This window comes from Phascolarctos cinereus, unplaced genomic scaffold, assembly GCF_003287225.1.
Source record: "Phascolarctos cinereus isolate Bilbo 61053 unplaced genomic scaffold, phaCin_HiC Scaffold_2;HRSCAF=192, whole genome shotgun sequence".
NCBI classification, from domain to species: Eukaryota; Metazoa; Chordata; class Mammalia; order Diprotodontia; family Phascolarctidae; genus Phascolarctos; species Phascolarctos cinereus.
In genome coordinates, this window is record NW_027555625.1 from 281695131 (window position 1) to 281799048 (window position 103918).

Here is a 103918-nt window from a genome sequence, read left to right on the forward strand (position 1 = left end):
GAGAAATCAAGAAGAGGGACAGTTTCAAGGAGAAGATAATAAGGAGTTCTATTTTGGGGAGGTTCAATGTGATATACCTCTGGGACTGGAGCATAATAGAGATGACTGGATGTGTAAATTTGGAAGTCATCTGCGTGGAGATGTTAGACCCAGAGGACCTAATGAAAGCACTGCTCATTGAGAGAAAAGAAAGCCCTAAGGTTCACCCATACATAGAAGCAAGTCATGGATAATAACCCGGCAAGGGAAACTGAGTACTACCCAGACAGGAGGGAGAATCAGGAGAAAACAGTATTACAAAAACCTAGGAAGAAGAATGGCTAACACTATCAAATGTTGCAGAGACATTAAAAAAAAGGGGGGTGGGGGAGATATGGATTGGAAAAAGATCGTTGGATTTAGCAATTAAGAAATCACTAAATCGCTGGGAGTTTGGGGGGAAGATAAGCTCCATTTTGAACAAATTGAGCTTTAGCTGCCTATGGAGTAACCTGGAGATGTTAAGCAATCAGTTGGTAAAGGATCACAGATTTAGAGCTAGAAAGACCTTTAAAGGTCATCTAGTTTAGCCTCCTAAGTTTTACAAATGAAGAAACTGAGGGCCTAGAGGTTTCCATTTACCCAACGTCTCAAAAGTAGCAAAGGGCAGAGAATGGATTCAAACCCAGGTCCACCAATTCCAAATCCAGTCAGCTTCCCTATTACATTATATGATACTGGACAGGAGTTCCGGAAAACATTAGGGCTAGAGAGATAGATTTGTGAGTCAACTGAACAGAGATAACCAAATCCATCAATGAAACCCAGGGCAAAGATTGGAGGGAGACATGGTTAGGGGGCAGGAGATAATTTAGTAAAAGAGATTGAGTAACTAGTCAGAAGAAGCAGGACACTGTTGGTCTTCGGTTGGTTGGTTGTTTTTTGTTTTTTAAAGCAGAGGAAATAGAGAGTAATCCAACAGAAGGTGGTTGACAGTGTCAAAACTGCCAAGAAGTCAAGGATGAGGACAGAGAAAAGGCCATTCAATTTTGCAATTAAAACAGTAATCTTGCAAAAGTTCTGGTTTCAGTAAGGTGATGAGAACAAAAACCAGACTGCAAGGGAATGAGAAGTGAGTGGAAGAAGAGCAAGTGAGGGCAAGGAGTAGATACAAGCAATATAAATGACTTTTCCAGAATAGAGTAAGAAAGAAAAATAAGGTAAATTTCTCCTGAAAACAGGCTTGATTTCACTGTGTCTAAAAGCCCAAGATGTTCTGATACATTTTTTCCTTTGCTACAACTGAGCATTACTTCTCTCTCTTACTCCCTCCCCCTCCAGGTTTGGTCAACAGAGGCTAATCTTCTCAACTTCCTTATCCAATGGGCTGGCTTCTGGCTCTTGGCCTAATTCTTTCTTTTGCCACTATTAAATTTGCTTATCTATCCTATGTTGGCATAGAGAGATTTTTTTAAAGAAGGTATTGATTTCATTACAATCATGCAAAAGAATGTGTAGGTACTATGAAATGCAAGAAAATAAGCCAAGTGACTTCTCCATCATTTAAAGGATCCTTTCTTCTGATTTACACACACACACAGAGTCCTTAGAAATAAATAGTGCTAAGAAAAGTATTAACAACTTCACAGGGATTACGAGTTTCAGAAAACTTTAGAAATATTGCTAGTGTTAGCAATGTATCATACCTATACCCTAACAAAAATATCAAATGACACAAAAGCAGATCCAACAACTTTCAAAAGTAGCCTATTAGTTCAAACAAGTTTGTCTTTAAAAATAAAAGACAGCAAAAAAAAAATCTAAACTTGTTGAACTCTGACCTCTAGTAGGTAAGTGCATTGGAACAATACTTTATAACTTTTGGTCATATGTGAATGACTTGTTTTAATCCATTTTCTCTTCACTATCCAGTTAAGGTTTCAGTTTGCCAAATCAATCAAAGCCAGGGAGACCAGGTTTAAGCTAAAAGTATATTATATTCACAAAATCTCATAGTTGGAAGGGGCCTCAAAGTTTATCTTAGTCCTGAAAAGGAATGTCTTCTATACCCTCAACAAGTAGTATATTAACGATGGCATGTAGTTATACTTGACAGTTACAAAGTCTAACAGTTTGGAGATTATTTACTGTTCCATTCCATTAGGTTGAATAATCAAGGATTGTATTATTCATAACTGCTCATTTGTAACTTATACATATCATTGTGGAAAACCATCTTGGTCAGCTTGATTTAGCTACTTCTATGTTAAAGGTGTTAGGGGTTTTTTTTTATGACCATTCAAATAGTAAATATTAAAAGTTATCATACTCCTGCATTTTAAAGCAGAGATCAAGTTGTGTTAGTTCATTAATAACTAATGTAGGGGTATTGGCTATGGTTCTTAGCTACTACTGATTCTGCACAAAGTGCTGGTAGCTTAATGCATATACGAATCCCAATTTCTGTAGACTTAAACAACGGTGGGAGCACCCTAAAGCTCTATTTTTTAAAAAAGGCTGAAAATGTTATAGATATGTTAACTTCTAAATGCTAGGCAAATTATAACCCATGAGAATAATAACTACAGAATATCATGATTTGCAGAACAGACAAGAGGAAAAATAGGGGGAAACAGCTACCAAATTTTACACAAAGGTTCAGAACAGATGCTTGAAAACTGAATGAAAGCACAGAGCCTTTATTGGATCACAGATTATGAATAAGAAAATGGGTGGTACCACTGAGGACAAATTTGCATAGAAATGCAATTTATAAAATTCTCAAGGTAAACAATTTGTATCTTTGAAGAAACTGTAGTTAGCTTTAAAAAGTTTCCAGACAAGATGTGCAATTCCTTCATGATATTCATAATTGCTGCCCAATTAAATGACCTCAGGAAATGTTGAACTTTAGCAAATCATTTGTATTAAATCTCTTGCTGCGGTGGATTCCTCAGTGTCTCGCTGCAGTTGTAACTAGATAAAACTTGGAAGCTTTCAGGATGATTCAAACCTCCAACACTTCACAGGAGTCTGCATTTCTTAGAACTGAAGGCAACACTAATCAGAGAAGGAAATAAGCAAAAAGTATTGATTAAAATCCAAACTTGCCAAGTGTGTGTACATTCAATGAAATATTCAACTATAATAGCGTTTTCTGGATGCTCCTTCACCAATTCTGATACCAGAAGACAGCTTTGAATAGTCACACTTTATTCTTGTACCTCTGGCATTTAACCTCAAACAAGGCTGAAGTTATCAAGGGAAATGAGTTACTTTGAATTTTGTAGCCAATATTCTCTGGGTCAGGAGTATAGGACTTAAAATTTTAAAGGGCCTCCAAATTTAATGTATGTAAAAATTACAGACGAGAAAGCAGTTCTGAATTTTAAATCCTGAGGTCAGAAGGTAAAGACAAAGTGATTTAATGCAACTAAATGAAGAAGAAAACTATGACAAAGATCTAAAAGTAATCAAACCCTTACCATCACATGGAAACCCCAAAATAAGGTGAACATGACTTTCAACCTAAAGAATTTGGCAGATAATCAATAAGCTCCCTCTCCCTTTAAAAGTACTGAGCTAGGACTTTCACATTAATTAGCTCTCCCCAAGGGTACCAAAATGCTTACCTGTCTAATTCCTTAATTTCATGTAAGACTCATCCCTGATTGGTAAGAATTTAATAAAATTGCTATCTTCAGAGATATTTTCTCCTAGTGAAGTCCTCTCTTCCCATTTTGTGAGAGACTTTGCATTATACTACCACTTCCTATACTTTATTACTTGTAACTACCCACAAAGACTTATAGTATGTTTAGGACACAGGAATAAAGCGAGCACGAATATAACTACGATTTAAAAATTTCATCCAGCCATCTGATAATGGCCTCCCCACCACCACCACCCTTTACGTCATACCACATGGAAACGGATTCAACAAAAAGTAGCAAAGGCTATGGATCTGCAAGGATTTTATTTGACATTTTAGGTCTTGAGATGAATACAGACATACAGATAATCACTTGAAATAGAATCTTTGACTTAGATACACAAATTAAGAGGACACCTAGTTTTCATACTACCCCCAGTAAAGTACCTGTTTGGGACTCATTCACACAGCTACAACTTCTCTTAGCAAATTACAGACAAGCCCATGCTTGCTGAAGCAACAACAGCAAGCAGACCACTCACTGTCACTAGCATTTTAGTTCTTCCTATAGCTCTAGGTCAGAGGTATTGGACCATGGGCAATACTAAGGCACGCACTTTAAAGTACAAACCTTAAAAGCCAAAATGCTTTAAAAAGGAGAGCAGGGAAAACAAAATATCAGACATCACTAAAAGAATTTTTAGTATTTGATATTAGGCCATAGGTCTTTTATCCAGACCAGCCTATAAAAATAAGGCTTTCTAGCTAATAACAGTTTTGACCTATACTTGGATCACTCTCTCTGACGGAAGAAAAATTCAATTAATCTGTTGAGGTTTGAAGGTAAGTTGAAAGCTTATAAGATCTAGCTCAGACAACAGTATTAAAGACATTTAATACTATTAATAAGAAGAAAAGACATCACAGAGAAACAAAGTTTGTTAACCATGTTAAGTAACGTTCACAGTGAAATCTGGCTTGTTCCTTGGTTATATGTTAAATCAAACAGCATATTACAATTTTAAACACTTATTTTCCACAAAACTTCCATTTCTGTTAGACTGAAGAGTGATCTAAATCTCAAAGTAAAGGTTTAGAACCTGAGGAAAAGCAAACACAGTATTTTCAATGAAACACTTATCATACAAATATTTGTTTTGATATTTATGCTACATTATTACTGAAATGTTTCATTAAATCAATTACTTCACTGACAAAAACTGCAATGCAAAAATTTAATTTGACTTTTTCTACTCAGTTAAACTTGCACCAGCCATTCATAAAATCCTGGCTAATAATGTTACATAAATTATATAAATCAATCAGGAAAACATTGCTTTCCTCTCATACACAGTTTACAGAGCTGGTCAATGAGAGGAAAGAGCAAGTTTTTCTGGTTGTTGCTTTAACCATTTTTATTATTTATCAGTTTGGAAATATGAAATTATTAGAAGAAAAAATCTGCCATTAATTTTCTAAAATTTAGTTCTGAAACATCCATTTCCCTAGGAACAATTCCCTAGTTAATAACTGAATTCCCCCCCTTATTTGTTAATATCAAAATGATTAAAAAACCAATAGCATGCTATAATTGAAGGCAACCATAAGTTTCCAACTGTGGATCAAATTTAAAGCAATTAACAGGATATCATCATAAATAACAAAAATTCCAACAAAACTTACAGAAACCTATTAATGATGGTTTCTGAACATTTCAACACAACCATCAATAGAATTACCCTGATCATCCTAGTTATAAAGGCTCTTGCAAAGAACAAATCACAGCACTATGGTTCTGCTATTTACATGTCACATTAATTTGATAACCCAACACTAGTTCATAGGTTAGTAGGGAAGTGTAACACTTACCATTAGTGGGGCTAGGGGTGGGGGTGGAGGTAGGGGTGGGAAGAAAACCCATTGTGATACAAAACCCCAAAGGAAAGAGAAAAAAGAAAAAGTCTTCTTTGCCCATGCTTTGCTCTGATGAACTGTGAAGACTCAGCTGAGGAAAAATGGAGCCCAAGCAAATGACAGCCTAAATCTCAGGAGCAGGCTCACAGAGGAGCAAGCAAATAGAAAACAAATCAAAGAGGCACAAACAGACATTCAACCCTTTGGGAGGGTTCAAAGACAGCTAGATATAAAACCAGTAGGTTTTATAGCTCTAATACTACAATAGAAACCAAATGCGATATATCTCTCCAAAGCAAAACACCTGGTCTCTTCATCCTTTGCAAATACTGACACTTTAACTGATTTTTTAAAAGTGTATAAACAGCCTTTAAGCAATATCAAAATATAATCATTCAGAATCTATATTTATAATTTTTGATGCTTCAGCACTTCAAAGAACCATTATCTCATTTCTATTAAAATTTTAAAAGCAGCTACACACATATGAAACACAAACACAACCAACAAAAATAAACTTCGACATAGACAAGAATAATTCATAAATATCCAGTTCTACAATACTACAAAGGAAAATGTTTCAAAGATGCTGATGAACTACAATACTTAGATGAAACATTTATTTTTTCAGTCACAAAATCTGCACAAAGTATTAAACTCAAAAGGAATTAGACGGGAGTCAAATACAGAGATGAAATGTACAAGACAAATGAGCAGGCAAACTAAAAGTTCTTGAAAGTATTTTACTTCAGATTGAAAAATGAACAGTTCAACTGTCCTAGTTAAATAAAGATTTGCAAGATATACAGTATTTACGAATACAATGCTGGTCATTTGAGGAAATGTAACACACACCTCAATTTTCCTTCATGCTTTTTTTTTGTCTTTTAGAAAGATACTGTTTACCAAAAAGAAACTTGAGCAGTCCAGGAAAAGCGATTTTTCCAATAAATTTATGAAAACCATAAATTGAGGCAAACCTAAGATTCCCAATGGAATCAAGATTATCTTCCCGCTACCACCACCTTAAAACAATCACATGCTTATTGGAACACTAATACCTGCACCCTAAGAGTACATTTGCTTTCAACAATGAGGGTGATTCTTTAAAACACAAAAACAAAACAACAACAACAAAAAAAGTCAGTGTGGCCAATGCAACACAGATCTTTGCAAGTTTTATATATCTGAAACAGTTTGCTAATAGCAGCTAATACTGGATTATATAATTTTATAAATAATTTCTCCCTAAGCAGTAAACAAAAGTCTACACATTCACAATAATCTAAAAAACAAAATAAATACTGTGATTATGCATAATGTGGTATGACTTGAACTAGTTTCTATAAACAAAAGCTCAACATCTTGTTGATAAAAATTAGTTGATCTCAACAAAATATGAATCTAAAATTTAAAACATTGTCAAATTAACATCATATTTAAAACTCTTATACTGTTTATACAAGTAAGTGTTATGAGTTTCCATCTTTTGGAACGTATTTTTCCTTTTTGAAGTAAAACACTAGCATATTGAAATATTGATTTCAGTAATGACATTGGTTTTGGTCATATTTTAGCATTATTTTATTTAAAAAGTTGTTGCACTAATAGTGTCCATTACTGTCTGGTTGGTCTGGTATTTTGTAACTGTATATAAAAGAAAAATTTAAAAGCCTATATATATATATATATATATATATACATATATATATATATATATGCGCGCATGTGTGTGTGTGCATGTATATATGTGTGTGTGTGTATATATATATATACATATACATATATATATATACATATACATATATATATATACACACACACGTAAGATGAATACATATACATATATATGCATATAAAAGATCCTCATCGCAGGAATGGCTTCATTTAATAGAGCCATATACACTGACGATGAATGTAGAAGCGCTTTTCCCTTCCAAGGAAGCATTTAACATTCTATTATGTTCAATTTTCCCCAGCTCAGTTTCAAACTCAGCATGCGGTGAATAACAGAATTTTACATCTCGTTTGCACTCAAGGCATTCAACTGACCACAACCTAAATTTACAGTATGATTAAATAAGCCAATGTTTAAAAAAGTTTTAATTAAAGGTAACAATTCAGTGAAAGGGTAGGATAAAGAATGGGATGACAAGAAGTGTTTGGTCTTAATAAGGCAATACGAAATATGTCCTTTATCAAAGACCATTTAATTTTTAAAGATAAACAATACCAAAAGCATAAGGTGGAGTATAAGAAAATAGTTTTATAAGTATGATTTCATTAAAGCTTAAACAGTTATTCTCTCCCACAGAAGTTTAGCATGAATTTAAAAAGAAGAAAGAATGAGAAAAACAAGTACACGCGAGCACAAAGGTTAAAGAAGCTGGCATGCAAATGTTTGTAGAACTCGAGCTGAGGTGTTTTTTTTTCCTTTTACTGCAACAAGAATGGACAACATTCAGGTGGCTTTTTTTTTCTTTTTTAGGAAGAAAAAAAAGACTGCAAAGAAAAACAAAGTAGTGTAATTGCCCATTGCCAAAGACAACGGTACTAAACAGTTGCAAGTTAATTATCAGAGATGACTATAGTTTTTTCAGTGTTTTCACAAAAATACATAGTACACATTTTACAAAATAAAATAAACTTCATTTGCCACCATAAATCTTTTCTTTTTAGAGGAAAAACTTTTGCAGCAGATCATAAGTATTCTATTAATTCATTTCAATGCTGAGGAAAACAAATTCTGAGTAACAGAACTAATCACGTTCCTACATATGGATGTTAAGATGACAATTCAGATTATTTTTCAAACTAATCCTGAGAAAATTCTGTTTACAATTTAAACAGTAATGTTATGTAAAAAGTATTAACAAATCCACTATTACAAATGTCAATTTCCTATAATATGGTCTTCTATATATACACACAATAAAATGGTAAATATATGCAAAAATAATAAAAAAAATCATGCACAAATCACTTTCACCTTTTAAATCTGGTTTTCCCACAAAATACATTTTTTCTCCTTCCCCCTCCTTTTAAACTTTTAGTTTTTGTCTATACCACCCCCTACACACACTGAATACTACCCCTACAATTCAGCATAAAGCTGATGGGATATATTTATTTTACATTCAAGCTTTTAAATCTTAAAATGACCCTGTTATATAGCATATGACTTATCAAATGAGCAGCCTTTTTTTTTCCTTTTTGTTTGCTTTTTGTTTTTGTAGTTGTCTTCATGATCCATTCCGTGGCGAGCTGGGAAAAAAATGCAGTTGCTAATCAACGTCTGAACAGTCTGAAGCTCCTGAATGAATCCCAGGAGTTGCTATCAAACTATCCTGTAGCATGAGATCATTGCACACAGAAGAACAGTCAATCATAAAATTGGTAACTATCTACAAAGGTCTGAAAGGGCTGCGTCCCTCTTGTGTTTCCTCTTTTTGCCATGGTAATACTGATTATTTGATTTGCCTTGATGCTGTTTGTTTGTCATCAAGGTGCCATGGCTTGTTTGAGTTGTACCTTGGAAGCCTTTGCTGGAAGAACGAAATAACCTTGCTGATCCATGCTGCAGAAAGGAGAAAAAAAATCATCAATATTATATATTAAGACAGAAAATAGTCCTAAATATCAATGCATGTTTAAATAATAGTAATGATTATCATCATTATTAAAAAAAAATTTTTAACAGTTGCTATGTCTTCAGAAAGAGTTAAACCTGATTATAAGATGCTATAATAGTGATCACTTAATATTACATTAATTTGATGTGTTTAAAACTTCAATATCCAACCTTCATTAGAGAAGCACTTCAGGCAAATAACAAATTATTCAAGTGCCTTCCTAATAATGTGTTACTTATGCTAATATTAAAATTCCTCCCTGATCACATGTTAACAGTAGAGGACCACCAGACAACAGCAGAAGAAACAAATGAGATTTAAATTATATTGTGTACTCCCCTTCATTGTGTGTGGATATATAAGGGACAGGGCAGGAAAGCAATGAAGAACAGAATACGGAATACTCTATATATTTGTCCTGTCACATAAGGCCAATGATTTGACTAATTTTGCTGACCTACATTTTTTCTCAGGAAACATTCTCTAGTTGGGAGGATGGTGAAGAAGGATTATATTCAGAAATGAATGGTAGGTAAGAACAAAAAGCATCAACAAAAACAAGAAGTTAAGAGTTGACCAAACTTTAAAAATTTCTTATCATACCTCATTTATCTGACAATGTCCAAAATTAAGGTGTTTTATACACACACACACTGACACTGTTCTTCCTATTTCACCTAGTATAGCAGTCACTCACAGACCCAATCCCACTGCAGATAAGCATCAGAACTTTCACCTGTTCCATTTTTGACCTGGACTGGTTTGTCCCTCCCTAGGCAGCCTGCTGACCACTCCCAGGAGTTCACCATACTGACATCAGACTTAGCTTAGTTAATATCTCAGAACTCCCAAGCTCAGGCAACCCACCAGCCTCAGCCTCCCCCAGCAGCAGGGATTACAAGCACATGCCACCACGCCTGGCCAGAGTTCTTTTAAATAATCTTTATGACACTTATAAAGTGTCTGTCTTCTTTAACAAAGTACAGTTTGAATAATATTCAATTTTTAAATAAGTCTGAGAAATTAGGAACATTTTTTACTGTACTGTAATGTAACACAGTGATACCTTTAGATGTTGAAAAAAGTACTTCTGTGCTTTTACTTCTTGTGTCTAACTTTATAGTTTTCTATTTCCTTTGTCAGCAGTTGTTTCTTGCTGACAATAGTCTCTCCTTGTTGTCATGTTACTGTATACAGAAAACAACTTTTTTTTTCATTTTGATTCACTATTCATGGACACACAGCAATTTTTAGATAACTAAAAGACTTGATTGAAGTACAACTGTTTAGCTATGGCTTTTAACAAGTCAAAGGTAACATTAATCAACCACTCTTGGCTAACAACAGTTTGTTCGATTCAGAGCACAGCACTCAAATAGAGTGCTTCATATCAACAACACACAAAACTCCAAAGCACCCAAGAGGTTATATACAAACCATGTTACAGAAAATGTTATGGTAATTAGCATTGCTTTGAAGCATTATGTTAGCCTTTCTATAAAAATGAATGACCCATTTAAGGTACTAAATTTACATATAAATTGTGTTGATTTGAAAAGAACTGTCATCAGGGAGAGTCTTATTAGGTACCCACTGTACTATGGAATTTTCTATATTGACAGAATAAATGTATTCCTGACTAATAATTTTCTTTAAATAGGCTATTTAAATAATTCATATTTTTCATATTTAACATTAAAATATTCCTTCAAAATATGCTGCACTAAAGATGAATAATGATTAGAATAGAAATTTCACACACCTGAGATTTGTTAGTGCTATTGGCTGAATTAGGAGCTTGGTTGTTTTGTATTTTCCCTCCTGACTGGGAGGATTCCAAAGATACTTCTTGTGATCCCACCCTGTTCACAGTAGACTGACGACAAATCAGCTGCTTAGATGTTTTGCATGGCGTTGCATCAGAATCCTTAACACAAATCACACACTAGTCAGAATATGTAATAGTTAAAATGTTCAATATCAGGAGAAAATAATAAAATAATTACCACAACAACAAATATCTTTTTGACTAAATGAATTCTTTTAAAAGTTAAAGAAATCTAAAAAATTCCTAGAACAGATAAGACTTTTTTTAAAAGAAAACTTAATTTTTGTCTCTAAATTTAACTACTGAGTTTGAGGTACTTACAAGTAGCTAAAAGGGCTCCTTTTCATTTTCAAACATAATTAAAACCATATTCAATACTTAGCTTCTGTTGCTTCCCCTCAAGTGGAGCTTCAAAAGTCAGTATTTTAATTTTTTTCATTTACAGATGTTTCATTACAGTTGTTAACTGGACTAAAAATTAGGATGACAGGATCAAAGATTTAAAGCTAGAAGAAATCTTACAGGCCATTTATTTAATCTAGCCTCCTCATTTAACACTGGAAAACTAAAGCTCATGAAGGCTAAGTAACTCATATATGGTCACAGAGTTAGTAAGCATCAGAGACAGCATTTAAACCCAGTATTCCTGACTCAAAGTACAGACACTATACCCATGCTGTCTCTCAGAAGACTCTAGTTCTAGTTCTGGCTCTATCACTAACAATCTGTATGACTTAAGACAAGTCATTGGACCTAGATTTATTATATATAAAATGATGGGGTTGAACCAGATAATTGCGAAGGCTCCTTAAATGATTAAAAATTTTTAGTTGATGCCTAAATGGCTATAAAACTGTACACACCTTTTGACCCAGCAATACTAGTAGGCTTCTATCCCAAAGAGATCAAAGAAAAAGGAAAGGGGCCTATATGTACAAATATATTTTAGAGCAGCTCGTTTTGTGATGACAAAGAATTGGAAATTGAGAGGATGTCCATCAACTGGAGAATGGCTGAACAAGTTGTGGTATATGATTTTGATGGAATACTATTGTGCTATATAAAATGATGAGCAGGATGCTCTCAGGGAAAAAAACAGGAAAGACTTACATGAACTGATGCAAAGTGAAGTGAGCAGAGCCAGAACACTATACACAGTAACTACAATGTTGTATGATGACCAACTATGGATGACTTAGCTATTCTCAGCAACACAAAGATTGAAGACAATTCCAAAGAACTCATGGTGAAAAATGCTATCCACCTCAGAAAAAGAACTGATGGGAGTCTGAATGCTAATCAAAGCATATTATTTTTTACTTTCTTTCTTTTTGTCATGACTTTTTCGGTCTGTGTTTTCTTTCACAACATGACTAATATGGAAATGTTTCGCATGACTGCATATATATAAAACCTATATCAAATTGTTGTCTTCTCAATAAGGGTGAACGGAAGGTGTAGGGGGGAAAGAATTTGGAACTCAGAATTTTTTAAAGCAAATGTTAAAAACTGTTTTTATATTTGGGAAAAAAATTTTTTTAAAGAAAAACAAATTCAGTTATTCAGACCTATTAGTGTGAACTTCAATGTGTATGGGCTCCATATTACTGTCTCAGTGTATGCACCTGGTTTCTGTGCAGCTCAGTTCTACTCTTTCTTCTTTCTTTTTCCTTCCTGTCTTCCCTGTAAGCCCTATACTCTCACCCCTATTGACAGTCACAGATTTACACAATCCCTCATTTTTCTGTTTTTTGGCTGCCCTACTTTCTCTCACAAGAATCTCTGACTTCACCCTGAGACTTCTGTGTTTCACAGAATTTCAGAGGGAGCAGAAAACATGCTAATGGATCTTAAGTATGCAGATTTATATATATACACAAACTGCATCATTTGCTGACTAGCTCATTTTTTAATCAATGGAAATATCACTCATTTTGATTTACTTAGTAGTGTTTTTATATCCTCTGTAAAGTTCAAATACTTATTAACTGGGAAAAGTTTATACCTCACTTAAATGAGTGCAAATTTAATGGTCTTAAAGAAAACTATTAAACAAGTAGAACACCAATAACTAATCAACAAAGTAATTTAATAAATACCTAGATATTATTCATTAATCAAAAGATGAATTAACTTTAAATTTTCAGATACAGTTGGTTCAACAGAAGAACTTCTAATTCCAAAACAGATTGATTTTTAAATACTTACAACATCACTAGAACTGGACTGCGTGGCAGAAGAGGAAGACACTGGACCTGATGAAGAGTTTGAAGAGTGTTTACTAAGAGATTCCGAAGTTTTACTTCTACATTTTCCCAGGGATTCATTCTCTTCAGATAGATTATTGTTACATTTATCTAACTGTTGATTATCTACTATCAAGGTAACACCGTTTCCTGAAAGAGTGGTAAGAAATTGGAAAACGTTTCTTCCCATAAATATGCAAAATGTATAAGAGTCCATGTAAGATTAAATAAATACAGGAAAATCTTACCATTGCATGAAGGTTCAGGTCTATTCTGCAAGCCCCACTGCTTTGATATCCAGTCTCTATAGGTAGCCACTTCATCTGTCACTCTAATTATCCTACCTAATATGCTGCAAATGTTTAAAAAAGAAAAATATATTAGGATATAAAAACACCAGACTCATGAGTTGATTTGATCCACTGATTTTAATTAAACTTTTACCTTTCGGTTTCATTGTTGGGATAGTATTTTGCTATTGGTGATACTGCATGACTCAAAACCACATATGCATAATCAAAAGCCTGTTTCACTTGCATGGCACCATATGAACTCCTTCCAACATCATTACCTTAAAAATAAATGCATACATAAATGTAGTAAAGTTTACCATTTCTTTGACTTGAAATTATAAAATTTTAAATTATATTTCATCTCACAGCACATTAGCTAGAACCTCATACAAAATTTTGGCTACCTCCTTTTACAAATGATTCCATACCAAACCTCTCAATATAGCTATCACACATCCAGTACTTATTTTTAAGGCATCTTCAGATGACTTAAAGGTAGCTTTGCCAAAAAAGATTATATCATACATAAAAAAACACAAGCCAAAAGGAACTGAGCCATAGTTTCCTTCAAAGTTCTAACACTATTAGCATTTCTAATTTCTAAATTTCTTCTCCACTTTCCCAAAGGGTAAAAGAACAGAGCTAAATCAGAAACTGAAATTTCTACTGGCATATAGCCTGAACAGAATTCTAGATGATTAGTTAAGTTTCCTAAAGTATATCTACCTCTTTTAAACTTCACTAGTGAGGAGTACTCCTCTTCATTCATTGTCAAAATGTCTAAGAAAAAATGACTGTAAACTTTTCAAATAATGACCAATATAAAAACTGGATATAAACAAATATAACACTGAAAATCTAAGGGAAAAGGTACTTTGTTAGTACTTTTCAAGATGATGCTCAATTAATGAAGGCAAAAACAAACTAGACAAAAACAATGACATGAGAGAACAAAACTATCTCCAACCCATTAATCAAGATTAATTCAGCCATTAACTATCTCCAAACTAATTATACATTAAAGGTATAATATCAAGGTCCTAGTTGAAATCTTGTTAGATGCAATGGAAGACATGTAAGCCTTAGAAAAAGGTTATCAAATGTATCACACACACATACATCACATAGTGAATGCTTCTTTTTGACCGACAAAGGTGAATATAGGATCTTCTCCAAACTCATATGGTAGTTATTCTCTTGGTTTATCTCAATAGGCAAGCTATTTCAAGTTACAATAAACCGACTGGACAATGTGCTTTCTATGGATTCCCATAGATCTAACGTGACTTTAATACCTGGCTGTAAGGGGTCTTCAATATATAGCATTGATGGCCGGTAGCCATCCAACATATTTTTCTGCACTTCATCTTTGGCCACATATGAACCACCATCCTTTATCCGGATGCCAGTCTTGAGATAATTGAAGTGACGTCCATACAACTCAAAAAATTCTATTAAGAGAACACCATAGTTGGTATTGGGTATGCAAGCATCTTCCCTGGGATGCAGCTGGAGAGAGGGAAAAAAGAACAAATTTTATTGATTCTTCCTTGGAGTCTAAGAAACAAGAAATACTACCTCTATTTATGGAATTTTAAAAGAATATTTATTAAGTACCACAAGGTACTGTATTAGAAACTGGGGAAGATACAAAAATTATATAAGACATAGCTCATATCCTTATAAAGGACCCTGTCTTCATAGAGTTTATAGTCTAATGGGAGTGTAACATATACACACAGATATAATAATATGCCACGATAAGATAAAAATGTAGAACAAAATGCTATGTGAAATCAGAGGAGAATGAGGCTATTTGTTACCAACAGGGGCGATCAGAGAATTCTTCCCATAAGAAATGATATTTAGGTTGGGCTTTAAAAGCAAAGAGGAGGCTTTAGGAGCAAAGATGCAAGTTATTTCAGAAACTGCATAAGCAGAGGCATGAAGACACAAGAGTACAAGCCATATTCTGCAGGCTGAGTCCAATTTGGGTTGAGGCTCAAAATGCAAGAAGTATTAAGAAAATCTGAATTTGAGAGAATTTCTAAATGGAGTACATACATTAACTACAAAGACAACCCTGCACACTAAGGTCATCCTAAGCACTGTAGCAACCACAGGTGTCATATCGCAGGGGCAGAGATTTGGCTGCTGAGTATCACAGCGGCCATGAATGCTAGGAACATGTTCTAAAACAGCCAGAACCATAAATACTGGAAAGTCAGGTTACCACCATATATTAATGGCGTGCAGTTGTCATGAGCTGGTCGTGTGATCAGAAACACTGAACTAGGACCACATTAGTTTACATCCTAAATACAACAAAATGTTTACAATACTTATTCTTCTTGTCTGGAGTGTCCTAACTCAAATACCTAAGTCTTATATAATTAGAAAGAGTTGTACATTACTTTGTGGCCAGAATATGCTCTGATAGTAGTAAAAAACTATGTAAGCATAAAAAAAAAAGAACCTAAATTTTATGGAGACTCATATAATTGGCACATATATATTACTAAATTTATAAAAATCAGACCATATTTATGAGTGGCAAAGTGGTCCAATGAAAATAATCAAATACCTACAAACTGATACAGGACTAAATATAGAAAACTAATAATACTCATCTTAAAGAATAATCATGCCATTTGAAGTGGTTTAACAATAATTAATTAGAACTTAATTTTTAAAAAATGTAAGTATGTATGAAATTATAATGTATACTGGGATAGTATGTTCCATATCACTCACCTGAAGAAAACTGACTGCCATTAAAAAGAGACTATAAGAACCAATTCCACCTGTGAACACTTCGTTAAGGTCTCTCTGTAATAAGAACTGCTTCAATACTAAAACCAGGTAAGGTAATACAGGATATTTCTGAAAAAAAGAAAGTTATATTTTAATTAATTCCTATAAAAACCTTAAGAACTCTGGGAATGACCAAAGAACAAAGTAGGTTCAATCAATTACCTGTAAGAGTGCCTACTGTAGAAGAATGCACTGTGTTTGGCACTACCCCTGACAAAATTTGGTGAAATGATTTATAAAGAATTTTACTTTACATCTTTAAATAAAGATTTTCTCTTTAAGCCATAATTTTAAAAGATGGAGATATTTCAATATACATCATAGAGAATGCAAGTTAAGTGCTTCGTATTTGGTGACTCTTATTTGATAACATCACTACTTGATGATATGCTTTTAGTAAAGCATAAACCCACACAAGAGTAAATTTCCAAGCGTCCCAAAACACTGAATTGGGCAAGTTTCAAGGAGCTGCTTCACTTTGGTTACAGTCAATCACAGAATCCCAAACGCAAAAAGGCAATTTTTAAAATTATGATATATTAAAACTTTAAAATAATCCTGTTGTACTCAACAGGCAAACCCAGATTTTAGCCACCCTGAATTGCAAAAATAAGCTGTAGAAACATAAAAGATAAATAGAATTAAAAAACAAAAAAGAAGAGCTGTTGAAGGCTAATGAAGAAGAACAACCCAAAGGTTTAACTTAAATGGCACAAAAGTACATAAAGTACACAAACGCTAAGAAGAGGAAATTGACAAATTCTTCTCCAAAAAGAACCAAGGAAAATGGACTCAAAGCTATCACAAGAAAAAAAAAAAGGTTGAAATAAATGTGTTGTGGCTTGGGAATTAAATTCTGGAATAGGTTAATAAGATAAAAAAGAACATGGAATTTGGTGTGATAAGTTCTGGGTTCCAGTACTAGATATGACATATTATTGTGTTACAGTAGGCAAAAATCGATTTTTCTGACATTCAGTATCTTCATTTGTAAAATGGAGATACCCAATAAAGACATCCCTTTGTAAATTATAAAAAGCTTTATATAATAAATAGATACCATCCAAAAGGAATGGTGTAAGCATCTACCTCCCTGAAGGCAAGGGAATATAGAGCACATAACTCCTTTGACCCCCTTCCAACTCATTTTCCACATCAAGAGAGAATCAAGGTGGAGTAATTAATTAGTAATTTACACATTGATTTAACAAGCATTGATTTAAGCACATATTATTTGCTAAATGATGAAATGCAAAGGTAAAACAAAAGTTTCTGCCCTTGAGGAACATCTGTCTATTCCCTAGGGAGCATCAACTTATACAAAAGTAAATATAAAATATAAACATAAATTAATTTTAATGAAAAGATAACACTGACATCTAGGGACAGGGACTGTCACAGAAGGTCTCTTGGAGGGCATGACACTTGAGCAAGCCTTAAAATCAGCTAAAGATTCCAAGACACAGAAATGAGGAGGGAGAATATTACAGGAAGGATGAACAGCTTGTGCAGAAGCATAGGGTATAGGAGATGGAATATCTTATAAGGGGAACAAGCAAGTAGGTCCCTTTGCAAAGAATGTAGAGGGTATGAGAAGAAGTAAATAAATTGTTTAGGGCTTTTATTATAGAAGTAAGAGGGAGCTAATGAAGCTTCTTGAGCAGGGGATGGCATGACCAGACCTGTGGAGTCATATAAGAGGACTGACCAGAGAAGGAAGATGTTGGAGTTTATCGCAATTGTCCAGAGGAGAGGTGATAAGGACTTCAGCTTCAAAGAAAAAAAAACTGTTCTGGAGAATGAACTATGAAACTAGGACAGTTTGGCAGCAAGATCTACTTGAGTTAACAGTTTCAGTATTTAACATAAAGAGAAAACAAAACCATTTCTGCTGAATACCATAATGGAATCCTTTTTAAAAATTACATTCTTGACACATCTTTACCGTAAGCTACACTCAAATCAAAAGTAATTTTCTGAACACATATTCCCAATAATATTCTCTAACCTTGGTAAAATCTTTGATAAGTTGGGCAGCTTTCACTCCATTCTGTACATTAAAGCTGATGTCAACTTTTACTTCAGTGAATGAATCTGTTAGCTTAATAATGGGTACCTAGAGAGACATAAAAGTATAATTAAATAGTTGAACTTCCGGTAAAGGAGGAAAGCAGGATGGAGTTAAAGGTTAAAAGACTGAACATATGGACAAAATTTATAGTTAAAAGTTATCTTATTTCATAGTTTACAGATTATAGACACTAGATATTTAGGCCAAGTTATACTTTTCCCTCAAACTTATCATTGTTTCAATCCTTTGTTAGTCAATAAACATTTGTTAAGCACCTACTATGTACCAGGCACTGTGCTAAACACCAAGGACACAAAAAGAGGCAAAAAACAGTGCCCCTGCCCTCATGGAGCTCACAATCTAATGAGGGAGACAGCAAACAAACAAATATGGACAAATAAGCTATATACAGGACAAATAGGAAGTAAATAGAAACTAGAGGAGTTGGGAAAGGCTTTCTGTAGAAGATGGGATTTTAATCCTTATAGTAATCCATCCTTTAAAACACAGATACATGATAGGAGCCCTTGTTAAAATTCCCATCTTGAGGTCATTATGTTTCTAATTTATTGTCAAGTATTTTTGTGTGCCTACTATGGGCAAGAAACTTTTTATTCTTATATTACTGATGTGATTCCAGTAAGAAAACATATTGGACTTTTTCACTGGAATCATAAGCTTCATATTGAAGCCATTTAAAAAAGCCCATTTCTAACACTTGGGAAACTGAGTATTATATTAAAGTAACAACTTAAAAGATAACCTAGAGCAAAAGGTCTATGAAAATGAATGAAAATTTCACTAATGAAAAGTGGGAGAAGATAAAAAAAATCTGAGAATGAGAGCTTATTTCCTAATATTAGACAGTTTAAAGATTCCCACAAAATGGAAACAGACTCTCATTTTTGCCCCATCAGCTACACAATATTTAGGGCAGAGAAACTTGACTACAGCCACTTATTAATCTCTACTAATCTCCCCCAAAAGAAAAATTACAGGTGTCTTGCTTTAAGAAAACCCAGCTTTCTAATGGAGATAATTTATTTTGTATTTATATCATTATACTTATTATAAAATTATAAAAGGTTTCACTTCAGGTTTTTGTGTTAAGTATTCTCACTTTTGATGCATTTATAGTACAATTTGGTTTCCAAAACTTCAATTTATACACAACTTTTAAAAAAAATGTGAAATACATTAGTTTATACACTAGCATCTTGAACTAATTCAAGCAGTTCTCAAAAGTTTTGGTCTCAAGATCCTTTTATGTACCTAAAAATTACCAAGGACTTTAAAGGGCTATTAATAGCTAATAACTACAGACATGTACTGTATTCACTGTTAAAACACTTTAGTATTGCTATTGGGAATTACTGCCATGGGGACCTATGCTCTGAGGACCAGGGGTGCTCTCAAAATTCAGAGAGTCCAAAGAAGTAGAGCCATTGAGGGAGGACTTACAGTAGCTTTGTCGAGTACTTTCACAGAATCCTCATCTGCAACCTTATGTTTTCGAAGAGCCTCTTCTAGAGTCCACAGGGGTAAATTCTCCCATTTCCCAAATACCACAAGATCAATGTCACTAAATAGATGAGATAAAATGTTGAAGAAAAAAAATCTGTTTTAATTCACATTCAAGCATTCAGACTATAAATTATTCCAATTTAAATTTAAATAATTTAAAATTCCAGGAAGACATAGAAAACTCTTAAAACTATACCCAAAATTAAGTGCAGTAAGCTACTTGGTAAGAACCAGGTTTTTTTGTTTGTATGTTTGTTTGTTTTTAGAGGATAGTGAGTTGACTTTAATGCTTTTTTCTCAAAATTATTTTTATAGAAATTGAGACTCGGATGTTCTTTAAAAATGAAAGCAGAAGTCTTATCACCTCTCCTCTGGACAATTGTGATAAACTCCAACATCTTCCTTCTCCGGTCAGTCCTCTTATATGACTGCACAGGTCTGGTCATGCCATCCCCTGCTCAAGAAGCTTCATTAGCTCCCTCTTACTTCTATAATAAAAGACCTAAACAATCTTCAAAAAACCTAGTCTCATAAACTTCCTTTTAAAGTTAGTTTTACAATGATTCTCACTTAGATTCTACACAAATAAAAATATTAGTAAAGGTCCAATTTTGCAGAACATAGACAATATTCACATTGCATACTACCATAGGAGAAAAAAAAAAGGTGAACTGGAATGGCCTTGTACACTCTCACCCTTTAGGGGTAAAAAAAAAAAAAAAGGTAGTTTTGGGAAAGAGACCTGGAGGGGCTGAGCAGTCTGTCTTCTACTCCCTCCTTTCCACATCTTGTGGCAGCAAGTACTCCCAACTCAAAGCAACAATCCTGACTAACACCTTTATGCTAATAGCCTATGAATTGGCAAGGTCCTGTTTAGGAGATTGCAGATATAAATCAGGGCCCTGGGAAAACTATCTCGTCAAAGAAACAAGGATCAAGGAAATTCCTGAAGGCCTGGGACAGCTTCCTTTTGCTCTTTAGATCCCCAGTGCCTAACAAAGTACATGGCACACTTAATAAAGGATTGTGAAATTGAAAGTCAGTCACACTCTCTGGAAGAGTGAAGGTTTTAAAGGCATGGGAGCAAGGAATTCCGCAGTCCTAGAAATAGTAACTGTTGGAGTAGAGCCCTAGTAACACACAAGATCACTTACCCCCAAAGAATATTTAGTTCTGCAATATAAGCAAGAATATTTTATTATAATTCCACTAGCTTCTCAGCAAGTCTATTAATTATCATTTTTGTGAATTTTATAGGAAGTTATTCATTTTAGTACTTTCCAGTTGGCATGCCAGCTGCTAAAAATTAATGCCATTTACAATGTTTTCATTCTCTTTTTATTCAAAAGTTTCTTATACAATGATTATCTCATTTTTAGAAAGATGAAAATGAAATTATTTTCTATTTTAACATAATTTAACTCAATCTGACCAATACTTATTAAACATTTACCATGAGCAATGGACTGGGATATAATCTAAGATACAAGCTAAAAGAAGAATGTGAAATATTTCCTTCTCTGCATAAATTTAACAAACATTTATCATGCACCTTACTGTATGTTAGACTTTATGCTAAACATTGGGAATAAAATCCAAAGACAAAAAAAAAAACCCAGTCTCTTCACTTAAGAAGCTTACATTTTACTAGAGGATCCAACATGAATACAGATAGAAAACAAAAACTAATTGGAGAAGGAAGAAAACATTAACTGCTGAGGTAGGTGGTCAGGCAAGACTTCACAGAGCGAGTACCACCTTAGTTAATTCTCCTAGGCATCTGAGAAGTGAAGATGAGGAAAAGTGAATTCAGGGCATGGAGGCATTTGGGCAAATACAAGAGAAACAGCTAGTCTGGCTGGAATGTTAACTATATAAAGGTGAATATATATAACATATAACCAAAAGATAGATTAGAGCCATAGAGTAAAAAGCCTTCTGTGCTGGGATAAGGAATTTATTTAAAAGGCAATGTTATTTAAAAGGCAATACTACCTTAGAGCACATAAGTCAAATGGTCAGATTATGCTAATATTTTGGCTGCTATTTGGAAGAAAATGAAAGCCAGTAGGCTAATAAAGAGATTACGAGGTAAGTGATAATGAGGGCCTGAAATAAAGTGGTTTAGTGGCGGGAAGGGGAAAGATTCAAAAGATAGCATGGAGGTAGAACTGACAATACTGAACTGACTGAATGAACAGGGCCACAGGACCACAGGTTTAGGGGTGGAAAGGAGTTTAAAGTTAACTAAGTCCTCCTCCCTCATTTAAGCATGAAGAAAAACTGGAGTTCAGAAGGGCTACGTGACTAGCCCAGGGACATACAGTCAAGTTATCTGAAGCAAGACTCCAAATCCAGCACCCTCCTATCCATTATACCCTGGAGATCAAAGAAGGAAAATTCAAAATGATCCCAAGGTTATGAATCTGAGAGACTGAAAGGATGATAGTGTTCTGCCAACACATATAAGGACATTTGGAGGAGGAGGAGGAGGAGGAGGAAGGTTTTAGAGGAAAGGTGAGTTCCACTGTGTACATGCTGAGTTTGAGATTCCTATGGGACAACAAAGTGAAAACTTCAAGCAGATAAGTTAGGTTTTTTTTAACTTCTTCACAAAGGAGGCAGTTCTTTGGTTCACATCCAAAGGGAAAAGATCTAAAGAAGAAGCTAAGCTGAATAAGAAGAAAGGTGTTATAGTTATATGGAGGGATCTGAACTTTTGAAGGTCTGAAACTTAATTTGAGGAGTAGAAATCTGAGAGAACTTAAGTAAAAGTTGAAGGAGTACAACTTGGGCTGAAGAAGAAGGAATCAGACTGAAGAAGAAGTCAATCATAAAGTAAGCTAAGTTTTTTTTTAATTTATTTATTTTGATTTATCAACAATCACTTCCATAAACTTTTGAGTTTTAAATTTTTTTCCCCCTCTCTCCTCAAGATGGCGCACAATATGATATAGGCTATACATACACATTCTTATTAAACATATTTTCACATTAGTGATGTTGTAAGTAAGAATTAGAACCAATAGGAAGAACCACAAGAAAGAGAAAATAAAACAAAACAGAAGAAAAAAATAGCAAATAGTATGCTTTGATCTGCATTCAAACTCCATAGTTTGTTCTTTGGATGTGGATAGCATTTTCCATCATGAGACCTTTGGAGATGTCTTAGATCCTTGCATTGTTGAGAAGGGTTAAGTCTATCAACGTTAGTCATCACACAATGTGGCTGTGACTGTGTACAACATTCTCCTGGTTCTGCTCACTTCACACAGCATCAGTCCATACAAGTCTTTCCAGGTTTTTCTGAGGTCCCCCCTGCTCATCATTTCTTACAGCACAATAGTAATTCTATCAAAATCATACACCACAACTTGTTCAGCCATTCCCCAATTGATGGGCATCCCCTTGATTTCTAATCCTTTGCCACCACAAAAAGAGCTGCTATAAATATTTGTATACATGTTGGTCCTTTTCCCATTTGTATGATCTCTTTGGGATACAACCCTAGAAGTGCTATTGCTGAGTAAAAGGGTATGCATGTTTTTATAGCTCTTTGGACACAGCTCCAGATTGCCCTCCAAAATGGTTGGATCATTTCACAACTCCCCCAACAACACATTAGTGTTCCAATTCTCCCACATCTTCTCCAACATTTATCATTTTCCTGTTTTGTCATGTTGGCCAATCTGATAGGTGTGATGTAGTGTAGTACCTCAGAGTTGTTTTGATTTGTATTTCTTCAATCAATAGTGATTTAGAGCATTTTTTCATATGACTACAGATGGCTTTAATTTCTTCATCTGAAACTGCCTACTTGTATCCTTTGACCATCTATCAATTGGGTAATAACTTATATTCTTATAAATTTGACTTAATTCTCTATATATTTTAGAAATGAGGCCCTTATCAGAGACACTGGTTGTAAAAATTCTATCCCAATTTTCTACTTTCCTTCTAATCTTGGTTGCGTTGGCTTTGTGCAAAAACTTTTCAATTTAATGTAATTAAAATTATCCATTTTGCATTTCATAATGTTCTCTATCTCCTGTTTGGTCATGAGTTCTCCATAAATCTGATGGGTAAACTATTCCTTGTTCTCCCAGTTTGTAAGCTACGTTTTTAAAAAGGAAAATAGGATAAAGCAAAAACAAATGGGTAAAACAAATTAAGAAAGTAGAGAGAAAGGGAGGTATCTGCCAAGTTGTTGAAATAAAGACAGAGGGGCAGCTAGGTGGTGCAGTGCATAGAGCACCGGCCCTGAAGTCAGGAGGACCTGAGTACAAATCCGGCCTCAGATCAAACACTTGATACTTACTAACTGTGTGACCCTGGGCAAGTCACTTAACCCCAAATGCCTTAAAAAAAAAAAGAAAAAGAAAAACAAGAAATAAAGACAGGGAGGTTGGGTATGGTTGTCAAGTTAAGAAGTAAAAATATAGAGTCTTAATAACACATGAGTTTATAAAATAAGGCTGAGGATCACACAGTATGGAAAGCATTGAGTTTTGAAGTAATTTGCACTGAGTAAAAAATGTTTATATTCCTGCCCCAGCCAAGGAACTGTTATATGTATTAAGAGAGCAGCCCAGCCATTCTTCTAGAAGAGAAGGTTGAATGTGGGCTTAAAAACTCACCACTTTCTAGATTATCAGAAGCAATAAAGTACTTCTAAATAAATATATGCATACATAGATGGGTAGACAAATAAATTATAAAGGTTCCATTTCCAAGATATTTAATGATTCAAAATTTATCTGAATAAGAGTCATTCCCCAACTTATGAATGGTCAAAAGATATGAATGGGCAGATCTCAAAGGAAGAATCTAAGCTATCAACAATCTTGTGGAAAAAATGTTCCAAATCATGAGTAATTAGGAAAACACAAATTAAAGCAACTCTGAGGTTCCATTCAACAGATTAGCAGAGTTAACAAAAAAGAAAAATGACAAATGGTGGGGTTGTGGGAAAACAGGCACACTGATGCGCTGTTGGAGCTGTAAAATGGTCCTGCCATTCTAGAAAGTAATTCCAAATTTTATAGCAGCTCTCTTTTGTAGTGGCAAAGAATTAGAAACTAAGATGGTACCTATCAATTGGGGAACAGCTAAACAAATTATGGAATATGAATGTAATGGAATACTATATGCAAGAAATGGCAAAAAGGACAGGTTAAGAGAGACCTGAAATGACGCATAGTGAAGTGAGCAGAACCAGAACAATTTACATAATGGCAACAACACCTTAAAACAAACAACCTTATAGACCTGAGAACTCCAATCAAATGCAATGACCAAGCAGTATTCCAGAGGACCAATGATGAAGGCTACTCCCTGTCAGAGATGAGATGAACTCAAGATGCAGAATAAGACATTTTGGACATGGCCAATGCAGGAATTTACTTTGCTTGACTAAACTTGACTAAGGTTCTGTTTTTCTTTTTCTTTTTAAAAATGCAAGGAGAGTGAAAGAGGTGGAAGGAAGAGAAAATGAATGCTTGTAAATTTTAAAATGGGGCCACCAGGTGGCACAGTGGATAGAGTGCCAGGCCTGAAGTCAGGAAGACTAATCTTCCTGAGTTCAAATCAGGCCTCAGACACTTACTAGCTGTGTGATCCTGGGCAAGGCATTTTAACACTGTTTGCCTCAGTTACTCATCTGGGAAATGAGCTGCAGAAGGAAATGGTAAATCACTCTAGTTTCTTTCTCAAGAAAACTCCAAATGGGATCACAAAGAGTCAGACATGACTGAAAAGAATGAACAACAATTTTTTTAAAGCAAAATAAAATAAAAGTTACATTAGAAAAAGACCACTATAAGCTTGTAGCTAAAAGTAAATTTGAGGCTCCTTCTAGAACCAGATGCTCTGAGGAAGAAGCAGCAGCTCTGTTCCAAGGAATGTGATGGGAATCCACAGATTTTGTCAGGTGGGAAATCATCCATTAAGGATCAGAAGAAAAGAATAGTGGTGGTTGGTGAGTCATCTGCTCCTGAATGCTGAAGCAGCAATTTGATAAGCGAAAAGTCTAGCACTTTCCTCAGGGCACGTAGGAAAAGAGTAAAAGAGAATCTAAGATTTGTCAAAATGGATGACTATTATCCTAGTGGTTCATACAGGCACAATGACACTGCTAAAACAAACCTAGAAAGCACTGCCAAAGGTTAGAAAATCTTAGGGGAAAAAAAAAAAGAAAATCTTAGGCAAGAATCTGAAGACTATAGGAGCAAAGGCAGTATTTTTCATCACTAGTACCCGCTGACAATCAGAAATGCAAACTAGACAAACTTATTTGGGAAGTGAACGTCTGACTAAAAAGATGATGAATGAGAATAAGATTTGGATTGCTGGATCCAAGCTTAAAATATAGGAATGAAAGACTACTGGCCTGTGATGAAGTACACAGAAAACCAAGATAAAGATGGACTTGCCTGGTGTCTTGCAAATCTAATAAAAGGGCTCTAGATTGAAAAGGCTGGGCTAGAAATAGGAGGTGGAAGTGGAGGTGGGAGGGATAGAACTTTCTGCTCATCAAACTAGATAATAGAAAGTAACTACAAAGTAGGAAGAAGAGCAGTTGAGACAGTAGATCACAGAAGCCAGAGCCAAAACATAAGGCTTCAAAAGTCTATATGCAAAAATGCACAACATTGAAGCAACAAGGAAAACTAGTGATCCTAATACAAGCAGGCAAATGGGATCCCATAAGTATCACTGAGGTTCAGAATGAGACCTATGACTGGAATATGGTTCTATATTCAGTTCCTGCTCAGTTGGTTTTCAGTTGTGTCTGACTCTTCGTGACCCCATTTGAGGTTTTCTTGGCAAAGATATTGGATTGGTTTACTAATTCCTTCTCCATTCCATTTTCCAGATGGGGAAAATACGGCAAATACGGTTAAGTGACTTGTCCAGGGTCAAACAGCTAATAAGTGTATGAGGTCACATTTGAACCCAGAAAGACAAGTCTTCCTGACTCCAAACCCAGCACTCTGTGTCCACTGTGCCACCTAGCTGCCTGTTCTGTATGGGTATACCTTATACAAAAGAAATAGGATAGGAATGAAGAGGATAAATGTGTTGGGGGGAGTGGAAGATGGGAGTGGAAAAGCACGGAATATCCACAGAATAGAACCATGGCAGAATGCACTGGGGTAAAGATTAGAAGAGGGAGAAATAGAAGCATTTTGTCATTGGTATATACTACAGTACACTTAGAAAGAGGAAATATATGATAAATTTGGAAAACAAGGATGGTACAGAAGATTTATATAGCTCTGAAAGGGAATTTCAATTATGCAGACATCTGCTAGAGCTCTCATTCTTCCAAAAGGTGAGCAGCTAATAACTTCCTCATTTAATTTAATGATAATTTCATTCTTTCAAAAAAGTATAGAAACCAACAATGCCCCTGTACCAGGTACCTCTTTCCCTCTTTTCCCTCTCTGCCTTGCTTTTTATGTGTTTTCTCCTTCCCCCATTGGAATGTAAGCTTGAGAACAGGGATAGTCCTTCCTTCTGCTTGTATTTATATTTCTAGCTCTTAGTACAGTGACAGACACATAGTAAGCACTTAATAAATTTAATTAATTGTTAATTGTTAATAAATAAAATTGTTAATAAATTAACAAATACTTGTTGACTTATTTGTTAACTGATTTCAGGGGTTAAAATAATGAAAACTTTGTGAAAAAGTAACCTCATAGAGTTTGAAAGAAAGAAAAATACAGACATAATTTGACATGCTTACTAAATTTTTAGAAAGCAGATTCCAAAGGATTCAGAGGAAAGATGGACAGGATACCACAAACTGAGGAAATTAAATCAGGGGGATAGGAACATCTCAACAATAAAATTCTCAAAACATAAAGGAAACAATTTCAACTAGAAGGAAAAATAGGAGTTGTCTTAAGGTAGTGGTGTCAAACTCAAACAGGGGCCATTAAACATACATATGAATCTGCACATATTAACATTAGCTATGTTCTATTGTACTTTTATTTTGTTAAATATTTCCCAATTATATTTTAATCTGCTCCTGGCCTGGGGCAGCAATTGCGTGTTTGGCATCTATGTCTTAAGAGCCAAATTTGGATGCATAGAGAATTTTTCAATTAATTTCAACTTAAAAAAATACATCCAGAACATAGAAGCCAGGGTGGGTAATACAAAGGATGAATACAAAACCTGACAGGGTACTATAAAAACACTGTCTGGAATGCTAAAGCCCAATATAGAAAGCTAAGTGACAACAGCAACAACAAAAACAACAGGAGGGGAGTTGTTGCTTTGCAGTTACTTTGCGACAGGGGAAGAGAAAGACCAAAAAAGGGATAAGACCATGCTCAGAGTGGATAGGGCAGTGACATATAACAGAGAAAAAGTAGAGCTTTCTGTTTTGTCTGCCAAGAAGAAAGGTCTTTGGACTGGAAAGGAGAGAACTAAAATGGCTAATAGGAAGTTGATATCTAATACAAATAGATAATAAAATAGCACCTAGCTGCCCTTAATGAATTCAAATCACCTGGCCAAAATGAATTTCATTCTTGGTACAGGAAAAACCGGTAGATGTGACTGCTGAGCCACTATCAGTGATATCTGAAAGATAGCAGAGAATAGGAGAGATACTAAGGGACTGGAGAACAGTATCTCAATATTTGAAAAGGGGGAAAAAACATATACATAAAGTATATGGTAGATAAGCTTAACTTTGATTCCTGGCAAAATTCTACAAAGTATTATTAAGGAAATGGTTACTGAACACCTAGAAAAGGAAGTGGTGATCACAAAGAACCAGAATGATTTCATCAAGAACAGAATTTGATAAAGCAACTCATACTATTATTGTTGAAAAAATTTAAAGATGTGGATTAGATCAGAGGTGTCAAATATATATAAAATTCTCTAAAGTGTGCCAGAACCAGACTAAAATGCAACTGGGCAATATTTAATAAAATAAACAAAAATACAACAGAACATTGATAATGTCAATATGTGGCCCACAGGGATCCTTAAGCATGATTCAGAAGCCTTTCTACTTGAGTTTGACACCACTAGGGCTAGATGACAGTAAAATTAGCCACTCTACCAGTTGTGAACTCAAGTATAGTCGTTAATTGGTTTAATGTCAACGGAAGGAAGTCTCTACTGGTCCAGGGTTCTGTTCTTGGCTTTGTGCTATTAAGCATTTTTACCAATGACTTGAATAAGGACATATATGGCATGCTATCAAATGTACATATGATAGGACACTGGGAGGGATAGCTAAAGTAACATAGTGGCAAAGTCAAGACAAAAAAAAATCCAAACAATTTAGAACATTGGATTGAATCTAGTAAAAATGAAACTTACTAGGGATGAATGTATAGTCTTACACTTGAGTTAAAAAAAATCAACTCCACAAGAACAATATTGGGGAAGAATGTTTAAACAACAGTTTGTCTTAAAAATTATCTGGAAGTTTGGATGAAATGCAGGTTCAGTATTAGTCTGGAATGGGAAATGGCAGTCAAAAAAGCTAATATGATCTTAGTCTATACTTAGAGGTATTCTTTCCAGACACCCATAGAAGAGCAACCAGGATGATAAGGGCTTTGAGTCCACGACATATGACAATCATTTGAATGAAATGGGAATGTTCAGCCTAGAGAAGATTTAGGGGATATATAATACCCGCCTTTAAGTATCTGAAGAGCTCTCATGTTGAAGAGGAATTACATTCGTTCTGTTTGGCCCCATAGGACAGAAGGAGTAGCAATGGGCAGAAATTACAGGAAAAAAAAAATTTAGGATTGATATGAGGGAAAACTTCCTCAGAATTGCATTTTGAAAGTGGACTGGATTGGCTCAGAAGGTAGCAGTTTGCATATCATTGAGGGGTCTTTAAGTATACACTGGGTGACTACTTGTCTGGCATGTTGTAGTAATGCTCTTTTTTCAGTGCCTACTCTGTGTCAGGCACTGTGCTAAGTGCTTTACAAATATTTCATTTTATATTCACAACAACCCTGTGAAAAGGGTATTATTATTCCCATTTTACAGTTGAGGAAACTGAGACAGAGGTTAACTTGTCCAAGGTCACATAGCTAGTAAGTATTGGATTTGACTAGTTAGCTCTGAGGTCAATCAATAAACATTTAGTGAAGTACCTACTATGCGTCAGACACTGTGCTAAGTGCTAGAGATACCAAAAGAGGCAAAAGATAGTCTCTGTTCTCAAGAAGCTTACAGACTAACAAAGGAGACAACATGCAAATAACTGTGTGCAAACAAGCTATATACATAGTAGAAAATAAAATCAATGTAGAGAAGGCACTAGAATTAAGAGGGATTGAAAAAGGCTTCCTGTAGATGGTAGGACTTTAAATTGGACTTGAAGAAAGCCAGAGAAGCCAGGAGATGAGGAGGGATAGCATTCCATGCATGAGGGACAGGTAGAGAAAATGCCTGGGGTTGGGAGATGGAATAAAGAGGCTAGTGTCACTGGATCAAAAGACATGTGGGGAAGCAGAGTGTAAAGTGTAAGAAGACTGGAAAGGTAGGGGGCAGGGTAGGTTATGAAGGGCTTTGAAAGCCAAACAGAGGATTTTGTATTTGATCTTGGGGGTGACAAGGAGCCATTGGATTTTATTAAGGGGGGGTAGAAGAAGGAAGGATGTGTCACATAGTTGAACTTGAACTTTAACAAAATATCTTTGACAGCGCAGTGAAAGGATAGACTAGAGTGAGGAGAGACATGCACCAGGCAGACTACTCGCAAGCTATTGCAATAATCCAGGAATGAGGAGACGAGGGCCTACACCAGGATGGTAGCAGTGGTAGAGAAAAAGAACATTCAAGACATGTTAACAGAGGTAAAATCAACAGGCCCTGGAAACAGATTGGATATGGGAGGTGAGAAAGTATGAATAATCAAGGATGACACCTAGGTTTTGAAACTGGGGGACTGAGAGGATGGTAGTATTCTCAACAATAATTGGGAAGTTTGGAGAGAGGAGAGTTTAGGAAGAAACATAACCAATTCAGTTTTAGTCATGTTGAGTTTAGATGTCTACAGAACATCCAGGTTTTGATGTCTAATAGGCAACTCTGAAATTTCTTGATTTTGGCACTTGGAATTATAGTTTCTCAAGAGAGACTGAGGTTATAAAGAAGTCAAAGACAGAAGGATAGGACTCATATATTCAAAAGAAATACTTTCTGATATAACAAAGAACTTGAAACAAAGTGAGTATACATTAATTAGGAAATGATTGGACAAATTATGGTATATGAATGTGATGGATTATTTTTGTGCCACTAAAAGCAAATGTGAAAGATTCAAGGAAACTACAGATTTGTATAAACTGATAGAGTGAAATGAGTGGCATCAGGACAATTGACATGATGACCTCAAAAGTACCACAGCATGTATGGACTGATGCTGAGTGAAGTGAGCAGAAGCAGGAGAACATTGTACACAGTCACAGCCATGTTGTATGATGACTAACTTTGATAGACTTAGCCCTTCTCAGAAACGCAAGGATCTCCAAAGGTCTCATGATGGAAAATGCTATCCACATCTAGAGAAAGAACTATGGAATAGTTCAAATGCAGATCGAAGCATACTATTTGCTCTTTTTTTTCCTTCTGCTTTGTTTTGTTTCCCTTTTCTTGTGGTTCCTCCTATTGGTTCTAATTCTTCCTTACAACATGACTAATGTGAAAAAATGTCTAACAGAAATGTATTTGTAGAGCCTATATTAGATTACATGCAATCTTAGGGAGGGAGGTAGAGAGAGAGGGGGAGAAGTGATTGTTGAAAACTAAAAATAAATTAATTAAAAAAAAGTAAAAAAAGTACTAAAGCAAAACAACTTTAAAGGCTTCAGAAACTCTGACTAATGTAACCAATCACGGCTTCAGAACACTGATGATGAGATATGCCTCCCACCTCTTAGCAGAGGAGTAAAATGGGGGCAACTAGGTGGCGCAGTGGATGGAGCACCAGCCCTGAAGTCAGGAGGACCTGAGTTCAAATCTGGACTCAGACACATAATACTCACTAGCTGTGTGACCCTGGGCAAGTCACTTAACCCCAACTGCCTCACTAAAAACAAAAAAAAAAAAGGAAAAGAAGAGTAAAATGAAACATAAATTTTCAGACATGAGTTGATGTATTTTAATTTATTATATTTATTTGTTGCAATAAAGGATGATTTCTATGTAAGAGAAGAGAAGAAGTTAGTAAGTATTGGTGATACAGATACCATAAAAAAAATTAATAAACATTTTAAAAACACAAAAAAAAAGTTCAGAAGAAGAAATAATGGGGCAATATGACTGTTACCTTGTTAAATTCAATATAAAATTTTTTTAAAAAGCATGTAGGTATGCAGATCGAAGCATACTATTTGCTATTTTTTTCTCTTGTTCTGTTTTCTCTTTCTTGTGGTTTCTCCTATTGGTTCTAATTCTTCCTTACAACATCACTAATGTGAAAATATGTTTAACAGGAATGTAAATGTATAGCCTGTATCAGATTGTGAGCTATCTTGGGGAGGGAGGCGGAAAGGGAGAGGGAGAAAAATTTAAAACCCTGTCCTGGAGTCAGGAGGACCTGAGTTCAAACCCGACCTCAAACACATAACACTTACTAGCTGTGTGACTCTGGGCAAGTCACTTAACCCCAACTGCCTTGCAAAAAAAAAAAAAAAGGCTATGAAAGTGATTGTTGATAAATTAAAATAAACATAACAAAACCATGTAACAAAAATTTTCATGTATTCATAAAGAATTCTTTTGTTCTTTGTATAATGAAATGCTTGTATTTGTTGACTATTTTCATTTCATAATAAAAAAGACATTTTAAAAGATTAGGGTGAGATATACATACATACACACACACACACACGCACACACACACGCACACACACACACGCACACACACACACACACACACACACACACATACACACACACATTTGGGAGTCATCACCAAAAACATATGAATCTGTACAGAGAAAAAACAAAAACCAAAAAAAAAATCACTTATAAAATATTTTATATTATAAAATTTAGAACATTTACAAACCTGGTAGGTAAATATAATCCAGTTTTAAAACTTCCAAATATCTGGACCTGAAAAATAGAAACAAGTGATTAATTATAAAGTATCATTAGAAACCTACTAAAACTGATGTAAAATAAAGATTTTCACTATTCAACTGGTACTTTTTAGCAGTGTATAAGCTGCTTTAAATATTATAGCTCGCTATATCTGACAGCATATAAGTTGTCAGAAGAAATTTGGGTTTAGATCTTAATTAGGGAGGCAGCAGGACACATCAGAAAGAGAGCTAATTCTAGAATCAGAAGACATGTTCAAATCCTACCTCTGATGCTATATAAATGCTTACTCCCTTCCTCTTCCCCCATCTAGTTCGATCTAGATGCTTACTACCTATATAATCTTAGGCATATCACAAACATACTGGATCACAATAGTACCTATATTATTTATCTCACAGGGTTGTTGAAAAGGATGAAATTGTGTTTATAAAGCTCTTTGCATACCTTAAAGCACTATATAAATGTCAACTATTATTATGCACCTATATAAGACTTAACTGAATCACCAGAATATTTTATAAGTCTTGTTAATGACATTTAACCTTTTCAATGTCCACATTATAATCCAAGAAAACTGGATTTAGTATATAAAAGTTTTAGTCATATGATATGAATAGAGAAGCTTAATAGGAGAATACATTAGAATGCTTCTAGCCTTTTCAAAATGTTACTTTTTCCCTTCTAAAAATCAAGTAGTTACCACTCTGGTATAAATTTGTTGTTGGGCATTTTGGGGGGTTCTTTCTGCTTAAACTTGTTTCCCTTCATTGCAAAGGGACAGACCAATATTGGTGATGGGGGTAGGAAAGAGATCATTTTAAAAAAACCCAATAAAATAGATTTTTAATGAATTAAATATAATGGAGAATAAAAAAAAAGAGTAAACACATTATGTTTAAGCAGAGATGTGATTAAAAAAATCTGCATTATAATTAAATTATTATATTCCTGCCCAACTGACTGAAATAGCTCAATCCACAACCTGAATATGCTGACCCAATTCTCAGCCACATAGCTTTCAGCTGTTAAGAGTTAAAAACTTGTGCAACTGAGACCTCATTGGGAGCTTTCAGCTTCATTAAGAGTTGCCCCAAGTTCAGAAGAGAATCATAAGATAAATATACTAAAGAATTAGAATATTAGTTGCTACCTGCTAAAAATGCATTTTCTTATTCCTGAATGAAATGTCTTCCACTGAATTATTACAAGGTGCCCAAATTAAGCAACATTCCACAACTACACGGAGAAATGAACACTAAGCATCTAGCTAAACAATTCTTACAGCTTAAAACTCTTCCCTTAGAATAATGCCTAGATTATATAAAAATATAAAATAACCCTGATTTTGTTATTAATAATCTCTCCATTATCTGCATAGTTGGGGAATAAGATATTTTAGTCAATTGAATATCCTAGTTAATAGAGATTTATCATACACAGATCATAATTTTTAAAAGAATTAGACTATAACATAATGCATAACATCAAAAACAATTTATGGTGGTAGAAAGATCCCAGAGCCAGAAGCCAAGAGCCTTGGATTCCAGTCTCGGCTTTGACATTAATTCTGTTACCTCAGAAAAATGTACTTTGTCTCCCTGGGTTTCAGTTTCCTTATATACAAAATGAGCAGACTGAACTAAATGGGGGGATAGGAAAGCAGTAAGCATTTATATGCCAGGCACTTTTTACAAATAGTCTTATTTGATTCTCACAACAACCTTGGGAGATAGGTGCTATTATTATTCTCATTTTACATTTGAGGAAACCAAAGCAAATAGAGGTTAAGTGATTTACCCGGGGTCACATAGCTAATAAGTGTCTGAGGCCAGATTTGAATTCAGGATTTCCTGACTCCAGGCCTGGCACTCTGTCCATTGTGATACGCTGTGGGATCAAGAGCTAGAATAGACCTCAGAGGCTCCCTAGTGCAACTCTCACTTTACACTGACTTTTCTGAGGTCACAGAGATAGTAAATGCTAAAGAGGTAGGATTTAAATCCATATATCCTTTGACTTCAGAATTCACTGCTATTTCTACTACCATGCCAACTGCAGCTATAAGTTCCCTTCCGCTCCTAAGATCCTAGGCTCTTAAGTCTTTTTTAATTTAGGAGACACTATAGGGTTGTGCAACGTATCACAGTCATCATTATGAAGAGTAAACAAAACTTAACTCTAAATATTGAGATTAGAACTTGACAGAATGTTGGAAAACAGACACGTAGTATAGTTAGTGTAATTTTTAAATTGGCAGCAAGTAATATAATAAAGCAAAAAGGATAATATAATAAAATGTTCCTTTTTTTCTTCAAGAAAACAAGGGAGAAAAAAAAGAAAATAATGAAAGTTCTTTTTTAAATTTCTAATGAGTACAAAAATGCAAATTCAAGTAAAGCAATACTTTCTTACTTTTACATGTTAAGTTTTATTACTTCTATTATAGCCTGAGGAAAAAGTTTCCATTGTTCTTCCTTTTTTTTTTTTTTGTAGATGGGAAGTTGGAACTTGAGAGTTAAATATGTGGGAGGTGTTACAAGAAGGTGAAAGGCAGTAAGAAAAAAGGTGAAAGGAGAAAAAAAACACTGATGTACAATATCCAAGGTCATTCAGTAAATTAACTCTTCACATGCACTTAACTAAGAAATATAGCCTTAAAAGGTATCTACTGAAAGAGAAGTGTTAACATTTTTACTAACCAAAAATACTATCAAGAAGTAAAAAGGGTCAAAATCGGAGGAAGAAGAGAATTGTTAGTTTTGTATTTTTGGAGGAAAAAACTAAAATCTTCCTAGAGGAAGAACTAGAACTATTTCCCTACATACTCATATAAGATCCTCAAACAGCATGAGATAGAGAGCTTTAAGGAACACTTTAATTCAGACGAATTCCCAATTATCAATTACCATTTGTTCACTGTCTATAGGTATTCAGAATTAAAGAAATAACTTAATGAAGCACTGCAATGAGAAACTGCATTCAGGTATGAAATGCTTTTTTTCTATTATATTAATGACTTCTTAAATATAGTTTTCCTGTTGGATGTTACTATTTAACAGCTTGAAGACAAAAAAATGTTACAAACAAGTTTCTCAATTCAATGAAAATAATTTTAAAATTCGAATTCTAAAGACAATAGGAAACTGTTAGACTGATTAAATGTTAACAAGCAAACAAAGCTAAAGGAGCACACATTTCTGTATGTGAATTTGCATATAAGCTATAAAATATCTACTCTAAAATAGTGATAGACTGATATTATTTAATCTTTAAAAAGAAAGAGAACAGAAATTTTGTTTACAAGTACTACAGAATTCTAGACTATTACTCACATCAGCACTGGGCCAAAGCTCCTTAATAACATTTTCTATCCTATTCACCACTTCCATTCGCATTTTCTCTTCCTCGGGTCTAGGAGACATGTACTCATAAAAATCACTGATTTCTTCATGAAGACTGAGGAAAAAAAAGAAAAATTAACAGGACTGCCTTACCAAGAATTTGCTATTTTAAGTGAATGTACATATCCAATCTTATAAAATAATTTTGCGGACAACAAAAGTTTATAATAGAATTTTTTCTTAACATTAATACCCAAACTATGCAGAGGACAGGAATTAAGGAACTAAAACTAAATCTGTCAAAATGAAAATTTTGTTTCTTTAAATAATTACCAATAAGTCTTAATAGCAATGTATTATCATCAGGAGAAATATTTAATAAGTGTCACACAGGCGCACACACACACACACACACACATATATATATATATATATATATATATATATATATATATATATATATATACATACATACACATATAGTAGCATGTACTATATTTTAAGTTCCTAGAGTGCAAGAAGTAGCACCTTATTATATTCATCTCTGTATATTCTTCATTGACAAGAGAATGCCTTAAATACGAGAAATGATCAATAAATTCTTTGAAGGAATAAATGAATGAATGGACAGACTAAAGGAGGAGTAGTGTGAACTGAAAGAAAAAGAGATTATAAAAAGAAACACACAATGTTCATTGACTAATGATATGGCAGAAGAATGAAGAAATAAGGATAACTCTAAGGTACTGAGCCCGGGTAACTGAGAATGATCATAACATAGCATTAAGAAAAAAAATGGCAAAATTTGGTGATTGATAGACATGTGGAGTAAAAAGGAAAGATTGACACAAATGATTCCAATACTGCATGACTAGTAGGGAAAAGGTAGACAATAACGAAGAGACTGGACAAAGGTCTCTTTTTTAGGAGAAAAGATGAGATCAGTAAGACATGCTGTCTTATGATATACATTATCCTCTCTAAATGTTTTATTAACAGTCTGGTCTCTCCTTAATTTATTTGGGGGACAGGAGGAGGAGGGCAGAAAGAAGAGCACACATGGAGACTAAAAGAACATGACATCAAAAAAGGCAAGAAAAAATAAGATGGACTGGAGAAATAGGACAGCACAGGAAAATACAATGGAGTTCACCTCTGCTTGTTCCAGTCATTAACTTACTTACCTATACTAGCCATTAAATCATTAGGTTTCTCATCAGTGTATAAATGAAAGTCTATCTTAAGGGCAGTTAAACAAACATTAGTGTTTCTAGAAAATACCAGGTAGATTCTGGGTAGATTTTTTTTAAATGCACAATAATACCTATACCTATACACTCACCAGGACTCATCACTATGACCTGGTTACATTAACATGACCTTGGACTCCAATAATAATATTTAGAGCAAAATATATTTTAGTTGTGTTCTACTCTGTATTGGCCAGCTTGGTTGAAGAAACTGGTAAAAGAAAAAATTTAGTGTGATCATAATTAATGTCTTCAAATTCTGAACGACTATCTTGTGGAAGAGAGGATAAATTTATCCCTAGGATCTTCAGAATTGAACTAATGTGTAGAAGTTATAAGAAGGCAAATTTTAGTTAAATAGATGGAAGAAGTTCCTAACAGAGCTGTCTAAACATGAAATGGGAATTTCTTGCCACTAAAGGTATTCAAATAAGGGGTGGATTTGTTGGAAATGTAATACATAGATGGAAATAATGTGGCAGGTCTGAGTTGAACCAAATGACTTCCAAGGCCCCTGCCAACTATCATGATTAATATTTTTTTCTGTCCAAGGGTTGAGTTTTCTCTATAGAAACTGAGGTTTTGCTAGCACAAGGTAACTTTCTACCCCAATCAAATAAATAAGTATCTGCTGAAAGCATACGATGAATTAGCATTAAGAGTATTTGACAAACAGAAATTATGTTCTAATGGAAGCTCCCAGTAACCAAAGAATTTCCATACTAAGTTTATTCTGGATAAATCAAGGAATTTAACTGAAAACATCTGAAATTATTCAATTATTGAAGGGACCTAAATCTGATTCTAAGGATCCAAAGTGATAAACAAATATCTGAGCATTTCCTCACTAAAATTTCAGATATTTTAAATGATACTTTAGTACTTTGTTCTAAGTTACATAAAAGTAACCAAAATATGGTATCTTTTTATTAGTATACTTTTTTGAGATTGTGCACAAAAACACATACTTTCTTTTTTATAGCTAAATATGGCAGAAGCAGTTGGACATGGGATAACTGATACTTGAATAATACAGTCAATGGACAAAAGAGAATTCTAAAATAGAAAATGAACGTACTTGAGGTAGGAAACTACATTAAACTCAAAGTTAATGGTAAAAAAAAAAGACGACTAATGGATCAAGGGAGATATGTCAACAAAGAAACATTTGTATGAAAAAAATCAGAAAACCACTAAGCCACATACTGATACAACTGACAAGCAATTTTGTTCAGGACGATTTTACTATGGCCAGCAAGAAAAAGTTAAAGTTCACATATAGTACATTCAGCAAGTTGTTCCAAGGTCAATTATTTAAAAAAAAAAACCTGTAGAAATGGCTCTCAACAGTCATACTTTCTCTACTTGGAGAGGGAAGAATAGCATTTTCCTATTTTTTGCACACTCTGGAGATGCATGAGTTTCTTATAACTTTCCCACACAAGCCAACACACCAAACAGTAAAGATAAACTTACAAATCCAACAGTGCTCCAGAAATGTAATATCAGTAAAATAGCATAAGAGCAGCCATTTGACAAGGTTGTGAATGGAAGCTAGCAATCCCCCAAATAAATTTCTATGGCTATCTCTATGGTATAAAGCATGCTGGTGATGTAAAGATTCTCTTACTGGGGCTACAAAGATTTTCTCAAAATAAACTTAAAGACATGTAACATCCATCCTTCAATTAAGGGAATCAATGATTAAAATGCCCTTCACAAGTATGTAAAATGCCAAACCACAATTCAGTAAGTTGAAGAACACTACATTCAGAGGAACTGAATGGCAACAGTGAATGGCAGTACCATCTAAATGGCAGTTTTAGTATAACACCAATGGAAAATTCTGTCAGTAATAGATTAAATTGATTTATACGTAAGTGCTTTTATATGTAAATAACATACATGTAGCATTGTGGTGATGAAGAAGACTTTTGAGAGTCCCTTGGACAGCAAGGAGATCAAATCAGTCAATACTTACAGAAATTAATTTAAGCTAGGTCAAATACTGAAGCTGAAGCTTAAATATTTTGGCCACACACTAAGAAAATGTGACTTATTGGAATACACCCTGATGTTGGAAAAGATTGAAGGCCAAAGGAAAAGGGGACAGCAGATGGATAGATAGTGTCACGAAAGCAGCAAACATGAGCTTGGACAGACTTCAAGAGATAGTGAAGGATAGAAGGGCCTGGTGTGCTATGGTCCATGGAGTCATGAATAGTTCGATGTGACTGAATGACTGAACAATAAAAATCGTTTATACATACACACATACACACACACACACACACACTCGTGCACATACGGGTTTCTGTGTACATATCTGGACCATACCAACAAAAAATACATGGATCCACTTAGTGGATCAATATAATCAATATAAATAAATCTATAAAAGCCCTCTCCTAAAATGAATTCCAAATATAACAGGTGTGACTAGAGCTTTTAGGTCTGTTGTATTATTTTAGACTCAACAGTATATGTATGTATAATGACACACATCTATTTTTGTTCTGCATAAGATTTCTATATTTTTCTATAGCTTTAAGACTGATTATATAAGAACAAATCTCAAAATTTCTATATAACAAGTTATTATGTATATATGCCATCATCCAAATTCAGAGAGGCATCCGTTTAAAAATGTTGAATTGTAGGTAAAACGGAATTGTTCAAATTAAATCAATGTGGGGCAGCTAGGTGGCACAGTGGATAGAGCACTGGCCCTGAAGTCAGGAAGACCTGAGTTCAAATCCGGTCTCAGACCCAACACTTGACACTTACTAGCTGTGTGACCCTGGGCAAGTCACTTAACCCCAATTGCCTAAAAGGGGGGGGGGATGTAAAATAAATAAATAAATTAAATCAATGTAACTGAATTCAACAAGCAATTAAGTGCCTATTTTATGCAAGGCACTGTAGACATAGATACAAAATGTGATCTTAGTTGTTGTTCAGTCTTTTTCATCATGTCTGACCCTTCAGGATCCCATTTGGGTTTTTCTTGGCAAAAACAATGGACTGGTTTGCCATTTCCTTCCAGCTCATTTTACAGATGAGGAAACTGAGGCAAACAGGGTAAAGTGACTTGCCCAGGATCACACAGCTACTAAATGTCTGAGGTTGGATTTTTAACTCGTCTTCCTGATACTAAGCTTGGCACTGTGCCACCTAGCTGTCCCAAGGACCTTATGTTCTACCTATAAGATAAAATAAGGCCACAAGAAATAACAACATATATTCAAAGGAATAGAAAGTCATTTCTGGACAGTAAAAGTGTTAATAACTAGAGGGGAGGAGGGTACATAGAATGGCCTTTTTGTACCTGAGCTTCGTTTTGAAGGAAGCTAGGAATTCTACAAAATGGATGAAAAGAAAGTCAATCCAGACACAGGAGACCATGTGCATGGAGGCAGGTGATAAGACCCAGAGTAGAAGGAATAGCTGACAGACCAATCTGATTGGGATAGAGATCATGTGAAAGGTGACATCCCGTGATCATCTTTAACCTAGTATTTAAAGCCATCTGTAACCTGACTCCCATTGATTTTTCCAGTCTTATTTCATAGAGGCAAAAGATAGCCATTAAGTGTGTTGGGGGAGGAGTAGTAGTATGTTTAGATCTCTATTTTGGGAATATCAGTTTGGCATCTGTGTAGAACATGGACTGCAGAAGAGAGATCAGCGGCAGGAAGACAAATTAGGTAGCTTTTGCAATGTTATAGTAAAGAAGTGAAGAAGTTCTGAACTAGGATAGAGCATCTGTGAGTGGAAAGAATAAGGATGGATGCCTGCAAAAAATATTTTGCAAGGAGTATAAGATATGTCAAATAACTGGATGTAGGGACTGAGAGCAAGGAAGAGTCAAGAATAACTTTGAGTTATTGGGTGACTAAAACAATGGCAATGACTGAAAGGTGGCAGAAATGGGCAAGTTTGGAGAAGGGACAAATTTTGGGGAAATAAATTGAGTTCTATCTTGGACATGCTGAATTTGAGATGCCTATAGGATATCCAGGTAGCAAAGTCCAGGAAGCAATTGGTAAAACAGGACTGAAGTTCAAGAAAGAATTTAGCACAGGATATTAAAATTAAGGATTCATCTACATGGAGATGGCATTTAAACCCATGAAAAGTTAATGAGATCTCTAAAAGAATATAGAGAAAAACCAAAGACGTCCCAAGTCAGATCCTTAAAAAATACTCCCACTTCATGAATGGGAGGAAGAGAATGATACAGCAAAAAAGACTGAGAAGGAAGAATCATAAAGGAAAAAGAACCAAGTTAGGGCAGTGTCACAGAAGCCAAAGGAGGAAAGCATGTCCAAAAAGAATAGTTTAAATTAAGAATATCAAAAGCTGCAGAGTGGTTGGAGAAGAAGGCTAAGAAAAATCCACTACATTTAACAGTTAAGAAAGCAGCAGTGACCTTGGAAAGAGCAGTCTCAGTCAAGTGATGGAGTAAAAAGGAACTACAAGGAACTGAGAAAAGTGTAGGAGGTGAAGAAATGGAAGCAATAAGCATAGACAACTCTTTCTAGAAGTTGGCTAGGAATATGGATATCTCTCACTCCTTTCTCTCTCTCTCTCTCTCTCTCTCTCTCTCTCTCTCTCTCTCTCTCTCACACACACACACACACACACACACACACACACACACATATACGCACGCATTGTAAACTTATATAAGTTAAAGAATTTTTGAAATTTGGCCATCTTATATAATACATCTTAGTATTATAGAAAAGTATAAAAATGCTATGCAGACCATAAAAAGGTATGTATGCATTATACATACACACATATATGTACTATGAACAAGTTGTAGGTGTCTAAAGTAATATTAAATTAGTACTTAAAATCAGTCGTGTATCTACTTTTTACATAATTCATTTGGGAGGGCTAAACTCACTTGTATCAGTAAATGGCTGTGTATATTCTCTTTTTGGTTTTGGTAAGTCTATACATAACAAACACAGATAAGAAGAGATATAAGATGATAGCCTGAGGAAATGACATGGTCAGATGAAAGTTTTTTTAAAAAATAAGAGAGACCTATAAACATATTTGCAGAACACAAAACAGGGCCAGTGGATAAAGAAACACTGAAATTGAAGAAAGAGAGGGAATGATAAAGGGGTCAAGTTCCCAGAAAAGACAGGAGAAAATAAGATCAAAAGCCTATGTGTAGAGATTGGCCTCAAGGAAAAGGGTCAACTCTTCCATTAAGAACCTGAGACAAAGGCAAAGAAGATGGGCAAAGATTAAAAGGTTTCTGAGATGGACAGTCTCTTTTCTCAGTAAAGGGGGAGAAGAGAAAGGGAAGAAAAGAGGTAGTTTCGGAAGCCTGGAGAGGTTTAGAAGAGCCAATTAGAAAAAAAAAAAATAAAAGGACTGCCATGTAGCAACCATGAGGGCCCAGCTGGGATTAGAGAACATAAATAAGTAAGGAACCCAGGCAGCATAGTTTTGTGACTGTTCCAGGAGTGTTCATTAACTTCTGAGAAGGAAAGGAGAGGTTAGATGGTAGCTCCCAAATCCAAATTAACTTGAAAGGAAAAATAAGAGTTACAGTAGAATTATGTAAATGGAAAAAAAATGCCTTTTGTAAACATTTTTGAAAATTTCAAACTTTTATTAACAATTTAGAATTTTAATGTGGTACATTTTGTCCCTTAATTGAAAATTTGTGGGGAGGAGTAAATAAATGCAATGAATAGGTGCTTGCTTTAGAATATCAGTTCTGAAAGTTTTGTTTTCTATTCCATTATGTTCTGCTCTGGGAAAGCAAAGTTGTGCTTGTTTTTCTATCCACTGGACAGTTATCCACCTGTAACAGCTCAGTTTTTAGGCTATAGTTTTATACAGTTTTTTACAGTTTTTCTTTTCTTCTTTTTATAGTTTTTATAGTTTTTCTTTTCTTCAACTCTCCCCTTCTCCACCTGGCTATCACCTCAAAGCAAAACTTCTAGGAGGAGAGATAAAAGGATAAATACTACACACCTTGCTTTTTTACCCTCTTTTTTTTTTAACATACCTTGGGAACATGAGTCATTTTTTCATAGAGAAATTCCATGTAAAGTTTCATTTGATAAATTCCCCACCCAATATAAACATAGTTTTTGTAGAACTATGGTTTAAAAAAAAGTATTTTCCACCAAAATGGAAATGAAAAGTTGTAATAAAGTATATAAACAGAGCCACATTACAAGAAGTATAAAATGTATAACACTAAAGAATGAGTAAATTCAACTGACATGAGAAAAGTACTTTGTCTTCTATACTATAATTTTTCCATTAAGGATTTAAAATATTCATTTGGACCTATAATCTGTTCATTCCTTCAGGTTTATTTTGAGTCAATTATATATCATTCATATATACCTTTAATGGTTCTCTACAACTAAGTCTTACAGAGCTGTCTGAAGCTTAAAAAGATTGTGATCACAGGGTAAAAAAAAAAAAGCTGGTAAATGCCAGGGCAGGATTTGAACCCAGGTCTTTTCTGAGTCTAAGTACAACATTCTACCTCCTTTACCAGACTGCCTCCTTCTGTTTTGTTATATCTCCAATGGTTGAGGGAAAAGGGTGCAGTTTGGGATGATAGTAGTGGTATTAGTCACATGCTGACAACTATATAAGTTAACAGAAAGGCCACAATTAAGTTGTTATTACTTACAATAGTAAATCTTTCAGTCTATTAACACACATATATAAGTAAAATACATGTGTGTCTATATACGTACGTACATGTATATCTGTATATGTCCATGTGTGTATATACTGGTACATATATATATGTCTATGTGTATACAGGCACACATATATTTGGAATTATTGACAAGAGCACTCAACTTGGGAGTCGAGAAAACCTAGGTTCAAATCCAGCCTCAGACATTTACTAATTGCATGAGTCATTTAACTCTTCCTCAGCCTCAATGTACTCATTAGGAAAATGGGGATGATAGCTACAGCACTTATTTGACACAATTCAGAGAATCAAAGGAGGCTGCTATTAAAAAATTCTTCTATTCAAAAATAAACTTTGAGTGGCTTGCAACCTCAAGGTTTTATATGTGTCTAAACACCCTACCAATATAAATCCAAGCTTCTTTTATTTAAATTTAATTTTATTTCATCAACAGAAATTTACTTGTTAGTAGCATAAAGAATAGAAATTCTTAGAGAATCCTTGCATACAGTATTCCCTTGAAAAATAGGTAGACTATTTCATCAGAAATAGTCCTCTCAGCTCTAAACTCTAAGATCCTCTAGTTTTACTATAAATACACCCAAGTACAAACTAGACAAACCAAAATTTTCTGACAATACATTTTACAATGAATTTTTAATATGTAATACAATGAATTTTTTAAAACTGAGAAAGACTGTACTTCAGGTTACTTTAAAACAAGAAATATGTTAATAGCCATTTATCCAGCACTAATGAGAAATAAGATGTCCTAAAATAAAATTTTCAAATCACTGGTGCTTCTGTATGCTCCCCTTCCAACTATCACACATTCACTTTAACCACTTTGATGAAATCTTGCTAAAACTTATTCTATACTGCTATGTCTTCTTATACAGAGAGTACTGAGCACAACTTGATATTTTTTCTGATGGAAGAAGGTAATTATGAGCATCCATTATTAATCTGTGCTGTAATATACAACTGTCAACTTTTCAGTTTTTGAGTTAAAACGTTCAAGCTCTGGTTACTTTGCCCCTAACAACTCCAATCCACTTTCTAGTTTGTTGTTTCTACTCTGTAACTGAGAAAGCATACAGTTAAACACTTGTTAATTATATGTGTTACTTGCAAATTCTCCAACTAAGCTATAAACCTAAGGGCACAAATAGTATCTCCCACACCATTAAATCTGGCTGGAGAAGGAGGGTTTCTACAGCGGGTAGAGTGAAACAAGATTGGAAGTTTAATTTTCAGAGGCTATTGCAATAAGTTAGTTGCCTGAGGAAGAAGGGAAGGCTACTCAAGGATTCCAAGTTTTGAGCTTGGAAGACAGGGAGAAAAAAATAAGTGAGCTCCTGAGTTGTTCTGTTTGAAGAGGGTGGGGGGAATAACGAGCTATGTTTTAGACAAGATGAGACAACAAACAGCTCATCCAGGAGGAAAGGTCTAAATAAGCAGGTGGAGATGAAGAAGAGAAAAGTATTTTGTCTTCTATACTATGATTTTTCCATTGAGGATTTAAAATACTCATTTGGACCTATAATCTGTTCACAGGGTAATAAAAAAAAAAGCTGGTAAATGTCAGGACAGGATTTGAACCCAGGTCTTTTCTGAGTCCAAGTCCAACATTCAAGCTCAAGAAGGAAGACAGAACTAGAGCTACAGACATGGAAATCAATCATCTCTGATTCTTCCTGACTTCACACAGCACTATTTTGAATCCTTCTAATGTATTTATTGGGTAGCTAGGTGGGAGGAGTGATGGGCCTAAAGTCAGGAAGACTCTTCTTTGTGAGTTCAAATATGGCCTCAGACACTTACTATCTGTGTGACCCTGGGCAAGTCACTCAATCCTGTTTGCCTCAGTTTCCTCATCTATAAAAAGAGCTGGACAAGGAAATGGCAAACCACTCCAGCATCTTTGCCAAGAAAACCCCAATGGGTTCACAAGAGTTGGATGTGACTGAAAAACGACTAACCAACAACGTATTTATCACGTAATACCCATATTTGTATTTAATTTCATTCACCAAGTCTTAAACTACAAGCTCCATGAAGGTGCTCAACAAGAAGGGCTGCATCTTGCCTAACCTAGTATCTCTCTCAGTACTGAGCATAATGTTCTCATCTATAAACAGCATGCACCTACTACCTAAGTGTTTGGCAAAATCATTTTAGGATCAAAGGATCATATATTAAAGGGGAAAGGGGACTTAGGGGCCATCTAGTCTAATCCTCTCATTTCATTGATGAGACTCAGAGAGCTAAAATGACTGTGCAAAGGTCACTCAGGAAGTGTTTTATATGGAATTTGAACCTGGGTCCTCTGAATCCAGGGCCAGTGCTTCTTTCCATCGTATAACACAACTTCTGCTTATTTGTTGGATCATTCATTCACACCTTGTTAAAAGTGAAGGGTTTAGGACAAAGTTTTATCCCTTGTTTTTGCATATTTATTTTATTGCTCTGTTGACAATTAAGATTAGGTTTTATACAACTTAAAAATAAATGAATATTCATGAAAAGAATGAAATAAAAATAAATTACAATGTATGGTGATAATACCTAAAATTTACATAGCACTTAAAGTTTTCGAAACACTATTTATATATACACACACATTCAAATGTGTGTGTATATGTGTGTGAGAAATGAGACAGATAGATAAATATAAATATCACTCCTCACAACAACCCTATGAGATAGGTACTATATTTATTCTCATTTTAAAGAGGAAACATGCCCATAGAGTTAAGTGATTTGCCCAGGGTAACAAAATTGCTAACTATCTCGGGGAGGATTCAAATCCAGGTCTTCCTGATTCCAACTTCTGGACTTCATTCACCACAACACACTGTCTCTCAAAACCTTGGGCCAGAGCGTTTCCAGCTCTCTGGGCCTCAATTTCCTCACTGTAAAATGAGAGATGGTGCTAGATGACCTTTAAGGGCCTTTCTAATTTTAAAACAGTATGACTGTAATGTAACTTTTTTTTTACTGTGAGGAAGTAGAAAGGTGGCGCTTGAATCCATGATTTCTGCAGTGTAGCGAACTCCTTTCTACCAATTCAGTTTAGTAACTAATCTGTTGCTAGGACACCACGGCCATACATCTAAAAGTATGTTGCAAAGTCAGAACTTGAACTCAGGTTTTTCTGATATCAAGGCTAGCCCTCCATCCACTATGCCATATTACCTCAATGATAACTAAGAGATAGAAAAGGAACAGATGGCCAAATAATAAGCAACAGAAACTGTCTATTTAAGGGACAAGAGGAAAAAGAAGAGTCACTAAAGGAAACAAAAAAAAATAGGTAAAAAGAGAAGTGCAGCAGAACGAGTATTTGATTTGGAATCAGAAGATATGGGTTTAAATCCTGATGGCCCTGTGTAACACAAGTTGCTTATTAACTCTTTTGGGTCTCAGTCCTCATCCTTATGATGAGGAGTTTGAACTAGATGACACTTAAGGTCCCTTCTCACTCTAGATCTATAACTCTGTAAAGGCTCTAATCATGAAAGCCAAAGGAAAAGAGAGGAGTTTCATGAAAAAATGTTTAGTCAATATCTTCAAATGTCAAAGAAGTCATCAATGGGCTTCAAATATACAATTATAGTAGTGTTTGGGGGACAAGAAAGCCAGACATACTATTAGTCTGAAACAATGAATGGAACTTTTACTTATATGAAACATTTTTCAAACAGGCCAAATTCAGAATGCTGCTAGATTATTAAGAAAAATATCTCATGTTAAAACACCTAATACAGTCTCTGTACTTGCCTTTAATAAGCATTTATTGGCTTGTTTTTAAATTGAAAAGCAAAGTTTTGACTTCTTTAAAATACAACATTAACAGTTTCAGATTTTTTTTCAAACCAGAAATGTCATAAGACTAGTCTAGATCTTCAGTTATCTATCTGTATATGAATAATCTTTAAGCAAAGTATCTTCTATACCTACAAACAGATCCAGGGATATTATGGTAAAATCTAACTCTGGACAGAAAAAATCTCAGGGGTACATGTTTTTTAAGGAGTAAGTTGCTTTACAACTTAGCGGCCTGAGTCACAGAGATAATAAGTGGATTACTCCATATTGTTAAAGGGAAAAATAAACCTTATTTGCACACAAATAATATTCACAGCTGCTTTATTTTTAAAAAGAGAGGGAATGGAAGCAACCTATTCATACAACGGATGAGAAAAAAACTACATAAATTGTGGTATATCAATGTAATGTAATGGTTTATTATTGTGTAGGATAGGGAGAAACACAGGAGACAAACCAAACATGAACACAAAAAGACAGTGATACTGGACACAGAATGCAGAATCAGAACATACAAGTAACTACAACTATATAAAAAATAGCAGTAAGAAATCTCTCTCCAAGTACACAGACGGAAAAGTAATCAGAAGAAAATTCAGAGCAAATGAGATATTTTTTAAAGAGTATTTTTTTCTTTCATCAAAATAGAAAGGGTTTGATGTTATGGTTTGTTTTACTTGGTATCTTATTTTACTTTTTCAAGTGTTCATATTTATTAAGATTGTGTAAAATAAAGTTTGTAAATGCCATTAAAATATTTTTACAACTTTACAATTAAAAGGAACAGAGTCATTTTTCATATTGCCTACCTCTCTCTTAATACAACTCTTTTTCAATGTTTTTTGGAATTTACTGGCATAGCCAATAGGATTTAATCATACTCAAATAGGGACACTCAGGAATTTCTCAGTAAGAAGACAAATTGCTCCAGGTCCTATGTGCTATATAAACAAAACCAAAATAAAAGCCAATTTGAGAGATTTTTGGCAGTATAATTGTTTTTGAACACATTTTCCACTATCTAAGATTAAGAATACCAGCTTTTGTTTTGGTTGAGTTCACTGGAAAAGGGGATGAGGAAATAGGAGCTAAAAATAAGCATTAAATATCAGAAAGTAGAAAAACACTTTTCAGGTGTCCAAAACCTTCAGTCTTTAAAAATGAGATGCCACACTAGGAAAAGAATCATGCCTACATTTCCAAGAGAAGTAGATCTATGCATAAAGTTAAAAAATAGTCTACTATAACAATATTAAGTGTCCGAAAAATATGTATTATAGAAATATCAAGGAGACAGCAAAGGGAGCAAGTACAAGTGCGTGATATAAGCAGTTCCTCCTATTGAATGGAAGATGCCATACCACTCTCACTAAAGTAGGGGACTAATAGTGTAAAATTTTGTATACGCTATTATGATCACTGCATAAATTGTTTTTGTTTAACTGTTTCTTTTTGCTACAAAGGAGTGCTCAATTTGAAGTGCAGGGAACTTTTTTTTTTAATTTGGAAGAGAAGAAGGGAGATATTTCCAGAAATTACTATGATATATATAAAAAGGCCTCAATAAAATTCATTTTTTAAAAAGTTGTCACCAAATACTTTCTTAATTCTCTAGTTTGAGAACAGATTTATGTTCACTATGTTACCAAGAGGTAAAATGGTTCCCTGGGTCTAAATAAAAATGATTCCCATAACCTTCGTGAATTAAACAAAGATCAAGATGACATGTTTACATAATGAGAAATTAGAGCCTTGCTCATTGTGCTCCAAAGTAAACAAATACACTGATCATTGATCTAAGACATTGATGACTCTTTTTAATGTGAGAACAATCTAATCTTGGAGCTAGAATGCCTCCTGCATATGTTACAACAGAATGTGTAGTTTGCACTGCTCCCTTTAGAACACTATTCGTTTCTTGAGATGGTCTTCAAATAGCCAGGAGAACACTGAAAAAGACAATTTTTCCTATAAACTCCCATGATCAAGAACAGATGTTATTTGTCCTTAAGTTTTCCTTTTGGACATTTTTCTATCATTTAATGGAATGTTCAAGAAGCATGTTTTTCACTAAAGATCTATAGCCATAAAAAGCATTTTGGAGATTCTGTCACCCTCAATTCGTGAGACAAGTCTAGCCTGGTGAAATCAAGCTGATGTCAGGAAAAAAAATTTATCTTAATGTTAAAATTCTGGCATTCTGTTGACTCTAGAATCTAATATTGCCACTGTGTGTTCTCATGAAAGCAAAACGTGAAACTCAAACTCTCTAAACATTACATAAGTATAAAGCAAGTGGTCAATAGAATGATACTAACTCAAATATACTGAATAAAACTTCAAACTAAAATTACAAAGCAAATCCTCCATTACAAAAACACCCACAGAATCAAAATTTCTTTTGCTGAAACTTTATGGTACCAAAAAACAAAGAGGTACCCCTGAACACAGGCGTCTTCCTCTTCACTAAGAGGATATCATAACCTTTTAAATATGTTTACCATTACCTATTACAATTTTTCGCCAACAGTAATTTTCAGGTTTGGGTTGGTTTTTTTGGAGGGGAGGGGAGTTGTTTGTTTTTCTCAGAAACCTTTTCAAAAATCTTTTGGCATTAAAAAAAATATTTGGTATAAGTTACATTTTTTTTTACTTAAACTGAGTAGCTAGTCTATTCAGTTCAATGAGGCCAAACAAATCTCAAAAATTCCTCCCTAATCCCTGCAAAAGATCTGTTTTTCATTGTGAAAACGCCAATTTAATTAATTTAAATCATAAAAGAAAACAAGTTTATTTAAAACGAATGACTGAGTTTGCATCCAAGAGAAAAGAAAAAAGGATTTCCAGACACACTATTTTATTTAATTCAATGTACCATTTCATCAAGCTAAATGTCTTCCCCCTGCTTTCTATACCATTGGGCACACAAAAGCGGTACTCCTATAGGGGAGTAAGAAACTGAACTTAAAGAAAATATCCATGGGTGTACAGATAGAGTGTTCCACCCAGACTATAGACAAGAGTTCCCAGGACAGGGGCTCAAGTCTTGCCTCTGACACTTAGTAGCTGGATGACTCCAGTCGACTTAATCTCTTTGAATTTCAGTTTCCTCATCTTTAAAATGAAGGAGTTGCACCAGGTTATCTCTAAGGTCCTTTCAAGATGTAAATCTATGATCCTATTATCTATATCATAGATGTCAAATTCATGGCCTTGCAGGCCCCTATGGACAGCAACACTCCCAAATGAGGCCCCAACCAGATTAAAATATAATTGGGAAATGTTTAACAAAATAAATAAATATATAACACGAAACAGTTAATTTGTGACTGTTTAAGTCAAGATGCTGTTCCACAGGGATCCATTTCTAGTTGAATTTGACACCACAAATCTATACCACCTTCCCTATCTCAGGTCTCTCTCCTCTGCAATGCTTCTTTCCTTCCCATAGCTGCGAAACTAATATTCCTAAATCCTGATCTAAGCATGTTATTCCCCTTCTCAACTGAATCCAGTGGTTCCTTGTTACCTTACTTCTAAGATCAAATATAAATTCCTCTGACATTTAAAAGCCTTTCACAACCTGACTCCAATCTACCTTTCTAATCTTATTACACATTACTCCCTTCTTCATATTCTATGATCCAGATACTTCCCTTCTTGCTGTTTCTTACACATAACACTCCATCTCCAGTCTCCATGACTTTACGAAGTCTGCAAGTACTGTCTTCCACCTCCACTTCTTAGAACATCTAATTTCCTTTGAAGTTTAGCTGAAGTGTCACCTCCTATATGAGATCTTTTCCTATCCTGCCAGGTGCCAGTGCTGCCACCCAAAAATCATATGTATATACTTATAGTTATAACATGCTGTCTCTCTCAGGAAAGAATGAAAGCAGTGAGGATAGGGATTGTTTGATTTTTTACTTTGTATCACCAGTGCCCAGCACTGAGTAGGTTACATAATAAATGCTTTTCTACTAAGTAGGCATAATATAAGGTTTACAAAGTAGCAACAGTTTGATTACTTAAATTATCAAAGAAAGAGAAGCCTAACATAGTGGAAAGAATTCTGAACTCAGGAGTCAGAAGATCCAGGTTCTAGTCCCAAATTCTGTCACTAAGTAGGTATGTGACTTTAGACAAGTTATTTGATTCAACTCTAAGAGGAGGGAAATGGAGATAGATAAAATATCCTAAGGCCACGCTAGCTCCAAAATTCAATAATTTTATAATGTAACTCATTATCAATATTACTCACACAAAAAGATCTTTTGACTAAAACTAATGGTTATAAATACCCGGCAATTTTGCAAGCATAAGGGTCATTATATGTCTATAGTTTTATATTGTGATTTAAAGTAAATCATGGAAATCTTTTATCATATAATTTCAAATTCTATATAATTCAATTCTATCAGAGTTAAAAACAAGTAAAAACTAAATCAGTAATCCAACCCCACAAAGAGTGAGACAGAAAATGTACACTGATTTGCTGGACTTAAAGTCAAAAGACGTGGTTTGAATCTTAGCCCTGCTATCTGTCTGGCAGACGCAATAAATGGGCCCACCTCTTTGGGACTCACTTTCCGTATTTGTAAAAGGAGTAGATGGGAATAAATGAATTATGGGGTTCCTTCTGGCTCTAAATCATATGATCTTAAGTAAGTAATGTTCTAAAAATCATCTTTTTTTTTTTACACATTACCCTCTTCCCTTTCCAGCACCATTATGATCAAAGCCATACACTTTTAAGGTCACAATGTACGAAAGAACTTCATCTAATTCTAATATATATTCAAGCACATATTTATATGCATTACAGCAGTGTTGTCAAACTCAAATATAAATGGTACATAAGGATCCCTGCGGGCCACACATTCAATAAATCCCATATTAACATTATCTATGTTCTATTGTATTTTTATTATGTTAAAATTTCCCAATTACCTTTATAAACTGGTTTCAGCTGTAGTCAGGGGTATTGTAGGGCCACATATTTGACACCTCTGCACTATACTACTGGTTAAAAACAATTATCTTAGAGGAAAATAAATTAGAAAACCCAAAATAAAATGATAATGCATTTTTCACCTCTGAAGCATGTTATTTACTTACATAGTAGGCAAACTGGAGGAATGGTTTTTAGGGGGGGGACACAGGTTAATTAGGCTAGTAATAGTCATGGTTTAGAATTCAAATGAAGGAGATAAGATGAAGAGATATACAATCTGTTTTATTTCACAAAAGCAAATACACTGCCTTTCTGCTTACTTAAATTGAAGTAATTTTTACATTTTCTCTTTATTTTGAAAGGCTTTAATTTCCTTTTTTCCTTTTTCTTTTTCTTTTTTTTTGCTTTTTGGTGAGGCAATCGGGGTTATGTGACTTGCCCCAGGTCACACAGCTAGTGTCATGTGTCTGAGACTGGATTTGAATTCAGGTCCTTCTGACTCCAAGGTCAAAGCTCTATCCACTGTACCACCTAGCTGCCCCTAAGGCTTTAATTTTCAAGGCAAGGAGATTACATTCTGGATAAACATAATAGGAAAAGATAATCTTAACCTGGTACAAAGAATAGGGAAAGGTCAAAAATGACAGAAATGAGCAAGGATCTATTTGCCAGTATGTAACCCAAATGTGGTAATTACAATGGATAATCACATTGCAAAGGGGATATCTATGAGAAGTTTCAAGAGAGAGAAGGGGTAAGTTAGAGAAGTCTTCACAGAAAAAGTGGTATCTGATTCGGCCAGGAAATCAACTAGTTTTGACAAAGGGACAGGGGGTAAAGGGAAAGGAGACGAGAATCTGTTCCAGACATGGGGATATTGTGTAAACAAAGTATGGAGGATAGGACAATAATTTGGAGGGGAGGAAGGAAACACCACATGAAGTGAGAAGAGTATGAGATAAGGTTGAATAGGTAGGTTACCTGTGGAGAGGCCTGAATGTCAGTATCAATAGGTAATAGAGCACTAATAAAAAGTTTTTTGAGTAGAAGACAGGCATAATGATAGCAATGCAATTTATCTAGCATTTAACAACATCCTGTGACAGCTCTATTACTGTCTTTAACTACTATTTAAATCTTTTATTGTTACTTAGCTTTTCATATCTTTGGCCACTCCCACTAGATTACATTACTCTTTAAGTCAAGGAATGTTAAGTTTATTCTATCTCCCACAGCACCAAGCACAACATTTTGTGAATAGTAGGCATCCAAAAAAAGTGTTGGTTTTAATACAAACAGAGCAGAAGAAATAGGGAATAAGAAATGCAAAACAAGTATAGGTAAAGTGCAGTTATTAAGTAACTAATAAACTCAGGGATGGTGGACACTCAAATTTAATTGACACTAATAAGACCGAGTTATTAGAAAATAATTTATTTAAAAAAACACACACAAACTATGTCATTAAGGATTACTAAATGTGTTTTGGTAGAACCTGATAAATTTTCATAATGCTAATAAATAAGCATATCTGGGAGAGCCAAATATACCACAAGTTATTAACCAAATACAAATGGCCCTAATTCTCTGTCATTCAATAAATTTAACTACATTACAAATTTTATTCCAGGATAGGCAAGAAGAATACACATTCTAAAGGCATCATTCAGCTCTAAGACTTTTTAACTGTAATTTGGTCAACAGCAAACAAAATGCTTTCAATATACCTCCCTCCAAAATAAAAATCACTCAATTTTACAATGAAGTTATCTATACAGAAATTATTACTTATCCTTAGGATTAAATAAAACTTTAAAAATTCAGTCTTGTTTGAAAAAGTAAGCAATATGTAAATGAAAAAGAATACGACATTATTTTGAAAACAAAACCATTAATGAAAATATAAAAATAAAAATAATGCTTCTAAACAGCACAGATAATTCAAATTTAAAAATTAAAGCTGCTACAACTTTGTTCTCAATACTACTAAGATTTTTAAATTTTAGTATGTCCATGAGCAATCTTAATGCTCAAAATATGGGGATTTCTATATCATTAGGAAGCTGACAAAGACACGTATCCTCTAATAAATAGGTCTTCCTTAGAAGACCAAGGCATATAAGTGAAAAAGGTAAAATCAGAAGGACATGAAATCTCTAGTAATCAGGTAGATCTTTGAGTTCATCCTCCTGGACAGATTTCTCCCTCCACCAAAGCAGACAGCAACACTTTCATGAAAAAGAGTTTCCTATTCAGATCTGAAGCTGCTAATAAAGCCTAGATAGGAACCAGTAGCCAATTTAAGTATCTCCAAGTACTTATAAAAATTTTTCTGACATGTAGACAAAATCCTTAGAATAATATATTCATTTCAGACCCCAAAAAAATGTCTAAAGTCCATACATAACCTATTTTAAGAAAATATGTCTTCTGCTAGGATTGATCCTGAGTTACTGAATAGCCTACCTCAAGGTCATCCTCAACTGTCATGTATTTCATTGATAATGTGGCTCAATGTACCTTAACATACATAATGTGATAGATTTCATGGCATTCTGATATATAGTACAGTAGCTATCTGCATGTCTCTGTGGGTAAAGAAAATCTTCTCTGGGCAGCTGTATCTTCCTGAAGCTGGTTGAGCTTTCCAGCTGGCTCAGCAGAAATGGGTAAAGAAACATCAAGCCAGTAAGTGATAAGACCACCAGAATTGCTAGCAAGTGTTCTTTGCACTGCCAATTACCAATACCCCAAAATGTCCACCAACCATATATGTAATATGGACAACCTACTGCTTCAAAAATTACATACAAAAGTAAACAATACTACTTAACCCCTGACAAGTCGACCCTGAAACATTCTCTTACCCAAATGTTATGTTCAGCCTGATGACAACATACTCGTCACTTATTTCACAGTAAATTAAATTTGCCTTATATAACAATTTTGAATTGTATTTGCATGTAAAAAAAAGAACCCCTCAATAATCTAGCATTCCTACTAATCTGAATTCTCTATTAACTCAAATATCCTAATGTTGGCTGGTCAGAGACAACCATTAAACCTGAGAGAACTCTTCCCGTAGTATCTCAGCCTAGTAGCCACAAATTCTGTTGTGGAATAAACTTCTGGGGTCCTAAACCTAATATTTACTTTGGTAACAGTTTTAATTATAAAAGCCAAGAGACAAGACAACCAAGAACACCAGACAGTACAGAAATGGATAATGGAAAGATCCAGGACAACCAAAGTAGAAAAGCCACAATTTATATACCACAAATATCTTTCCTTCACCAGTCTATTTTCCAGTACCTCTTTTCCATATTCATGTCCCTGAGCTACACACCAAAGCTATTCAAGGTTACCCCAGTGTTGAGACTATTATTCTTCTGGCTCACTGTTTCCTTTCACTTTTCACCAACTAAAATGTGTGTATAATCCACATACCAAAATAGTTTTGTGGCTCTGATGGGGAAATTACGCATGCTCAATAATAAAGCAGGTCTTAGATTAAAGAAGAAAGTTATGACATAAATCATTTTGCTTAATTTAGCACCTAATATATTTTGGTACTAAATTATTAATTATTAATATTAAAGAATCCAAGAATCAAATTTAGTGCAGACTTGATGATGGACTAAAAAAAAACAAACCCTAAATTCACTGCCCACAAAATTTTCACAAGGCTTTGGCACATTACAATGTAATAATGTACACATGCAATGAGATTCAATAATTTGAACACAGCAGACTACGACGAAGTGCTACAAATGCAATCTATTTTCAGCTTTACATACCAGACGTAAATGAAAACTTTAAATTCAGGCTTCTGAATTTTTTCAGACTTTTGGTCTCAACCTACGCATTTATTTGCCTGGTGATTTTTGAGATAAAACAGCCTATTGCACCAATTCTAATTGCAGGATTCTACCATTATGATAAAAACCCCATCATAAGATTGGCATTGGAGAACAAAAAAAAGAGATATATCTTAAGTATTCTACATCATGGTAAAAAGACACTATGTAAACAAGATGCGCAATCTGATCTGTAGTGTGTTCTGTGATATAGCTTAAGTCTTTCCTGGTGCCTCCTCAACAATGCCACCTGGATGTTTTATCCATCTATTTGGTGGCATTGTTGAGAAGGTACCAGGGATTCAAAGCTAAAGCACACTAGAGATCAGATTGTATCCCTCATTTACACAGTGTGTCTTTTACCATAATATAGAAAAAATCTAAAACGCCACAGCTCTCTCTGTGCCTCTTCTCTCCCACCTCCACTTTTCTGACTCCTTCATCTCTACCAATGTCACTCCCCCATCAAAGGCTCAAAACTTTGGAGTCCCCCTTCCCTCAACATCCAATCATTAAATCTTACCAATATGGCATTTGTCTTTTCATTTTCATTCCCACTACCATCACCCTAATTCAAGTCCTTATTGCTTCATACTTGGACTATTACAATAGTCTGACCTTGCTCTCCAGTCAGTAGTCTCTCTCATCCTCTTGCTGACAGACTGATCTTCCTAAAACAGTTTTGCTACCTGTCAGTTTCCCAGCTCCTCAAAAACTTTTAATGACTAAGAACCAAATGAGGGGTACAGACAAGTATTACAGAAATTCAGAAGAAACAACAATCAAGCAAACATTGGCTTTTCAGAGGTAGAACTTGAATTGTGGCTTGAAAACATAGCACTTAGACAAAAAAAGAGGAGAGGAGGCATTTCAGACATAGGTCACATGAGCTAAGGCTTGGAAACAGGAAAATGCAGGTCCTATTCTAGGAATAATGAAAAATAATAATTAGGCTACATCAGAAAGGAAAAAAAATAGATGAAAGACACAATCATAGAGGAGTCCTTGAAGATAATCTAATTCAAATCCCTCATTTTAAAGACTGAGACCCACAATGGTAAAAATGATTTTGCCCAGATGACCTGCTGAAGAAGAGATTCCTGAATGAATCAAGAGACTGAAGTAGGTGACCTTTGAAGTTCCTTTACAATTCTAAGATTCATTGCTTTAACATGGTAAGTTTTCATACCACAATGCCTCCATAATACAAGATATATAGCATTATCTTAAGTTCTTTAACTTTTATTTATCTTCTCTCCCCAACCAAACTGTAAATTCATGGAGAAAAGTTCATGTCATACACCTCTGTATTTTTGTTGTTGAGTCATTTCAGTCATATCGACTCTTCCTGACCCCATTTGGGATTTTCTTGGCAAAGACACTAGAATGATTTTGTCATTTCCTTCTCCAGCTCATTTTACAGATGAGGAACTGAGGCAAACAGGGTTAAGTGACTTGTCCAGGGTCACACTGCTAGTAAGTATCTGAGGCTGGATTTGAACTCAGATTCTCCTGATTCTAGCATTCTATCCACTGCAACACTATCACCTAACAGTGCTATACAATAAATGTTTGCTGCTTATGAGTTACATTTAATCTCAGAATCATATATGTTAATTTGCACTGAAAGTGTTAAAACTCCAGTTATTTTGAGTTGAGTTTTTAAAATATACGAAATGATAAGCCACCCCAAAAGGAAAAGAAGTATGATACATGAATCAAGCAAAACAAGGGTTTTCATCCCTACAAATATTCTTACAATAACACTTTAGGAACTGCTTAACAGACTCTGTAAAAGCTGGAAGACCCACACAAAAAACGAAATTTAAAAAATCTGTTTAACTGCTGGCACCTTCAGAAGTAAAACAAAATTTGGGAGGATAGGTATTAAAGGTCAACCTGCATTTAAACAGACTATTCCAAGAAAAAATGGAAATCTCTCTCATCCAGAAGCCATGCTTGAAAGGGCAAATTACTTAAGTCAGGATTTCTTTTCCTTTTTCTATAAAAACTTTACATGTGGAGAGACTCAAGTCTGAGATTTGTCACCATTATATTTCCTAAATATAACTGAAAAAAATCAATAAATATTATAGGTTTAATAATAAGATAACAATTCATCATTTATAATGTATCATTAGCAAGTTGCCAATGTTCATAACTTACTTTATTTTCTAACTCACATAGACACAGGTTTCAAAAAATTAAAATTATTGTATTTATTAAGTTTGGTTGACAATGATTATTATTCAGTTGGATTTCTTAAATTACCAGAAGCCCTTAATGTCAATTTTCTTGTTAAGTCAGGGGTTTATTCTCACATTTGAAAATGCTCCAAGTGTCCATTTCAGCCTGGACCTATTAACCTAGACATTAAGATCACCATGGATAGCGCCCTAGTAACTTTTAATAACACACCCTTATCATTAGGCCTAGTTTCTAATCTTAAAAGACCCCTCTTACAAAACCAAAGGATAAGTTTAAAGTGTATACCTATTCAAAGCATAAAATGTTCAACAGCCCTTCTCAAAGGAGTATTAATGATAATAGCGTTATAAAGGAGATACCTGCCTAGTAGAACCAGAAGGAAGCCACCAACTCATTTTACATAGACTCCAAGAATCGACAGAGACCATTCTTTTCATGACTGCTATTAAGGACTAAAATGCAATGGGTGATCAAAAAGCAAGACTCCAAACTCAGTAACTTATTTTGTTTCAGCTGCCCATTCTAGCATATACACACAAAATAGAGAATTTGTAAAAGAAAAAGTTTGGAAAACCATTAACTAGATTTACTGAACACAATGAAAATAGTCCAAAAGCTACCTTGGAAGAAAGAAAATCCTGTAACATTCCAGCACAGAAGCATTTCCAAAAAGACAAATCTAGCTGGAATCAATCTGTGCTTATGTACATAATTCACTAGGGGTCAGGTAAGATTCCATTTTGTAACAGCTGAACTTTAGACAGAGAGTCACTGGTGGTGCAACACTGAACTAATTAGCATAAAGTTAATCCCCTCTGGAAAGAAAAGCATTAGCAGAGCCTACACTATCCTCCCAGCATTATGGTACATATCACATTATTACGGTACACAGCCTAGGAAGACGGTGCTACGCATCAAACTCCTGGAAAGTTCTTTAGGGCCTTGAGCTTCCGCAAAGCAGAGGAGCATATGAACTGCACAGCTTTTGCCTTGTATTCTTTCCTGTAGAATAAGGAGGCCAGATACAGGTAGGTATTTAAAAAGGAAAGAAAAGCAGAAAGAGAAAAGAGAACCAACAAGGGTAAGTCACAGGCCACTGCCTTAATAGCCTGTCATGTTTCCAATTGGGAGATGGGGATAATCTCCCATTTTAAAAACTTTCATGAAGGAAGTACTCCCCCCCCAAGGCTCCTGGTTATCAAATGGGCCTTTAATGTCCCATGAGGGTTGAGATGTCCATGAAAAGTGACCTCATCTTTCTGTGTGATGGCAGAGGCAAGTGGACAATTGTGGAGGGGGTAAAAAGGTAGGTGGGAAGGGAAAACACCTCGGTCAAATATCCTGTGGAAACCAAGTGCACACAAGCAAAGGTGGTGTGAAGCCTCTACTCTTCCCCAGTCCCCACCCCACCCCCATCTCCATGAGAGTGCAATGACGTTAAGTCCCCATAGTGAAGTGGAAACACTCACCCCACGACTCCCTGGTTGTAGTTCCTCCTCTTCCAAGGGGTACCACTGTACAACCCTCCAGTTCCCGCTGTTCCAGCCAACCTACCACCGCCCCCTCCGCCTGCCCCGACCCCAGCAGCGGAGGCCGGGGCCGTGCTGGGGCTCAGCAGGCTGTAGTTGAGTCCGTAAGTGCTGGCCTTGTTGTCCCTTTTTCTCTTGTTGCTGTTGCCCGCGGCGGGGTCGGCGGTCTCCGCAGAGGAGGCTCCAGCCCTCCGGCTCCAGGCCCCGGGCTGGTGGTGGTTGTTGTTGTTGTTGGTCGTCTCTAAGGGCAGGAAGTCCCGCTGTTCGGGGGCCAGTGCGTGGCCGCCCAGGAGACGCTCCCCGGGGCGGTACATGCCCTCAGCTGGGGAGCTGCCGCTGCTGCTGCTGCTGCTACCGCCGGCGGGGGCCGTGGCGGGGCCGGCTGGGGCGGCGGCGGTGGCGGCGGAGGCGGCGGCGGGGCCGCTGGGGCTGCCCGTGTTGCTGTTGCTGCTGCTGCTGCTGCTGCTGCTGCTGGTGCCGCTCCCGCTGCTGCTGCTGCCGCTGCTCCCGCTGCTGCTGCTGCTGCTCGTGGCGCTGCTGTGACAGTGGTGGTTGAAGTAGAGGTTCCTCAGCCCCTGGGTCGTCTCCCAAATCTGCATCCACAAACTGTTGGAGGGTCCGAGCTGCTCTGGCTGAAACCAGGCGATCCTCGGATCCATCAAACGGCGGCCACTCTCCCCAGCCCCGCCCGCAGCCGCCGCAGCCGCCCCCTGCCCCCCAGCAGCAGCCGCCGCCGCCGCCGCCCCTGGCGGCTCCGGCCCCTCGCCGAGACCCCCCCGCCCCCTTCTCCCTCCTCTCCTCCTCCTCCTCCTCCTCCTCCTCCTCCTCAGGCGCACACTCTGGCCGGCGAGACGCCCACGGGGGCCTGCGAGCCGCCCCGGCCTCTCCTCACCGCCGCTCCTCCCGGCGTTTTCCCGGGCGGCAGCAATCGCTGTGGTGCCGCCGCCGCCCCTGCTGCTGGTGCTGCTGCTGCTGCTGCTGCTACTGCTGCTGCTAGTGGCGGTGGTGGTGGCGGTGGCGGTGGTGGCGGCGGTGGTGGTGGTGACGGCGGCACTGGCGGCGTTGGTTTCGTTTCCTGAGCCGTCTTCGTCGTCCCCTTCACCGCCTCTCCTTCCTCTGCCCCTCCTCCTCTGCCGCCGCTTCCTCTTCTTCTGTGGCCGCCGACCCACCCCCCCTCCCTCCCCTCCGCCAACCCCCTGTCACCGGGGTCCCAGTGCAAATGGCGGCGGCCGCGGCAGCAGTAGCTCTGGAGAGGGCGAGGGGCAGCAACGCGCCTGCTCCGTAGCGTCCTCGCTCGGCCCGGGGCGGGGCCTCAGCCGCCCCTGGCTCCGCCCCCTAGTCGCTCCTCCACTCCCCCTCCCTCCCCTTCCTTCCTCCTCCACTCCCCCTCCCCTCCCCTCGCAGGGTCCCGCCTCCCTCCTGCCCTTCTTACCCTCCCCCCAACCCCTCCGGCTGGGGAGGCCGCTCCCTGCGTCACAGAGCTAAAGGAGTGGGGCGGAGAAAGGGAAAGGGAGAGGGGTCAGAGCCTGGCGCGTGGGCCGCCAACTGCCCCCCCCATTATCTCTCCCCACCCCGGGCAACCGCCCCTCGAGCCTGCCACCTGAGATCTTGTAGTTTGGGGGGGCCCTAGTAAGACGGCGTGTCCCTTTTACCCCATGCTCCCAGACCAGATCATCGGTGGGAACAGGATCATTCATTCTAGTTCTTAGTTCCCTCATCTGCAAAATGAAGGGGATTGGACTAAAATGATCTCTAAGCACTTCCAACTCTAAATCGGGGTCCTATAAGTAAGCCTGTGGTCCCCACACCTCAGGCAGGCGCACAGTTTCAACCTCATCCTTACACACACGCACACACACCCCCTTCCTTCACACTAATTACACCTTTCCTCTTTACTTCAGCCTGAATTCCTCTCAGCCTCGCTTATCCGGTTTTAACCCAGGTCCTTCAGGATGCTAACAGCTCACAGCGTTTCAGCCCTGGTGTCCTTTAAAGGCATGGAGGCGTTTAGGATTGCAAAATACAAGGATTCCCATGCAGTTCCTAACTTGCTACTGTCTGGTCATCGATTTCCTCATCTGTAAAATTTAAGGGATTGGACTAACTGATCCTCTAAGGCCCTTTCCAGCTCCAAATCTTAAAATTAAATGACTTCCCTCTTTACCCTTTCATCTAGTCTTCACAACTTTACCTGTCACCCCCCCCCCTTCTCTCTCTCAAGCAACACAGCCAAAAGTTAAGAATTCAGTTTGGAGGCAATACCAATAATGGATATCTATGTAGCATTTTAAAGTTGGCAAAGGACTTCACACATATCTCACTTGAGCCTCAGAGCAGCCCTGTAAGGTAGATATTATAGACATCATCAGTTCCATTTTATGGATGAGGAAATTGGGGTTCACAAAGTTCAGCTGATTTGCCTATGGTCACCCAGCTGGTATCTGAGGCAGGATTTTTACCTAGATCTTCCTGAGCCAAAATAACCATTATACCCTACCCTACTTTCCACAAAAAGGAGCACCCCATATGAAAAAACTTCCAGTGCCCTCTAACTGCTAATTAACTCCCAACACCCCCAAATTCCTAACAGAAAATATCGAGAAAATGTGTCTTTATTTCATAGGCCAGTTCAACCACATACACGACTAGTGAAAAGAGCTCAGGTATTTAAGTCAGAAGACCTAGGGTCAAAACCCAACTTTGATGTTTCCTACCTGCAGATTCTTGGGCAAATCATTTTACCATTCTTCGTCTCACCCCACCTGTGGGTTGGTCTCTAAAGGGCCTTCTCAGCTTTAAATCCCATAAGCCTACATAAGTCTTGGGCCCGTACCACACCAAACACTGAAAGCCCTATCAAGCACTCATAAACCATCTTTCATACAAAGAAAGCTAAAGTATGAGCCTAATGGTAATAGAACCTTTTGCCTTACCATCTGGCTATTTATCTTACTAGAATGGCTCCTGATAGATCAGAATTTTTCTGTTAACTTTTTTTTTCCAGTTTGAAAACCACATTTTATTTGTAAAGGCGATTAGAAATATCTGATAACTTCTATTTTTAAGCAAAAACAAAAAAACAAGCAAAAACCATCCTTTCACATTTTTCTTTCTTCTATGGTTGTTAGTACAAGAAAAAAAAATGTCAGGCTTCCCTATTATGTTGCATTCCTAGACATAATGGAGAATAAGCTTTGTATTTGCAAACCAATCCAGCCCAACACACTCTGAATTGTTTTTCTAAGATCAAGATGGCTTACCCACAGACTCAACTGTGACAAGCTTTTTGCACTGCTTAAATGTAGGAAGTAAAGTTTAGTAAACCTAATGAAAAAGTTTGGACTCTGGGAGGATCAGTGGTGTCATACTGGGGTTTATAAGAAGGGAGAACACACCGAGAGGAAAAGCTCGGTCTGTCTTTCTGAGCAAGGGTGTAGATCACTGTACCAGCTGCACTGCCCTCAGCACCACGTGCTCTGTCCTGCCCAGTTACCCCAGGGGCAAAGTATCATCAGTTTACCAATGACTTATCATTTCAGGGATGTGCCACGTTCATTCTACTGCCCGGGCTCCTCATGTCCTTTTAAAAAATAAATAAATAAAAGGCAGTGCGCGAGTACCACACTGACCTTCAGAATGTCTTTAGATGGGAGGTCTTATCCATGCAGGCACAGCCAGAGCTGTTTTCTGGACCGCCTCTGGCTTACTGTTATTTAAAAGTCAACTGAGAAAAGGAAAGCAGAGGTGGCAGCTGTAGCACTCTGTTAACTTTAAACAAACACTCATAAAAACCTCTTGAACCACAAAGATCAGAAAATCAGGAAATAATATTGGCATCAGTGGTTTCCTAGAGTGATTATAATATTTCTTTCTGTGCCTCTTACTAGTAACAAAGATTAAGTGTTAAAAACAGTTTTAAGTATTAAAATCATCAAGGGAAAAAGAGGGAGTGAATGAGAAAATGTAGGCATTAAGGCAGGTTCAAAGTCCAAACCAAGTCATTGAAAACTGACTTTTAACTTCTATTTTGGGAACCGAATATACTGGAAAGTTTTTTTGGCAAATAATGAAAATCTCCTTTACTTATCAACCAGACAGGTGCTGCTATTCTTTCTTTCTTATAAAAAGTATAACACTGCAAGAAATATGGAAAACACAAAAAACCGGAATGTTGTTTCATTTTAGAGACAACAGAGTGTTCACACAAGTATTTTTTAAATGTTTTCCTGTGGTGAAAATTGCCATAAAATTTATAAAATTGTTAGAAATACAGAAATGTACTAATAATTAGCAATGTTTTATAATTTTCTTCCTGAAAAACCTGCGAAACTTTGAAAAATAATGCATAAGTATTATACCAAAGTGATTTTCCTAAAGTTCAGGCCTGATCGTGTCACTTTTCTACTCCCAAAGGCCCACCATTGCCTCTATAATCCAGTTATAAGCTTCTCAAGGCTCTTAAAGCCCTGGCCACAACTTACCTTTCCAGGCCAAGTCTTTTTTTTTTTCCTTCTGTTTTCCTTTTAGGCAATTGGGGTTAAGTGACTTGCCCAGGGTTACACAGCTAGTAAGTGTCAAATGTTTGGTCTGAGGCTGGATTTGAACTCAGGTCCTCCATGACTTCAGGGCTGGTGCTCCATCCACTGCACCACCTAGCCATCCCCTCAACTTACCTTTCCAACATGCTTTATCTATTACTCCTCTTCAATCCAATACCCAGCCAAAGTGGTTTTTCTGCTGTTCCTCACACAGGACTCTCCATCTCCTGTCTCCACAACTTTGCACTGCTGCCTTTCTCCTACCTGGAGTGCACTGTCTTTTCAACTGAATCCCTTAGAATCAATCCCTTGTTTCCTTTCTACTTGAAACTTGTCCTCATCCCTCTAAGTTCAGGTGTTCTTAACTTGGCAAGGCCCATGAAATAGTTTTTTTTTTAATTTGATAACTAAATATAATTTGTTTCCTTTATAATTTTATATATCGTATGCATTTGAAAACATTATTCTGAGAACAATTCCATCTACTTCAATAGACTGCCAAAGAGGCCAAGACACTAAATAAGGTTAATAATCCCTGCTGTAGCTGATAGTTCCCTTCCTCCCCCTATCCTGCAAATGCATTTCATATTTGTTTCATATATACGTATGTTTATGTTTTCTCCCCTGATAAACTGTTGGAACTCTAGACCAAAAAGTATTGGTAGTATAATGGCCACATTAAAGTATACATTTGTTCATGCAAACTAGAAGAAAACATTTCACATAAGAACAACAATCTGCTAGGCTCCTAGGCTTCTCTATTACTTGCCTTTTGGAGAATGTATTTCTTTAGATTTCTAGATAGCCTTCTTCCCACCACACTACCGCCTCTACCAGAGTCCACATACTGCGGGAACCTCAACCCTAGGGCCAGCCCTCCTGATCATTGGCTGCCCCCCTCCCATCTCTTCCAGTCCTAGAACCAAAAACTATAATCAGATAAATTCTATCATAATTCCTGGATGGGGTATGTCAGTCATCACCATCTCAATAACTTTTACTGTCCAGGTAACTTTCCAGCTAATCTTTTAACATGTGTTGTTGTTTTTAATCCCATTAGTAAATTCCTTGAAGGCAGGTATTTGTACCCTAGAGCTTAACCTGGTGTTTACCACTATAGTAAATTCTTTTTTTTTTTAACATATTTTTATTAATTTATTTTGATTTATCAATAATCATTTCCATATGCTTTTGAGTTTAAAATTTTTCTCCCCCTTCCTCCCCACCACTCTCCCCAAGACGGCCCACAATCTGATATAGGCTATACATTTACACTCCTATTAAACATATTTTCACATTAGTGATGTTGTAAGTAAAAATTAAATCCAATAGGAGGAACCATCAGAAAGGGGAAACAAAACCCAACAGAAGGTAAAAATAAGTGAGAGCGATTAGACTTCCATAGTTCTTTCTTTGGATGTGGACAGCATTTTCCATCCCAAGGCCTCTGGAGATGTCTTAGATCCTTGTATTGCTGAGAAGGGTTCAGTTTAACAATGTTAGTCATCGCACAACATGGCTGTTATTGTGTACAACGTTCTCTTGGTTCTGTTCACTTCACTCAGCATCAGACCATACAAGTCTTTCCAGATTTTTCTGAAGTCAGCCTGTTCATCATTTCTTACAGCACAATAGTATTCCATTACATTCATATACCACAGCTTGCTCAGCCATTCCCCAATGGATGGGCACCCTCTCAATTTCCAATTCTTTGCCACCACAAAAAGAGCTGCTATGAATATTTTTGTACATGTGGGTTATAGTAAATTCTTAATAAATGTTTTTGATTCATTCATTAATTTCAATCAGCCTACAATCAAGTTTCAATCAGCCTACAATTCAGAAACTATTGGTTCAAATCAAGTATCATTATACTTGCTAACTCACATGACTCTACAACATGATACCTTTCCACCCAAAATTCACTTGGGATCCGTATGTGGTAGAAAACCCACTAATTCAAAAGGCAGTGCTGTCCCACTTCCAGATAGCATTAAGTGTTAGGGAGCTTTCCTTTAATACTGCACCTAAATATGCCTCTCTGTAACTTCCACTGCCTGTTCCCAATCCAGTCCTCTGAAGTCAGGTACAACAAAGTCAACCTCTTCCCCACGACAATTCTTCAAATACTTGTAGAGCTAACATGTCTGTGTCCCTTCCCCCACCCCACCACCCCACAGTCACTTGCCTCTGGACACATCAGTTTATCGGCATCCAGACCTGAATACAATACTTCACATGTGATCTCAGTGTGGCAGTATGCAGTAAGATTATCTTTCTCCCAGTCTTATACAATATTTCCTTCAAGGTACCGTAAGTACCCTGCAGTAAGTACCCTGGACTATAATTAGAGTCTGATGACTTGATCTCTCTTAGCAGAGAAGGTAATATTGAACCAATCAATTGACAAACATTTATTGTCAGGCACTGTGCTAAGAGCTTGGGATACAGAAAAAGACAAAAACACATTCCCTGTCCTGATGGAGCTCACATTCTAATGGGGGAAACAACAGACAAACAGCTGTGCACATAATATAGAAAAATCTAGAGGGAAGGCAGAAACAATGGGGATAACTAGGGAATGTCTCTTACACAAGGTAGAATTCAAGCTGCCTTGAACATGAATCCATCTAATAGTTGGTTATTTATTACTTGATGATAAATTTTGTTTCTTTCATAAAAACCTGCCTCAACTACATCAAGAAACTGATTTTTTAAAAGAAAAAGCCACATAGGATTTCTGAATGACTCCACTTTTTCTCCTCTCACTTTTTTCTCAGTCCCTTGTAATCTGACTTCCAATCTTATCATTCCACCAAAATTGCTCTCTCCAAAGTTACTAATGATGTCTTAGTTGTCTGATGGCCTTTTCTCAGTCCTCATTCTCCCTGACTTCTCTGCAGCCTTTGAAACAGTTGATCACTCTCTCCTCCACTCTCTTCTCTCTAGGTTTTCCAGATACCACTCTCTCCCCAGATCACCACCTCCCCTAACTTTAGGTGTCCCTCAGGCTTCTGTCCTGGCTCCCCTTCTCTTTTCCCTCTATACTACTTTACTTGGTGATATCATCACCTTCCATGGATTTAGTAAACATCTCCACGCTGATGATTCTCAGATCTACCTTTCCTGTCCCAGTCTCCCTGTTGACTTGAATCTCCAATCTCTAACTGCATTTCAGACATTTTGAACTGAATGTCCTGCAGTCATATTAAACTTAATTATGTCCAAAATGGAATTCATTATCTTTTCTCCTAAACCTTCCCCTACTCCTCCTACCTTCTCTGTTACTATAGAGGGCCACACCATCCTCCCAATCCCTTAAACTTGCAATCTAGGATTCATCCTGGATTCATTATCTCTCACACCCATTCCACCCGGCCATATCCAATGTGTTACTAAGGCTGTCAATCTCAACTTTACAACATTTCTCAAATATGCCCCTTTCTTTCCTCAGACACTGCTACCACTCTGGTGGAAGCCCTCATCTCCTCATATCTGGATTACTGCATTAGCCTGCTGGTGGGTCTGCCTGCCTCAAATTTCTCCCCACTCCAATCCATCCTCCATTCAGCAACTAAAGTGCAGGTCTGATCATATCACCCCCACCACCACCCCCATCCACAATAAACTCCAGTAGCTTCCTATTGTCTTCAGGATCAGATAAATACAAAATGCTCTGTTTGGCATTCTGAAGCTTTTCATAACCCAGCCCCCTCCTAACCTTTCCAGTCTTGTTCTCCAATACATACTTTTTGATCCAGTGACACTGGTCTCCTGTCTGTACCAGGAACAATACACTTCATTTCTAGGCTCCAGGCATTTTCTCTAGTTGTCCTTCATGCCTGGAATGCTCTCCCTCCTCTGCTCTGTCTACTAACCTCCCTGACTCCCTGACAAGAAGCCTTTCCCAACCACCTCCCTCTTTTTTTTTGGGGGGGGGCAAGGCAATTGGGGTTAAGTGACTTGCCCAAGTAAGCATCAAGTATTTGAGGTTAGATTTGAACTCAGGTCCTCCTGACTCCAGGACCAGTATTCCATTCACTGAGTCACCTAGCTGCCCCACAACTAGTGTCTTTCCTCTGTTAATTATTTCCTATTTATCCTGTATAAAGCTTGCTTTGTATATGTTTACATGTCATATTCCCCATTAGAGCATAAGCTCCATTAAGAGCAGGGACACTATCTTCTGCCTACTTTTGTATACCCAGATTAGTACAGTTCCTGTTGCATTTAATAAATGTTTATTAATTGATTGATTGACTTCACTCTTTTCACTTCTGGAACTCCTAATTTAATCTAGGCTGTCCAGGATGAATGCCTCATTTAGCCCACGATTTTTTAGCCCATCTCCACCATGCTTCAGCTGAAATCCCTATCATCCCCTAGCCATCTGTCTTGCTGCAAGGTATATACCTTCCTTTACCTCCTCCTAGTTCTGGGTAGACTAGGCATCACAGGTAGGCCTATGATTTCATTGGCAAAGGGAACTGCCAGATAAGGAAACTTTCTCTAACAATGCAGGTTGGCACCTTCTCTGCAATTTGTAGTTTTGGAAAGTTGCCTAGAGCATTGAGGGATAAAATGACTTGTCTAGGGTCACTCAGCCAGTATGTATCAGAGGTGGGACTTGAGCTGCAGTTCTCTTTGCTCCCAGGCTAGCTCTCTACCCTTGCCACCCCTCTGGAACCATAATCAAATCAATTTTGACATTGCTCCTCGAATTGTTATTCAGTTGTTTTTCAGTCGTGTCCAACTCTTCATGATCCCATTTGGGGTTTTCTTGGCAAGGATACTGGAGTGGTTTGCCAATTCCTTCTCTACCTTATTTTACAGAGCTGGAACTGAAATAGAGTTAAGTGACTTGCCCAGGGTTACACAGCTAGTAAGTGTCTGAGGCTGGATTTCACCTCATGAAGATGAGTCTTCCTGATTCCCAGTCTAGCACTCTATCTACTGTACCAACTAGCTGCCCCTGGAAAAAGTCTGCCAATCTACTCTCTTAAGTCAGCTAGGTGGTGAGATAAGATGGAAAGCTGGACTTTGAGTTAAGCAGACCTAGGTTCAAATCCAGCCTTAGACACTTAGTAGCTGTGTGACCCTGGGCAAGTCACTTAGTCTCTGTCTGCTTCAGTTTCCTCAACTATAAAATGGAGATAATAAAAGTACTTCTCTCATATGGTTGTTATGAAGATCAAATGAGATAATACTTATCAGGTGATTAGCACTGTGTCTGGCATAAGGGTGGGGAACCTGTGGCCTCAGGCTGCAATTCTCCCACCCCTGGTCTGGCACTTGATAGGCATTTAATAATTGTTTCCTTCCTTCTTTCCTTCCTACCTAAGGCTATACTAACATACCTGTGACTTTACAAAACAAAACACCCTTCCCTGCCCACAGCCATGCAGATCTACACTCTCTACAGACTCCTCTTCCTCCTTGCTTGCAACATACTCCATCCTAGGTACCTTGCCCCTTTTCACTAATATCTTCCTCCTCAGGACTACTGTTTTATAAATAACTCCAGCCATACTTTCTCTCATTCTCACCTGTACTCTCCAGAATCCTCATCTTTACCCCAGATCAGGTACTTTTCCTCCTATCCCATTCATTCCCCCCCTGCAACTAACTTCCCTCAACACTCTCCACTCTTCAAGCACTCCTACATATGTTGTATCCCTCCTGACCCATTAGAATGTAAGTTTCATTAAAAGAAAAAGAAAAGAAAAAAGAAAAAAAAAAGAAATACTCTACCACAGAACGTAAGTTTCTTGAGGGAAGATACTGTATAGCTTCCTTTTATTTGTACCCCCAGCATTTAGCTCAGTGCCTGGCATATAGTAGATGTTTAATAAATATTCTATTAAGTAGAACGTAAGTTCTTTGAAGCCAAGTATGTATCTGTTTCATATTTGCATCTCCACAATTTAGCACTGTGCTTAAACCATATTAAGTGCTTAACAAATACTTTTTCATTCATTCATACATTCAAGAAATATTATTCTATACCTTTCCACCAAAGGTACTTCTTATTTCTAAAGGATATATAGACTACAAGACAGACTTTCTTGCACTCCATAAACTTATAGTCTGGTTGGGGAGAAAAGACCAAAACCTAAAAATCTGAATTATACAAGGCCTAAAAGACTTACTCTTCTCACTCTCTTCCTTTCCTTTTCCCCGTCTTTGTTTTCTCTCCTTACATTCTCTCACTTATAGCTTTTTGTGGTTAACTGTCAAAGTATTCCATAAGTATTCTATAACCATTTAGAAATGTCATAAATAATATCCCTAACTACCCCCAAATAAAATCATTTTGATTCAGAAAGAAATCTGCTTTGGTGTCCAAAGAGATATACATCACTAACTAAAATGATCAATTTTAGGGATTGCTCAGCATTTTCATTTTGCTGGTGCAAAGAACTGACATTTATTATGTTCTTAAATCTCATCTGCATTAAATGTACAAATCAGTGAGCCAAAGAACAAAGATATCATAATACTTGGGCATTTCCTTCCATAATATGTGGTCTTACTCATTCTGAGTACAATATTCGAGTACTCATGGTGAAAACGTAAAACTGACAGTCTCTCAGCTGGAATGATTTATACAGAAATGGATTCTGCAGGATAATTCAATATTGGAATGTAAAGAAGGCAAGTTATACAAGAGTGAGTCAAGTTTAAATATATTTACAATGATTTATTAACTTGAAGAAAACAGAAAAGAAATTGCTTGCAAATATTTTATATTATTGTTATTCAATCAATCTGTGAGAATATTTTATTAAATCACATCCTGATAATGAATAAACAATAGAAATAATCTGTAATGATATAGTAAGTGTTTTAGTTTGTGCTGTATCCGCTCAAGGTATCAAAAATCCTGGTCTTGTGCTCTATTTATAATGCTTCCCCATTTCCTATTAAAGAATAGATTACATTGCTCTATTTTCTTACGATTGGAATGTGGATCCTGGGTAGCAAAGGAGTGCTTTCTCTAGAAGCTGCAATGACTCTCAGTCACCCCTAGGAAAACCTGCAAACTTCTCTGTTTAGCATTTAATGTCCTTCACGATCTGGTTCCAGCCAATCTCTCCAGACTGGTTATATATTACTTCCCTCTTACAGGCTCTATTTTCCAGCGAAACTGGACTATTTAATGTTCCTCATATACAACATTTCATCTCTTGTCTCTGTGCCTTTACAAAGGATGTCCCTGACACATGGAATCTTCCCTCTCCTCAGCTCCAATTCTTGGAATCTTTAGCTCAAGACTCAGTCAAGTACCACCTCTCACCTCTCAGTAGTTGCTGTTGGGACCCTCTAAATTACTTTGTATTTGTTTTGTACGTATTTTGTATTTATATGTGTACATGTTGTTTCCCACCTGATTTCTCCGCCCCCCCCCCCACAGAATTTAGACTCCTGCGTCTTTGGGTCCCTAACACCAAGCAAGTCTGGCCCATAGGCCCATCGTTGTAGAATTGAACTAAATTCTCAAATATTATCAAGAAAGCTTATTGGAAGTATTGTGGAAACCTATTTCCTCATCCAATGAGTCATTATTTCTTTCAAACTCACTTGGGAAAATCTCTCACTGAGCTCTTCTGTCATCCTTTGGGAAAGTTTTATGTCTTACTGTATTATATACAATACCATATTACACTGGTTTCACATAGTGGTTTTCAAGATTGATAACTACTTTAACTTGTTTCTGGTTTTAATGGGCATCAATAATAGTTAAATCTTCCAAAGAATTACCAAACTCACCTACCTGCATGGTAGACATAACATGATGCCACAGATCTCTTACCATTTAGCAGATAGTCCCAATCCTAGGGCTTTACTCCAAAATTAGGGAATCCCCAAAAGAAATCAAGTAGCAACCTAGCTTGAGCCCTCCAAGATTCAAGATGGCCCTTTTTTCTAGCATGTTAAAAAGCAGACAATTTTGGTTAATTGGTACTGGCAAAATGTGCAAAACTTGGAGGCTCACAAACCTAATGAACCTGAATATTTTACCCAATTTTTACCTAAGCATCCGGCCTATGTATAAGATATAAAACTCTGACTGTTCTTCATTACCAAACATTGCAGAAACTTTGAAAACCTAAGCATTCCATTCCTCTATTCTTACTCTGTGATGTTGTTCTGCCACTACATATCCACCGGGAAATGTAATATTTACTCTCTACTTATACAGTATCTTGTGTTATAAAATCTGAATTTATGCAGTCTGTGACAAGAACTTCCTAATACCATTTTTCTTGTTTGACTTTTGGGAACCAATGTTATGCTCCTTATTTAGTGGACATCATCGATGAAGGAAAAAGAAAAAGAGAAATGCCTAAAAAGTTATTAAACTGTATGTGCCCTTTGAATCAGTAACACTATAACTAGGTGTATACACCAACGAGATCAAAGAAAGAGGAAAAGGTCTTATAGCAAAACATAGGCAACCCTTTTTTTAGTGGCAAAGAACTGAAAACCAAAGGGTGCCAAACAATTTGGAAATGGTTGAACAAATTACAGCATATGAATCTAACAGAATACTTGTGCTATGAGAAATGATCAAAGAGCTAATTTCTTTTTTTTTAAGTATAGGTTTTTTTATTTTTAATTTTTTAATTTTTAAAAATTTTTAAAAATTTATTTCTTTTTAGTTTTCAACATTTACTTCCACAAGATTCTGAGTTCCAAATTTTCACCCCATCTCACCCCTCCCCTACCCCAAGATGGCATGCATTCTGAATATCCCTTCCCCTAGCCTGCCCTCCCTTCTATCTCTCCCCCTCTTCTCTTATCCTCTTCCCCTTCTACTTTCCTGTACGGCAGGACAGATTTCTGTACCCCAATTCCTGTATTTCTTACTTCCCAGTTGCATGTGAAAACATCTTTTAAAAATGTATGTTTTTAAAACTTTGGGTTCCAAATTTTCTCCCTTCCTCCCTCCCAACCCACCCCCATTGAAAAGGCAAGCAACTCAATATAGGTTATACATGTAATGTAAAACACTTCCATAGTAGTCATGTTGTGAAAAACTAACTCTTATTTCCCTTAATCCTATCCTGCTCCCCCATTTATTCTATTCTTTCTTTTGACCCTGTCCCTCCTCAGAAGTGTTTGCTTCTGATTACCCCCTTTCCCAATCTGCCCTGCTCTATTGTCCCCTTCTCCCCCTATTTTCCTGTAGGGTAAGACAAATTTCCATACCCAGTTGAGTCAAATCCTACAAGAATAAGATTCACTCATTCCCTCTTACCTTCCCCTGTTTCCCCTCCACTGTAAGAGCCTTTTTCATTTCTGTTTTTTGGGAGATAATTTACCCCATTCTACCTCTCCTTTTCTTCTTCTCCCGGTATAATCCTCTCTCACCCCTTAATTTTATTCTCTAGATATGATCCCTTCATCTTCAACTCACCCTGTGCCCCCTATCTATCTATCTATCTATCCATCTATCTATCTATATCTATACATACATATAATTTTTTCCCCTCCAAAGGTCTCATGAGTTATAAAATATCATTCAAAGAGATAATTTCAAAAAAACAACTTAGAAAGACTTGTATGAATTGATGCAGAGTAAAATGAGTAGAACCAGAACAATTTATACTATAATATCCACAATGTAAAAATGAATAATTTTGAAAGACTGAAGAACTTAGTTCAATATAAAGATCAACCACAATTCCAGAGGGCCAGTGATAAAAAATGCTACCCATTCTCTTGACAGAGAAGACATATTCTGGCAGAGCAAGACATATTTTTGGAGAGGGTAAATATAGGAATTAATTTTGTTACAAGGGTTTTCTTTTTCCAACAAAGAGGGAGGTGAGAGGGAGGGAAAAAAAATAAATGCTTGACAATTTTTAAAAAGTGTAACTTTAGAAAGAGAAATGCTCTCAAAAATGACATGAAAAGGGGGAAGAGAAACTAAACGGTCATGAGACATTATGACTAAATCCAATTTATCTTTTAATGCCATGGAATCTTTTACAAGTTATACAGAGAAACAAACAATTGATCTGGCTCATTTGCCTCTCTGGTCTCTAATACAAAATCAAATGGATCTGTGATCTTATCAATGCAGATATTTCCAATAATAATGCATATTCCTATCCTGTGTAACTCTTGTCTACATTCTTTAATAAGTTCACCATAGTGCAGGGAGGGGAACCCAATGTACTGAGGCCTTTCCTTGATTTCCCTTAAATGTGGCATAGACACAAAAGGTGTACATGTGTTATTCATTGGTTATATCTCTTACTCACCATTTGACCAACTTTTTCAACTGTACATTTCTTTCATGACATTGTTTTCTTCTCTTTTTCCTTAAATAATTCAGAAAGATACTTGGTGGCAAATTCTTTGGCCATGGCAATGCATGGCACCTAGAAATATGGAAATAACTTCAAAACTCATGCAGCTTATTCACTGTATATACCTACAGCTGAAGCCAATTTTTCAAGGAGGAGTAAATCTAATTTAATTTGTGACACATAAAGCCAAAAAGCATGGTAAGGCCAAAGAAAGAAAGAAAATGGAATTAGACAGAAATCTGCTTTCTTGTCTCAATTCTACCCACTAGATCATTGTATGACCTTGGGCGAGTCATTGAGCCTAAATTTCCTCCTATAAAATGTGAAAGTTGGACTAGGTGATCTCTCTGTTTTCTGCCAACTCTAAAAATCCTATGATTCTTTATCCACAACTTTTCTGTATTTTCACTCTCCTCTTTAAAAGACACAGGGGGTGGAATATCTAATTAAATCATGAATTTGCATTCCAAAGACCATTAAATTTGAATTACTTCTCCCTCCATATTCATCATCCCCTCTTCCAAGACCTTTAAGAAACATCTATCCCTCTGAGATTTTTAACATCTTCACTGAGAAAATTCCCACAAAACAATCTGAAAATGATTTGAACTTGAAATCCAAGCTGTCACTCTCTGTTAAAGAAGCTGGCATAGTGGGGTTATTTAAATTGGTCTAGATAAGGCAAGTCAGCCAAAGCCCGAGTTTTCCAAAGGTAAAGTAAAGCAGAGCAATTGAGTTATTTACGTAATTCCCTTATTTTACAAACAGAAACAGGCATTTTATATGAGAAGAATATGATATGACGGAGTTATTCTGGAGTCCTGGAAATAATTTAGCTCTTTACATTGGAAAGCAATCAGACTAACTGAAAGAAGCTCTAGAATCAGCTGAAATCAATAGTCAAGAGTCAGCATTCAGGCTAGGACCATGAAACAGTTTTACAAACCCATTGCATAGCTAGGGAAAATTGAGTCATACGTTAGTATGCCCTAAGGTCATATCCAGTAAAATGCCAGAAATAGAAGCTGCCAAGTTACCCAAGCTGTTCAGGTGTGTCTAAACAATAAAGTCCCGATCTATCACATCTTGCTGGTGGAGCAGTTACATTTTTGTAGCTATACCATTATTGTGAAACTAGCCCATGTAACATATTGATACAGTAAAATGTTAAAAATGATCTGTAGAAGAGGAGTATGGAGATGGACCCATCAAAGTTTAAGCAGATTAAAAAAAAAGATACTGCATCCTTAATAATAAACTACATAAACTATAAATTTATATATAAAATAAATAAAAGATACTGTACCCTTAAAAATAAACCACACCCTTAACTTCCTATGATTAGAAGAGAATGATAATACAAGCCAATTTATTGAGCCTGCTTCAAAATTTTAAAATTGGACTTGAACACGATTACAATTGCTGCTCAATCATTAATCAGCATGTATGGATTGATGATGAAGAAGCAGAAAGTTCCAGCCAAAATAGAGCATTAGCTGGTCTTTGACACGATCCTGCCCTCTCCCTTTCAGTGCACCTGTGGTTTTAAAGATTATCTCTCATCCCTAGAATGTTCTTCCTTCACTTTTACACTTGTTGAAATTCTCTGCCTTATGGCCTGGCTCAAGTGCCAATTATTCCATAAAGTTTGCTCTAGCTCCCTTACCCCAATTGAAAGTTCATATGATTTACGGATTTTTTTCAAACTTTTGTAGTCAGGAACTCGGACCCATCCTTCCAAGTTTTCCTCTTTTTTTATTTAAACTTTTAAACTTTTTTTTTATAAGCATTTATTTTTTTTTCTCCCACTCACCCTCCATCCCACCCAAGTTGAACAATAAAAAAGAAAAAAGAAAACCCTCAAAACAAATAAGCACAGTCCAGCAAAACAAATTCCAACATTGGCCATGTTAAAAAAAAAAGTATAACTTTCCTGCATTTTAAGTCTATCACCTCTGTGGTGAGTAATGTGCTTCTTCTTTGAAACTCTGGAATTGCGGTAGGTCATTACATTGACTAGAGTTCTAAAGTCTTTCAGAGTTTTTATTTTTTAATAATGTGATTGTAATTGTATTAATTGTTATCCTAGTTTTGCTCACTTAACTCTGCTTCGGTATATTCATATATCATACATAATTTGCTTAGCCATACCCCCAATAGGTAGGTACCCCCTAAGTTTGCTTTTTTTTTTTTGCTACTATGAAAAGAGCGATTAGAAATTTTTTTGGTACATCTGGGTCCTTTTCTTCTTTATTTGGTCTTTTTGGACTATAGGCTTAGTCATGGTATTTTTAAATCAAAGGGTACATACAGAAAATTTAGTGAATTTTGGGACAGGGTTCCAAACTGCTTTCCAGAATGGCTATAGCAATTCTTAGCTCTAACAAACTGTATTAATGTGCCTGCTTTTCCACAGCCCCACCAACATTTGTCATTTTTGCCAATCTGGTAGGTGTGAAGTAAAACCTCAGAGTTGCTTTAATTTACATTTCTCCAATTATTAGTGATTTGGAAATATGGTTGGCTGTTGATAGTTTGGATTTCTTTGAAAACTGCCTGTTCTGGGGCAGCTAGGTGGCATTGTGGATAGAGCACCGGCCCTGGATTCAGGAGGACTTGTGTTCAAATCCAGCCTCAGACACTTATTAGCTGACTTACTAGTTGTGTGACCCTGGGCAAGTCACTTAACCCCGTTGCCTAGCCAAAAAACCAAGAGAAAACTGCCCATTCTTATCCTTTGAACATTTATCAATTAGGGAATAATTCATATAAATTATGAATATTCATGTAAATTTTGAATCAACTGTTTTGCCTTTATTACATTTTAGTTTATGTAATACTGTTTATTTACTTGCATTATCTCACCTATTAGAGTGCAAGCTCAGCTGCTATGGTAGGGATCGAACATGACAGAGTAGAAAAAGAATTGGATCTGGAGTCACCCAACTCTGCTACTTACCACCTGTATAGCCTTAAACAAGTGCCTTAGCCTCTCTGGACCTCAGTTTCCTCATTTATAAAATGAAGGCATTGAGTTAGATGTCCTCGAAGGTCCATTCTAGCTCCAAACCTAGGATCTTTTTTTTTCAGTAAACATTTCTGTTTAATATACATAAGAACTAAACTGCACATATGAAATTTAGACTTTTCTTCACTAAATACATACATCCAAAGCCAAGCAGGTCAACCTCAATTTTAAAATCTCTTATATTACTTTCAGAATGTGGAAAAAAGCATGCAATTTTATAAAAACATTCAATTAATAAGTTTTAGAATCTCAGCTAATCAGGTGCTTTCCATTCAAGAGTTCAACATTTTAAAAGTGTTCAATTAAAATTCAAGCATACCACCTTATTCAATTCTTTCCTAGAAATTAACATAACTTAGCACAAACTTTCAAACTAAATGTTGAAAAATACTAAAGGAAGTCTTCCTATCCAGATTATACTTTAATTTCTTATTGTTTCTCATGCCTTAGATTATTAGTCTCTGTTGCTTTCTTTGTTCTTGGATTGAAGATTTAAAAAAAAGTTTCTGATTAGATTTTACAAATTACAGGGCAATCATTTTCTTTAAGGGGTTTTAAAATAATCTATTTTATGAATAAATGCCTTTCAGATTAAAATGACCATGGTCCATCCCTATCATATATTAATCCTTCACTAATTTTTTGTCCCTAACTACCTTGTTTCAGTTTTCCTGTTAACAAAGTTCCAATAATTCAAAAAAATATTTAATAGTATTTAAACAGATGTCTAATGATTAAAAATACTGTATATCATAGATATTTAACATTTATTGTAATGGCTATTTCCACTGGTTGGCTGGTGGTTCTTCCACTAAAGGCTTCCAGGGTTTCCATGTCAACATTTTTCTTGCCAGTGATAACTCATTTTCAGCCTGAAGAATCACCTCTTCTAGCTGGCCAGCCTGAAGCTAATCCTCTAGTTTCTGAAAATCTGTTTCCTCTTTTAACATATTCAGCCTTTCATTTGTAATCTGTCCTTTGTACTTTCTATAGGCCACATTTCAGGGCATAAACTCAACAGCATCAAGAATCTTCAAATATAATAATCTTAGCCGCTCCTGTGGAGTCCAGTGAGATCTGTGGTCTTCTTCAGCACCCTGGCCATCACAGCAAAGCAGCAGGTGTCGATGCACAGCACCCAAATCTAGGATCTTATACTTCATTTTTGCATCTCAGTTCCTTCCTACATTGCTTTACACATGGGTTATTAACAATGTCCATTGAGGCAAATGAAATCAAATTGTCAACTCAATCTGAAATGGGAAACATCCACATATGTCTGAATATGCCCAGATTTACCCATGAATAATACTCACATATTTGTAGGTTAGTCTATAACATGTCTCAGAATAATTATGGTTGATTTACTGTTTCTTAGAGTATACCACTAATAATGTCATAGATCAGATGCTCACAAAGGTCAAATAGTTTTTTTCTGTCCCATATCCACAGATTATACCTCTATCCCTTAGCTAATTTATGATTGCATATTGACAGTCAAAAATAGAATAATGTACAATAGTACATAACCAATAAGTTAGAGAAATGCAAATTAAAATAACTCTGAGGTACTACCTCATACCCATCAGATTGGCCAATATGACAAAAAAGGAAAACGATAAACATTGGAGGGGATGTGGGAAAATTGGGACACTAATGCACTCTTGGTGGAGTTGTGAACTGATCCACCCATTCTGGAGAGCAATTTGGAACTATGCCCAAAGGGCTATAAAACTGTACATACCCTTTGATCTGGCAAAATAGCACTGCTAGGTCTATATCCCAAGGACATAAAACAAAGGCAGTGGGGGTGGGGAGAGGCCCTATTTGTTCAAAAATATTTATAGCAGCTCTTTTTGTGGTGGCTAAGAATTAGAAATTGAGAGGATGCCCATCAACTGGGCAATGGCTAAACAAGCTGTGGTATATGATTATGATGGAATATTATTGTGCTATAAGAAGTGACAAGCAGGATGATTTCAGAAAAACCTGGAAAGACTTACATGAACTGACAGAAAGTGAATTGATCAAAATCAGGAGAATGTTGTACACAGTAACAGCAATACTGTATGATGAAGAACTGTGAAAGACTTAGCTATTTTCAGCAATACAATAATTGATGACAATCCCAAAGGACTAATGATGAAGCATACTATCCACCTCCAGAGAAAGAACTGATACTATCTGAATACAGACTGAAGCATGCTATTTTTCACTCTTTCATTTTTTAAATTTGTCTTTCTTATACAAAATGACTAACATGGAAATGCTTTACATGATTGTTCATGTATAAACTATATCAGATTGCTTACCATCTCAGGGAGGGGGGATGGAGAAAGAGGAAGGAAAGCGTAGCTAGAACTTGGACCTCAAAAGTTTCTTTTAAATATTTTAAAAATTGTTTTAACATGTAATTGAGGAAAAAATAAAATACTATATTAAAAAAGTAGAATAAAGTGAATAAATACAAGTTCACTATCATTGTTTGGAGGGAAAAAAATCTTCCAAAGCTTGCATATTCACTGTGTTTGGGACAATAGAATAATTTCAAAACCATTTCATTCAGCAAATATTTATTAAGCATCAACATTAAAAATGTGCAGAGAATTCTAAAAAATACAAAAAAGCCCCCCAAAATAGTTTCCAACTAGAGTGATCAAGGAAGGCTTCATGGAGGGGTTAGTATTTGAACAGTCATGAAATATATGAGTAGGATTTTAACAGGCACAGTGAGGGAGGATGACAATTCCAGAAACAGGGAATCTCTATTGTAAAGAATTTGGTGTGGGAAATGGACCTGGAATTTTATCGGGTGTAGAGAGCTCCCAATGGAGCTCTTCCCTACCAAAACTGATTAACACCTTTTCTGTAACCTACACAGTCTTAGAGAGTTGTCTGGAAGCACTAAGAGGTTAAGTGACTTGCAATGGGTCACACAGATAGTACAAGTCAGAAATGGAACATGAACTTAGGTCTTCCTAACTCCAAGACTAGCTCTCTGTTCACCACACACTTTGCTCTCAATAAAATGTATCGTATTTAAGTTATTAAGTAACATTATCACCATGGATAGTGACATTGTTGAACACTGACTGCCCTTATCTTACCTGAAATTCTCAAGATCTCCCTACCCTGTGTTGTCTTTTCTCTGTGGCTGTTCCTATAATGTGCAAAAACATTAGAATGAAAAGTAGAAAATGGTTGAAGTACTTGCCAGATACCCAGCTACTCAAGACAGCGGGCTGTGGTGAAAAGAACACTGGCTTCAAGTTCTAGTTCTCTCATTTGTTATGGGACTCTGGGAAGTCACTTAACTTCTATGGGTCCATTTCCTTATCTTAAATTCAACTTGTCCAAAACTGAGTTCACTTTCTTTTGCTCAAAACTGTCCCCTTTTCCTGACTTTCCTATTACTATTGAAGGTACCTCCATCTTCCTAGTCACAAGCTTGAGACCCAAGTGTCATCTTTGACTTCTCATTCTTTCTCATCCCTCCCCCACCAATATCCTATCTGTTGCCAAGACTTTTTAATTTTACCTTCATAGGTAAAATTCTCTCATATGCCCTCTTCTCTCTTCTGACACTGCTATGACCTGGGCACATGCCATTAGGGTCATTTCATACATGGAATATTGCAGAAGCCTGCTGGTTGATCTCCCTGACAGAAGTCCCTCCTCACTGCTGTTTATCCTCCACTCAGCTGTCAAAGTGATTTTCCTACAGCACAGGTCTGACCATATCTCACACACACATCACTACTACTACTCAATAAACTTCAGTGGCTCTCTTTTGCTTCCCGGATTAATTATGAAAACCTCTGTTCAGTATTCCAAGTGCTTATACCCCACCATATATTCTGTGACCCAGTGACAAACACAAAACGCTCAATTGCTCAACTCCAGCACTTTTTATTGGCTGTCCTCCATGCTTGGAATGCCCTCTCTCCTTATCTCTGCCACCCGACTGCCCTGGCTTCCTTAAAGTTCCAGCTAATCTATAGGAAGCCTTCCCTTACTCCCTTTAATTTCAGTGCCTTTCCTCTGTTATTTCCAATTTATCCTGAATATTGATTATTTGCACATGTTGTTCAGTCTTTCAGTCATGTCCAACTCTTCATGAACCCAGGGACCACCACACATAGCACACCAGGCCCTTCTATCCTTCACTGTCTCCTGAAGTCTGTCCAAGCTCATGTTCGCTGCTTTCATGACACTATTTATCCATCTCATCCTCTGCTCCCCTTCTTCTTTCACCTTTAATCTTTCTCAACATCAGGGTCTTTTCCAATAAGTCCTGTTTTCTCATTATGTGGCCAAAGTATTTAAGCTTCAGCTTTAGCATTTGTCCTTCCAAAGAATAGTCTGAATTAATTTAAGTATTGACTGATTTGGGGTAGCTAGGTGGCACAATGGATAGAGCACTGGTCCTGAAGTCAGGAGGACCTGAGTTCAAATCTGACCTCAGACCAAACACTTGACACTTACTAGCTGTATGACCCTGGGCAAGTCACTTAACCCCGACTGCCTCACCAAAAAGCAAATAATAATAATAAAATTAAAATAAAAAAAATCTAACAGTTTCCATTTCTTCTCTCTCTATTGTGTCAGGAAGTGATGAGACCAGTTGTCATGATCTTAGTTTTTGTTCATGTTAAACTTCAAGCCAGCTTTTATACCCTCCTCTTTCACCCTCATCAAGAGGCTTCTTAATTCCTCTTCACTTTCTGCTATCAGAGTGGTATCATGTGTATATCTGAGATTGTTGATATTTCTCCCAGCAGCCTTAATTCCAGCTTTTGATCCACCCAGGTTGGCATTGCACATGATGTACTTTGCATTTAAATTAAATAAATAAGGTGACAAAATACAGCCTTGTCATATGCCTTTTCCAATCTTAAACTAAACAGTTTTTTCATGTTTGGTTCTAACTGTTGCTTCCTGAACCACATACAGACTCCTCAGGACACAAGTAAGATCATCTGGTACTCCTTTCTCTTGGAGGACTTGCTACATTTTGCTGTGAATCAATCAAAGGTTTTAATGTAGTCAATGAAGCAGAAGTAGATGCTTTTCTGAAACTCCCTTGCTTTCTCCATTATCCAGCAAATGTTGGCAATTTGGTCTCTTGTTCCTCTCCTTTTTGAAAATCAGCCTGTTCTTCTGGTAATTCTTGGTTCACATATTGCTGAAGCCTACCTTGCAGAATCTTAAGTATAACCTTGTTAGCAAATGAAATAATTGTTCAGTAGTTTGAACATTCTTTGGCATTGCCCTTCTTTAGGACTGGAATGTAAACTGATCTTTTCCAGTCCAGTAACCACTGTTGAGTTTTCCAAGTTTTGCAATAAGAAGCTCATACTCTGAGCCACAGTCAGTTCTAGGTTTTATTTTAACTGACTATATAGAGCTTCTCCACCTTTGCTGCAAATTATGATCAATCTGACTTCTACATTTTGGGTTGTTGAAAAAGTGTTTGCTATGACCAATAAGTTATCACTAAGTTATTACCAACAAATCTCTATTAGTCTCTGCCCTGCTTCATTTTGTACTCCAAAGCCACACTTGCCTGCTATCCCAATTATCTTTTGATTTCCTGCTTTCGTATTCCAATCCCCTATGATGAAAGTGAAGTCTTTTTTGGCGTTATTTCCAGAAGATGTTACAAGTCTTCTGACCTATAAAACTGCTCAACTTTGGCCTCTTCAGCATCAGTGGTTGGCGTATAGATGTATATTCCTGTGATGCTGAATGGTTTGCCTTGGAATCAAACTGATATCATTCTGTCAGTTTTGAGATTATACCTCAGTACTGTTTTTCTCAACCTTTTATTGATTATGAGGGCTACTCCATCTCTTCTAACGGATTCTTGCCCACAGTAGCATATGTTATGATCACCACAATTAAATTCACCCATTAAGTTCAATGACACCAAAGATTTTGATGTTTAATTTTTCCATCTCCTGGGTTTTTTTATTTTGTTTTTTTGCTTTTAGGCAATTGGGGTTAAATGACTTGCCCAGGGTCACACAGCTAGTAAGCATCAAGTGTTTGGTCTGAGGCCGGATTTGAACTCAGGTCCTCCTGACTTCACCACTGCGCCACCCAGCTGCCTGCTCCATCTCCTGTTTAATCACATCCAGCTTACACTGGTTCATTGATCTTACATTCTAGGTTCCTATGCGGTATTGGTCTTTATGGCATTGGACTTTCCTTTTGTTACCAGATGCATCCACAGTTGAGCTTCCTTTGGGCTTTGGCCCAGCCTCTTCATTTTTTCTGGAGCTACTTGTAGTTGTCCTCTGTTCTTTCCAAGTAGTGTGTTGGACACCTTCAGACCTAAAGGGCTTATCTTCCACTGTCATATCTTCTATCATTTCTGTCCATGGGGTTTTCTTAGCAAAGATACTGGAATGGTTTGCCCCTTCCTTCTCTGGTGGATCACCTTTCATCAGAGCTCTCTACTATGACCCTGCATGGCATAGCTCATAATTTCATTGAGCTCCCCAAGCCTCTCTGCCAGGCAAGGTAGTGATCCAGGAGGTACTTACTTAGTTATTTGCATATTATCTCCTCCATTAGACAGTGAACTGTTTTTTGCCTTTCTTTGTAGCTCTAGTGCTTAGCACAGTGCCTGACACATAGCATTCATTTAATATTTCTTGACTGACCCTAAAATGGCAATCATAATAGCTATACTACATTACAGGATTATGAGAATTAGATGACATAATACACTCCTTTGTAACAATAAAGCATTGTTTAAATGTGACTCTTGAAAATGTCTGAATATTTGACTAAGTGTTTCCTCAAACTCACTACTGTGAACTATTCTTCAAATCAATTTCATAATAACTGAAAATTTTACTTTAGTGGGAGTTAGGCATCTAGATTTTACTTTCATTAGCATTATTAAGCCTTCAATTCCTTTTGCCAAATTACCACAAATTCAAACCTACTGTGGCCAAACATGGGACACTACCAAAAATGATTTCAACTTACCTTCCTGAATTCATTTCTAGTCACTGCATCACAAGAAGCATGGAAGAAGAGAAAGAGAGCAGAATAAGAGCTATTCTGAAGCAGGATTCTCCCTCCTCTTAAGATGTAATTCCATTAACATCAGCCTAACCAACAGTCCAATAAGGATAGGAAAGAGTTAAGAAGAATTATTTGTTGGAATTCTGATTAGTCTCTACTTGCTAAATTACTCTGACAGATGCAATTAGATGGATGAACTTTAAGGGAATACTATCATTTGATTACCTTTTCAGATTCAAACATACTTTGACTGCTCCTGTGCCAGGGTACCATGGACTCTTGCTGAATTGGATGGCCTTTTGTCTACTGTCTACTGTGATGGTCTCTCATCATATAGAGTGATGTCACAGTGACCTTCTGGATGAGGGTGACTTAATTCAGTGAATACACTAAAACTTTCATGGATAAATGATAATGACTTTTATTTGACTTGGAGAGTCAATTCAATTAAAGAAATATTTCTTACTAACCTATTATGTGCAAAGGACAGTATACCGAGGATACAAAGATAAATATGAAATAGCTCTCAAGGAACATGCAAACTAATAAAAGGGAAGATACAAAAAATTTATAATCTAATGAATACAAAGATATGTACATAAATGTACATAAAAGGTAAAGTGAAGGAAGGTATAGAACACATGCCTACAAATTTGCACATGACAGAGCTACAAAACTAATATGGTAGATGCCAGGATTGAAAAAAAAAAGATCTTTATAAGCTAGAACAATGGCCCAAATATAATATGATGCAATCCATCTGAGATAAACATAACAGCTTATGCTTGGGCTCAAGAAGTCATTTTCACAAGTAAAAGACGGAAAAAGAATGGTTAGACAGCTTCATGTAAAACAGTGTACTCCAAGTTCAATATGAGTCAATAACACAACATAGTAACCAAAAAATTAAATTGATTTTAGACTGCATTAACAGAAATAATGTGTCTCGTTCAGGGAGGGAGGGAGTGATGAAGAGATAATGCTTTTTCGGTAATTTAAAAAATAAGAAAATAAAGAAGCAGCGAGAGAAGAGAGGAGAGGAAGAGAGAGACAGAAAGAGAAAAAGGGTAGGAGATAGAGGAGAGGAGAAGGGAGAGAGAAAGTGTTTGTGTGTGACAGGGAGAGAGGTTTATTGTTCAGAAGGAGGGAGGTGGTAGACTCACTGTACTCTTGGCTGGTTAGATCACATCTGAAAGATTATGTTCAGGTCTAAGCCCTATATTTGAGGAGGAAATTTTATAAGATAGTGTGTCCAGAGGAGAGTCATAAGTATGGTAAAAAGAAACATTATATGTATGTATGTATGTATGTATGTATGCATGTATGTATGTATATACGTATGTATATATATATGAGAAGAACTGTGTAGTATCATGGAAAGAATTGAAAGAATAAATCAGTAAGAATTTCCTTAGTGCTTTCTATGTATCAAGCACTGTGAAAGCCAAAGGTCATTCACTGCATCACCAGTTATCTTGATTTTTATCTTGCCACTAGACTTTGATAACTCTGGAATAAAGAAGTTAATGACTTTGTGCAGTTCTGCCTCACTTAAATCCAATTCATGAGCAAGTTAAGATATCACTCAAGATGTCATTGGTTCTTTTTGAGAGCAAAGGATCACCACCACCACCACCATCACCAAGATCTAAGGATACAAAGAAACAGTCACTCAAGGAGCTTATAATTTTATAGGGATAGAAACACATATAAATAAGTATATATACAAGATACAAACATAGATGGATGACATTCCAAGAGGGGAAGGTGGTAGCAGCTTGGGGGACCAGGAGACATCTCATGATGAAGATAAGCTTTGAGATGAGTCTTGAAGAAAGCCAGGAAAGCTAAAAGGTAGAAGTGAGGAAGAACATTCCACGCAGTCAGTACAAAAGCATAGAGAGAAGATAGAATGTTAGGTTTCAAGAATTGCAATTAGGCCATTGATACTAGATATCAGAGAGTGCTTAGAGGGGAGTAAAGTATAAAAAGACAAAAAGGTAGGAAGAGGCTAAGTTACAGGAGATTTAAATGCCAAACAGGACTTTATTTTTTATTCTAAATAGAGAGTGACTTGAGCTCATTGACCAGATTGATAACATTTTAAGACCTATGCAATAGAAAGATCACTTTGGCAGCTGAGTGCTGGATTTGGGTTAAAATTTTGACTCTTCAACCTGCCAACTATGTGACCTTGGACAAATCATTGTCTTTCTGGGCCTCAGTTTCATCATCTGTAAAGTGAGAGGGTTGGATTAGATGATCTTTAAGATCTTCACTACTTCTAATCCTATGTCTTTATGATCCTAAAGTTGATTAAAGGAACTAGAATTTTTTCCCTGTAGGAGACTCAGGGAGGGGAAAGAGGGGAAAGGAAATGGTAGCTGACTTCAAATACTTAAAGGCCTATCTTACTTAAAAATTTTTGTTTATTTATTTTTAGTTTTTACCATTCACTTCCCTAAGATTTTGAGTTCCAAATTTTCTTCCCATTGCTCCCCTTCCCTCACCCCAAGACAGCATGCAATTTTATATAGGCTCTACATATACATTCATATTGAACCTATTTTCACATTAGTCATATTGTAAAGAATTAGAACCAACAGAAGAAGCCATGAAGAAGAAAAAAACAAGAAAACAGAGAACAAGCAAATAATTTGCTCTGATCTGCATTCAGATTTAAAGGCCCGTCATGAGAAAGAAGGCTTAAATTTGTTCTGCATGGTCTCTGAGGGCAGAAGTAAGAATGTGTGGAAGGTGCAAAAAGGCACCTTCCTTGGAGTGAGTAAAAATTTCATTAACAATGAGAATTATCCAAAAGTAAAATGGACTGGATCAGGAGGTAGTGGATTCCTCCTCACTTAATGTTCAGTTATGTCTGACTCTTTGTGATCCCATTTGGGGTTTTCTTGGCAAAGACAGTGGATGGAGTAGTTTGCCATTTCCTTCTCCAGATGAGGAATGGAGGCAAACAGGGTTATGTGACTTGCCCAGGGTCACATTGCTAGTGTCTGAGGCCAGATTTTAATTCAGGAAGAAGAGTCTTCCTCACTTCAGGCCCCGCACTCTATTCACTGTACCACCTAGTTGCCCCACCTTCTCACTAAAGATCTTCAACTGAAGACTTGAAGACTATTTCAAAACTATTTCAGGGAGAAATGTTGCAGAGGTGATTACTATTCCAGACAGTGTTTAAGGTCCCATCTAACCCTAACATTCTGTAGTTCAGAACTAATCGCTAAGAAAAGTTAGAGGAGAATTGTTAGGAGAAAAAACAATTTTTTTGTTAGGAGAAATTTGAAGGAGAGATCATTTCATATGGGGAAGGGAGAGCTATGGAAATTTTCAAATCAGAAGGTAACCCCTGAGTTTGATCTTGAAGGGAGGGAGATACAGAGACAGAGCTGTCAGTGGTACAGTAGAGGCTTCCACTCCAGGCATGAGTGACAGGTATTATAATCATCTAGACAAAAAGACAGGAGGACATGAATGGCACTACTGACTTATTGAGCTTGCATTACAATCATAGGTATACACTAGGATGGTTATAGTGAAGGTGCTAGCAGCACATTCAAATGGAGATATCCAGGAGGCAATTACAAATGTATTAAAGCTCACAGGGGAAGTTGCAAGGGATCTGGGAGCCATCTGCAGGGAGGTGAGGAATTATTCAAGTAACAGCCATAGATGTGCTCACCAAGGAAGAGCTTATAGAGAGAATAAAGATGAATAGAACCTATAAAACCTAAAGAAGGATAGAACCTATAGAATCTGAAGGAGGATAGGCCCCACAGAACCTAAAGAAGTATAGAACCTAAATAAAAACCTAAAGTAAAGAAGGATAGAACCTTCAGAAAAACCCAAGTTTAAAGGGCTAGAAGGGAATGAGGAGTTAGTAAAAGACACAAAAATAGGAATGTTTAGAGAGGTAGGGAAAAAAACCTTGAGAGTGAGGTTTCAGAGAAACAAAAGGGGGCTGTCAAGATAAAAGGAATGGTCCGCAGCATCAAAATATATGGAGAAATCAAGAATACTCACATGGATAGGTGATTTTATTGATTCAGGAATTCCCTTCAACAATACAGATTGAAACCATCCACATTTGCTCATTTTGTGTAACTCTTGTCCATGTCCTCTTGTAAATTTGAACAGGAATGTTCAAATGCTCTCAATGTGCAGGAGGCCTCTTTCTCTCTCTCTTGATATTATGAGAATACCAGGGGAACACTCTGGTTACCCATCTGTCACTCCTCCCCCTCATCACATGATCAGGTCTTCTTTTCTTCCTAGAATACTATTCCTCAATTACATCTTTAACCCCTAATCTTCAGAGTTCCTCTTGGTTATGTTGTAGCCAGCTCAAATACATTACACTACTCCCACAGACCTCTGGGTGAGATTCATTTTTAATTCCCTGGAGGCTATTACATTCCATGCTTTCTGCCATATAGCAACACTAAATGTTGGTACTGAAAAGAGGAATCTTTGTTATAATGGGAATTTGGGGCTCATTTAAGAAGCTTTGCAATATTCTGAAAACAACCTAGCCCACTCTAGTCCTTTTCATTTCTTAACCTGTTACTGTCTATCCTAGCCACATATTCTGATGGACAAGCTTTACAGGTTATCTATCTAAATGCACGCTGTAATTTGGCCAATAGACATTCTTCAACTATTTGATCTCTCCTACACGGATGGTCTGATAAAACTCTTTCCAATGCTTACATATCTCTTCCAGTGATGTCCTAGGGCTTGTTGCAATCAGCACAATCTTATCCATAAACAGGAGCATCTGGAGGATCTAACCAACCACAGGTAATCTCTCTTAAAACTCTGCTCTAGCTCTCTACCACTAAGAAAGGAAAGGAAATAAGCATTTATTAAGCATTTACTATAAGCAGACACTGCTAAATGCTGCACAAATATCTCATTTTTGTCCTCACAATAACCCTGAGAGGTATGTGCTATTATTATCCTCATTTTGCAGATGAGGAAACTGAGGCAGAAAGTGGTTAAGTGACTTGCCCAGGGTCACACAACTAGTACGTGTCTGAAGTGGGATTTGAACTCACGTCTTCCTGATTCCATGGCTCAGTGCTCTATCTACTTTGCCTCCTAGCTGCCACCACAGTGAGTGACAAATGCTTTTGGCAAACATATATTTTCATTTCATGCCTATCCTAATGTTTATGATCAGAGGGTTGTAGAACAGGGTTAATATTGTTGTATCTTTTTAAAAAATCTTGAATGATTTTGATGTATAGATGGTGCCTTGTTGTAAAAGCACTACTAAGGTAGTTTGTTCAATTAAATAAAATGTTTTTTCATAATTTTTTAAAATCACAATGGAACTTTTTTAATTCTCTGCATATTTCAGTTAATTGTGAAATGATAGTGATGTGATCCACTGTTTAATGTTACCTGCAAAAGCCTATTTGTTCCCCACTAATACCCATATCAAGTATCTCCTTGGTGTAGAGATGACTCTCTTAAAGTTTTTTTTTAATAGTTGGGAACGTAGACATAAAGGTTCATAGTTATTGATGTTTCCTCAGTTACATATTTTTTTCCAGTATTTAAGGATCAAGACTTTTTTTTATCACAGTATCCTTCCCCTTCAGATATTTTGTATATGTGACTCAACATCCTAACAATTATGTTGCCTACAACACTGATCTCTATACATATATTTGGTCTGTTTAGTGCCTTTTCTACGTTCTTTATAAGTACAACCAGGACTTGTAATGTTGGAGTCTGAATCTTGCAGGAAGAAAAGAACCGTACAGCAAAGGTGAGGAGGGAGTGCACTCCAGGTATGAGGGACAGCCAAAGGACACAGAGACTGGAAATGGACTGTCAAGTGTGAGGAACAACAGAAGACCAGTTTGGCTAAATCACAGTCGCTCACTCGGGGCTCAAGTCTGAACCCTGACTGGAGATGACCTTTGGCCATTGAAAAATACATTATAAAAGAACTTTAACTGAATTAAAGGTAAGTTCTCGTTTCCAGCAATAGGTAGAAGAGTAGAAGATCCCTCCACCTAGAGACCCTTCAAAACAAAGGGTATCACCAGCTCAATCTTGCTTGAAGCTTCTTCTAACCTACTTGGAGTGGTACTTGAATGCAGACTCCACTGGATATGTAGCCTCGAGAATTACTAATGTCTCAGCCAGAACAAATAAAGTTCTCTGGTTTACCTTCCTGAGTAGGTGTGGCATTTAACTGAATGCCTCAGGTCAGACAGCAGTCACTCCAATGACTGTAACTAAGACGGACCCTTTCGTTCACCCTGCTTTCCAGGGTTGTTGTGAGGATAAAATGATATATGTGTAAAGCACTTCACAAATTTTAAAGGGCTATGTAAATGTTAACTATTACTATCTTTCTGAATAAAGTTTTTCACAAGCTTCCCGTTGCTGGTTCTGTGAGAGGGGGCTTCAGGGCAGATATTTGCATATACACATACATAAATCTATACATATATGTGTAAGTACCACTATTAATCACTTTTGGGCAAGTTGTAGGCATCTGAGCTTCCAACACAGTCTCTGATTTTCCAAAACCACCTCCAATCTTGGCTCTGAAGTGTTTTCCTTCAGACTTGGCACATATCTGTCCCCCATACCAGCAGGGTCCCAGGATGGACTTGGTTAAAGGGAAATAAATGAGGGCATCTCCTCCCTAGATCATTATTCCCTGTGCATGCTCTAGCTCTGCTGAAGGTTCTTAAGAGAAAAATTCAGGAAAGAAAGAAAAACAGCTACTTGGTGAAACATTTCCAACGCAGAAAAACAAGAACCAAAATCTTCACTTCTGTCCCACATAGCATCAGCTGTGTTAATTTGGCCTCGTTCCTTCACAAATTCATAGTGGTATGAGGGTAAGAAGGAAGGAAAAGGGAGCTCCCTTTGCTTTAACAGCCACTCACTTATCCTTTTCATCCTCCTATTGCTTAGCTCTTATAGCAAACAATCTCTACTTGTCTCTGTGTACAATTTTATAATCTCCCCGAGTGTCTTGCTACTGTCTACTTTTAGCTTCTGTTTGGCACAAATGATAATTCGGATGGCAGAGCACAAAGTTCAGTAAGCTGGATCCATCTCAAATGCCCTCTGCTTGATCTCCATTTTCTAGCCTCGCCCCCAGCCCCAGCAGTGTACTGGGCTGGGCTCAGCCAATGCTGCCTGCTATTGTCTATCCCTGGCTTCTGCCTGGTCCAAGCATTCACTCAACTGGCAGACTGCAATGTCAGACCCAATCTAGATGCTCCTCCCTTGAACTCAGACAGACCTTTATTTTTAGGCTGACCCCTGCATGATCCCAGCTACAGGATCAGGGGCTATGGAAGCAATGGAAGGATTCCTTTATTTCAAGCAGTCTCCACCACAGAGTCCACATCAGGGACCTGAAGGTACACAAGGTGTCCATTCTCAGACAGCTACTGGAGCTAAATGTTTGATATTATCTTCTCTCATAAGGAGACCACCTTTTTCTCTTCCCCTAAACCCTGGATTTACTCTCATTATCTTATCCTGAAGGGGACAGAAGTCACACAACTCTGTCGTATACATTTTAAATTCATATTATCCAATTTCATTTTTGAATTTTTATATTTTTTACATTATCCAATTTCAACTAGGCTCTCCCTGAAGAAAGGGAGTCCTTTTATTCCTCTCTACCTGATTTCCTTTCTCATTCATCACAGAAGCTATTTCAGATCTTCTCTTCCATCTTCAAGCATCCCACACCTCTAGAGCTCTCTTGAGGACCTGGACTCTTAATTGAGAAATCACTTAACATAATTTTCTACTCTTTCATTCTTTCCACCAGTCTCTGACAGAGGTAGCCATTCTCCTTGCCAAGGCCAATCTCTTTACTTCTGTGCTTGAATCCATTCCCTCCCATCTTCTCTAACAAATTGCAACTTCCATCATCAACCCCATCATTCACTCTTACTTTCTATCGGTTATTTCCCTATTGCTTTCAAGCATGTCCAAAATCTTCAGGGGCAGCTAGGTGGCACAGTGGATAGAGTACTGGCACTGGAATCAGGAGGACTTGAGTTCACATCCAATCTCAGACACTGGACACTTACTAGCTGTGTGACCCTGGGCAAGCCACTTAACCTCACTGCCTAGCCACAAAAAAAACCCCCCAAACCTTCATCAGATCCTAAAATCTCCTCAGGCTCTTGTTACTATTTATTTGATAGCAATAGTATCCTACCAGACCTTCATCTCCCTTCGATACCCTTGCCCCCTTCCAAACAACTTTTTAAAAATTTAGTATTTTATTTTCCCCCAGTTACATATAAAAACAATTTTTAACATTTGTTTTTAAAATTCTGAGTTCCAATTAATTCCAATACTATATAGACTATTTGGGAAAATAGGTGAAGAAGGAGTCTTACCAAATTCTTTTTATGATACAAATATGGTGTTGATACCTAAACCAGGAAAAGTCAAAATAGAGAAAGAAAATGATAGACCAATTTCTCTAATGAATATAGATGCAAAAATTTTAAACAAAATATTAGCAAGTAGATTACAGCAACTTATCACAAGAATAATACACTATGACCAGGTAGGATTTATACCAGGAATGCAGGGTTGGTTCAATATTAGGAAAACTATCAGCATCACTGAGCATATCAACAACAAAACCAACAGAAACCACATGATCATCTCAATAGATGCAGAAAAAGCTTTTGATAAAATACAACACCCATTCCTATTAAAAACACTAGAAAGCATAGGTATAAATGGAGTCTTCCTTAAAATAATAAATAGCATATATCTAAAACCTTCAGCAAGCATTATATGTAATGGGGACAGGCTAGAAGCATTTCCAATAAGATCGGGGGTGAAACAAGGATGTCCATTATCACCACTTTTATTCAATATTGTACTGGAAACCTTAGCTTTAGCAAGAAGAAAAAGAAATTGAAGGCATTAGAATAGGCAAAGAAGAAACAAAGCTATCACTCTTTGCAGATGACATGATGATATACTTAGAGAATCCTAGAGAATCAAGTAAAAAACTACTTGAAATAATAAACAACTTTAGCAAAGTTGCAGGCTATAAAATAAACCCACATAAATCATCAGCATTTCTATATATTACCAACAAAGCCCAACAGCAAGAGATAGAAAGAGAAATCCCATTTAAACTTACTGTAGACATTATAAAATATTTAGGAGTCTACCTCCGAAACAAACCCAGGAACTCTATGAACACAATTACAAAACACTTTTCACACAAATAAAATCAGATCTAAATAATTGGAAAAACATCAGTTGCTCATGGGTAGGCCGAGCTAATATAATAAAAATGACAATCCTACCTAAGCTAATTTACTTATTCAGTGCCATACCAATCAAACTACCAAAAAATTATTTTATAGAGTTAGAAAAAATAATAACAAGATTCATTTGGAAAAACAAAAGGTCCAGAATATCAAAGGAACTAATGAAAAGAAATGCAGGGGAAGGTGGCCTAGCAATTCCAGATCTTAAATTGTATTATAAAGCAGCAATCATCAAAACTGCTTGGTACTGGCTAAGAAATAGGGAGGTGGATCAGTGGAATAGGTTAAATATGCAAGACACAGTAGTCAATGACTATAGTAATCTATTATTTGATAAACCCAAAGACCCCAGCTTCTGGGATAAGAACCCACTCTTTGAAAAAAACTGCTGGGAAAACTGGAAAAGAGTATGGCAGAAACTAGGCATAGACCCAAATCTCACACCATATACCAAAATAAAGTCAAAATGGGTTCAGGACTTAGATATAAAGGCTGATACCATAAGTAAACTGGGAGAACAAGGAATAGTTTACCTATCAGATCTATGGAGAACAGAAGAATTCATGACCAAACAGGAGATAGAGAACATTATGAAAAGCAAAATGGATAATTTTGATTACATTAAATTGAAAAGTTTTTGCACAAACAAAGCCAATGCAACTAAGATTAGAAGGAAGGTAGAAAATTGGGAAAGAATTTTTACAACCAGTCTTCTGATAAAGGCCTCATTTCTAAAATATATAGAGAATTAAGACAAATTTATAAGAACACAAGCCATTCCCCAATTGATAAATGGTCAAAGGATATGAACAGACAGTTCTCAGATGAAGAAATTAAAGCCATCTATAGTCATATGAAAAAATGCTCTAAATCATTATTGATTAGAGAAATGCAAATCAAAACAACTCTGAGGTACCACATCACACCTATCAGATTGGCCAACATGACAAAACAGGAAAATGATAAATGTTGGAAGATGTGGGAAAATTGGAACACTAATACATTGTTGGTGGAGTTGTGAAATGATCCAACCATTTTGGAGAACAATTTGGAACTATGCCCAAAGGGCTACAAAAATGTGCATACCCTTTGATCCAGCAATAGCACTTCTAGGGCTATATCCCAAAGAGATCAAACAAATGGGAAAAGGACCACATGTACAAAAATATTCATAGCAGCTCTTTTTGTGGTGGCAAAGAATTGGAAATTGAGAGGATGCCCATCAATTGGGGAATGGCTGAGCAAGTTGTGGTATATGAATGTAATGGAATACTATTGTGCTATAAGAAATGATGAACAGGCTGACTTCAGAAAAACCTGGAAAGACTTATATGGTCTGATGCTGAGTGAAGTGAGCAGAACCAAGAGGACTTTGTACACAATAACAGCCACGTTATGCAATGACTAAGATTGTTAAACTGAACCTTTCTCAGCATTATGAGGATCTAAGACATTTCCAGAGGCCTCGGGATGGAAAATGCTGTCCACATCCAAAGAAAAGAACTATGGAAGTCGAATCGCTATCACTTATTTTTACCTTCTGTTGAGTTTTGTTTTACCTCTCTGATGGTTCCTCGTATCGGTTTTAATTTTTACTTACAACTTCACTAATGTGAAAATGTTTAATGGGTATGTAAATGTAAAGCCTATATCAGATTGTGCGCCATCTTGGGGAGGCTGGGGGGGAGGAAAAGGGAGAAAAATTTTCAACTCAAAAGCATATGGAAAAAATTAAAAAATTTAAATTAAAATAAATAAAATAAAATTCTGAGTTCCAAATTCTGTCCCTCCCCACGCCCCTTTATTGAGAATGCAAGCAATTCAATATAGGTTATACATAGGTAGTCATGCAAAACATAAATAACAGTCATGTAGTCAAAGAAAGCAAACAAAAACTCAAGAAAAATTAAAAAAAAGTATGCTGCAATCTGTATTCAGACACTACCAGTTCTTTCTCTGGGGGTGGATAATATTTTTTATCCTAAGTCCTTCACAGTTGTCTTGGATTGCCAAACAAAAAATATGACTATCAGCATAATAATTCTTATGTACAACTTTGGTCCCACAAACCTACTACTCAAATCAACATTGAGTCCCTATTGGCAACCAATTAAGTGAAAATTCCTTTAGGTTGCAAATTGAGGCCCTTGGAAACCTAGCACTACCCTGTTTTTCTGGCCATATCTCATCACCTCTATGGTACTCCACGCTCTAGCCAAATTGGACTATTTTCCTCTCCCATTATATCTTTCACTCTTATCTACATATCTGTTGGTGCTTTTCCCTATGCATTGAATACCTTACCTCTACCTGTTGAATTCCTATCTATTCAAAGCCACCTGTTCCACGAACTAAATATTTATACTTAGATAGTGGTTTAAGGATATCTGATCCTGACCCATGCCAAGGTGGTAATGCCCAGCCCTCTCAAGACTCCACAGAGCACTTTTTCATTTTCTATTACATGCATAAAAAACTGTACTAGTTCTTAGTGTTTCTATACACCTACTGGGCTGCAAGGTACATACTGGCAAAGACACTGTTTTTCACAATATCTACTGTGTGCCCTGCTCATAGTAATCACTCTTACCAATGATTATTGAGTATTAAAATTAAATAACGCTAAATTACATTGATAATTTCTCTAATGCTCTTTCACCTCACCTGTAAATGGTGAAACCTGTTCTGCTTGTCTCACATAATTGTTGAGGATTAGATGAAGATTATGGATATGAAAATATTTTTGAGTCTGTAAAGCACCATTTCAGTTTCACTAAAAACACAGCAAGATCACAGGGATGTTTTTAACAGACTGTTAAAGTTGGAAGAGTCCTTATAATACAAAATGTCAGAACTGGAAGGAATCTTAAGAGATAGTTTAGTACAGTCCCCTATTAAACAGATGAAGACATAGGCCCAGAACGGAGAATCAATTTGTCCAGGCCCAGGTAGCTAATTAATGACTAGTTGAGTGGTAGAACTTTGAAAGACTTAGCTATTATTAATGGTTTTTAAGAAGATTGTTCTCTCTATCTCTCTTTTTTAGTCACTCTAGTCTCATTTAATTCACAGTAGATTCTTTTTTATTGCCACTAATTTTTTAAAAGCATTTTTAGTCACTTCACACATAACAGGTTTCAATAAATAGGAAATTAGTGAAACTCATAAGCTACTCTAAATATAATTCCCTCTATCAGTGAAATAATTACTATTCAGTATAGATTTGGGAAGAAATTAAGAAATCCAACTTGGCAGTGATGATATATATTTCCTGATCTAAGCCCATAATAAAAGTATGAGATAAACCATATATTTAAGTCACTTGCAGTAATAACCATTCTATTATTTACCCGCTTCTGAACTAAATTCAACAAGTTGCTTTAGTCAGCTCTAAGGATATACCAGCTTAAAACACTGTGTGAATTACAAAATATAAAACTTATCACCTCTTCAAAAAACCTGTTTCAAGCAATTAGAAACCCTATCTCATACAGTCACTATTCATTCAACAAGCACTTATAAATACTTCCGCACCAGGAACTGCTCTAGACCCTGGGGACACAAAAACAAAGACAAACAGGCTCCTGCTCTCAAGTTTTACATTCTCTGGAAGGAAACAATATGAACCTGGATAAATATACACACAGAGACGCTGTAATTTCCAGGAGGAGGTCACAACTGCAGGCATTAGGTTAAAACTCATGCAGGAGCCTCAAAGAAAGTTAAGCAACTCATGTAGCAGGGCAGAGGAGGGTGTGTATTCCAAGCCATAGAAGACACGAAGATAGTTGATAAAATGACTCTCACAAGAATAGGAGTTTGGATGTCAGTTTGTATGGACTGCACACTGTAGGAAGAGAAGTAATGTACAGTAAGCATAGAAAAAGTAAGGTAAAGCAACATCATGTCAAACATACCAGATTGTATTATTCCAAAGGCAGCTGGGAGACTCATGTTGGAGCTTCATGAGCAAGGGGAGCAACATGGTTAGTGTTGGGCTTTTGGAATATGAGTTTGGCAGCCATGAAGAGGGGAGTTTTTAGAAGGAGGGAGCACAGTTAGGAGGCTACTACAATAGCTAATAGTACTGGTAAGAGATGTTGAGGCCTTAAGCTCTGTGAATGGAGTGGAGACAGATGAGAAGTGTTATGAAGGTAGAATTTACAAGACTTGGCAACTAACTGGATGTAAAGAGTAAAACAGATGAGAGAATGATACTGAGTTTCAGGGACAGCGAGGTGACATAATGGATAGAGGACTGGCCCAGGAAGGCCTGAGTTCAAATATGACCTCAGACCCTTACTGTGTGATCATGGACAAGTCACTTAACTGTCTCCATAAATAAATAAACAAAATCTGGGTAAAACCAGAAAACTGGCTAGAATAGAATAGTAAAGCCCTCAACAGACACAGTGAAGGTAGGAGGAAGAAAGGCTTGGAGGAGTGGCTCTATTTTCAAATTTTTAGTTGCTTTCCCCAAAATGCATAGCAATGAAAAGCAGTTGCTTCCAACAGCCCCTTCAAGACAAAAATGCTCTTTCAGTTCAGCAGTAAAAAATCTGAACTATTAAAAACTTAGCGAGACAGCTAGGTGGTGCAGTGGATAGAGCACTGGCCCTGGAGTCAGGAGGACCTCAGTTCAAACATGGTCTCAGACCACATACTTGACACTCACTAGCTGTGTGACTCTGGGCAAGTCACTTAACCTCATATGCCTTGCAAAACAAACAAAAAACCCAACAAAAAAACCAACTTATGATCACAGATTTAGGGCTTGAAGGGACTTTGGAGGGTCATCTGGTCCAAAGCCATCATTTTACAGATGAATAAACAGAAGCATAAAGACATTAGGTGACATGTTCAAGGTCACAGGGAGTGAGTAGTAGTGCTAGGATTAAAAAATCCAGGTCTGTGAGACTCCAAATCCAGTATATCATGTTACCTTGTAGGCCTTTTTAATTAAAAAATTCAAGGTAAACTGAAAATCTCAGTCAAGAAATCCCAAAATTTCTTCATTATCATTTTTATGTGGAAGTTTAGCATTTATAGGAATTATTTATGGAATAGCAAATAAGGTGTGAATTTTAATACAAAATATTTTTATGAAATAGAACAAGTGTTTTCATTAATATGATACACTGAAGAGTTCTTATTTCTCACCATGATTTTATGCTTATATTCCAGGAGTGTTGTTAAAGTAAATAAGATGGATTAAATGAAGAAAGATACTTTGATTAGACAGATATTCTGAAGCAGGTAGCACCAAAGTGTAATGGAAACACTGGATCTTGAGTTGGAAGACCTAGGTTCAGAATCTAGCTCTTAACTTATATATGTGAACTTGAGCAAGTGCCTGCTTCTATGTGAGCTTGTTTTCTCATAAACAAAATAGTGAGGTTGGATGAGATAGAATGTTGAATTTGAAGTTTGAGGACCTGCATTCAAATCCTGATTCAGCTACTTATTAATGTTTTGTTACTCCTTTGTGTATATACTGGGGCAAGTCATACCTTCTGTGGGCCAGTTTCTTCACCTGAAAAATGAGGTAATTCTGGTCAACATAACTACTTGAATGAAAGTGGAAAGCCTAGCCCCCACACACCTGGCTCTAGCAAATACCTAAAAATCTTACTGGACAGAACAATGATCAAGAAATGCAACGAGAAATTACAGTATGTGACTTCATCAACCCAGAAATGCCCCCCCAAATCAGAACTCCACAGACAATAAGAAAAGTAACTAACAAAACCCCTCCCCGCCCCCAGGGCAAACAAGCCTCTCTCTCTCTCTCTCTCTCTCTCTCTGTATATATATATATATATATATATGTATCTGTATCTCTCTCTCTCTCTCTCTCTTCTATCTATACAGATTACCAGCTAAAGACACTTATGTACAATGCTCTTTCTCCCAAGGGAACAAGATGGAGAGTTCCCCTATGGAAGTCCCAGGGTGGCTGGAAACCCAGAAAGTAGACCCTGAGATGCCAGTGGGAGTAGCAGTGACCTGCAGTTACAGGATTCAGACCCGGCTACTCTAGACCCATGGGTTCAAGGTCCTTAGCATTCTATCTTAAAACAGTAAAAAGGGCTCTGAAGATAAAGAGCTCTGAAGCTCAAAGATCTAGGGTGTGGCCTAACCACTGGATGCCAAAGAGAGCACAGGAACTCAGGTGACCCAGGCTGAAAGGCTGAACAAGTAGGGCTGACCATTCCACCAAAAAGCACAGAAGGGAGAACTCAGCCCTGGTATGATATCCCAATTTAGGAACAAAGACTGAAGAAGTAAGTAAACACAAAAAGATACAGACAACTATAAAGACTTATAATAGATCCAGTGATACCCATAAATCTAACCTAGAGAGTAACTCAATAACTTCAAGTAGGGGCTCAATGGAAAACAAAAATGGATTTCTATAAGGATTATATGAATACCTAGAAGAAATGAAACAATAGATTTTTTTTCAAAAATGAAATGTGTTCTTTTTTTTTATTTTTTTGGTGAGGCAATTGGGGTTAACTGACTTGCCCAGAGTCACACAGCTACTGAGTGTTATGTGTGTCTGAGGCCACATTTGAACTCAGGTTCTCCTGACTTCAGGGCCGGTGCTCTATCCACTGTGCCACCTAGCTGTCCCTGAAATGTGTTCTTGAGGAAAAAACTGAAAGAGTAAAACTCAAAAGATAAAGTGGCAAAGCACCCAAGTAATGGACTCCCTAAAAGTAGAATAGACTCGAACAGGAACCAATGGCTCTATGAGACAGCTAATATTAAAATCAAAAGATTAAAAAAATTGAAAAATAGATGTTTCCTGTTAAAAAAATCTGACATGGAAAATGAGATAATTTAGGTATCACGTACTCTCTGAAGATTATGACTTAAAAAAAACCAGGACATTATGTTTCAAGAAATGATAGATGAATATCGTCCAGATCTATTAGTTCCATAAAGCAAAGGAAAAAAAGATAAAATCCACTGATCACCTCACAAAAGACATCCCAAAAGGAAAGGTCCCAGAAATGTCATATCCAAAATTTAAAGCCTCTGAATCGAAGAAAAAAACAAGACTGCAATCACTAGTCTGAACTATACAAAACCTGACAGCTTCTATCATAAACAAGATATGTTATAATATTCCAAAAGGGAAAAAAGACAGACTTACCATCAGGAATAACTTATCTTGCAAAACTGAGTATAATCCTACAGGGGAGAAGATGGATTTTTAATAGAATAGAGGATTTTCAAGTATTTCTGATTAGAAGTCCAGAACTGAGAAAATAACAAACATCTGTTAAGAGGGTCTTATTTAAGTAGAAGTCCTACTTCTTTGATATTACTAAAAGTCAGTTTCCTAAAATGAGTTAGTATTCAACATAATCTATCAGGGAAATAATAGAAATACTTACATGGGTTTCTTAAAGTTTCACTTTATGTATTATCAGAAATTACATGAAATTAGAATAACAATTCAAAGTGAAGACGAAAGGGAAATTTAAGCATCTAGCATCATGATGAGGGGTTAACATTCTACTAGGAGGGAAGAAAAAGTTTCCTTTTAGAACCTTAATGTCTTCAAAAGGTATTGATGGTGTTAATAAGAAAAAGGGAAGGTAAAAAGAGAAATATGCTAATATAGAAGGTAGGAAGAACCAGGGAGAACAGAACTGTTATTTTACATAATGGGTGAGAGAAGAGTATCAATGGGTGAATGGGAATCATGAACCTCACATATATGAACTAGACGAACACTCATACAACTTTTACAAATGAAAGTTTGGTGTAAAAACTAAAGCCAAAAACTGCACTAAGACTTTTGGGACAAGCTGTACATCAAACAGCAGAACAATCACAGGGAGAGGAAGGTTAAGAGGGAGAATACTGAGGAGGAAATAGTCTCAATACAAACTCCCTGATCCTGAATGGAGTATCAAGGAGGAAAAATATGTAAAGGGGTATTCATCAATTGGGGAATGGCTGAAAAAAATGTTAATATATGAATATAATGGAATATGACACAATTTGAGAGAATCCTATTAAGTATAAACTGATGCAGAGTAAAAGTGAGCAGAACCAAGAGAAACAAAATACTTTGAAACACTCAGCTGTGATCAAAGAAATGACCAACCACCTTGAGAAGTGCCTTTATCTACGATGAAGCTTACCTCCTCACAAAGAAGAGACACACGCAAGGTTGGGAAGGCAATATACATTTTTGGACATGGATTATTGGATAGATGCTTTGCTTGATGACTTGGTAGGTAGGAGTTTTTTTTCCCTTTGTTTCTAACTTGGCATTGGAGATTTTGAGGGAGGAATACTAAAAGTAATGAAAAAAAATAGAAAAAGGGAGCCACTGAATCATTTCTAGCCTCCTTTTTTTTTTGTTGGTGAGGCAACTGGGGTTAAGTGACTTGCCCAGGGTCACAGCTAGTAAGTGTCAAGTGTTTGGTCTAAGGCTGGATTTGAACTCAGGTCCTCCTGACTTCAGGGCCAGTGCTCTAACCACTACACCACCTAGCTGCCCCTGAACCATTTCTTAGATGTGCACAGAACACAAAGGAAGTTAAAAAGAATCAAAACAAGGGCAGTTTTGAAAATAACAAGTTAGGTTTATTACATACATGTAAAAAAAAAGCAGGATATATGGAAATCTGTGGTTTCATATGCAGTCTTTTTTGTACTTTGTGTAAAGAAATGTAAAGTGTAAAGAAAAGATCAGTAATTCAGACTAGACCACCTCCAGTTCTATGATTCTATGTCTAATTTAATCTTTTGTAAATACAAATAAAAAAAAATTCCCCTCAAAATGAACTTTTAAAAAAAGGCCACTCCTTCAAATATGAAGTTTCATGTGTCACTTTTATGTCCCATAAGCTCAGCATTTTTTTGATGGAGAATTTTTTTTCTTTCTTCACTCATAAAACTAAACATTTTAAATGTTTTAGTTATGGAAAATTTGT

The 103918-nt window shown here is 36.6% G+C and overlaps 1 protein-coding gene, 1 long non-coding RNA gene and 1 pseudogene across 8 annotated transcripts; 1 reads left to right on the plus strand and 2 right to left on the minus strand.

Annotated features, from left to right (window-relative positions):
• Positions 1-2662: 2662 nt before the first annotated feature.
• On the minus strand, positions 2663-61704 carry TENT4B (terminal nucleotidyltransferase 4B). Of its 6 annotated transcripts, none has more exons than XM_020985143.2 (13): positions 60668-61472; positions 36396-36519; positions 33026-33072; positions 19891-20011; positions 18367-18474; positions 16299-16427; positions 14840-15053; positions 13696-13822; positions 13500-13603; positions 13214-13401; positions 10940-11104; positions 9077-9122; positions 2663-3039 (listed from the first exon to the last, which is right to left on the minus strand). In XM_020985143.2, exons 1-13 carry the CDS (start codon positions 61384-61386, stop codon positions 2987-2989), a joined length of 2145 nt encoding a protein of 714 aa, XP_020840802.2. In that variant the 5' UTR covers positions 61387-61472; the 3' UTR covers positions 2663-2986. The 6 variants fall into 6 exon arrangements, with proteins under 6 accessions (XP_020840802.2, XP_078006207.1, XP_078006206.1 ...); XM_078150081.1 differs by lacking the exon at positions 2663-3039 and adding an exon at positions 61620-61704 and having other exon boundaries at positions 3937-9122; positions 60668-61359; XM_078150080.1 differs by lacking the exon at positions 2663-3039 and adding an exon at positions 61620-61701 and having other exon boundaries at positions 3937-9122; positions 60668-61333.
• On the plus strand, positions 9448-13707 carry LOC144455906 (uncharacterized). The gene is made up of 2 exons (XR_013484753.1): positions 9448-9705; positions 13153-13707. It is a non-coding gene; the product is annotated as an uncharacterized LOC144455906 (long non-coding RNA).
• Positions 61705-79379: 17675 nt separating the features above from the next.
• On the minus strand, positions 79380-94699 carry LOC110207353 (NADH dehydrogenase [ubiquinone] 1 alpha subcomplex subunit 5 pseudogene; annotated as a pseudogene). Its single transcript, XR_013484399.1, has 2 exons — positions 85876-94699; positions 79380-79865 (listed from the first exon to the last, which is right to left on the minus strand). The product of XR_013484399.1 is annotated as an NADH dehydrogenase [ubiquinone] 1 alpha subcomplex subunit 5 pseudogene (transcript).
• Positions 94700-103918: the final 9219 nt, after the last annotated feature.

What these genes read in the sequence shown, in the direction of transcription:
- TENT4B (XM_020985142.2), bottom strand. Translation starts at nt 61,386, where the DNA reads ATGGATCCGAGGATCGCCTGGTTTCAGCCAGAGCAGCTCGGACCCTCC. An exon ending in AGCTTTGGCCCAGTGCTGAT is followed by an intron (nt 33,073 to 36,395) that starts GTGAGTAATAGT and finishes TCTATTTTTCAG; the next exon opens with GTCCAGATATTTGGAAGTTT. An exon ending in CCCAACAATGAAACCGAAAG is followed by an intron (nt 13,604 to 13,695) that starts GTAAAAGTTTAA and finishes AAACATTTGCAG; the next exon opens with CATATTAGGTAGGATAATTA.